This window comes from Alligator mississippiensis, chromosome 1 (genome assembly GCF_030867095.1).
Source record: "Alligator mississippiensis isolate rAllMis1 chromosome 1, rAllMis1, whole genome shotgun sequence".
Lineage (NCBI taxonomy): Eukaryota > Metazoa > Chordata > Crocodylia > Alligatoridae > Alligator > Alligator mississippiensis.
In genome coordinates this window covers 484,343,338-484,484,912 of record NC_081824.1, presented here as the reverse complement: position 1 = coordinate 484,484,912, position 141,575 = coordinate 484,343,338, and the positions used below count along the sequence as shown (strand labels likewise).

Genomic DNA, 141,575 nt, shown 5'->3' with positions numbered 1-141,575 from the left:
TGCTCAGCTGCCCACGGGACCCCTGCATGCCCAGGGGACTGGCCCGTGCCTGGGAGTCTGGCCCTACTGCCACTCCCCGAAGGGAGGGAGGATTGCAGGGAGGGAGACCTTCCTCCCTGGCAGTGCCTGAGCTGTTCCAGTGTGTGGAAGGCAGGGGAGTGTGTTCACACAGGTAGCTGGGCTGCATGCTGTGGCTCCTATTGAGATAGTTGCCTGAGGCTGCCCCGAAGTCAGGGAGCAAGCAAGGCGGGCATAAACAACATACCCCATGCCCAGATACTGGGGGCAGATGTCAGAGACAAGGGCCCACATAGCACAGCCTTTGCACCAGAGGCAGTTGCAGGACTCTGTTCCCCTGGGACAGGAGCGGGACATGAGAGCTCTGAGCTGGCCATGGCCAGGAGCAGAGGCAGCAGTGGGGAGCTGAGCCTTTGGCAGAGGGGCTGGGGTGGGGCGTGGGGAGGCAGCTCCCCTGGATGGAGAGAGCAGGAGGGTGCTGAGCGCTGCAAGGCACAGGGAGACTGGAGGGCAAGAGGAGTGGTGCGGTGACTAAGGGAAGCGCTCCCCTCTTTCACCCCATGGATGGCAGATCCCTTCTCAGAGGTACGTCCTGGCTGTTTTCTGTTCTGTGTGCTCCCTCCTTGAATCCTTTAGGACCCGCTCTTTCCTCTGAGACATCATGTCTATGACGGTGGGTCCCAGTCTTTGGTATCAGGTGGCTTCCAGGTGGGGGCCCTGGGGCCCTGCTCTGCTTCCCAGTCTCTTGCTGGCTCCAAGAAGCAGGTAGGGAAGCGGCAGGGGCTGCCGCTGAGCAGGACTGCAGAGCATGTGGCTGGGACTGGTGGCAGTGCGGAGCCTGCACCGGGGCAGGGGCGGGGGGGAGGCCAGCATTGGCAGCAGGGAGCTGGGCTGGGCAGTGTGCGGCTGAGGGAGGGTAGGGGTGTGGGGACGCCCCACATTCCCCCCATGACGCGCAGCCCCGGTATGCAGTGGCAGCAGCAGCAGGCAGGGGCCGTCAGGGCACTCATACCTGGTGCAAGTGCCCAGTGGTCCACGGCTCCTACCTCCATTGCACGTTGCAATGGTGAAGGTGAGATCAAGGTGCCCACGTGAATCACACAGTCCGAACCTTTCCTATTGCGCCTTGCCTAGTCCAGGATATTTGAAAAGAAAGGCTTCATACCAATGCCCCTCCCCAAATCTCATCATCTTTAGATAAGGTCAGCGTGTTGCTGAGGTTTTCCCTGACCCTGGGAGCGGCCTTTCCCTCCACCACAGACATGCGGATTTGCTGGTGAGATCAGCTGACATAAGTGCAGGTGTGTCTGTGTGTGCAATCAATGCACACAAAGGAAGTCTGGGGCTTGTTGATCCATAGATTTTTGCTCCTGGGCACGCTCTTTGAACGTGCGCCCTGGAGCAAAAACCTCTGGGGTATATTGTTTCAGAGTTTATTTGTGCACAGCAAATTGAGTGCAGCCCTGGATGGCAGCAGCCCAATTCTGCTCCGCCTGAGTTGGGAAATGTGTCCCACAGCAGCTAGACAGGGCTGTGCCTCAGCAATGAACGTTTGTATCGCAAGTGAACCACTCTCCCAGGGCCAGGGCCTGACGATCTGCACTCTCACTCCCGTGTTACCCCTTGTTGGACACGGTTAGGAGGGTTGTTGGGCTCTGACTCGGACCGTCCCTGTAGTGTACGAACTGGAACTGACCGAAGATGACAGGACAGGCCCCGCTGCCCCTGCCCAGCCAGCACTGGGAGGGCCCAGCTGGGCCCAGCAGTGTGCACCAGCCCCAGACACTGCACGGCAGCTTAAGGAGGGTGAAGGTCCTTGAGCTTCACCCCCATGGTCTTGTAGTCTCCCATGATCCTCCCAGGGCTACTTCTCAGCATGTCGTTGGTGCCCCCAAGGACAAGGAGCATGGGGTAGTGGTCACTAGGGCGGACCAGTTTAGGGAGTCTTGCCGTAACACCTCTAATCCTGGCTGCTGGAAGGCAGCAGAGCTCTCGAGCAGAGGGGCCTGGATGGCAGACGGCACCCTCTGTGCCCCGCAGCAGGGAGTCTCCCACCCTACTATCACCCTACATTGTTTTCTTGCTGGGGTTGGTTGTTTCTGCTTAGATGCATCATCTGTTGATGGTGTGAGGGCTTGGTAGCTGGTGTGCAGGATTATTGGTGGGGCAATTTATGCACATCGTGGTTTTAGTCGTGACGTGACCAGTTTTCACCCACTATCTGTTGGGGCACCTTGTTGAAGCCCGCTGTTCAGCCCGGCATTCTTCTCCAGGTGCAGCGCCCGGCAGAAAGCATCAATTTCAGCCTGGTGTTCCGTGATGAAGCACAGCTTGTGCCCTTCCTCTTGTAACTCCTGCACCCGGCCCCCCAGGGTCTCCACCAGCTGCACATCCCACAAGTGGGAGTGCCCGTGCCTCTGATCCCAGCAGACGTGCCAGGTATCCCCCGCAGCCTGGAGTGCTGGGCTCCATCTGTGACCCTGTTCACGTGGCTGCCTGGGTGTGTGTGTAAGCAGGAGACCAGATGGGTGTTAGTGCCTCCACGTGGGGCTCACCAGCTGTTGCTGCTGCTGCTGCTGCTGTGGTTTAAGAGGCAGGCTCAAACCGCTGTCCGTAGGGGGATCCCCTAGCTACCTGCCTTCCTCAGGGTGTGGAGCAGGGGAGGGTTGGTGCCATGTCCCCTTTACCTGATGTCCAATGCTGGATGGCTTTCCTTAGTGTGGGGCAGGCTTTGGTTGCCAGGGGTATGCTGTGCTGTACATGTGGCAGCCGGGCGCAACTCAGGACTGAGTGCTCATGGGTAGCCCCTTCATGTCCCCCCTGTGCAAACTCTCGTGCAAATTCATGTTTTGGCCCAAGCTGAGGGAGTAGTAGATATGCTGGAGGGTAATGCTAATGTTCAGAGTGAGCTAGACAAATTGGAGGATTGGGTCAATTGGACAAATTGGAGGATTGGGCAGACCCTACGAGGACAGGCTATGGGACCTGAACCTGTTCAGCCTGCACAAGAGAAGCCTGCGGCGGGACCTGGTGGCCATCTATAAACTTACTAGGGGGGCCAGTGGGGTTTGGTAGAGACCTTGTTCCCCCGAGCTCCTCCCAGAGTAACAAGGAATAATGACCAGAAGTTGTTAGACAGTAGGTTCAGACTAGACATCAGGAGGCACTACTTCACAGTCGGGGCGGCTAGGATCTGGAACTAACTTCCAAGGGAAGTGTTGCTGGCTTCTACCTTGGAGTGTTTAAGAGAGGGCTTGACGATTACCTAGCTGGGGTCATTTGGACCTGGTTTTCTCTCCTGCACAGGGCAGGGGGTTGGACTAGAAGATCTTCAAGGTCCCTTCTGACCCTACATCTATGAATCTGTGAAAAAAGCAATTTCATGAGTTTCAACGTGGACAAGTGCAAAGTCCTGCACCAAGGACAGAGCAATCCCACACACCAGGACACGCTGGGGGTGGTGGGCTGGGCAGCAGCTCTGCAGAAAAGGATCTGGGGGGACAGGGGACAAGAAGCTGAACAGGAGCCAGCAGTGAGCCCTTGTTGCACAAAAGGGTAATGGCATCCCAGGCTGCATTGGTAGGTGTGTTGCTCATTGGTTGGGTAGTGATTCTTCCCCTCTATTCAGCACTGGGGAGGCCACAGCGGGAGTACTGCATTCAGTGTCAGGCCACCCAAAACAGAAAGGATGTGAACAGATTAGAGAGAGGGCAATGGAGGGCAACGGCAATAGTGAGGGAGTTGGGGAACTGGACTCATGAGAAGAGGCTGAGGGAATTGGGTTTAGTTCATTTGGAAAATACCAGTTTGAGAGGGGATTTAATAACAGCTTTCAGCTCCCTGAAGGGTGCTTCCAAAGAGCATGGACTGTTCTGAGTGGTGGCAAGTGACAGAGCAAGGAGAAATGCTCTCAAGTTGCATCAAGGGAAGTTCGAGTTAGTATTAGGAAAATTTGTCTCATGAGGTGGGTGGTGAGGCACTGGAACAGGCTCCCCAGAGAGGTGGTGGAGTCTCCATCCTTGTAGGTTTTGAAGACCTGGGTAGACAAAACCTGGGCTGATATGATGTAGTTTGGGCTGGTCCTGCTTTGAGCAGGGGGTCGGACTAGATGTGACCTCCGGAGGTCGCTTCAACCCTCCTTGTCTGTGATTCCATGGCTGATCTTCAATGAGCTCACCGTCCGAGTTGTGGCAGCTACAGCTCTGTGCACCATGGCCATGTAAGGAGTGACCTAGAAAGCACTACCCGAAGACGAAGCAGAAGAGAATGTTATGTGACGAATGCCCACCTGCAATGATAAGGAGGAGACAGTCCTAGATAAAGGGGGCTTGAAAACAAAAGCAGAAGCAGGGTACTGGGTTAAAGGGCTCATTAAAATACTAAAAATCACACCCCTAGGTGGGGAAGAAGTATGCTAATGAAACACACATGTATGTAAATGAGATGCATGGCTAAAACACAGGTATAGAGACATGCTCAGTAAAGAACTTCTTGTGTCACTCACTTATAACCAATCAGCAAACAAGCATGCTTATGAAGGCTCAAAAACTCCTGTATAAAAGATGCTTAGAAATAGTGATCTGGTGTGCTTGTTACGTGAAATTATTCCGCTCGCACCTTTCATTGCTAGCAATAAACCTTCTTTGTATTTTCACCCCTGGTATCTTTATTGGCCTTTGCATACCGGGCACGATCCCAGACTTGAGCTGGGGCACAACAGCCACAGCCAGTCGGTCTCTGCATCTGACTGATGTCTTAGGCACCCCTAGGAACAGCGTGGCCCTTCCCACATCACTGGCAGTGTCAGCTGGAAGGAGCCACTGCCAGGGCTGCCAGGAAGCGGAGTCCAGCCACCGCACTGCCCCAGCCCCACTGTCCCAGCCACCTGTAGAGGGTTTGGGGATTGAGAGTATGGTCGGGGGCAGAAAGGTAAGAAAGGTTTATTGACTTAACAAAAACACATCTATGCTTAATAACAAAGCAAACAATGACAGGCAAAAGCAATTCACGCCGGCAACTTATCGGCAGTCCCCTCTGATGCTTGATACACAGCAAGCTTTTCTTTTTACAAAGTTCACCGAAGTCAGGTGTCCCTGAACATCACTGTCTGAAGGGTACCGGGAAGGACCTTGGAATACAGTCTTTGGGCTCCTTGAGGTTAACAGGTCCACTAATTTAGGCAACAGCTAACTAATTTTTTTTACAGAGCTGTATCTTTCTTCTGACTGGTTTTCAGATATTTTAGCCAGTTTAAAGCTTCTGAATGGTTTTGATAACGTACAACTACTTAGATTTCTTTTACTTTAATTGTCTTTAGACTGACTAATAGCAGTACAAGCTTTGTATTCTTTTGATAAGGTAATTTTAGCTACGCCACAGGGCTTTACTACTTGAAGGCTTTGCTAAATTTACTAGGCCTTACTTTATACAAGGCTTCACTACATTTTAAACTTTAATTAGGCTTTTAGCAACAACATATAGCTTAATATCGAACAAAAACAGAAAAACACTTAGTCTAATTTTCATAGAGCCTTTAGCAAGCAAAGACATAATTTCAGCTGTCACACTCCACCCCTTGCTTGCTGAAGCACTATGATGGCTACAATTTAAATGCTAAAGCTACATGCTCTACATCAGGGAAATGGGAAGGGATTTATAAATGTAACTTGCATAGCATGAACAGATTTATGACAACAACGGTTAGAACAGTATTTAGCTGTTGCCACTAGGGCAATACAGAATAGTATGATGCTTAAGATGGTTAGCCACATAGTTGAGTTGACACTTGGTGACACACAAATAGGACAGATTACATCATACTATTTACATGGCTGGGGCATGTTGACAGCTAGACTGATGATTTGCCCACCCTCTAGAGCAAAGAGAGCTGAGTGCCTTGCCGAGACTTTGCCTCAAGGCTTTGCAGTGAATTTTTTACTTCATTTTTGTTTTCTAACTGTGGCATGTCTACATCTGATACCCATGAAGTGGGTATCGTAAAGTTGAGAGGTACAGTTTCAGAGGAAGTTTCTGGCTATTTTAGAGTAATAGTACAGTAACTTAATTGCAGTAGAGCAACGGCTCCACTTTTAGCTCTTAAGCAACACGAATTGCACAAAGTTTAGGTGGTACCATTTTTATGCAGGAAATGACTTGTTTTTTTTTAACAAACACATTGCCCTATTGTTATATATGACACATTAGGAAACTCGTATATGCAGGTTATGTTAGTTGGGCTGAGAGGCTAGCTTCTCTATAGGGTTTTTAATTTAATTAAGGTGCTACTAATTTGAACTAAGGGGGACTGTGCTACATACTGAGGGCCATCGGGGGTAACTATTTTCCATATGGGGCGATGCAGATTCCAGTCTCAAAAGCATCTCCCTCCTAGCTCCGTGTTTAGCAAGTAAGGAGTGGTTCAGCTTTCCTCTTTTACTTTCTGCAGTAGGAATGGACATTTTCTTTTATTACAGTCTTCTCAAGTGGTAATCTAGGTACTTTGATAGGGGTCTCTCTCTCTAAATGTTGCAGGCATTTCATGATTTTCTAAGCCAGGGGGCTATTCTCTATTTTGAATGTTGTTTATTATCTGGGGAAAATGTATATTCAATGATAATTGAACTTGCGCACAAGCAGTACTCTAAGTTTGATTTTTGTCTGCTTTAAAAGCAGCGTCTATCATGACTTGGGCAAGACGGGCTGTCTCTAATCTTACATCAGTTAGCAATTTGTCAGTGTGCTCTAACTTTTTTGTTTTTTTTTGAGCATGCCTCCCCTAGTGAGCAGCCCTACCGCCTGTCGGAGATTGGCTACTCCTTCAGTGTTTTTCTGGGATGTATCCAAGTTTTACACATTCATAGCAGAGTTAAGTCCATTTTAAAGAAAACCTGGAGTATCTCTTCATCTGCGGGACTTAAGTGCACTTATGGAACGGAAAATGACTGGCTATTTCTATTTAAGCAACCCTTCAGCTACCTGGGCTCTTGCTGAACAGTTTGGAAAAGTAGTTTGAACATACTATTGATCTGGCACTGAACAATGAAGCATTTAGGAGGGTTGGGATTTTAACTTGTGGCCTCTACAAGGGTGTGGAGTTATACACAGGCGGTGTCAGGGCTTCCTGTGGGGAAATGGCCAGAGATAGTAGTGAACACCCCATTTTCTCCCAGATCATTTATCTTTCCTTCTTTGGGAGTCCATAACTATGCTTCACCTCCCAGAGAGCAAAAGAGCTCCCACCATCGCTCATGGGTACTATGCTGTATTGGGTTAATGAAACGGTATTGTTCTGGCAGAATCATAGCACTGATTTGCTTTGGGAACCTCACTGGTATAAAAGGATGCGGATAAGTGGTGGAGACTTGCGGATACACCTTCTTTCTGGCTGTATTAAAGTGGTTACTATTTTATTACGCCTCTGTATAGGTATGATTTACAAACTATGTAATAACTTTGTTCTAACCTGTAATGTACTCTCCCACCTGGTGGGCCTCACACCATCGCTGGAGAGTGTTGTCACCATAGGAATGGGAGGGGGAAGATCCTCCCATAAATGCAGTGGCTCGAGAGGCTGAACAGGTGCAGAATGCACTATTGGGGACACAAACTCAGGGGCGTTGAGCTCAACGGGTTTCCCTCAAGAAGTATGTAACAACACACTCCCAAATGAGCAGAGCTACAACAATCCCCTCCCCTCCCACAGTTAGCCAATCCAGCCTTCAGGTAGGGAATAAACTTAAGAAAATAACTGGTGCCACAGGTGCACCGACAGTTACCACCTTGCCAGTCAACTATCCTGTTTTTTCTACTCGGAGACCAGGACTTCACTTGCTCCGGGGTGGCGGGTTTCTTCCAGTATGGATACTGCAGCTGGACCACGTGAAGGCCATCTGAATGCATTTCCGGGGGATGGTCTTCAGGGTCAGGCCACTCCTTGAGGTCTTCAGGAGCAAGTTCATTAATATCTGGGTAATAAGAAGGGTAGTAGACACGCCCTACCCAGGAAACCCAACAAGCCATTAAGAAAACGAGTACGTTTATAACAGTACACCACTTCATGGTGCCAGTCAGTTCAGACCGGTGACAGAGCAGGACTCATTTTTAGTGGCAGGCTCAATTAGAAATGGTTATGGCTGCACTTGTGGACAGATCCAATCTGTGGGAACAAGACAACAAGGAGCTTGGCTCCTGTTAGATAAATTTGACTTAAATACTCACCATATATTATGCATGCCTTTTGCTAATAGTGTCCCTTCCCATTTATTTCCTTGAGGATGCTTTACTACTACCTGATCTCCTGCCTGGACCTTTTTCGGGTTACTACCTCTAGGTCGCTCTACTGCCGGCTCACGGGGACCACCCAATCTAAAGGTCTGTTGCATGGGGCTACCTCCCGAACAGGGTCAGGTATTGGCTCAATTGATAGCTTGATCCAGGTGCAAATTTCAGTCTTTAAGAGCCGGGCCAGTGGCTACCCGCAAATTGCATTTGAGGATGCCATTGGCTTATTGTACTAATTCGTTAAACTGCGGATGGGATGGGATGTGATACGTCCATCACGTGCTATGTTTTGTGGTCCAGTTATACACAAGATGGTTGCGGAAGTGAGGGCCATTATCGCTCTGTAGTTCTATGGGTGGTGGATACACAGCTAGCAGAATTTCCAGTGCTGCACAAGTGTCCTGGGTTGTAGCTCTCGCTGAGGCGCCGGCGAACGTTATCCTTGTGGCAACTTTTACAGCTACAAACACGTAGGGTCGTGACATGTCTTTCATATTAATGGATTCTATTCATGCAGGCTTATAACACTGGATGCTTTCTGTCAAGGCTGGTAGTGATGGGATGGCAGCCATCAAGGGGTCAGTATTAGTATTTAAAGCTTGAAAGTCAACAGTCAACCACCACCCTCCATTCAGCTTGTTCACTGGCCACGCTGGATTGTTATACAGAGACTGGGTTCGAATAGTACTCATCTTTGAACTGCATCTTATGATGCACTGGATAGGTTGGGTGTCTTTGGGGAGAGTTTGATACTGGGGTCTGTGTACTCCTTTCATGGGAGGCAGGGTTAGTGGGATCACTTACATCGAGTTGCAGCTGTTATAGCCGTTTCTTCTGGTTCTTGGTGAGGCACTGCGCACCCATACTGCCGATTCTCTTGTTCAAGGGCAAACCGCTGTCCTCTTAGTACATTGAGTCCCAGTAAGCTTGGTCTCCCTTTAAGTATTACTGTGGCCGCTGTTACTTTAGAGCCATTAGGTGACACGGAGGTTGCTCGGACTAGATGTCCTGGTCGTCTGATGCCTCTGACTCCATTTACTTGATAAGGGGTTCCTTTCTCCCCTGTCTAATCTGCAGAATCTAAAATGCAAATCTGGGCACCTGTGTCTAATAGCGTGTCAATTGACCTTTTACTTAATTGAATTTGTACAGGTATCCGAATTAAGGGGCTAATATTAACTTTAGATACCAGTCTTTGGCTTCCTACTACCCCCATTTTGACTCCTTTCTTTGGGGGTTGGGCTGGCCGCACTCTGTAGACCATGTGACCAGGCGGGGTAACAGGTGGCGGCCCTGCATGTGCCTGGGGAAATGTTGACAGTTTTGCTCTCAGGGCAGAGAATCTCTCCGGGGACACTGTTGGTGGCACAAAAGGCTCTGCTTTTGGTCTTGCCCTTTTGGCCTCTAAATTGACCCATACCTGAGAGGCAGGGTTAAGCTCTTCTTCCATATTACCATAACTGGCTGCAGTGGCTTGGAGCGCAGCAGAAAACAAACTAGCATTTTCATTACTTTTTGCAAACTGATGTAACTGGAGCTCAGGGCACAGAACCATTTTTGCAGCTTCATCTCTATTTACTGAAATTGCAAATGCTTCTTCACTAGACATTTGAACTAGCCAGTTTATTACTGGCTCTCCTGGCTTGGACTTCTGCTGCTTTTGTGCATTTTTAATCTTTGCACAGGTAAAGGAAGGCAGCTCAACTTGGGGATTCTCTCCTTGCAGCCTTGAATGAGTTATCACCATGGGAAACACTTGGCTGTGTTTCTCCCTCGGGGCAGGGAAGGCCTGACTAGGTTCCTCCCTCTGGACAAGAACATACCAGGGTGTTTCAGCACTAGGCTTGTCATAAATCTCCTCCTTTCCATCAGTCTCCTCCCTTTGATCTTCCCAGAGCTCAACTTCTGGTTTATCTCTGTACAGACACTTGTGGGAGGATGGCTCCACAGCCTGTGCTAACTGCACTTCCTTCTGGAGAGGAGTGGCCATGCCCAGGATCATAATTTTTCCTTTCTTCCGTTTTAATGTTTCCAAGCAGCTCTGCGTATCTCGCACAGCCTCACACGCCACGCTGTTGGAATTTCTCACATCTTTTAACTCCTTACTCAGCCGAGTGACTTCTGCCCCGAGCTGGGCATTCTCTTCAGCCACTAACCGCAGGCATGTTGCCAGCAGCCACAACAGGCACCCCTTCCTTAGTTTCCCCCAGGCAGCAGCAGCAAAACTAGCCCAATGATTGGGTACAGTTCCCCGGTCACTCCAGGCAGGTCTCAACCTATCCTTATCCAACCCGGGATTCTCCATCCCTGTCACCTCCTTAAACAAAGCTACTAACGGGGCCCATGCATCTACCTCCATTTTGCCCTTTCTCGCCAGACCAGAGCCTCTCAATCCTGTTTGTGATGCCAATTCATGTCCCAGCTGCCTGCGGAGGGTTTGGAAACTGAGAGTGTGGTTGGGGGTAGAAAGGTAAGAAAGGTTTATTGACTTAAAAACACAACTACGTGTAGTAACAAAGCAAACAATGACAGACAAAAGCAATACACATCGGCAACTTATTGTCAGTCCCCTCTGATGCCTGATACACAGCAAGCTTCTCTTTCCATGAAGTTCAGCGAAGTCAGGCATCCCTGAACAGTGCTGTCTGAGGGGTACCGGGAAGGACCCTGGAATGCAGTCCTTGGGCTCCTCGAGGTCCACTGGCCTATTGATCCAGGCAACAGCTAACTAATCCTTTCCACAGAGCTGTATCTTCCTTCTGAATGGTTTCCAGATATTCCAGACAATGTAAAGCTTCTGAATGGTTTTGATAACATGGTCCGCATCTTTAAAAAACGGAGCAGGGAGGAACCAGGCAACTATAGGCCCGTCAGTCTTACCTCAATCCTGGGGAAATTCTTTGAGATGTGCCCAGCAAGGAGCACATCTGTGATGGGCCAGCATCGGGGATGATGCTCAAGGGCAACCAGCACGGTTTCATTAGGGGCAGGTCATGTCAGACCGACCTGATTGCCTTTTATGATCAGGTCACAAAAGCATTGGATGCAGGTGCCGCCGCGGATGTAGTCTTTCTGGACTTCAGCAAGGCCTTTGATACTGTCTCCCACCCCATCCTCATTAAAAAACTAGGTGACTGTGGCACTGATGCCTACACATTCAAATGGATTGCAAATTGGCTGAAGGGTCGTACTCAGAGAGCGGTGGTGGGTGGGTCTTATTGGATCTGGGGGGAAGTGGGAAGTGGAGTCCCCCAGGGCTTGGTCCTTGGGCCCGGAATGTTCAATATCTTTATCAGTGATTTGGATGATGGGGTGAAAAGCAACCTGCTTAAATTTCCTGATGATACCAAAATTTGGGGTGAGGTGGGCAAGCTACTAGGGAGGGAAAGACTGCAGGAAGACCTGGATAGGTTGCAGGGGTGGGCTAGCAAAAACAGGATGTGTTTCAATATGGACAAGTGCAGAGTGCTGCACTTGGGCAGTAGTAACCAGCAGCACACTTATAAGATGGGAAACTCCCTTCTGGAGAGCACGGAGGCAGAAAGGGATCTTGGAGTCAGATCTTGGGGCTCATCTCCAGCCTCGTGCCTGTGGAGGTCTGTTAGCAAGAGCTGTGGGATCATGAGTCTCCCTTCTTCCACACACTGAAGTCTCCAGCTCCCTTCATCCCAGGCCAGTCCAGGAGCCGATCAGGGCTTTCCCTGTGCCCCCACCCCAGGGCTCACCTGTGCACTCTCTTCCACCCGCTGGTGCCGGGACCTGAGCAGAGCGGATCAGCAGCCTCCCGAGGAAGGGCCTGTTAACCTGGAGCTGCACAGACCCTCCCAAGGGAGACGGGGACACACTGGCTCCCTGACGCCTGGGCCGGGCCAGCTGCAGGAGGGGCAGGGCAGGCTGGTGAAGCAGGGGGAGAGCATGGAGGTGAGCAGGGCACCAGCTGGAGGTGGGGGTGGGAGTGCAGCTGGGGCAGAGCCCAGGAGGAGCCAGGGGTGCTGTCAAGAGTTTGGGGAGCAGAGAGACCTGAAGAGTGAGATGTCTCTGGTGACAGTTGCAAACCCCCCAGGCTGCATTAGCAGGCGTGCGCTCCGGGATGCAGAGAGCCAGAGGTGCTGCCACGGGAAGGCCGGGTCAGAGTCCCTGGAGCTGGGCTCCCTGCCTCTAAATGTGCTGCCTGGGCTGCCTCCAAGGGCCGAGGAAATGGAGCGTGTTGAGCTGGGCTGAGGCCGACACACGAGCGCCTATGTCCACAGCTGCATCCATGGCTAAGGTGCAAATACTTGTAGTAGAGTGAGTGCAGACAAGGCCACGGGGGCAGGAGACACTGGTGCTGTAACGCTTGTACCTCCACCTCCGGGAGGTGTTCGAGGACGTGGCAGCGTATTTCACACGGGAGGAGTGGGAGCTGCTGGAAGAGGAGGAAAAGGGGCTTTACCGGGAGCAGATGCTGAGGAACTACCAAGCCCTCATTTCCCTGGGTAAAGCTCTGGTTCTTGCCTCTCCCTGCAGCCATGTGAGCTCTGAAGTGCTGTCATGTTCTCCTTGTTTTTCAAGTGTCTTCTCCTCATGACCTCCTGATATCAAGCCTGAACCTACTCTCAATCAATTTGTGGCTGTTGTTCCTTGTTATCCCAGGTGGAGCCCAGGGCAGCAGAACCTCACCTATTTTCGACTGGTCCCCACTGGTGAGTTTATAGAGGGCCACCAGATCTCCTCTCAGTCTTCTCCTGAGCAGGCTGAACAGATTCAGGCCATTTAGTCTGTCTTAGTAGGGTCTTCCTTGCTCCCCCTTCACCATGCGAGTGGCCCTTCTCTGGACCCTCTCAAGGTTAGCCACATCCCTCCTTGAAGTGCAGTGCCCAGAACTAGACGCAGTACTCCAACTGTGGCCTGACCAGCGCTGCATAGAGGGGAGGGATCACCTCCCTGGACCTGCTTGAGATGCATCTGTGGATGCACAACAAGGTCCAGTTAGCCTTACTGACCGCTTCCCCACACTGTCGTCCGATGTTCATCTTGGAGTCTGTACTGACTCCCAAGATCCCTTTCAACTGCTGTGTGGAGAAGGGTGTTCCACCGCCTTGACGTCAAAGTGTCCTCCTGTACTCCTGCATCCCCATCCCCTGATGAACCTAGGTTGAAAGCTCGCCATAGAACATCAGCCAACCTGGAAGAGAAATGCATGCTTACCTTTCAGGGAGAGATTTAGCCTGACCCACCCTAGCATGTTTGCTGCGCAGAAGGGTGGGCCATGGTCGAGGAATGCAAAGCTGCCCGGTAACTCCAGCTCTAAAGTCACCGGTTGACCTCTCCGACGCAGGCCTCATGGCACCGTCCATGTCTGGTCTCCAGAAGAACAGATGACAAAACCACGTGTGCTCCTGTCTCCCTAAGCTTGTCCCCCAGAGCCTTGTAGTTTTTCATGACGTGGTCCGGACAACTCCCGGCCGCATCATGCATGCCCACATGGATGAGGACCAAGGGGTAGTGATCAGAGGGCCGGATGAGGTCTGGGATCATGGCCGTGATGTCCTGAATCCAGGCAAGCAGCAAATCACATGTGCCATGGGATCCGGGTGACAGGTGGGTCCCTCCGTACCGCTCAGGAGGGAGTTGCCCAGACGAGGACCCAGCATCTCTTCCTGTGGGTGTTCCAGCACCGCTCACTCTGTGCCGTGCATGGAGCCACATCGGCTGCTCTGGAGTCATCCTCCCCTGCTTCTTCCTCCCATGCTGCCAGGGCCTTGTACCTGTTCCCCAGGTGTGCTGCGGGGGTCAACACTGCGGGAGCACAAGTAGCCCTGGCCCTGGTGGTAACGGTCCGTGATACTGCTGCGTCGGGTCCCTCCCGGGGTGCCTCTCCAGTAGGTACTTGACCCTGCAGAGAACGGAAATATCTGTCAATTTTTTCCTCGGCAGCTCTGATTCCCCTCAGCCCAGTGAGCTCCGCCTGGAGCTCCCTCACCTGCCCCTCCAGGGCCCAAAGGTGGGCACACATGGGACAGGCGAGGGAACTCCCGCTCCCCACTCCCCCCACAGCCCACAGAGGCTCTGCCAGGCAGCCCCCACAGATAGGGGGAGGGTGGCTTAACCTGCATGCGGGCTCTGTGTGGTTGGAGGACTCAGAGGAGCCCCAGGCAGGCAGCATCCCTGGGGCCGGGTCCCTGGCAGCCCGCCACGCCCTTACCATTAATGTAGAGTGACGTGTCTTCCCTTCTTCCTTGCCAAAGAATCAGACCTGGCTTCTGCTTGCCCGCCTTGTGCCAACGCTGGCGCAAACACGGGTGCGCCCTTGCAGGGGGCTTGCACTCCTGCCTGCAAACTGCTTGGAAATGGCTCCTGTTGGCAGTCCCTGATCACTGGCTCCGTGGTCACGGGCCACCGCTGTGGTGGGCGGGCTATGAGTTGGGAGCAATTGTTTTTTTTTTAATGAGAGAATTTGCAATTTTTAAACAGAAAACCAGGATCCCTGCATGTCATGTGTCAGCTGAGTAGCGCACCCCTGGCTGTCCTGGCTAAGCGTGCAAAGGGCTGTAGTGCAGAGTGAGTGCAGACAGGGCTGTGGGGGCTGAGGCAGCAGGGCAGGAAACACTGATGCTGTAACGCTTGTGCCTGCAGTTCCAGGAGGTGTTTGAGGCTGTGGCAGTGTATCGGCCACCTCCAGGGCCCGAAGGTGGGCACACGTGGGACAGGTGTGCTCTGAAGTGGTGTTGTCTTCTCCCTGGTTTTAACAGTCTCTCACCCCATTCTCATTAAGAAATGAGGTGAGTGTGGCGTTGATGCCTACACAGTCAGATGGGTCACTAGTTGGCTGGAGGGCTGCACACAGAGTGGAGATGGATGGGTCGTTATGGCCCTGGAGGGATGTGGGCAGTGGGGTCCCCCAGGGCTCGGTCGTTGGACCCACACCGTTCAACATCTTCATCACCGACTTGGACGGGGGGTGAAAAGAACGTTGTTCAAATTTGCGGATGACGCTAAGATGTGGGGAGAAGTGGGCATGCTGGAGTAGAGGGACAGGCTGCAACTAGATCTAGACAGGTTACAGGGGTGGGGGGATGAGAACAGGATGGGATTCAGCACAGACAAGTGCAAGGTACTGCACATAGGGAGGAGGAACCAGCAGCATACCTACAGGCTGGGAACTCCCTTCTCGTCAGTGCAGAGGCAGAAAATGATCTTGGAGTCATTATTGATGCCGAAATGAACACTGGCTACCAATGTAGGAACGTGGTCAAGAAGGCTAATCGCACCTTGTCGTGCATCCACAGATGCATCTCAAGCAGGTCCAAGGAGGTGATCTTCCCCCTCTATGCGACACTGGTCAGGCCGCAGCTGGAGTACTGTGTCCAGTTCTGGGCGTTGCACTTCAGGAGGGGTGAGGACATCATGGAGAGAGTCCAGAGGAGGCCACCCGCATGATCGGGGGCAGCAGGGCAGGCCCTACGAGGAGAGGCTACGGAACCTGAACCTGTTCAGCCTCCGCAAGAGAAGGCTGAAGGGGGATCTGTTGGCCGTCTACAAATTGGCGAAGGGGGACCAGTAGACAACGGGAGAGTTCCTGTTCCCCCGAGCACTACTGGGAGTAACGAGGAATAATGGCCACATGTTGACTGAGTCAATGCAGGCTAGACATCAGGAGGCGCTACTTCACTGCCAGGGCTTCTTGGAGCTGGAACCTGTGCGGGCTGGAGGCGAGCCGGGCCCGTCTTCGTGCACGTGGGCTGTGGCCAGCAGCCCGGGCATGCAGGGCTGGAGAGAACCGCGGGGTGGTTTGGTACGCGCGAGCTAGAATTAGTTACAGAGGCGTAATGGTTGATTGAAAAGATTGTTTACTTACACCCAAAGATGGTATTGGCGTAGGCTGGACAGGTTTCCAGGCACAGCTCCCGCTTAGACCCTCACTAGAGGACCACGACAATTCGATTGCTCCCAAGGAGTTGTTTAGGCTCCGCGGGTCCGGTTCGGGGTTCGAAGGGTTCCCCGGAGTTGCTTAGGCTCCGCAGGTTCGAAGTTTACAGGAAAGGGATACGTCTGGGATTGCGATTGGTGATGGGGAGAGGCGAGAAGCGAAAGCTCCGTAGGCTCGGTTCTATTGCCTCTATTGCCTGCTTAGGGGAGGCGCGTTGGGTCCGCGAGGTTCCGCAGCGCTTGGAGATCTTCACACAGAGTCTCTCTTTCTTCCTCCCTCCTCCGACTTGGGCGGAAGCTACCCAAGCCTTTTGTACGGCTAGCAAGCCAATAGCTAGCCGCCACGTGTGCCTACATTTGGAATTGGCCAATAATGTGGTGCGAATCCGAATACAAATGGCGGGAACTCCTTTGCAGCGTGTATCACTAGTATGCAAAAGAAATGCACCCTGCAAAGAAGCTGTAATTTGGCAGGAAATCCCCCATTGCACTAGAGTTCTCCCTTGCAGCAGAGAACTCTACCGTGCAAAGAAAGCGACAATCAGCGGGAAAATAATTTAGCGGTGCCGAAGCGCACACACAAACAAAAACCACAACTTTGGGTTGTGACAGAACCAACTTCCAAGGTAAGTAGTGCTAGCCCTGACCCTGGGGATCTTGAAAATGAGGCTAGATAATCACCTAGCGGGGGTCGTTTGACCCCAGCATTCATTCCTGCAATGGCAGGGGGTCAGACCTGATGATCTACTCAGGTCCCTTCCAACCCTACCAACTATGAAACTGAACTTTTGGCCGGTGGCTTAAATCCCTTTGCTCCCTACTGCTCTGTCCATGATCAGACCTCTCACATCTCATACTTGTATATATTCCTCCTCCACTTGATCCAGCCGCCTTCCCTGGAGTCTTCAACCTTGATAATATGATTTCCCTTTGCCTTCTCACCATGATCATATCATTTGACATTCATTGTGCCTTAAAATGCATTAACAGCTGTTCCTTATGCAGTTATTCTGATTTCCTCCCTCTCTTGCCTAGTGTGTCCTGTCCAAACTGATTTCCACTCATTTGCCTGGAATTGCACTGGTGTTTGCTTTCCTATGACCATACGTCCACTACCTGGATTAAAAGGGCCATCCTCTTCCCCCTGCTATGCCTTCCCTTCATCCTAAATGTCCGTCCTCCCTTGTCCTTCAAGTCCTTAGTCTAATCCTTGAGTTCATTGGCTCCATTCATCAAATTTCACTTGCGTATTCTGCATCCAGGACCAGTGGATAAACTCTCTCTAACCACTGCCCAAACAGGGTATCAAGGTCCCCAACCTGACTTGATCTGCTGCATCCAGCGAGGACAGGTGGAGCTCTGGGTCTGTGGTGATCAGGACAGTGGGGCAATCTCGAGGTCGGAGGACGTGCTGCCAGGTGAGTTGTGGCTGTCCCCTCCACCCGACTCCCCTCTCACAAATGCTCCATGCCCAGGGTGAAAGGGAGCCTGGAAACTGCAGACCTGCCCTGTGCTGCCATTTCAGGGTACTGACCTCAAATAGCTTGTGCTGTCATGTGTGCAGACGGGTGTTGTTCCACCCCCTTAAATTGAAAGTGTAGAAACTCTCAGTAGTATTTTTTTGCCAAGACCCCCAATGTTTGACATGGCCCCTTGCTGATTTAATAACAAGAAAACTTTAATAGAAATTATTACAAGTTCTTCCCTGCAATACAACCTGACACATGGCTCCTTTAGACGTTAAAGCAGAGGTGTTTGGTGGTGCCGGCCTCGTGTCCTCCGCTGGGCGTGGGAGATGTTTGTTTCTGGCTTTTCCACTGTTCACGTAGAAATTGCACGACCGCACCGCAACTCCCCAGAGTAAGAGCATGCACACAACACCCTCTTCCTTTGTTTGTCCACTGCTTCAATAAATTTCTCATGCCAAATTGTCTAATCCTCAAGTTCCTTACCAGCTGAACAGTTTTTCACCAGTGATAATTATAAGTGAGTTTTCTAAGCTCTTCCAGTACTCAAATGATGGTTTTCTTTGATATTTAAGATGGCAGAGAAACATCCCGTGATCAGAGCTTTTTTGGAGCAGACATGTTCTCGGGAATTCTGCTCCTTTTATACTCACGGCAAAGCTTTCATTCTTGTTTCAAATGTATTGCTTGTGCCATCATAGATAAGGGTCAAAAGGAAACCAACAAAAGGATGAGAATCCAAACAAAAGGTCAATCCGCCCTTCTCGATCTTCGGCGTGACTGATAAGTTTGAGGCCCATGAGGCCATACTCCAGGGATGTACCATTTTCTGTAGCCACTTTGCAGATATTCCAGAACCCATCCAGAACTTGTGCTTACATTTCCTTGTGTAGCATAATTAACACCACAGCCACTTACAACAATAACGGTATACAAACACAGCCGCGCAAGCAAGACAATGACTGCAGAACGCAGTGAAGTTCGAATCTTCTTTGTACCAAGGGAACTTCTTGAGGATTCACTGCTGGTCCACATCGTGGAAAACACAAAGGCAGAAAAGGGAAGGGCTTAACCCCCTTTAAGTTAGTTCCTGTCATGGGATCACTTTTGATACTGTGGACGGCTTGGCCCTGGCCCTGGCCCTGGCACTGGCCCTGGCCCTGGCCGTGGCCCTGCTGGAGCTCCTTCACAGATTCCTCTCTTTGCAGCTTGAGAGGCTGCTTTTTTAGCAATCTTTTCTACTTCAAGTGACAGCTGCTGCAAGGTGTACCCTGCCATGCATCTCAGCTCTTTGGCTTTCACCAGGGGTTTTCTGTTGGGTCAGGCTCCCCCAATCCTTTTCCCAGCCAAAAGTAACTCACAAGGCAGTGAGAGCCAAGGTTTTCAGGTGCTCTGCATTTGCTGTTCTCAGGGGTGGCAACGTGGCATTTTGTAGAGACTGCCCTGCCACAAGTAGCTCCACCACACTAACTAGTCCCAGGAGGCTGTTGTTTTTGGGCCTTACCTAGGACTAATTTTTAGGCTCTTCTGCCCTAGTTATCTTTGCCCATCATGGGCACAGTCTCTCACTTTTGGGATTTTTGCCCCTGAAGCCATTCTTGTTGGACAAGAGAGAGGCTAGGGCTGTCCCTGGTGTCTCCTTGTCCAGTTGACCTGGAGCACCAGACGTGTGTAACTTTGGGCTCAGACTGCATGAAGTGGGTGGGCAGAGTGGGTGGGATTCAGGAGATTTCATGTTGTGGGGGGAAGTGAACCCCCCACTGCTTACACCAGAATCTCCCCTGTGCCATTTCCTCTCTGGGGCCCCGAGTGTCACGAAGCCCGAGGCTCAGCCCAGAGTCCGTGTGCAGGTTTGTGCCAAGGCCTTTCCCCAGTGCAGCTGTCTGTGATGTGGAGGCTGCCTGGGATTCATTAGCAGAGGAAAGCTCCACGGGCTCATTCCCTGCACCAGACATTGACTTTCCACCCTGGCCCAGCACCAGCACATCCACACAGGGGAGAAGCCACATCATTGCTCTCTGTGTGGGAAGAGTTTCACTCATGCCTGCCACCAGCCCAGCAGGAGCGTATCCACACAGGAGAGAAGCTACATACGTGCTCTGAGTGTGGGATGAGCTTCACCCAATCCTCCCACCTGGCGTGGCACCATTACATCCATCTAGGGTAGAAGCCACATCAGTGCTCTCTATGGCCTGCCCTGCCGCCCCCTGACCATGTGGGTGACCTCCTCTGGACCCTCTCCATGCTGTCCACATCTCTCCTTAAGTGCGGTTCCCAGAACTGGACGCAGTACTCCACCTGCGGCCTGACCAGTGTCGCATAGAGGGGGAGGATCACCTCCCTGGACCTGTCCGTGATGCATCTGTGGATGCACGACAAGGTGTGGTTGGCCTTCCTGACTGCAACCCCACACTGTCGGCCCATGTTCATTTTCGAATCAATGACTCCAAGATCCTTTTCTGCCTCTGCCCTGACAAGAAGGGAGTTTCCCCAGCCTGTAGGTGTGCTGCTGGGTCTTCCTCCCCAGGTGCAGCACCCTCCACTTCTCAGTGTTGAAACCCATCCTGTTCTCATCCTCCCACCCCTGTAACCTGTCCAGATATATCTGTAGCCTGTTCCTCTACTCCAGCATGCCCACTTCTCCCCCATCTTAGTGTCATCTGCGAACTTGAACAAGGTGGTTTTTACCCTGTCGTCCAAATCACTGATGAAGATGTTGAACAGTGCGGGCCTGAGGACAGAGCCCTGGGGAACCCCACTGCCCACATCCCTCCAGGTCGAAAAAGACCCGTCCACAACCACTCTCTGGGTGAGGCTCTCCAGACAATTTGTGACCCACCTGACTGTGTAGGCGTCGACACCACAGACGCCTAATTTTTTAATGATGACGGGGTGAGAGACAGCGTGGAAGGCCTTCCTAAATTCCAGACTCCCAGAGTTTTATGGTGGGCTTCCTAAAGTCCAGGCAGAGTTTTATGCTTTATTGACAAAACAAGAATAATAGTGTAACCCGGGCGGTACTCCAAGAGCTACCCCTCTCCAATTGAAGGGATCAGAGCAGGTGCACAAGCGCTGTGGGAGGTGTAGGGACTCTCCTCCCCGTATGGAGCAGAGCCAGCCTCTCCTGCCGGCCGCACACCGTGCTGATGAGGGTCCCACTGCTGCTTGCAGGTCCTGCTCCTTCAGGCTTTCAAGGCTCTTCAGAGGGGTCTCTCTGCTCCTTCTGCTGGGTCAGTTCACCCCGGCTCTTCTTCGGCCTCCTGCATCATTCCCCAGGGTCACTGTCAGCATCCCTGCCAGGCCAGTTCAGCTGCTGCTTTATCCTCTCCAGCAGTCCCTCCCTGGCTTGCGAACTGGCCAACCAGGGCTCAGGGTGGCAGGCCCCCAACCCCAGCCACCCATCCTAGCCTTCAAACAAGCACCGAACCTCGCTAACCTCATCACCAGAAGCAAACTTCCTCAGGCCCAGAACACACCAAAAGGATCCAGACCGTGCCACGACAAGAAATGCAAAACCTGCCAACACATCTCCACCACCCCCGCTATTAATACACCTCACAACAGAGCCATCAGCATCCCAGGATCTTACAGCTGCACCTCCAGAAATGTAATATATCTCATCCAATGCACCAAATGCCCTGACAGAAAATACATAGGAGAGACCAAGCAACAACTGCGCACCAGAATGAATGCACACCGGAAATCCATCAAAGACAGAAATACCCAGTTACCGGTGGGGGCACATTTCTCACAAGAAAACCACTCTCTCAGTGCTGATCCTCATAAGTTCATCACGGGGGCACAGAAGGGAATTGGTGAGTTCTTATTCACCAAGGCGCCCCCGGGGCTTAAAAGAAATAATGGCCACAAGCTAGCAGAGAGCAGATTTAGATTGGACATTAGGAAGAACTTCTTCACAGTTTGAGTGGCCAGGTCTGGAACGGGCTCCCAAGGGAGGTGGTGCTCTCCCCTACCATGGGGGTCTTCAAGAGGAGGTTAGATACGCATCTAGCTGGGGTCATCTAGACCCAGCACTCTTCCGTGCCTATGCAGGGGGTCGGACTCGATGATCTATTGAGGTCCCTTCCGACCCTAACATCTATTGCAGGCTCACGTTCATCTTGTGGTCAATCATTATCCCCCCCCCAACCCCAAGTCCCTTTTGTGTGTGGTGCTAGCCGGCATAGCACTGCCGAGCCTATAAGGATGCTGCAGGTTTTTCCTCCCAAGGTGGAGAACCTTGCATTTTTTTGGTGTTATACACCATCAGGCTCTCGTCCACCCATTTCCTGAGCCTGTCAAGGTCAGCCTGGAATGCCCCCCTGTCCTCAGGTGTGGACACTTTACCTCAATTGGCATCATCGGCAAACTTGGCCAATCCACTTCTGATGCCAGTGTCCACATCATTAATGAAGATGTTAAATAGTATAGGCCCCAGGACAGAGCCTTGGGGACCCCACTGGTCACAGGGCACCACAACAATTGTCTTCCATCAACCACCACCCCCTGGGTCCGACCACGCAGCCAATTCCCCAGCCAGCAGATTATGGTGTGGCCGAGGACACACTTAACCAGTTTTACTAAGAGATGATCATGGGATACCAGAATGAAGGCTTTTTTTAAAGACAGGATATACACCATCAATCTCTTCTCCTTTGTCCTGGTGATAGGTCACCTGGTCATAGAAGGAAATGAGATTGGTCAAGCAGGACCTACTCGCAACAAACCCATGCTGGTGATCCCTCAGGATGTTGCCGTCGGCCAGTCTGTTAAGGATGGCCTCTTTGATAATCTTTTCTAAGACCTTCCCCAAGATAGAGGTCAGGCTGATGGGCCTATGGTTTGCCAGATCCACTTTCCTCCCTTTCTTGAAGATAGGCACCACATTGGTCTTCTTCCAATCATTGGGCACTTCACCAGAGTGTCAGGAGTTCTTGAAGACCCATGCCAGGGGCTGAGCTATGATGTTAGCCAGCTCTTTGAGTACCCTGGTGTGTAAACTGTCAGGGCAGGCTGACTTGAAGGTGTCGAGCCTCTCAAGGTGTTCCTTCACAAGGTCAGCATTGATAGGGGGTAAGAAATCTCCCTCATCCATGCCTCCCTGTCCCGTAACGGGCAGGGGTGTCCCATGGGACTGGTGAAAGATCCTTTTGGCCAGTTGGCTTTTTTCTGGGAGCTGGTTGTCAGTTGTCCCATCTGGTTCAGCAGGGGTCCAATGTTGCCCTTGCTTTTCCTACAGCTCCCCACATATCTTAAAAAAAGGACTTTTTATTGTCCTTGATACTTGTATGTAGTTTGAGTTCCGTCGCAGCCTTGGCTTTCCTGGTTCACTCCCTGCAGGTCAGGACCAGAGCAGACTATTCCTCCTTGGAGGTGGATCCAGTACGCCATCCTTTGTAGGTCTGTCTTTTTAGATGCAGAGGGTCTGCTAGTTCCCTGGAGAGCCAAGGGGAATGCAGTGCCCTTTTGTTGCCTTTCCTCCGAGTTGGGATAGACTTTGCTTGTGCATCCAAGATCACTCCTTTGAAGAGCAACCACCCACCCTTAACTCTCCTCCCCTTTGGGTTGTGGCCCTTCAAAGCCTCCCTCACAAACCTCCTGAGCTTGTCAAAGTCAGCTTTCCTGAAGTCGAGGTCTTCTGTATTGCTGAATGACTTGCCGGCTTTATGGCAGATGGTGAAGGTGATCAGTTCATGGTCACTCTCGCCCAGCTTCCCTTCAATCATTAGGTCACTGATTAAGTTGTCCCCCGTTGCCAGAACCGAATCGAGCAGCACGTTACCTCTCATTGGTCTGTAGACGTCTTGCATCAGATAGAGCTCATCCACGCATGATAGAAAGCTTTGTGACCACCCGGATTTGGCCGTGCGCTCTTTCCACGAGATGTCTGGGTAGTTGAAGTCTCCCACGACAACCATGCACTGGAAGCATGTGGCCTCAGCCAATTCCCTGGCAAACTCCTGGTCAATCTCTTGATCCTGGGTTGGAGGTTTATATTAGACTCCCACCATTGTGTCCCCTGTGCCATGTTCCCCATGGATTTTAACCCAGAGGGTCTCCCGTTGTCCACCTTGGGTGCCAATGTTGGCTTACAACGTCACGTAACTCTCTTTGACAGAGAGAGCTACAACCCCACCCCTTTTGTCCACTCGATCCCTCCTGTACAGGGTATATCCATCTATACCTGTGGTCCAGTCATGGCTGGAGTCCCACCAGGTCTCCGTTATCCCTATGACATCATAGTTGTTTGTGTTAAGCAGGAGGACAAGTTCCTCCTGTTTATTTCCCGAGCTCCTGGCATTTGTGTACAGGTGGGCAAGTGTCCCTCTTTTGGGGCCCTTGCCTTGCCCACAGCTCGCTCTAGGGCTGGGGCAGGGGTGGACTCCCTTAAGTGCCTTGACCTGCTGGCTTTGCAAGGGTTGCTCAGCAGGCCAGCAGTGGCGGTATTCCCCCCATCCGCCAGCAGACTCAGTTTAAACCCCGGTGGAGCAGGTCCGCCAGTCTGGCTGAGAAGACGCTCCTCCCCAGCAGAGAGAGGTGGAGGCTGTCCCTTCCCAGCAGTCCACTGCCTCTCTCACCAAAGAGTGGACTGTGATCATGGAAGCCAAAGCCTTCGTGATGACACCAGCACCACAGTCTTTTGTTCACTATCTCAATCCTCCTCTCCCTCCTCCGCCTGTAGCCTAAGACTAGGAGGATCAAAGAAAACACCACCTGTGCCCCCAGACCCTTTAGCCCCGCTCCCAAATCGCTGTAGCACTTCATGACCCAGCTGGGAGCACTCCAAGCCGTATCATTTGTGCCCACATGGATAAAGATTTATACACCTTGGTTCATACATCTTAACGTTTATTCTGTCCTCGTCCCTCCTATGGTTCTACCCATTTCTCCTCCTATCTCAAGCTCCACCTTTGCTTACTGTTTGCTTCCTTAATATGGAATTGCCCAGGCATTTCATTCATTTGCATGCCTCTCTGCTAAGAGAGCATGCGTAAGATTTTGACCCCCATCTTCTTCCGGGCACTTGCATTTCTCGTTGTCTCTTGCTGGTTTTCTTGCTGACTTCCCCATCTCCAAGGCTGTATCTCTGCTTTTGTCTCCTGGCACTAGTTGCTTAAAACATCATGCACTTTGCACCCTACCCCCACTGTTAAAAATCCACTTACTTAAGCATTACCTAAGTTAGTTGCTTTTAATATATCAGGTAGCCTTGTAACTAACAGCTTTTGCTGAGGTTACCTTTTAGTATATCATCCAGTCTTGTGACCACAAGCTTTTGCTGAGACACAGGAAAAAGCCTTCATTTAGCTGCACACTCAGTACTCCCCAAAATTCATATCATTACCCCAACATCCAAAATCCATATTGTTACCCTAACAGTTTCTTCTCAGATGGCCTAGCTATGCTTGCACTGTGAAGTCAGCATCAGTGTTTTGTATTTTCCCTGTTGTGAATAAGCCTCAGCTTAGCATGACTTTCAGACCTTACTGTAGTCTTTTAACAGACTTAAGGGGATTGATTACTTGGAGTGTTCAGAAACGTGGTGGGGAGGACTTCCACCAGTCATCCCAGGACAACTATAACAGCATTTGTGGTCAGGGTTCCAACGGTCTGGATGTTGTGATGAACCCTGAACCGTTGTTCAAATGTCACCCATACCCACTCTGACTCAGTCTCTTGCCTCAGCATTCCCGAACCCAGCAACCGAGTTTTAGTCAATCAAGTTTCAATAGGCTTCCTGTGACAAGGGTGCCTGTCTAACGGAAGCCTGACCCTCGGTCTCTGGGCTACCCACCCACCTATCCTTCCTGCCATGCCTTGATGGCACAATAATTGTGATGTTACTCAGGTGGGAGGCTGCCCATTTAATACTCCAGTACTAGGGGTTACTGTCCACTGCTCCAAACCTCCTCTGCATGGTGGCCCATGCCTCGCAGGTGATACCAATGTTAAACTGCATCCTAGGGCATTGTGTCAGCTCACTCTGTTGCTGTGCCTCTTGGCACTGGGGTCTTCCCCCTGTCTCTGCGCCACCTGATGCTGTGCCCCCTGGTGCTGAGGTCCAATCACCCCCTCTCTCCATGCCACCTGGTGCTGGGGTCCAATCATCCCTTGTCTCTGTGCCCCTGTGGTGCTGAGACCCCCGGCACTGGTTTCCCATCACCCTCTGTGTATGCACCCCCCGGTGCCTTGGCTATTGGGGGTATTAAATGGGCAGCCTCCCACCTGAGTAACATCATCAATATTGTTCCACCAAGGTGTGGCAGGGGAGATAGGTGGGTGGGTAGCCCAGACACAGAGGGTCAGACCTCCATTAGACAGGCTCAGGGATGGACCCCTGTCACAATGGTGCATTGGCAGCGACACTTCCTATGGCAGTGTGTAACTGGAGACAGTGAGAAACCCGACCACAAGACAGAATCCTTGGGCCCAAAGAGAAATCAGGAAAAGAGACATCGGGATTAGCCTCGGAGCTGAGGATGCAGCAAAAGATATTACAGCTAATGGGACAGGCAGTACAGGGATTGCAAGATGAAATAGTAAGACACCAGTTACTACTAGAGACGGTGGCCAGAGCCTTGTAAACCCAACAAACAATGCCAGAAGGGGTTTGTGGCTATGGAGCAAGGGTTGACACTTAAACGAGAGAAGAACAACCTCCACTCATGACAGGCGTGAGAATAGAAGGACAGTGGGTGTGGGCTGTGTTAGACACAGGGTCATCCTAGATGGTAGTGCAGAGAGACACGTTACCAAGGAAAGAGAGAGAGGTAATCCATCAGATATCCTCTCGATGTTGGTGTAGGGAGTTCCTACAGAATGACAGAGTGTGGGTCACTTTGCATGTGGGCGATAAAACCCACCAGATGCTAGTAGGGGCAAGGGAGCACTCACCCTATCCACTGATGACAGGTTATGACTGGCCAGAGTTATTGACAGTGGTAGTTTGGAAAAGACAGAATGAAGAGATGAGAAAGCCCTCCCATGGCCACATCCGTCAGGAGAGAGAAACCAGAAAGAGAGACAGTTTGGAAGATTTTGGTCTTGGATATGACCTAAAACTATACCCTGCTGGGGATGGGTGGCCTGGTGGGGCTTCTGGTGGTGTGGGAGTCCCCAGGAAATGCCAGGCCACTTACCAACCCAGCAAAAGGCAGGTAGGGGCACCTCATAACCACAGCCCAACACCCATGGTTGAAGGGTTCATCGCGGAGAGTGAACTTCTCCCACATAAGGAAGAGGAAAAGCAGGAGATAGACATCGCCCAACTATGTGACGAAGGCCATTTTTGATTGGCGCAGAGCCAGGAGGAAGGTTTCCGGTATGCCTTTCAGGAACATCTGCCTCAACGCAACAGTGGAATATTGCATCTGGAGGTGATGAAGACAACCTGAAGAGTCGAGGTGAGGAATGATCTCCTCTATAGAGTTGAGCAGTGGAAAACCAAGGGAGAGGAGACAGTACAGCTGCTGGTACCCCGGCGCTACAGGAGGGCCCTATTGAAGGTTGCCCATGAACTCCCTATGGGTGGACACCTGGAGAGGGTCAAAATGGAAGCCCATATTCATGAAAGATTTTTTTTGGATGGGATTACTATGCGAAGTAGCGAATTACTGTGCTTCGTGCCCCGCATGCCATAGAGCGACCCCTAATCATCCGTTTGAATGGGTGGCAATAGATATCATTGGGCCACTGCCCAGAAGTGGTGCTGGGCACCAATATAGCTTAGTCTTACTAGACTATGCCATAAGATCTCCTGAGCTGTGCCAATGCGAACAGTGTCAGCCCCAAGGGTGGCAGGAAAACTGCTAAAAATATTTGCCAGGGTGAGAGTCCCTAAAGAGCTGTTGATGGATCAAGGGACAAATTTTATATCCTAAGTGTTTGAGGGGGTGAGTAAGACCTTGGGAATTAGATACCTAAAGACTGCCATTTACCACCCACAAACTGACGGGCTAGTGGGGCGATGTAACAGAACATTTAAACATATGCTAAAAAGTGTTGTGGTAGAGAGCGCACAAAAATAGGACCGCATGTTGCTGCCTTTGTTATTTGCGGTATGAGAAGCTCCCCAAGCGTCAACAGGATTTTTCCCCTTCAAAGTGTTGTATGGACATCAACCGCAGGGACTACTAGTTTGGATTAAAGAAGGCTGGGAAGAACAGCAAAGGAAAGATAAGAATTGGATCCAATACGTGGTATAGTTAAGGGAGCACCTAGAGGTGGTGAGGAGAGAAGCTTTAAGAAAATATGAGCAAAGCCCAAAAGAGACAAGTAACCCATTATAACAGAAGAGCTCATGACAGGAAATTCAAGGTGGGGTTCAGAGTGTTAATTTTGTTACCCGACCAGGTGAGTATACTACCTGCACAACGGCAGGGACCTTACAAAGTTATACGTCAAGTGGGACCCATAGACTTTGAGATACACTAGCCAGATAAGAAAAAACAAGATGATCATGTCCACATTTTGAAGGTGTGGCCAGAACAAGAGGCTTCCAAGGTCTGGAATAGACTGCCACTAGAGGTTGATCAAGCTCCTGCTTAGAACACCTTCAAGAGACATTTGGATGTTTATCCAAGAGAGTCGTAGTGGATGGGTGGGTCTGTATCAACCTGGAAGGGTGTGGGCAGTGGGGTCCCGCAGGGCTCGGTCCTTGGACCGATACTCTTCAATGTCTTCATCAGCGACTTGGACGAGGGAGTGAAGTGTACTCTATCCAAGTTTGCGGATGACACAAAACTGTGGGGAGAAGTGGACACGCCAGAGGGCAGGGAACAGCTGCAAGCAGACCTGGACAGTTTGGACAAGTGGGCGGAAAACAACAGAATGCAATTCAACAAGGAGAAATGCAAAGTGCTGCACCTAGGGAGGAAAAATGTCCAGCACACCTACAGCCTAGGAAATGGCCTGCTGGGTGGCACAGAGGTGGAAAGGGATCTTGGAGTCCTAGTGGACTCCAAGTTGAACATGAGTCGGGAGTGTGATGAGGGTCATCAGAAAAGCCAATGGCACTTTATCGTGCATCGGCAGATACATGACGAACAGATCCAAGGAGGTGATACTTCTCCTCTATCGGGAGCTGGTCAGATCGCAGTTAGAGTACTGCGTGCAGTTTTGGGCGCCGCACTTCAAGAGGGATGTGGATAACCTGGAGAGGGTCCAGTGAAGGGCCACTCGTATGGTTAAGGGTTTGCAGGCCAAGCCCTGCGAGGAGAGACGGGGCACCTGGACCTCTTCAGCCTCCGCAAGAGAAGGTTGAGAGGCGACCTTGTGGCTGCCTATAAGTTCATCACGGGGGCACAGAAGGGAATTGGTGAGGTTTTATTCACCAAGCCGCCCCCGGGCGTTACAAGAAATAATGGCCACAAGCTAGCAGAGAGCAGATTTAGACGGGACATTAGGAAGAACTTCTTCACGGTTCGAGTGGCCAAGGTCTGGAACGGGCTCCCAAGGGACGTGGTGCTCTCCCCTACCCTGGGGGTCTTCAAGAAGAGGTTGGATAGGCATGTAGCTGGGGTCATCTAGACCCAGCACTCTTTCCTGCCCGTGCAGGGGGTCGGACTCGATCGATTGAGTTCCCTTCCGACCCTAACATCTATGAATCTATGAATCTTACTAGGATCCTATGACCCCTGCTGACTTCCTGCCCCTGGGGCAGAGGACTGGACTCGATGATCTTCCAAGGTCCCTTCCAGCCCTAATATCTATGAAATCTATGAAATATCTGTGACATCTGAAACTGAACAAATTCATGCTCAGGGGCAACCAGCACGGTTTCATTAGGGGCAGGTCATGTCAGACCAACCTGATTGCCTTTCACGATCAGGTCACAAAAGCATTGGAGGCAGGTGTCGCTGTGGATGTAGTCTTTCTGGACTTCAGCAAGGCCTTCGACACTGTCTGCCACCCCATCCTCATTCAAAAACTAGGTGACTGTGGCATTGATGCCTACATAGTCAGATGGATTGCAAATTGGCTGAGGGGTCGTACTCAGAGGGTGGTGGTGGGCAGGTCATATTCGACCTGGGGGGAAGTGGGCAGCAGAGTCCCCCAGGGCTCGGTCCTTGGGCCTGCGCTGTTCAATATCTTTATTAGCAATGTGGACGATGGGGTGAAAAGCAACCTGTTCAAATTTGCTGATGATACCAAAATTTGGGGTGAGGTGGGCACACTAGTAGGGAGGGAAAGACTGCAGCAAGACCTGGATAGGTTGAGGGTGGGCTAACAAAAACAGGATGTGTTTCATTACGGACTAGAGCAGGGTGCTGCACTTGGGCAGTAGTAACTGGCAGCACACTTGTAAGATGGGAAACTCCCTTCTCGAAAAGGGATCTTGGAGTCATCACTGACTCCAAGATGAACATGGGCCGACAATGCGAGGTCATGGTCGGCAGGGCCAACTGGACCTTATTGTGCAACCACAGGTGCATCTCAAGTAGGGCCAAGGAGGTGATCCTCCCCCTCTACGCGACACTGGTCAGGCCGCAGCTGGAGTACTGTGTCCAGTTCTGGGCACCCCACTTGAAGAGGGATGTGGACAACATTGAGAGGGTCCAGAGGAGGCCACCTGCATGATCCAGGGACAGCAGGGCAGGCCCTAGAATGAGAGGCTACGGGACCTTTACCTGTTCAGCCTTCACAAGAGAAGTCTGAGTGGGGACCTGGTGACCATCTATACACTCACTAGAGGGGACCAGAAGGGTTTGGGGGAGACCTAGTTTCCCCCAGTGCCCCCCGGGATAACAAGGAATAAGGGCCACAAGTTGTTGGATAGCAGGTTTAGATTAGACATGCATAGGAACCACTTCAGAGTCAGGGCGGCTAGGATCTGGGACCAACTTCCAAGCGAAGCGGTGCTGGCTTCTACCCTGGGGGTCTTTAAGAAGCGGCTTGATGCCTACCTGGCTGGGGTCACTTGAGCCCAGTTTCCCTCCTGCCCAGGCAGGGGGTCGGACTTGAAGATCTACAAGGTCCCTGCCAACCCGACTTCTATGATTGTATATGCTAAGGAAATTTGGAAAGGTAGCTGTTTAAACCGGTAACATCCAAATGGACTAATACAAGTCATTAGCTTGGACAATTCAATGTCTAGAGCTGTGTTTTCCAACCTCCTGCAGTCCAAGGCACGCTCCTTGGTAGATGTTGGCAGCTGATTTATTCACCTGGAAGGGTTCTGTTTACCTCATTGCTATTGATTATTATTCCCATTACTTGGAGATGGCACAATTACAGCGCACCACAACAGAGAGAGTGATAATGGCATTGAAGAGCATGTTTGCATGCCATGGCATACCTTCAGTTTTAAGAGCTCATAATGGCCAACAATTTTCTGGATCCAGGTTTAAGCAGTTTGCAGCCCAGTGAAACTTTCAGCATGTCACCAGCAGTCCACATTTCCCCTGCAGTAACAGAGAAACAGAACATGTGGTGTCGACTGTGGAGAATTTGCTCCAGAAGAAGGAAGATCTCTACAAGGAACTCTTGATCTACCGTTTAACACCATTAGAGCACGGGAGGAGTCCACCTGAGTTGCTTATGAGTTGTCAACTCTGTACAACCCTTCCAAGTATAATCAATGACTTGGTGCCATCACTTGTCTATCCACAGGCATTTCATGAGAATGAAACAGATAAAGGAGCAGCATAGACAGAACTATGACACCCGGCATGCTTCAGGACATGTACCTGCTCTTTCCACTCAGCAAGAAGTTTGGATCCCAGATCCAGGGGCCCAAGACACCACCCAGGCTAGGGCAGACACCCCTCGTGCCTACTGGGTGGAGAAAACTAGTGATCTTCTCCATAGGAATCGAGACCATCTCCACCAAATCGCACCTCTTTATCACGTTAGGTCTGGACGTGCCTCAGTTCGACCAAAGAGATTAGACCTGTCAAGTAGTTTGGTTTAAACAAATAGACTTACCAATGTTTCTGCTTTGTTTAGGTTCCTTTTGTAACTGTGTATCAGGTTTTCCCTTGAGAAAGGGGGATGCAGTTAGGGTTAACTCTTTTATTAAAGGCTGATGTCACCCACAGGAAGAGGTCAGTCAGCCATTTTGGTTCAGGGATCAGTTGTTACAATAAAGGCTTAATGAGGCCAAAGAGTCTTCCTGCTGCTTCCTCAGATCCAGAATAACAAAATGGCTTTTTTTTTTTAAATTGAGTTTAAATAAAATCTGGGGCATTTTCCAAGTAAAGGTTTTCACTTTGGAATCGAAATACAAGATCTAATGTAATATATTCGTTTGGGTGTTGTGTTTTTTGCAATTTGGTTTTTCACTGAAAGTGTTCGTTGATGGTGTTGCAGGAGTGTAGGTTGTAGCCGTGTTGGTCTGAGGACATAGGCAGACAAGGTTCCTTGGGGGAATCTGATCTCTTTTATTAGACCAACCCAAAGAGTTGGAAAACATTTATTAAGCAAGCTTTCAGGTTCAAAAACCCTTCGTCAGGCTAAGGAAGTTTCAGCAGTTGGTGCGTGCTCTTCCTGGATGGACTGAAAAGTGAAGAAGCCAGCGGAAGCCCCAGGAAGCCCCTCACCAGCACCGTGCTCGTAGCCATTCCATAAAGTGCCCGCACCCGCCCACAAATTCTCCCGTCATCCCCATCTCTTCCAGGACCCGAAACAGAAACTCATGTCCAATGCTGTCGTACGCCTTTTGCAAGTCAAGGCTCACCGCTAGCGTGTTACACATTCGTTCCGTGACATATGACAGCATGTCCCGAAGCACCCAGAGTGCTTGTGTCGTTTGCCGCCACCACACTGCGCACATCTGTTCCTCACCCAGCACCTCAGTAACACCGCCCCCAACCTCGCCGCTGGGATCTTGGAGAATAATTTATAATCAGCATTCAACAAGGTGATTGGCCTCCAGTTCTTAATGTGCTCCCGTCCCCCTTTCTTGTAAATCAGGACCACGACACCCTGGGCAAAACCCTCCCCTACCTGACCCCGCGCCATAAATTCCTTAAAAAGGGCCAAGAGATCCCCCTTCACTAAGTCCCAAAACTTCCCGTAGAAATCCACCGGGATCCCGTCTCCTCCCGGTGTCTTCTTTAGTGGCATCGTTCTCAGGACGCCCAGCATTTCACGTTCTGCCAATTCCTTTCTCAGACTCTCCCTCCCTTCCTCCCCCACCTTTCTTTCCAAACTCCCCACCAGTCCCTCCACTTGTTCCTGCCCCACCCCTTTCCTATGAAACAAATCCTTGTAATATTTAGTCACCTCCTGCAAGACCCCTTCCACATCCTCCATCTTTCCTCCGTCGGCCGTGCAAAGCGCCTCCATCACCCGCTTTTTGCTTTTCACCTGCCCCATTCCTCCCCCTCGTCCACCCACTGCGCCCTGGCCAGGAACATCCGTTCTCTCATCCTGGTCCGGAACCACTTTTTAACCCTCTCCCTCGCCCTTTCCCATTCTCTCTTCACTGCTTCCCCCTTCAACTCTTCCCACAATCTTTGAACTTCTCCTTGCAAGCGTGCCAGCTGCTTTTTCCATCGTGCCTTTCTCTTCCACACGCCATTGAACCACTCTCGCACGTGCCCCTTAATTTCGACCCACCAGTCCCACCAGGTGGGAAGAAAGGGTTGCAAGGTTTGTCACTGGGGATATGCACTTTCGAAGGCAATGCATTCCTGGGGATCATCCAATAACAAGGCATTTAATTTGCAGACTCCTTTCCCCTGCTTGACCCCTGCCCGATGCCCACCTCTACCCACAGCATGTGACGATCTGAGAAACTCACGTCGATCAGTCGTTTCCTGCGGATCTCCAACCCTTCCGACACCAGCACAAAATCGATCCTCGATTGCCCCCGTCCTCCCGGATCCACTCTAGTAAACACCCCTGACCCTTCCCAAATGTCCTGGAGCCCGTCGTCTTTAATCCACCCCCGCAGCCACTTCCCCGTACTACCCATCCCAACTCCCTGCCCTATTCCAATTCACCCACCCTCTTCAACAATGCAATTAAAATCCCCCAGCACAATCCGCGGTCCTCCACCCGCCACACACATCCTCAATTTATGCAAAACGGCCATCTGCTCCGCATCCTCAGCTGGGGCGTAGACATCGTACACAGTCACATCCTCGCCCTCCACCTCCACCACTGCTTTCTGTAGTCTCCCCTCTTCAAAGACCTGCTGGCCTTTGATTTTCCAACCGCCTTCCCTTGCCAGCATTCCCACTCCCGCTGATTTGTTCTCATTTGAACCCCCACACCACGATGGTCCAACCCCCCATCGCTCTTCCAAATATTTATAATTCCTCCCCCATGGGATCCTGCACGCTTGCAAGCACAACACTTGTGTGTGCAGGTCCCTTAAGGTTTTTGACATTGTTTCCTATCTCTGCTTCCCGTATAAATTTCACACATTTAAATATGCCACGGTCAATGCCATCCAGGCTGTTTTCTAGAAGAGTTTTCTGATTGCCTGCATCAGATGTCGTCCGTGTTGCTATTTAAATCTGAGGTGTCTCCCCCACCTTTCTGCATCCCTGTAGTCCTGACCAAAAGGTCAATCGCAGAGGGGCTCAGGTAACTACCACTTTCCTCCCCTTCCCCTTCCTCAACCTTTTGTTCCTTCACAGGCATCTTCCCACTCGTTCCCACTGCTGTTTCCAGCACTCCCCCTTCTGTCTCCTGGACCTTTCCCCCTTCCACCTCTAGTCACTTTTTCTTGGGCTTTGCACTCTGTTTCTTCTTTGTTTTCACCGAAGAAGCCTCTTTCCTCTGTGTGACAGCCAGAACCAGAGGGATTAATAAGCAATAATGTGTGCTTCTTAGAGGCATTTGGTGTTTTGCCTAAATAGGTAATATTAGTTAATATAAGCTTGTAAGTTTGCAAATGTAACTTGTCTGTCATAAATTTAACCAAACTGATATATTAACTGTTCATGGAACTGACTGGGCCCCAGAGGCAAAGCTGTAGCTGTGAGATTAGCTGGCCTAACGGTTTTTTGCTCAGGGTTCAGCCTTAGCAATAAAACCTGGATCTAACTGCTAGGCACACCCAAACACATTCCAGGAAGAGGTATCCCAAGAAAGCATATTCAACTGAAGCCTAAAAGGGGTTGGGACTTAGGCAGAGCAATGTCAATTTCAAACCTAAATGTGCTGCATCATAATTTGCTTATTGGATAAACCTGAGTCTGGGTAGTAACCTTTTGTGATGATTTTGACACCTTTCAATCCCATAGGGTAACAGCTATAGGGCAAGATTGTGAGTGTCCCTGAGGCCAACAGATTAGCATAAAACTAGGTCTAAAAAACACATGCATCAGGTAACCAGCAGGAAGGAGGGAACAGAACGGTCATTTCTGTCCCACGCCTGGACCCTGGACTCCCGGTGTGAGGAGGATCGGATCCTGAGCAAGGGCCCTTCCCCGGTAAGCCCTCTGACAGCGCTGATCTTCAGGGACGCCTGACTTCGCTTGGTGCGCACCTGGCATTGAGGGACTATCGATAAGTTGCCAACCCATGTCTGTCTATTTGTTGTTTTGAACACCCCAGTGTGGCTAATACCCTCACAGTGCCCAGTTGGCCTGTGACAGATTGACCTATCTATCTATCTATCTATCTATCTATCTATCTATCTATCTATCTATCTATCTATCTATCTGTTATTCTTATCTGTTATTATTTTTCTGTTAGCTCTTTTGTATTGCCTTATCTGCTTATCGCATTTATCTTTCTGTTAACTGTTGTGTGTGTGTAAGCTGTAATAAATTTGACTTTATTCCACTCCCAACTTTGCCTCCTCGATCCAAAATTGATACACTCACAGTGCCCAGCTGGCCTGTGACACCCCTGATCCCCAGCCAGTTCCAGGTCCATGTCTGCTGGCTCAGATATTTGTGTCTCCTCACCCTCTCCCTCACTCAGCTCTTCTTCCATCTCTTGCTCTTCTTCCGACACGGTGAGTTGGCTGGCTGTCTCAATCACGTCGCTTCTCCGCTCCACCTCCAGTGTTTCCTCAACTATGCGGGTGCCTGTGTCTAAAATGTTGGTCTCCTCGTCTCCCGGAGTTTCTCCGCTCCTCTCCCCTGTTGCGTGAGACTCTCATGCCTTGTTGGCGTAGGACAGGGGGCATTGGCGCTGCAGGTGCCCCTCACCTCCACACAAGGTGCACTCCACTTTTTCCTTACAGGCTTTGGCTCGGTGCCCCATGCCGCCACACCTGTAGCAAACCGTCAGACTACAGAAGGCAGCTATGTGGCCCTCCACGCCGCACCTGCTACACAGCTTCGACTGGCCGTGGTACGTCACATATCCGCGGTTGGCCCCTATGGACACTAGGGAGGGCAGGTGCCTCAGCCCACCGGGGTGTCTCAGATCTTCTTCTAGGACCACTCTGGCTTTCAATGCCCCGGTCCATGTGCCACTGGTCCAGGACACGCTGGATATCCAGGATCTTTTCGACCTGCCCCTCCAGCCACCTTCTCATATCTTCCTGCTCTAGCTCATCTGAATACATCTTGATATATAAGGCCCTCTCCCGGTACTTTTGACCAGTTTCAAAACGCAGCCCCTGCAATTCCTCCTTGTCTGCCACTTCAGCGTACCGAGCCCAGAAGGCAGAGTACGCCTCTCTCCTCCAGAAAGTAATGTTCCAGTGGCGGAAATTATCAAAAGCCAACACGCAACTTAAGTCTTTCGGGTTCACTTGCAACTCCTGAAACCGAATCTTGTTCATAAAGTCTGCTTTCAACATAGTGGTCTGCCCCTTCACTCCCTCGAGTCAGGGTGGCTTTAACACCGTTTCACTCTTCTCCGTGGGTCTCCTTTTCCCCACAAAGGATAGGAAGGTTCCAGAAACATCCCTGCAGGATCCCTGTTCCCTGCATAGCTTCGCCTCTCTTCCTGCCCTGGGGCCGCCCCCTCTCCAGAAACTTCTGGTACGGCAGTGCCACCACTCTTCCCCTTCTTCAAAGGCAACACTTTGCCTCTTCAGCCAATCGCAGCCCACTCCCCGACCTCCTCCTCCGCCACACCCTCTGCCATCTCACCAATCACTGTCTTCATGCTGGTATTCAAGGCCTTAGATGATTCGCTCGCTGCTCCAAAGTGCTCCATAATCATCGCTTGCCTGCGTGCTGCCTCTTCCTTTAAACTCAGCACCTTTCTCCTCTCCACCTCCCCCATTGCTCCGCCTCAAGCAAAAGGGCAGGGCTCACATTCAGGATCAAGATGTCTCCCCTGCCCTGGGTAGCCCGCCTACGTGGTCACAGCGCTTCCCCTGCAGGTCTTTTTGAGCCCTTTGTTGCGGTCTGGTTTTCTAATAAAATGTTTTTAAGGAAAAAAAACACCCAAAAAACCCACTGCCATAGACATGATGTTCCAGAGGACACAGCAGGTCATGAAGGAGTCAAGGAGGGACAGCACAGAGGAGAAAACAGAGGGGATGTAGCTCTAAGAAGGGATCTACCATCCATGGGGCGAAGGAGGGGAGGGCTTCCCTTAGTCACTGCACCACTCCTCTTGCCCTCCAGTCTCCCTGTGCCCAGCTGCCCTCCGCACCCTCCTGCTCTCTCCATCCAGGAGAGCTGGCAAGGGCACTCATGGGCAGTGGCAGCAACACCAGGCCCTTCAGCAGCCTCCCCATGTCCCACCCCAGCCCCTCTGCCAAAGGCTTTGCTCCCCACTGATGCCTTTACTCATAGCCAGGCCTGCACAGTAGTCTCACGTCCTGCTCCTGTCCCAGGAGAACAGAGTCCTGCAACTCCCTCCAGTGGAAAGGCTCGGCTATGTGTGCTCTTGTCTCTGACCTCTGCCCGCAGCATCTGGTCCTGGGGTCTCTGGCTCATGCCCGCCTTGCTTGCTGCCTGCCTTCAGAGGAGCCACAAGCAGCTATCTCAGCAGAAGCACATGTGTGCAGCCCACCTACCTCTGTGTGAACATGCTCCCCTGCCTTCCACACCCTGGAACGGCTCAGGGACTCCCAGGGAGGGAGGTCTCCCCTCCCTGCAATCCTCCCTCTCTTGAGGAAGCAATAGTAGGGCCAGACTCCCTGAAAGGGGGCAGTTACCTGAGGGATACGGGGGTGATTTGGGTATCTGTGCAGCAGTATATGTCCCAAGGATTATGACGGAGTTAAATGGCTGTGTCACTTTCAGGAAGGCCTCAGTACTCTGAGTGCGAGATTTCAGTGTGCTGAATTTCACCAGGAGAATATTTTTATACTTTCCCCACCCTTCCAGGGGGGAAGGTAGGACCTGCCACCAGCTGCACCTCCTTCACCCCTCCAACCACACTGCACTCACGTAAGGGACTCTACTGCCTCCTGCCCAGGGTTCATTCAACACGGCAGGGTCCTGGCTGCACAGCAGGACAGGGGAGTGAAGCCCTGAATGGGACCAACTCCTGCTCCTGAAGATTAGCAACAAGCTCTGCACAACAGTGAATCCTCTGAAAGACAAGGGTCTGGGAAGTGAGAAAGAGATCTGCCCTGGAAAGGGTTGAGGATTCCCACAGCACAGCTCTGCAGAGTACACAGACACCAACCACAAGGTACCATGTTCACTTCAGGAGCTTTGCTAGCAGGGATGTCATGAGAGAATGCAAGGAAGGGAGGGAGGGAAGAGTGTCAGGGTGACAGTATTTGGATCTTGGGGAGCATTGGATTTGCAGCTGAATAAAAGGCTTAGCAAAGCTGCTGACCAAAAAGCTGAATGGTATGTTAAAAGTAACACTGCAAGACACTTAGGTAAGCATTTTTCTAACAATAGAGTACTGTTGTAGAATATATAGCGCACTGTGTACAAGAAACAAGATGTAGACCTCTAGCTATCATTAGGAGATAAAGCACAAGCAAGACCTTGGAGATGGTGAAGACATCAGCAAGAAACTTCAAGTGATGGAGAGAAGCAGAGGTCAGGGTTTTAAGCACGCGCTCATAGCAAAAAGACATGTAAGTGAGTGATGTGCAAAGGCAACTGCGTGCTATTGAAGTAAGCAGTAGACAAAGGTGGAGCTTAAGATGGGAAGGACTAAGAGTGGAGCAAAGGTAGGGTAAATTGTAATGAGTAAAAACCAAGGTATATAGATATGAAAAGAGATAATGTTCACTGCAGCTCCCCAATTTGTTGAAGCTGGCCCAAAGATCTCTCCACTTTGAATAAAGCTGTTGACGAGCAATGCGTGTATCGATCCATTTTCTACCTACTTGTTGGGCATCGCATAGAGGCAGGGTCTAACAAAGAGCAGGTACCAAGTGCTGCACAGGTCTGCAGAGGCTGAAAAGCAAAACAGGTAAAAAAGGCTAATAGGGTGGCGGTAGCAGCTCCTGGCAGACCCCACTGGGCATGGGCAGCTCTGGGAGAGGGCTGATGTGCTGGTGAGGAAAGGCGAGGTCAGGGAGGAGGGTAGGGAATGCTTCCTCAGCCATAAATGAACTCCTCCCTGCAACTCAGTGGCTCATATGCCAGAAGCCCTGGACCAGGAGGAAGGAGAAAGCTGGGAGGCAGCCAAGGAAAGTCTCTGGGTGTCATTTGAAGACAGTGGTCTGGGGGAGGTCACCCTACCATTAAGGCACTTCTTCCCCTGGGACTACTATCTGCTTTTAATTCATGATGGGGAATGCATAGGCTCCAAGCCTGATACAAAGATCATCTCCTCATCACATGGAGAAGATGCAGCAAACACTATCTGGCACAGGGACACGTGGCTCAGGACCATACAACCCCCACCAACAAAAGAAGAGAGTGACGGCAGCGGAAAAGAGGACCAGACAAGTGGTATGGAGGACAGCCACAGTGACAACAGCAGCAGCAGTGGGTCCTCCAGTGGAAGCTGCAGTGACAATGAAGAAGAGACCAGTTGAGCAGAGTACCTGACCCCAGAAACGGCGCATGAGTAGGTGTGAAGGGAGGGCTGGTTGGAGAGACCAGAAAGGACTTGGTGCATTTAGTGTGTTGTGTGCGTGGCTTGACATTGTAATGGGTACGGGTAGCCAGCGGGCCTTTGTACGGGTGCGCAGGTGCACAGGAGTGTGGTTGCAAGGGTGCAGGGTTTTTTTTTTCTGTAACAGGATCGGTTTACATACATACAACCATATATAGAGAGAGAAATATATTTTTACAAAAAACAAATCTCATCTCCCCTTCGTTGGGGCTGATCTCTGCCTGAGGTGTTTCTTCTTACCCCTTCCCCACAATCAAAACTTGGGGGTGAGTGTCTGGGTTCTGGACTCCCACTGTGCCCTACAAGGGACAAAGCCTGGGGGAACTCTTTGTTCAGGTCACCAGCATGAGGGTGCTTGTCTGAACGCACCACTGGTGGGTGCTGAGCAGGCAGACATCTCCCAGGGCTTCGTGCACGGCTGGCAGAATTAGAGATGCTTCTGGGTGTGGATGTGCTGATACTGGGACAGGTGGGAGAGATGGGGGAAGCTTTTCCAATACTCAGAGAACCGATGTAGCTTCTCCCCTGTGTAGATGCACTGGTGTTCGGCACAGGCTGCCGGAGTAGGTGAAGCTCTGCCTCCACTAAGAGCAATGATGTGGCTTCTCCCCCTTTGTGGATGCACTGCTGCTGGGCCAGCTTGGAAGAGGGGGTGAAGCTCTTCCCACACTCATAGCACTGATCTGGCTTCTCCCTTTTGTGGATAAGCTGCTGCTGCACCATATGGGAAGAGTGGGGGAAGCTCTTCCCACACACAGAGCACTCATGTGGCTTGTCCCCTGTGTAGACATGCTGGGGCTAGGCCCACCTGAAGGACAGTGTGGAGCACTTCCCACATGCAGAGCACTAATGTGGCTACTTCCCTGTGTGGATCAGCTGATGCCGGGTCAGGTGGGAGGATCGGCTGAAGCTCTTCCCACACTCAGAACAGTGATGTGGCTTCTCCCCTGTGTGGATGCGCTGGTGCTGGGCCAGGTGGGAGGACTGGGTGAAGCTCTTCCCACACACAGAGCACTGATGTGGCTTCTCCCCTGTGTGGATGAGCTGGTGATGGGTCAGGTGGGAGAGTCGGGTGAAGCTCTTCCCACACTCAGAACAGCGATGTGGCTTCTCCCCTGTGTGGATGCGCTGGTGCTCAGCTAGGTGGGAGCATTGGGTGAATCTCTTCCCACAGACAGAGCAGTGATATGGCTTCTCCCCTGTGTGGATGAGCTGGTGCCGAGTCAGACAGGAGCGGCTGGTGAAGCTCTTCCCACACACAGAGCACTGAAATGGTTTCTCCCCTGTGTGGATATGCTGGTGCTGTTTCAGGCTGAAGATGTAGGTGAAGCTCTTCTGACACACAGAGCACTGATATGGCTTCTCCCCTGTGTGGATGCGTTGGTGCTGTGTCAGACTGGAGCGGTTGGTGAAGCTCTTCCCACATGCAGAGCACTGATGTGGCTTCTCCCCTGTGTGGATGCGCTGGTGCAGTGTCAGGCTGGAGATGTAGGTGAAGCTCTTCTGACACACAGAGCACTGATGTGGCTTCTCCCCTGTGTGGATGCGTTGGTGCTGTGTCAGACTTGAGCGGTTGGTGAAGCTCTTCCCACATGCAGAGCACTGATGTGGCTTCTCCCCTGTGTGGATGCGCTGGTGCAGTGTCAGGCTGGAGATGTAGGTGAAGCTCTTCTGACACACAGAGCACTGATGTGGCTTCTCCCCTGTGTGGATTCGCTGGTGCTCAGCTAGGTGGGAGCGCTGGGTGAATCTCTTCTCACAGACAGAGCAGTGATATGGCTTCTCCCCTGTGTGGATGAGCTGGTGTCGGGCCAGGTGGGAGGAATGGCTGAAGCTCTTCCCACACTCGGAGCACTGATGAGGCTTCTCCCCTGTGTGGATGCGCTGGTGCCGGGCCAGGTGGGAGGAATGGGTGAAGGTCTTCCCACACACAGAGCACTGATGTGGCTTCTCCCGTGTGTGGATCAGCTGGTGCCGGACCAGATTGGAGGACCAGGTGAAACTCTTCCCACACACAGAGCAGTAATATGGCTTCTCCCCTGTGTGGATGTGCTGGTGCTTGGTCAGGTTCCACGATTGGGCGAAGCTCTTCCCACACACAGGGCACTGATGTGGCTTCTCGCCTGTGTGGATCAGCAGATGACGGACCAGGTCAGAGGACCAGGTGAAACTCTTCCCACACACAGAGCAAGGATGACGCTTCTCCCTTGCGTGCATGCACCTGTGCCTGGCCAGGCTGGAGGGCTGCCTGAAGCTCTTCCCACACCTTGTGCAGCCGTGTGGCTGCTGCCTCCTCTGCACAGAGAGGCTGGTCAAGCTCTTCCCACACTTGGTGCTAACATGGGGCTTCTCCCCAGCATGCTTTATCTTGTGCAGAGCCAGGCACGAGGGGCAGCTAAAACTCTTCTTGCACTCAGGGCAGGAGTGGGCTCTCCCCCTGCGCTTGGTGGTGGGCTCCTGCTTCCCTCTGAGGCCCCCCATACTGCCTTGGTTTGCATGCAGTGTCTCTCTCCAATGGGCCTTTCCTTTCTGCCTCTTCTGGTGTCTCAGCACCACAAATTCATCCCTGGACCTTGGGCTGTTTCGGGCTTGTTTCCCTTCTTCACTCCAATGCCCAAATAGAGATGGGACCTTGTTCACTGCTACATTCTCCTGCTTTTGGAGCATCCCCTGACCCTTATGCCATTGGTCTGTTGCTGAGGTCAGGGAATCCACCTCACCCATACTCCCCAGGGAAGCCCATGCTGGCTCCAGCTTTCCAGGCCCTTCCTCAGCAGCTGGCTCCTCAGTTCTGCTCAGCAACCAGGCATGTCCTGCATGGGAGGAAGAAACACCAGATTAGTCCCTGCCCTGCTGCCAAGGGGCAAGCACTGCTATTCCTTCTGCTGGGATGGGCCTCAGAGCAGGACTGGACCTTGGCACTTCTGTTTCCTCAAGAAAACTAGGTGTTTCTGCCAAAATCCCAAGTGCTGGGGGTGAGGCCATGCCAGGTCCCTGTGCCAGTCTCATCTTCTCTACTCGGTGGGGTTAAGAGGCAGACTCTCAAGGTTTCTGGCCCAGCTCTCAGCCCCATCACCTCAGGCCCTGCTCCAACAAACATGTGGGACATGTGTGTTTGGACTGTACCTGAATGGCTTCATGTTTTAACAGGCTGAGGATGAGACCAGAGGGATCTGCTCAAAGGAAGAATGAGGCTCTCAAAGGGCTGCTGTATCCCACAGCACTGGTGGGTCCAGGGGCTGATGGTGCTGAGCCCTCCACCTGACTGGGCTGACATGCTCCACAAGCCCCAGGGCTTTGGTGAGACCCATCTGCAATGCTTGCCCTTGATCTCTGGCAGTCCTGAAAGCAGCATCTAGGTACAAGGGTGAACAGCCTCGTGGTGCATATCCAGGACTTGTCACCAGTTAGGAGTGTGTGCTGAGCACTGCCTTACACTGCTTGGTAGCAAAACCCATCACGTTTCATGCATTATCCCTCCAAGAAATGTTCTGGGAGTGGAGGATTGAGAGCAGTGATCTGCTTCCTACCTGTTTCTGGGGCAATGTCTGGTGCAGGGAATGAGCCCATGGAGCTTTCCTCTGCTAATGAATCCCAGGCAGCCTCCATATCACAGACAGCTGCACTGGGACAAAGGCCTTGGCACGAACCCGCACACGGACTCTGGGCTGAGCCTCAGGCTTCATGACACTCGGGGCCCCAGAGAGGAAACATCACAAGGGGAGATTCTGGTGCAAACAGTGGGGGGTTCATTTCCTCCCACAACATGAAATCTTCTGAATCCCACCCACCCCACCAACCCACTTCATGCAGCCTGAGCCCAGGATTACACACGTCCCGTGCTCCAGGTCAACCAGACCAGGAGACACCAGGGACAGCCCCAGCCTCTCTCTTGTCCAACAAGAATGGCTGGGGGTGAAAAAGCCCAGAAGTGAGAGGCTGTGCCCACGAGGGTGAAGATAACCAGGGCAGAAGAACCGAAAGATTAGTCCTGACGAAGTCCTCATAACTACACCCTCCTAGGACTAGTTAGTGTGGTGGAGCTACTTGTGGCAGGGCAGTCTCTACGAAATGCCACGTTGTCACCCCTGAGAAAGGCAAGTGCAGAGTGCCTGAAAACCTTGGCATCCACTGCCTTGTGGGTTACTCTTGGCTGGGAAAAGGATAGGGGGAGCCTACCCCAACAGAAAACTCCTGGTGAAAGCCAAGGAAGGAAAGTGTGTGGCAGGGTACACCTTGCAGCAGCTGTCACTTGAAGTAGAAAAAATTGCTAAAAAAGCAGCCTCTCAAGCTGCAAAGAGAGGAATCTCTGAAGGAGGTCCAGCAGGGCCAGGGCCAGGGGCAGGGCCAAGCCACAGTGTCAAAAATGATCCAATGACAGGAACAAACTTAAAGGGGGTTAAGCCCTTCCCTTTTCTGTCTGTGTTTTCTAGGATGCGGACCAGCAGTGAATCCTCAAGAAGTTTCCCTGGTACAAAGAAGAGTTGAGCTTCACTGCGTTCTGCAGTCATTGTCTTGCTTGCTCGGCTGTGTTTGTGTACCGTTATTGCTGTAAGTGGCTGTGGTGTTAACTATGCTAGACAAGGAAATGTAAGTACAAGTTCTGGATGGGTTCTGGAATATCTGCAAAGTGGCTACAGAAAATGGTACATCCCTGGAGCATGGCCTCCTCGGCCTCAAACATATCAGTCACGCCAAAGACCGAGAAGGGCGGATGGACCGTTTGTTTGTATTCTCATCCTTTTGTTGGTTTCCTTTTGACGATTATCTACAATGGCACAAGCAATACACTTGAAAGAACAAGGAAAGTGTTGCCAACTGTATAAAAGGGGCAGAATTCCTGAGAACACATCTGGTCAGAAAAAGCTCTGACCATGAGATGTTTCTCTGCCATCTTAAATATCAAAGAAAACCATCATTTCAGTACTGGAAGAACTTAAAAAACTATCACATAATAATCGCTAGTGAAAAACTGTTCAGCTGGTAAGGAACTTGGGGATTAGACAATTTGGCATGAGGAAGTTACTGAAATACTGGACAAAGGAAGAGGTTGTTGTGTGCATGCTCTTACTCTGGGGAGTTGGGGAGCGGTCGTGCATTTCTACGTGAACAGCAGGAAAGCCAGAAACAAACATCTCCCACACCCAGCGGAGGACACGAGGCCGGCACCACCAAACACCGCTGCTGTAATGTCTAAAGGAGCCACGTGTCAGGTTGTATTGCAGGGAGGAACTTGTAAAAATTACTATTAAAGTTTACTTGATATTAAATCAGACAAGAGGCCATGTCTATCCTTGGGGGTCTTTGGCAAAAAGACTACCGAGAGTTTCCATAGTTTGAATTTCAGGGGGTGGAACAACACCCGTCTGCACACACGACAGCATAAGCTATATGAGGTCAACACCCTGAAATGGCAGCACAGGGCAGGTCTGCAGTTTCCAGGCTCCCTTTCACCCTGGGCATGGAGCATTTGCGAGAGGGGAGTTGGGTGGAGGGGACAGCCACAACTCACCTGGCAGCACATCCTCCAACCTCAAGATTGCCCCACGGTCCTCATCACAACAGACCCAGAGCTCCACCTGTCCTCGCTGGATGCGGCAGATCAGTTCAGGGGCAGGGCCTCGATATCCTGTTTGGGCAGTGGTTAGAGAGAGTTTAACCATTGGTACTGGATGCAGAATGAGCAACTGAAATTTGGGGAATGGAGCCAATGAACTCAAGGATTAGACTAAGGACTTGAAGGACAAGGGAAGATGGACATTTAGGATGAAAGGGAAGGCATAGCAGGGGGAAGAGGATGGTCCTTTTCATCCAGGTAGTGGATGTATGGTCACAGGAAGCAAACACCAGTGCAATTCCAGGCAAATGAGTGGAAATGAGTTTGGACAGGACACACTAGGCAAGAGAGGGAGGAAATGAGAATAACTGCATAAGAAACACCTCCTGGAGCTGAAGGAACAGGCGTTACAGCATCAGTGTCTCCTGCCCTGCTGCCCCCACAGCCCTGTCTGCACTCACTCTGCACTACAGCGCTTTGCACGCTTAGCCAGGACAGCCAGGGGTACGTTACTCAGCTGACACATGACATGCAGGGATCCTGGTTTTCTCTTTAAAAATTGCAAATTCTCTCATAAAAAAAAAAAAACCCATAGCCCCCCAGCCCTGCAATGGCCCGTGAGCAGGGAGTCAGTGAGCAGGGACTGTCAACAGGAGCCGTTTCCAGGCAGTTTGCAGGCAGGAGTGCAAGCCCCCTGCAAGGACGCGCCTGTGTTTGCGCCGGCATTGGCACAAGGTGGGCAAGCAGAAGCCAGGTCCGATTCTCCAACAGGGGAGAGAGGAAGACACGTCACTCTACAATAATGGTAGGGACGTGGCAGGCTGTCTGGCAGGGCCTCTGTGGGCTGTGCGGGGAGTGCACGGTGACCCTCGCCTGTCCCACGTGTGCCCACCTTCGGGCCCTGGAGGGGCAGGTGAGGGAGCTCCAGGTGGAGCTTAACGGGCTGAGGGAAATCAGAGCTGCCGAGGACAAAATTGACGGGAATTTCTGTTCTCTGCAGGGTCAAGTACCTAGTGGAGAGGCATCCCGGGAGGGACCCAACGCCCCAATGGTATCATGGACCGTTACCACCAGGGCCAGGGCTATTTCTGCTCCCGCAGTGTCGACCCCCGCAGTACACCTGGCGAACAGGTACGAGGCCCTGGCAGCATGGGAGGAGGAGGCAGCGGAGGATGACTCCAGAGCAGCCGATGTGGCTCCACGCACGGCGCAGACTCAGCGATGCCGGAACACCCACAGGAAGAGACGCCGGGTCCTCGTCTGGGCAACTCCCACCTGAGCAGAACGGAGGGACCCACCTGTCGCCCGGATCCCATGGCACGTGCGATTTGCTGCTTGCCTGGATTCAGGACGTCACGGCCGTGATCACAGACCTCATCCAGCCCTCTGATCACTACCCCTTGACCCCCATCCATATGGGCACGTATGACGCTTACGGAGACAGGAGCACAGGTGGTTTTCTCATCTGTTCTTCTGGTGAGCAGACATGGATGGTGCCACAAGGCCTGCATCAGAGAGGTCAACCGGCAGCTTCGGACCTAGTGTTACCTGGCAGGTTTGGATTCCTCCACCACGGCTCGCGCTTCCACACGGGAGAAATGCTAGGGCAGAGCAGGCTAAATCTTTCCCTGAAAAGTAAGCATGCATTTCTCTTCCAGGTTGACTGATCTTGTACAGCGAGCTTTAAACCTAGGTTTGTCGGTGGATGGGGATGCAGAGGTCAACTGGTGACTTGGAGCTGGTGTTACCGGGCGGCTTTGCATTCCTCCACCATGGCCCGCCCTTCTGCGCAGCAAACATGCTAGGGTGGATCAGGCTAAATCTCTCCCTGAAAGGTAAGCGTGCGTTTCTCTTCCAGGTTGGCTGAAGTTCAACGGCCAGCTTTCAACCGAGGTTCGTCGGTGGATGGGGATGCAGAGGTACAGGAGGACACTTCGACGTCAAGGCGGAGGAACACCCTTCTCAACACAGCAGCTGAAAGGGATCTTGGGAGTCAACATACACTCCAAGATGAACATGGGGTGACAGTCAGTAAGGCTAACCGGACCTTGTTGTGCATGCACAGATGCATCTCAGACAGGTCCAGGGAGGAGATCCTCCCCTCCATGCGGCGCTGGTCAGGCCACAGTTGGAGTACTGCGTCCAGTTCTGGGCGCCGCACTTCAAAGAGGGATGTGGCTAACCTTGAGAGGGTCCAGAGAAGGGCCACTCACATGGTGAAGGGGTAGCAGGGCAGGCCCTACTAAGACAGACTAAACGGCCTGAATCTATTCAGCTTGCACAAGAGAAGACTGAGAGGAGATCTGGTGGCCCTCTATGAACTCACCAGTGGGGACCAGCGGAAAATAGGTGCAGCTCTGCTCCCCGAGCCCCACCTGGGATAACAAGGAACAACAGCCACAAATTGATTGAGTAGGTTCAGGCTTGATATCAGGAGGTCATGAGCAGAAGACACTTGAAAACCAGGGAGAAGACAACACTTCTGAGCTCACATGGCTGCAGGGAGAGGCAAGAACCACAGCTTTACCCAGGGAAAGGAGGGCTTGGTAGTTCCTCAGCATCTGGTCCTGGTAAAGCCCCTTGTCTTCCTCTTCCAGCAGATCCCACTCCTCCCGTGTGAAATACACTGCCACGTCCTCGAACACCTTCCGGAGCTGCAGGCACAAGCGTTACAGCATCAGTGTCTCCTGCCCCCGCTGCCCTGTCTGTACTCGCTCTACTACAAGTATTTGCACCTTAGCCACGGATGCAGCTGTGGACATAGGAGCTCGTGTGTCGGCCTCAGCCCAGCTCAACACGCTCCATTTCCTCGGCCCTTGGAGGCAGCCCAGGCAGCACATTTAGAGGCAGGGAGCCCAGCTCCAGGGACTCTGCCCAGGCCTTCCCGTGCCAGCACCCCTGGCTCTCTGCACCCGGGAGTGCGCGCCTGCTAATGCAGCCTGGGGGGTTTGCAACTGTCACCAGAGACGTCTCACTCTTCAGGTCTCTGCTCCCCAAACTCTTGACAGCACCCCGGCTCCTCCTGGGCTCTGCCCCAGCTGCACTCCCACCCCCACCTCCAGCTGGTGCCCTGCTCACCTCCATGCTCTGCCCCTGCTTCGCCGGCCTGCCCTGCCCCTCTTGCAGCTGGCCCGGCCCAGGTGTCAGGGAGCCGCTCTGTCCCCGTCTCCCTGGGGAGGGTCTCTGCGGCTCCAGGTTCACAGGCCCTTCCTCTGGAGGCTGCTGATCCGCTCGGCTCAGGGTCCCAGCACCTGCGGGTGGAAGAGAGTGCACAGGTGAGCCCTGGGGTGGGGGCAGGGGAAAGCCCTGCTCGTCCCCTGCACTGGCCTGGGGTGAAGGGAGCTGGAGGCTGCAGTGTGTGGAAGAGGGGGGAGAAGGGAGACTCATCGTCCCACCGCTCTTCCTAACAGACCTCCACAGGCACGAGGCTGGAGATGAGCCCAGCGCCGGTGGAGATCACAGCGCCGCGTCCGAGCCGGCAGGGACATCGCTGCTGGGGGAGACGCCGCCGCGATGTTGGTGCTGTGTCACATCCACATTTTCAGGGGGGAAGCGGGGAAACGCACAGCACGGACATGTGAAATGCTGCCGGGGCACCGGGAGAACAACAGCCCGGACGTGTCGGAGCACAGACCCGCCGAGCAGCTCTGGCAGAGATCTGGGGACACGCCCGGCCCGGGGCACTTGCTTGAGAAGCGTCCACGTGCCGACAGCGCCCGGGTCTGCCTGTCCCGGGGCTGCAGCAGGACGGAGGCCTGGGGGAATGTAAGGAGTGACCTAGAAAGCAGTGCCCGAAGACGAAGCGGAAGAGAATGCTATGTGACGAATGCCCATCTGCAATGATAAGGAGGAGACAGTCCTAGATAAAGGGGGCTTGAAAACAAAAAGAAAAAACAGGGAACTGGGTTAAAAGGGCTCATTAGAATACTAAAAATCACGCCCCTGGGTGGGGAAGAAGTATGCTAATGAAACACACATGTATGCAAATGAGATACATGGCTAAAACACAGGTATAGAGACACGCTCAGTAAAGAACTTCTTGCGTCACTCATAACCAATCAGCAAACAAGTATGCTTATGAAGGCTCAAAAACTCCTGTATAAGAGATGCTTAGATTAGTGATCTGGTGTGCTTGTGCGAGCGGAATAATTTCACGTAACCTTTTATTGCTAGCAGTAAACCTTTGTACTTTCACCCCTGGTATCTTTATTGGCCTTTGCATACCGGGCACGATCCCAGACTCGAGCTGGGGCACGACAGGGGGACGGCACCGGCACCGGCACCGACCGGCTGGAAGTCACGGGGACTCCCACATCCCCTCCCCTGCACCAGCCGCAGTGCAAGGGGGACAAGGAGGCCTGCACCGGCCTCGCATTGGTGGATATTATTACAACACGGATCGTTAGCACGGCAGTGACATCACCGAGTGTGACCGCGGCCGCACGGCAAGAGCCAACAGCCGTAGAGCGTGTGTGTGCGGGGAGCTGCGAGGAAGACGCGGGACCGCGACCCGCCAGACAGACCACAGCCCGTCCCAGCCGCGCCGCGGGGCTTTTCCATCTCGTGGCCCGTCCCGGGCAGCAGCCGGCGCTCGAGGCTCCCCCCGAGGCGGGACAGCCGCCCAGGCCTGCCCCCGACCCCTCGCCTGCGCCCGGCTCCGGGGGCTCGCTGGCTCGCTGCCCCCGCCCGTGCAGCACGTGCTGTGTGCCCCGCCCCGCCCTCTACTTGTGGGGGGCACTCGTGCTCTCTGGGGCCCGTGGGACCTCGCGCACCGAGCAGGGTAGGGTGGGGCGGGTCTCGCTGTCCGCACACGCGTGCTCGGCGCTCCTGCGGGGGGCGGGGCCCCGGCTCTTCCCAGGGCGCTTTGCGGCCGGGGCGGGGCTAGGTCTCCTTCCTCCCGCCAGGTGCAGACGGCAGAGCGGCCGGCTCGTGTCCGATTTGCATATGCAAATCTGACCCGTGCAACGATTGGAGGAAGGGGCAGAGCCCCGCCCCCGGCAGCAGGACGCGGCGGGCGGGAGGGGCCGGGTCCGCGTGCGCTTCCGCCGCAGCCGCTCGTCCCGGCCGGGGCCGCCCCGGGCTGTGGGGGGGGCGGGCCCCGCGCGGGGGGGGGCACCTGGGGTCCCGGCCTTGTCCTCGCGGCGCCGCCGCGGTCCCAGCCGGGTGCGAGGTCGGACCCAAAGCTGGAGCCCGTGGCAGCCGTGGGCTTCCCCTTCCCGGCGGGAGCTGCAGGAGCAGGACCCAGGAGGGGCTGAGGGTGCAGAAGTGCCTCGTGTCGTCCAGACCGGAAACCTTGCTTTTCGTTTTCAGGCTGGCAGAGTTGCAGCCTGTAAGACTGCTTGGGGCTCCCCCGGCCCAACACACCCATTGCCTGCCCCACAGCCTGGGGTGCTGGGCCCTGGGGGTGGGGGGCAGCGGGTTGGGAGTGAGGGGCACTGGGTTGGGACTGGCCATGGATGTTTACAAATGGGTCCTGACACAAAAAGGGTTGAGAACCCCTGAAATGGGACATTTTAAGAGCTGAGGCACCAGGGAAGAGCCGTGACAGCCAGCCAGCACCAGGGAGCCCGGGGCAGCGGTCTCTACAGCTGAGCCCAGCAAGGCCTCTCCCGCTGCCTAGGACTGGGGAGCACAGAGGGTCTCTGCAGCCGATGCCAGCAGGGTCCCCCCAGCCCATCAGTTTGGCAGGAGTGAGCTGCACACCTGGCTGCTGATTATCTGTGTTAGTGTGAGGGGAGGCAGAAGCCGGGATGGATTTGCAGCTTACAAATGACCTGAATCAAAGGCACAGCACAGGTTTTTTCAATTCCACACTCATTTGATAGGTTTGAATTGAAGGGTATGCACAGACCAGACTATTAAATAGAGTCTTTTGCATACCAAGTGAAGAAGGGCAGCGTGGTGGGAAGGGGGACAGTGCTGGGAGAGGGGATGCAAGCCAAGACCCCCCCACACAAAGGGGACACAGCAGCTAATCCAGTTAATCAGAGAAGACTGCACAGTCCCTGTGTGGACTGTGCATAACACAACCCAGCCTGCATTTGATTTCTGGTTGCACAACTCCATGTTCAGGTTTGTGTTGCAGTGTTGGGTGTAAGGACAGCTGCTCTGAGGCCAGCACTGGGAAGTCCAGGGAGGTGAAAGTGTCGTGCCACAAGCCTTTGTCTCTTCCTGGACCAGATGTTGGAGCGGGGTTGATTCAGTCTTTCCTGGAGGGATTGCACCATCTGGCAGTGTAGACAGCAGCGGGGCACTGTAAGCAGGGGATGCCCTATAAGAACAGTAGAGGCCCAGGTGGATGACCCTCTGATGCCACGATCCATGTTGTGTGGCTCAGTGACGATGTGGTGTGCATTGAGGAGGGAGCAGTGTTTGCATCAGGCTCCGTTGCAAGGCCTGGTGCCTTGGTGAGAATGGGCTGCGTGGTAGCCAGGACATGTCCGTGCCCCATAGGACACTGAATTGGCCCTCCTTTGCCAGGAGGAGGTGGAGGTCATTAATGGTGTGTCCTGGCTGGTGAGGACTCAGTGGGGCCAGGCAGGGAAGGTAGATGCTGCTGCTGCGATCCAAGCACCGCCATGGTGATTCACCCCCTGCCCACGCAGCAGCAGCGGGAAGCACAAGTCTGCGCCACAACCCCCGCTGTGGGCAAGGGCTCCTCGCCATGGTGGCACTCGGCTCGTGGCACCACCACCAAGCTGTCCCACCCTGCTCTGTCCTGCCACACCGCGTCCTGCTCTCTGCCATGGAGGCCTCAGGAGGCGGGCAGCAGGACCGGGAGCCTGAGCCCGCAGCTGGCAGCCCTCCCTACCACCCCGTGGGCTGTGCTGCACTAGTCAGCACCTCCCTCAGGCTGCAGCCACGGCCAGGGTGCCGCGGAGCAGGCAGGGCTGGGCTGGGCAGAGTGCTGTGGGTGAGGACTGAGGGGACCAGCAGTGCCAGCAGGGCTGTACATAGGGAGCGAGTCCGCAGCAGGGCCAGGGGGCTATGGGGGAGTGTGGGGCAGCAGCAGGGCTGGGGGACTATGGGTTGGGAGCAATTTTTTTTTTCTTTTATGAGAGAACTTGCAGTTTTCAAACAGACAAAACCAGGATCCCTGCATGTCACGTGTCAGCTGAGTAGCGTACCCCTGTCTGTCCTGGCTAAGCGTGCAAAGGGCTGTAGTGCAGAGTGCGTGCAGACAGGGCCGTGGGGGCTGGGGGCAGCGGGGACAGGAGACACTGATGCTGTAACGCTTGTGCCTGCAGCTCCGGGAGGTGTTTGAGGACGTAGCAGTGTATTTCATACAGGAGGAGTGGGAGCTGCTGGAAGAGGAGGACAAGGGGCTTTACCGGGACCAGATGCTGAGGAACTACCAAGCCCTCGTTTCCCTGGGTAAAGCTCTGGTTCTTGCTTTGCCCTCGAGCCATGTGAGCTCTGCAGTGTTGTTGTCATCTTCATAGTTTCATAGCTGGTCGGGTCGGAAGGGTCCTAAGCAGATTATCAAGTCCGACTTTCCCGCCCATGCCAGGGGGGATGCTGGGATAACACGACCCCGGCTAGGTGATTGCCTAGCCTGCTTTCGAAGGTCCTGAGGGTTGGCGCGAGCACCACTTCCCTTGGAAGTTGGTTCCAGCTCCTAGCCGCCCTGACAGTGAAGTAGCGCCTCCCAATGTCTAGCTTGAATCTACTCTCAGTCAGCTTATGGCTGTTGTTCCTTCTTACCCCGGTAGTGCTCGGGGGAACAGGGACTCTTCCATGGCCTGCTGGTCCCCCTTGGCAAGTTTATAGGCATCCACCAGATCCCGTCTCAGCCTTCTCTTGTGGAGGCTGAACAGGTTCAGGTCCCGTCGCCTCTCTTCGTAGGGCCTGCCCTGCTGTCCCCCGATCATGTGAATGGCCTCCTCTGGACCCTCTCCATGCTGTCCACATCCCTCCTGAAGTGCGGCGCCCTGAACTAGACACAATACTCCAACTGTGGCCTGACCGTGTCCCCACACTGTCGCCCCATGTTCATTTTGGCATCAATACTGACTCCAAGATCCTTTTCTGCCTTCTTCCTGGTATTAACACTTTCATCCTCATGAACGTTTGGGCGGGGGATTAAATCCCTTTGCTCCCCACTGCTCTGTCCATGAACAGACCTCTCACACCTCATACTTGTATATATTCCTCCTTCATTTTATCCAGCTGCCTTCCCTGGAGTCTTTCCCCTTAATAACATGATTTCCCTTTGCCTTCTCACAATGATCATATCATTTGCCATTCATTGTGCCTCAAAATGCACTAACAGCCATTCCTTGGGCAGTTATTCTGATTTCCTCCCTCTCCTGCCTAGTGTGTCCTGTTGAAACTCATTTCCACTCATTTGCCTGGAATTGCACTGGTGTTTGCTTTCCTATGACCATACGTCCAGTACCTAGATGAAAAGGACCATCCTCTTCCCCCTGCTATGCCTTCCCTTTCATCCTAAATGTCCATTCTCCCTTGTCCTTCAAGTCCTTAGTATAATCCTTGAGTTCATTGCCTCCTTTCATCAAATTTCAATTACTTATTCTGAATACAGTACCAGTGAATAAACTCTCTTTAACCACTGCCCAAGCAGGATATCGAGGTCCCACACCTGACTTGATCTGCCGCATCCAGCGAGAACAGGTCGAGCTCTGGGTCAGTGATGATGTGTACTGTGGGGCAATCTTGAGGCCGGAGGACCTGCTGTCAGGTGAGTTGTGGCTGTCCCCTCCACTCAGCTCCTCTATCAAAAATGCGTTGTGCCCAGGGTGAAAGGGAGCCTGGAAACTGGAGACCTGTCCTGCGCTGCCATTTCAGGGTGCTGACCTCAAATAGCTTGTGCTGTCACGTGTGCAGACAAGTGTTGTTCCACGCCCTGAAATTCAAAGTGTCAGTAGTCTTTTTGCCAAAGACCCCCAAGGATTGACATGGCCCCTTGCCCATTTAGTATCAGGTAAAGTTTAATAGTAATTAAATAGTAATTTAATAGGGCCTGAGATGATGGGGCTGAGAGCTGGGCCAGAAACCCTTGTGAGTCTGCAGCTTAACCCCACCGAGTAGGGAAGATGAAACTGGCACAGGGACCTGGCACTGCCTCACCGCCGGCACTTGGGCCTTTGGCAGAAATACCTAGTTTTCTAGAGAAAACACAAGTGCCAAGTCCTGTCCTGCTCTGAGGCCCATCCCAGCACAGGGAATAGCAGTGCTTGCCCCTTGGCAGCAGTGCAGGGACTAATCTGGTGTTTCGTCCTCCCATGCAGGACATGCCTGGTTGCTGAGCAGAACCGAGGAGCAGGGTCCTGAGGAAGGGCCTGGAAAGCTGGAGCCACCATGGGCTTCCCTGGGGAGTATGGGTGAGGTGGATTCCCTGAGCCCAGCAAAGGACCAGTGGCACAAGGGTCAGGGGATGCCCCAAAAGCAGGAGAATGTAGCAGTGAACGAGGTCCCATCTCTAGTTGGGCGTTGGAGTGAAGAAGGGAAACAAGCCCGAAACAGCCCAAGGTGCAGGGATGAATATGTCATGCTGAGACACCAGAAGAGAACGAAAGGAAAGGCGCACTGGAGAGAGACACTGCATGCAAACCAGGGCAGTGTGGAGGAGCTGGTAGTGAGGCAGGAGCTCGCTACCAAGCCCAGGGGGAGAGGCCACTCCTGCCCTCAGTGCAGGAAAAGCTTTAGTTGCCCCTCGCGCCTGGCTCTGCACAAGATAAGACATGCTAGGAAGAAGCCCCATGTATGTGCCACGTGTGGGAAGCGCTTTACGTGCCTCTCGACCCTGGCTGCTCACCACCAGGTCCATTCTGGACAGCTCCCCCACCGCTTCACCAAAAGGGGGAAGAGCTTTGTGCGCAGCTTGGAGCTGCTCAAAAAACAACATGTGCACAGGAAGAAGCGTCAGTACTGCTGTGTCACATGTGGTAAGACCTTCACCCATTTCTTCTCCCTGGTTCAGCACCGTCGGATGCACTTGGGGAGGAAGACGCACCGCTGCAACAAGTGCAGGAAGAACTTCATCAGCTGGCAAAAGTTGTCCCAGCACCGGTGTGTGCAGAAGAGGCAGCAACCACACTGCTGCACAAAGTGTGGGATGAGCTTCAGGCAGCCCTGCAGCCTGGCCAGGCACAGGTGCATGCACACACGGGAGAAGCCACATCGTTGTTCTGTGTGTGGGAAGAGTTTTGCTCAGTCCTCCACCCTTACCCTGCACCAGGCCCTCCACACAGGGGAGAAGCCACATCGCTGTTCTGAGTGTGGCAAGAGTTTCACCCAATCCTCCCACCTGACCCGACACCAGCTCATCCACACAGGGGAGAAGCCACATCAGTGCTCTGAGTATTGGAAAAACTTCCCCCATCTCTCCCACCTGTCCCAGTATCAGCACATCCACACCCAGAAGCATCTCTATTTCTGCCAGCCGTGCAGGAAGCCCTGGGAGATGTCTGCCTGCTCAGCACCCACCAGTGCTGCATTCGGACAAGCACCCCCCGGCTGCTGGCCCAGCGCGGAGCTCCGGACCACGGGGTGTGTTTCGTGCCAGGCTCCCCCGGCCGTGCAGCCCCGTGAGAAACGCGCAGCGCCCCGCCCCGTTCCCACGTTACCCGCCCTTCTCTGGTGGCTGCGAGGCGCAGGGGTCGGGGCACCGCGCCGCGACTAATCAATGGTATTAGTCTCTTATTGAGCAAGGCATCGCACACCTGCGTTTGCCATCTTCTCCACTTCTCTTTTTGGCAGCAAGCAAAGGGGGTTGACCCCCAAAGGCGACCTGTTTCATGTGATTTGCAGATAAAGCCTCAGGTGGCCGGTTCAACCAGACAGCAAAGACAAGCGACATCTCCCATTAATCCCTTTTCAGCAAGGGAGTCAGCATCCTGGGTGACCAGCTCGGAGGCACTCAACACGCGGCGGGCACAAGAGAACCACTGCAGAAATGAACGGGGGCAGCAGCAGATGTGGGGAACCTGGATATGAAATGACGGGAGAGAGAGGAGAAACAGCGCAGTGGGGAGAACTGGGCAGTGCCACACCGTAGCTCAGGCTTCAGAGTGTGAAAGGCTGTCAGTGCTCGACCCTTTTGCGAGCAGGGCAGCACCACACCGCAGCTCGGCAAGATGAGCCTGAGAGCAGACAGCGGAGACCTCCCGGCCCTTGCCCGCTACAGGCCCAGATGGTGCGTAAGGGAGAGCTGCGGATGGAGGCCCGTGGACCTTGCCCACAGACAACCCAAATGGCACCTTAAGGGAGGACTGCAGATGGATGCCCATGGACCTCACCCGCTGCTGACCCAAATGGCACCATAAGGGAAAGGAGCAGAGACTTCCAGGCCTGACTGCTGCCGACCCCCTGGATCACCGGTACTTGACAGAAACTATGAACCAGGCTACTACTACTACTGTTATATCCATTCTGCACCTGTACCATGCAGCTGAACACCAGGCCAACCCCTGATGCTCCATATCACCCTGTAGCTCCACTCCGCCCCTGCTACACCCACAGCAGCCTGGCTGCAACATGCAACAATGCTGCCTCATGCAACCACCCTTTCCCCCCCCACTCCAAATGCTGAGGATCACATTTGAAACATAGTTAGCCATGTTAGTCTTCAGACAAATAGAAGGAAGGGTAGATTTGTACCTTATAGACTAACCAAAATAACTCTATACACACTTGTGCACACACACACACACACACACGTGGGTACCACACTTTAACAAGGTCGTGGTAAATCTTGAGAGTGCAGAAAAGAGCCACACGTATGATCATAGACTTGCACAGCAAGCCATACAAGGAAAGGCGGAGGGACCTGGGGCTCTTCAGCCTAAAGCAGAGAAGGGTGAGAGGGGACTTAGTAGCAGCTTACCGCTACATCGGGGGCTTGGCGAACAACTGTTTACCAGGGCACCCTTGGGGAAAAGTAGGAGTAATGGCCACAAACTCCAGAAGACCGTTTCAGGCTTAACACTAGGAAAAACTTCTTCACAATCAGGGTGTCCAGCTCTGGAATAAACTCTCTCCAGACTGGGTGCCATCACCTACCCTGGACATCTTCAAGAGGAGACTGGATGGTCACCTTGCTGGGGTCACCTGACCCCAGTTGTCCTTCCTGCCTAGTGCAGGGGGCTGGACACGATGATCTTGCGAGGTTCCTTCCAGCCCCTGACAGCTATGAATCTAAGAGAGGATGTTAAAAAATCATAGTTATTTACACAACTTTGTAGAGTTGGAAGAGAATATAGGGCCCCCTCCGCACACAAAAGGCCACAGTAATCCCAGCAGGGATATGGCCCAAAAGACACAGGACTTAGACTTAGCAGTCACTGCCTTTGGCTTCTCAAATTCTCCCTCTTGTTCTAAACTAGTCTCTTGTATTCAAACAGGCAGAGCAATCACAGGCATTGGGCCACCAGATGAAGCCATGACAGACTGGGGCAAGGATCCTACATCTAGTGTTGGAATTTAGATTAAAAGAGGAAACCACATTTGGGATTTCTGCGATTAAGCCCCACTTCCACGGAAGGACATAGCCAATTCGTACAACATGCGACTCATTTTATGTGAAAAAAGTGACAATGTTAATGAAATGAAAGAAAAAATCAGAAAAAAAAAATTGCAAGATTGCCGACCTCCAAGTGTTTGCCATTGTTAACTAGGGGAGTCTTCTCTAGAGAAAGTTACAATTTCATTTTAAATAATCACACACTTGAAGACCGAAAATCATTTTGCAAGAACTTTATTTTGAAAAACATGGAGTTAAAATACCATTTCCATTCTCCTGTGGGGATGATAAAGTTTCATATAAAACAATGAACAAAAATATTTGGTACAAATATTCATAAAAGGGTAATGGAATCCACATTTACAGTTGTGAAATTTATCTACATTTATCTGTAATTAAAAGAAATCAAACATTAAAAAGGATCTCTTGGTCAAAGCATTCTGCCGCTGGAACATTTATTCATCGATTTACCTAACATTTAAGCGCAAAGTAAGTGTCAGAACATTCCAGCCCTTCCAAGAGCTGCCAAGATGCTAGGACTGCAGGGAAAGGGAACACGCTCGGCAATACAAAGTCTTCTCAGAAACAAAGCCCTTCAGACCAGGATGAGATGGCCAAGTGCCACAGGAAGATATTAAGAGAAAGGAACAGGTCCACCCCAAAGCAAGTAAAGGTGGTTTACCAAAGGAGCAAGGGAGAGAAAGGGATGCAAAGGGGAGAGTCTCACTGTGCAGCTGGGATGGTCTGAGGACCCAGCTCTGGGAACAGGTGTCTACTTGCAGCCTCTATGTTTGTTGCTACATGGCGCTAACGGCGAGTAGGAGCAGGAACTCTCAGACAGACACAATTGTCTTTTCTTCATTTTACTGCACAGTGTCTAACCCCCCGGGGGAGCCAGAGCAGACAACTCACCTGAGGGCAAGTACAAACTCCTCCCCAGAGGCAGCTCTGGAGCCTGAGCATCCTCAGTAAACCTGTCGCACTCCTGGGCTCTCAGGTGCTGTCAGTCGGTGTTCCTCTGAGGGATGGGGAGGTTCTCATGAAGATATTTCATGCTCCCATGCTCTGAGAAGTCAGACACAACATGATTGTCCCCTCTCAGCAGCCACTTTGTAGTTAATAGTCCCTCGATCCCCACCGGTCCACGGGCATGGATACGAGAAGTACTGATTCCAACCTCGGCCCCTGCAGCAGCGGGAGATAGGAGCACAAGATGAAGCTGGGTTTTGTGCACAGTTGGCTCTTTGCTGGAAGGAATTTCTCTTATTGCTTCAGTGCTACACAGTTCTTTCATCTTTTCCAAGACGAAGAACAGCCAATAGTGCATCCTTTCCATCCCATTTCCCCCAAGCAGAACTCAGCTTACATTTTTTTTTAAAAAGGGAGGCAAAGTAACGTCTCTCTGTCTACAACCTGTTTTTCCGGAGTGAAACAGCCCTTATGGAGCCAGCTGGAAGCTTTTTTCAGAAATTGAAGTGACATCCTTACAAAGCAGAATCAAGATTCAGTTTGTGTTCTGAAAGTTTCACGCTCTGTAAAAAGCTCTGCCAGGATATACAGCAGGGATGCTCAGAGCAGGAAGCAGCTGCCGTAACTGAGCAATATCCTACAGACATCCACAGAGCTTGTGACCAAGGCCATCCTGTGCATTGCTGCTCCAAGCAACAGTGCTTCCCTCACACTGAAGGCTCGCATTGGGAGCCTTCTGCACCTCCCACAAGGCTTTGTGAGAGGAGAGAAATGGAACTGCTCCTGGAATTTCTCAGGATACCACACCCCCACATACACAGCCCCTTTCGATTCTGGGACTGTAGTGGTCAGCAGCCCAGCCTGCGAATGCAGGTGAAAAGGTGTTGCACTATGCCAGACTGCATGCGTACACATGTGTGTGAGGTATTCATTCATCTCCAGGTCTAACGATCCTCACGGAAGAGACCACTGAATCCCCTCTGGAATTGAAGTGAAGACCATATGTTATCTAAGCATGGTCATTTTAGGGTCTTCTCCTGCTATGCACATGCACTAAACTAAACTTAACACCACACGGCCTCAAGGCTAGGGCCTTTAGAGGTTACTCAGTTCCACAACAGAACATCTTTTCTCCCTTCCTAACTGACTCGCCTTCCTAATTAATCCAGGTGGTACAGTGTACTTTCTGCTCCTGTCAAACTTAACTACACCCACCAGATTTTTATCTGCTAATCCTTTCAGCTGAAAGATCCAAATGTCTACTTCTGCTACAGTATCTTCTCTAAAATCCTCCCAGGAAGCTCTAGGCAGAGAAGGTACAGCCTCATCTTCTAGGATTCAGGCAGGTACCTGCTAGGTGTACAAATCCCAAATTCAAATCTGCAACCCAAGCAGAGCAAAAGAACTGCTCCTGCTCCCTTACCAAGCCCCAAGCGGTATCCATCGGAGAATCGGGTGCTGGCATTCCAGAACACGCAGGCACTGTCCACGTGCTGCAGGAAGTACTCTGCCGTTTTCTCTGAGGGAAACAAACTGATGTGAGCGTTCAGAGATCTTCAGTTATGTGCGCAGTGCAAGAACCTGCACAAACCAAGTTGTGCAGCACAGCATTAGGCAGATTCGTCATGACCAAACCAATACTGACAGCCCTTTCACCACAGCACACAGATGTCAACTCTACAGGTCTGCAGCCATGACAGTAAGAACGATCAAGAGAGGTTCTGTCCTAAGTAGCTTCTGGGCCTGGTAGCCTTACATGCCATGAAAGTGCACATCAACCACCAGTGCCTGAAGTTTGACAGCACGAGCTGATGCACTTTACTGTGCAGGGCACTGACCATTCTCTGTGACGATCACATCTGTGTGAGAGCTTCCATATTTGTGGATATGTTCAATGGCTTCCTGGACACTGTCCACCACCTCGATGCAGCATTCCAGGTCTCCGTATTCTGTACGGAGAGACTTCACTTCTGAAGGACTGAAAGTCAAGTAAGATGCAAACCTAGGGCCAGCATGAATCTTCACCTGCGAGGACAAAATATGCATCAACTCACCTCTCCAAACACCTTCCACACAGAACAGCTGCCCCCAAGTTAAATATTCCCTAGAAATAAAAAGCTGGCTGCAGCACAGATTTCTTGCCTTATGTAGACCCTATAGACAGTTTCAGGTCATAAAATGTAAAAGCCATTTCTGGGAATTTTATGGCTCAGGGAATTAGCAACAGGGTACTGAACCTGGGTCATGGCTGCCAACCAGCTGAACATGAACTGCCAGCACAATATGGCAGCTAGAAGATGTAACGTATTCCTTTAACGATGCATCAAGCAAGAGTAGAGAGGTGAGAGTACACCCAGTACAGCAGTGATGAAACCATTCTGGGAACACATGTCCAGTTCTGGTACCTTCACTTTAAAAGGAATGTTAAGAATTAGAGAGACTTCAGAGGAGAGCTATATAGAATGAATCAGAAATACAGAGAAGATCCCTTACAACAGAGACTCAAATGCAATTTAGTTAGTTTAACCAAAGTGAAGATTATGAAGAGATTTCAGTTCACGGCCTGGCTGCATGAACAAGCCCCTGCAAGATCAGCTTGGATAAGTGAACACAAAGCATCAGCTACACCACCGTAACTGCTAGTGTTCCTGGTCTTGCCCTGCAAAGAAAACATAGTACTTGTGTCAAGCAAAACAAGGCAAGCTACTCTGAGTCTGTCGTGAAGCACTAATGCTGCTGGGAGCCTGCAGAACCAGAGCTGGGTGTCTGTCTAATATTTATTCAACTGCCACTTGTTTGATACACAAATACTGAATGAAACTTCACATCCTTTGTGACAGACCGACACTACACTAGCTTAACAGCCCCTTCCCGCTTGCAGAAGGGAAGCCCAAGTCTGTGGAGAACTGCCAGTGGGGCTCACTGGGGAGCTTTCTGGGTCACATGGTTTCCCTTGGACACATCCCCCCAGCTCCCCTGTCACCAACACATGTGGTCCCAACTTTCCCTCTGACCCTGTGTTTTCTGCACAAATACCCACAGCCTGCGTGTCCTAGTGACATAGCACCAGCTGTGTCAACTGCCTGTTAATTAGCATTCAAGGTCTGAGCTGGGGGCTTAATCCTACAGCTCTCTGGAGCCCAGAGAAATTAAGCACACAACTACAAAGACTCCTGCACAGATGCTGCTGGAACTGCAATGTCTGCAGGATGCCGAGAAAGTCGTTCGAGAGCTTCGCTCTGTAGATCCTGCATAGACACGAGGTAAGCAGAACAGGCAGAACCAAGGACAGGTTGACAAGCATGGGTGTGGGGTAAGTCTGGGGGGAGGAAACAGTGCGAAACAGGGGGCAAAAACAAAGAAGGGACTTGAGTGTGGTTAAGATAAAGACGAGTGACAAACCTCAAGCACAAGAGGGGCCGATCTGGTGGACTAGCACCAGGACATGAAGAGTCGGGACCAAAAGCTTCTGCTTCCAGACACAGCAGAGAAAGGGAATACAAGCAGCACCAGAGAAGGACCGCGATGCACATCACAGCTCAGCAACACCAGGTTCATCTCTAGGCAGAACCTGAGGGTTGGGGGAGCAGGGCCCCAGAAGCCCATTTCTGTATACCATAGCGCTACTGCAAATGCCTCTAACGTCCCAACCAGACTCCTAAAGGCTAGCAATTGTCCATAGCAAAACAGGCGGTGCTCACTGACCTGCTCCACTCTCAGCATGTCGATGATCTGATCAACCAGTGGGGTTCGCAGCTGGTCCCGGTGAATCAAGAGCGTCTCCAGAGCATTGCAAGCAGCAGGATATTCACACTTTGAGTCTCTGACTACGGTGCAAGAATGGACAATGGTTACAAGCTGCTCCTTGCACACTCTTTCAAGCCTTCCTAATGAGCAAGCCTGAGTATCATGTACTTATGAACCTATGTCTTAAAACAATACAGATATCTCAGCTGAACTCAAACACAAGAAGCCTCTCCCACCTTACCTATCCTTGTGACCTTCTCAACACTGGCATCTGCGTCCACATATACATGGCAGATCCCTTCACTGTGCCCCATCCCTGGGATCCCTTTAGCTGCTTTCTGGATGTCCCTAACAAGCTGAGATGACCCGCGTGGAATGATCAGATCTATCAGTTTGTCCAAGCGGCAGAGGTCCTCTACTTCCTCTCTGGTATTCACCTGTAATAAATAAGCAGCAGGTTTCTGAGGACTAAAGGAAGCTCACAGGATCTCTGCCTTGAAGCATTCACAAATGGGCTTCACTTACAGCACATGCACACATCTGCCAAATTCCAGACTGGCCTCCAGTACTCACCAGCTGCACTGCATCTTTGACCCCATGGATAGAAAGTGCTTCCTGTGTCAGGTGGTGAAGGATCTGATTGCTATGTGATGCCTCCCTTCCGCCTTTCAGCAATAAACCATTTCCACTGGCAATGGCCAAAGCAGACACCTGCCAAAGGGAGAGAAGGCATGAGCACTACAGAACATCAGCATAATGCAGACACCACCGAGCAAGTACCAGATTCCCCCTGCAGCCATGCTGACCCTGTTGGAGTCATACCGTCTTCCAGGCCACTCTGCCCAGGGAGCTATTTGGACAGACATAGGATGCACACAGCTCCAAAGCTAAATACACTTCATGGACAAGTCTCCAATGTCAAGGTGGTGCTGGCAAAGGGGCTAGCTGTGGATGGATGTCCCACTGCAAGGGGACACCAATGTATCACCAATGATACATTGGTTCCCCTCTGCACCAATCAGTCCTTCCAGCTGCCCGAAATCACTGAAGCTCTCCACGAAAGGAGAAGTCCTGCTTCTACTACAGTGCCTAAACTGCAAGGGTCTTTGTATACACCACAAAATTGGCCTTTAAAGCAGCATAAATGCCCTTTTGCATCGCTTTAATGGCATTGCTGTTTGCACGCTCAGCAGTGTATTCCACTGTAAATGACTTTGTAATGTAGCAAGGTAAAACACCTTTGTGGTGTTTTAGTTTGCTACCTAACAAAGTGCAACAGTGCATGGGACGCTGAAACCCGACCCGTGCACCGTCCCCACCACCTTCTCCCACCACCAGCACACCCAACTGCCCTCCTGCCACCTTGCTGCTCTGCCCCAGGGCCAAGCCAGCCATTCCCAGGTGGCCGCACCCACAGAGGGAAGCACCGGGCCCCGCACTGCTCAGGGGCTTTGTGACCCAGCAGCAGCTGGTGCAGGCAGGCAGGAGGCCAGAACCTCAGTTTAGAGGAGTCCCAGCAAGGGAACCTTTCAGGAAACATTCAGGCACACGGCTGACCACCCCCTGCATCAAGAGAATCCTCCCCGGCTCCTCCCCTGGTAACAACAGGCAGCTGCAGCAGTTCCACGTGCTCTTGCTACGTACCTGTGGGAGGCAGTCTGGGCGGGACTCGAAGATCACCAGCAGGACACCAATGGGCACTGTCACCTGCTCCAATTCCAAGTCCTTTGCTATTCGCGTCCGGCGAATGACACGGCCCACACTGTCCTGCGAGGATGCTGCAATCTGGCGCAGACCAATGGCCAAGCTGTTCAGCTTGGACGTAGACAGACTCAGTCTCTTCATCAAAGGAAGCGCCAGTCTCCCTGGAAGAGGGGAAAGCGATTTAGCCATTCTGAACAAGCACCACATTTGTTGGAGACTAGACTTATGCATTTGGAGGAACCACTAAGTGTGAGCTTTAAAGGACAACAGTGGCTGGTCCTTGGTTCCTTGTAGACGTATCTACCATAGAGGCAGCTAGCTGCTGTTCAAATGTTGCAAAGATGCTCTTGCTAGGGATGCATGTAGGGTCTACCCTGGAAAAACTGAGGGGTCACTGCAGGAGGAGGAGGAGGACAGATATCAAGAAAGTGACACCCGACTCACTGAAGGGCAATGCAGCAACTGTGGCACAAGAGCCAAATACAGAGCTAGGTGTCTAACAGTGACTAGTATAAGGTAGAGAAGCTCAAGAAAAACAGCCATGGGTGAGACGGGCAATAGGAGTACACCCCTACCTTGGCCATGCTTGTTATTGGTGGGTCATTTCCTGGGGGTGAGATTATTTTGGCTCTATCAGTTTAGCAGCGAGTGTGCTCAGCACAGCTGCATGCATAGCTCACGCTCTGAAGGTGAAGTTTAAAGCAAGACACTTTTACTGACATCTCAGACATGACAGGAGAGCTCAATGTTTCTGCCCTTTTTAAAGAATTCCTGATGCTGCTAAAACAATAAACTCGTAGAAAGGCTTTGCTGTGAATGGATACATCCAGGCACAAACCCACTGCTTGCCCCAACCTACACTTTGCACACCTCTGTGCATCCTTCATGAAGGATGCAGGAGTATAATGTAGAAACGATTCATGATGTGAGCACAAGTCACCTGTCCCACATTCAGTCCATCTCAGACTTCTCAGAATAATAACCTGATGCTGATTAAAGGCATTGCACCAGTTGCTTAAAGTAGACTAAGCCTAGTTAGTACACGGATGTTGCTCTTTTTGGAGAGCGTTGCATCACAGCTGGCTTGGCCACAAGAGATGGAATTCACCTCCATGGGGCACGGCATCCTGTGTTGGCCACCACTGCTAAGGAACATGAGGTGTTCGCCATGTCATGGCATCGCTCTCATGGGGACTTGGAGCACTGTCAGTTTTTGTACGTCACTGTTCAGCACATTACCTGGCTGTGGTGTCCAATGCAGAGAAAGTGTTTCCTACAACTTTCAGAGCTACAGCTGCCTGCACTCAGGGCTTTCAAGGTCTTGGATTTGCTCCTCAGTGGCAGCCAAGAGGAAGGTCATCCCACAGAGCTCATTCCCAAATTCCTCAAGCCCCGAAGCAGAGAACATTCCCATCTCCCTGCTCTCTTGTGCAGACCCAGATGCACTATGTCAATGTAGCTGGCACATGTTACCTTTGTTCTCAGCTTCTTCCATGTCTTTCTTGTTTGCCAACAGAATTTCTTCTCTCTGGTCTGTCAGTAAGTCAGCAAGATGATAGATAATATCAGCTCTCTAACAGGAATAAAAAAGGGAATTCCTCTTATCATGGTAAACTTGAAGTAGCTCATAGTACTCTGGCTTCTGGTCCCTTCCAGCTCTGAACGGCACATCTTTGGACCTCACAGTTTCCTCCCTGGTTTGGCCCCCAGTTCCCCTCAGAGAGCTGACGGCTCTCAGCTTTCTCTTTGCTAGAAGCGGGACTGTATCACTTACTCTGCCAACTCCATTTCTGGCCTTTGCATCTCTGCCTTTCAGGTCTCTGCCTTCTTTCCCAACCCCAAGAACCTCTCCCTTTAAGACACTCCTATTTGCAGCTATAGCAGCCTTGTTCTTCATGGTGGCTCCCCTTGATCCAACCCAACTGTAATGCTATGGTGCGCTCACTGGAGAACTGCACACAGGGGCACCCTACGGACATTGTGAGAATTCTCTTAGCGGGAGCAGCTGGGGCAGCCCACTCCTAGGTGCGTCTGAGGCATTGCCTACCGACTGTGAGAGTTTGTATTAAAATAGAGCAGTTATTTAGATGATGAAATACATATAAAACACAAGGATTCAAACATGCGTAACTTCCTAACCACAGCTCTGTAGCCCATCCACCATGCCATGCCATGCCCCTTCCCCTCTCCTAATACATTACTAAGTGATGAGCTTGACAGAAAAGCAAGAACACAAGCCCTTTCGAGCAGGGACTCATCTTAACTGTTTCCCAGAAAACATATTGCACATTTGTGGATTCTAGTAAGATCTGAGGTCATGTAGCCCTGTTACCTGTTCAGGTTGTAATGCTGCCAGGGTCCTGCCACCAGCTCGAGCCATTTCAGCCTGCTGTTCTACAGTAGGGCCTATGAAAACAAGAGTGTGCACACTGGATATAATTTTAACTCCAAGTTAGAGCATATACAAAAACTAAAACTCCTCATCACAGTGACCATCCACCAGGCAAGAAAAGATACACTGGCTAAAACCTCTCACCCTTTCTCTCAACACATGGAAGGGTACACATGCGGTTTCATGTGCACATCCAAGAAGCTGCAACTATACCCATGCAGAAAGTGACATCAAAATCATGCCTAATTATACTCATGTTTAGTGGCCTGAGGAAGAATGTCTTGCATTCAAAAGAAAGCTTGTCTATCTCATTTCCCAGCTACATAGTTGGTCCATTAAAAGATGTCACCCTAAGGAATCCTTGCCTCTTAAATATATTCAGGTAAGCTTGGGGACTTGCAAGCAACAGAAAGAGACAGAAAAATATTCCTAGGTAAAGACAGTATCAGAGTGGTAAAAATCTTGTAAACAGACAAAAACCATAAACAAAAACGTTAAGAGCCGGGAGCATATCCACCTTTCCTGATGTGTTCCTCCTCTGACCATCTCCCTGCTCTCTTGTGCAGAGCCAGATACACTATGTCAGTGTAGCTGACCCATGAGGATACCTTTGTTCTCAGCTTCTTCCTCGTCTCCTCTAACCCCACAACCCAATATCTCAGGCTCTTCACAATCCTTTGGCCCTCCCCAAATGATCTCTGTCATTCCAAGTACCTGCAGAGGACTTCTATACTCCCTCCTGTCACTTTTTGGCCTAGGTCTTCATCCACAGTAGTGCAATCTGTTAGCAGTGGTTAGAGTAAGGAGATAGCCTGGACTCCTAAGATCATTCCCAGCACTAGGAGAGGAGTAGGACCAAGTGTACAGTGCAGGAGGTACAAACCACGGGCAGGCCAAGATAGTTTACTCTATTTGGGAAAGAAGTCAGACAAACTAGCATTTGTACCTAAAATGTTTGCCTAACATCTCTTCCTACTACTGAGTTGTTCCATTAAGAAATTGCCAAAACAAATCTAGCTTCTCTCATATTCCTTAAGCCATCACAACTACAAAGACCACTATTAAAATAGGCAAGGCACAACTTTCAGAGCTCAAAAAAGGAATTCTCAGTTAATACAGTATATCTCTTTGGGGCACTGCTGGGATTGGTTCTCAGTCCACCCTCGTTCAATTATTTTTAAATCAGCGTCTAAAAATAATACATTCATGTCCAAGGAATGTCTCTCTCTCAGACACATGGGATAGCAAAAAAGAAGGATAAGTCAATACTAAAGAGATCTGATCACCTAAAAGGCAACATATCTTTTTCAAAGACATAGGAACAGAGAACATAGATTGTATCTATAGGAAAAAAGGATTGTAGTCTGAAAAGCAGTGGCTCTGAAAAAGGCTCAGGTGTTGCTGCAGAAGGCAAACTGAACATTCACTCCCAAGCTCAAGGTTTTGGGATAGCCAGCTAACACAATGCTTTGATGTACTATGAGGAGACCACCAAGTAGGATTAGAAAGAGATCTTGGTCTTACCAATGCCGTGCCAAGGTAACTTTCCAACCCCGTATGGAAGTTCTGGTGTCTCCATCTTATACGGATAAGAGAAAATGGCAGAAGGTCCAGAGAACAGCTACAGAAATGATTTACACTCTACAAAAGTGTGCCTTAAGATGAGAAGTTTAAGGAGTTCAGTTTTTTTAACTCACTAAAGAAAGGTTGAAAGACAATTTAATTATAGCCCATCAGTGGTCGTACAAGGAGCATGCAAGGGACTCTATCAGATCATAGGACCATGGGAAAGTAGGGCTGGAAGGAAACTCACAAGGTCATCTGCTCAGGGTAGGATCATCGCTGACTAAACCATCCCAGGCAAGTGTCTGTCCAAAGTACTCTTGAAAACTTCCATGGATAGAGAGTCTACGACTTCTCTAGGTAGCCTATTCCAACTCTTGACCACCTCACAGTCAGAAATTTCCTCTGCTGTAGCTTGAGGCCATTGCCCCTAGTCCTGTCCCCCATGGCCAAAGGGAAAAGCCTATCTCCATCCTCTCAGTAATTGCCCTTCAGGTATTTAAAGACTTATCAAATCCCCCTTCAATCTTCTCTTCTCCTGAGTTTCTTTCAGCCTCTCCTCATAAGTCTCATCTCCCAGGCCCCTGATCATTTTTGTTGCTCAGGATAGGACACACACCTCAGATGCCCTCTGGCCAAGGAAACCAGGGGTCTTGAACCCACAGCATTAGCCCCAGGAGGCCAGCAGGCACACTGCCGCAGCACAGCTACAGACCCTACAGATGGATACACATCTTTTAAAAATGATCTGCTAGCCTCACAAAGTACATTTTTGTCAGTTTCTTACAGCTATAGATAAAGTTGTAACCCATCTTCATCCCCCTAGGAAGCCTTCCCCAAACCCCAATATCTACAAAGAATGCGAGAAGTGCCATGCCAGCATAGGTGACTGGTGGGGGGGCACGGGGAGGGCACGTGCCCCCTGTCCCCTGAGACTAGCCGCCACCGCTGGCTTCTGTGGGCAGTCCTGCTCGCCCCCACCCCACCGCTGCTGCCAGCTTCTGTGGGCAGTCGCTGCTCGCCACCCTGCCACCGACACTGTCACCCACTGTCATCCCCCCCAGTCTCAGGAGGCACCAGTCACCCACATATGCCAGGTCAGAACAACTGTCCATCTAGCCCAGTCGTCTGTTTCTGACAGTGGCAGGAGACAGACAGCATATGTTACAAGGTAGATCTAGAGTGATCCATCCCTTGCCATGCTCTCCCTGGCATCTGCCACCATTGGTTTAGAGATGCCAGAAACCTTCAGCCCTTCACTCAGTCCTCATCTCCAAACTGCCCCGCATACCAGCTTACCTGCAGGTTTCACTTCTGAAAAAAAGGTGCCAACTTTTTTCCCTTCCACAATGTCCGTGATGACGTGGCCAGAGATCTTTGGGGGCGTCCCATTTGCAATGATCACAGAAGTGCCCCCTTGGAGGGCCCACAGAGCGGCCTTTACCTAGAAGGAAGAAAGCAAACACTGGGGGAAAAAAATCTTCATGCCAAGCAAGCACCTTCTTTCAGAGATTATCCCTGCTTCATTGTAGTATTTTAGATTGTAAATCCTTCATGACAGGAACCATCTCCTCACACACCTTTGGGAGCATACAAACACAGTGTAGGAGCTACCACAGGCTAACCCAGGTTGAAAATAGATCATTTATTCCTGCTAAGTTCTGTGGGCTGGAATCTAGCCAAGGCCCAGAATAAGAAAGAAATGCCTGACAGCATGCTGACAGAGGCTTTTTGAAGATACAAATCATAATAGTAACTTTTCCTGCACCTCTATTTCGTTGACACACAACAGCAAGCATTGTGCTGAGCGGAAGAGACCGTTTTCCTTCACAAGAGCTCTGCTGGTTTGTCCCCATCGTGTCATGCTCATCCAGGTGTCTGGAGTCCCTTTTTTAACTTTGGGCTTCCACCACTTTTCCTGCCAGCAGAAGGGTCACTGGTGTCTGTTCTCAGCACCGCTGGACATGCCTTTAAGGCATCGCTGCCCAACCAAAAACCAGCAGGTGATTTAATGATGGGCAGCACATCTGTCAAAAGTTCAGCCACATCCTTCCTCCACAATTCTTGGATTTTATCCTCTCATCTTTGGTAATTTGGAACTGTCAATTCTGAAACAGCACATACCGAGGTGATGGCGGTGACAAGGAAGAAGGATGAAGAGCTGACTCTCGAGACTGTCTGCTGCTGTCTGTCCTGTGCCCAGCATAATGACAGCCTGTTCTTGTTTGGTTCCTAGGCACCATCATAGACAATCAACCTGATTTCTATGTCCTTACCTTCCTAAATTACCCCCCTGAAGTCCAGTGACACCAGTGATTTTCTGAGGGTCTCCGGCTTCAGATCTTGAAGGATTGGGTACTGTTTCTATCTCTTTGGTAATGGCTCTTCAAAGTGATTTTAGTTCTTTGATTTCCCTCCCCAATTTACCTCATGTGCTGTACTCCTTTACACCAGTCTCACTGGGGCTGGATCGCTGTCTTGCCTTTCAGTTTCCTTTTGCATGCAAGAATGCGTGTTCTGACATGGCCATACCACATACAGTTTGTTAATCTGAGGCCTTCTATTTTTTTCATTTTTGGGTTCACACCCTTTCCACATGTTTCCTCAGTGTCTATTACTAAGTGCCCTATGCTAGGTGCTATTCAAACATGGAAAAACTGTAAGCTGCTTGGGAAAAGGACTCAACATGTTGAACAGGCAGATGGGTAACAAAAGGAAATGATGAGACAATATTGCTGATCTGGGATAGCAGCCTTAGCCCGCTGCCCGCCCAACTGCTTCTGAGTTCTTGTACACTTCATGTCAAAGGAGAGTTTGAAAGAGGGATGAAAAGGAGGGACCTTTGCAGATATGAACAGGGAACTCTTTGCAGATGGGCGGGGCAGCGTGGGAGTCTCCCGTCCGCAGTTTAGTGGCCAAGCACAAATTCTGATGTCTACGATGTATAATGCAATTAAACTATGGGTCAACGTTTACTTGAAGCAGCTCATGTGTGATCCTTAATTTTTAAGACAGAATCACCTTTTCCCAGACTCCAAAGCAATCATTTCAACTGGAGAAGTGACTTCTTGACAAAAACTTCCCTATCCTGAGATACCATTGTTTATAAATTATTACACTGACATGAATCCATTCGCCATCACTTTTTTCCTAAATGGGCTGCAGGCAAGACAATACGAGTATATTTGTAAGTATGTCTGTTCCTATTGCTGTGCATATAAGGAGGAAGCTTTCTCAGACCCTGTTCAATCCTTCAGATACAGTTCCACTTCCTTAGCTCTATAGCTCTCCTCCAGTGCAGATGCACAGGACCCCCCTGGACTGGGAGACTGAGTTTTCCATATGCTCATTACATTACGTTCCCCTTCTACTGCAGGACTCTCATTCCCCCCACCCCCCAACCCACCTTTAAAAAGTCTCTCACTACTATAGAGGGGTTTATGGATTTTTCGCCACATATACTGACATGTAGGGTGCTCATCTGGCATCCCATAATTTTCTCAGGACATTTCCCTGATCTCAGTTCACTTCATTTCAGCAATAATCCATCCCCACCTTGCCCATTCCTAGGATCTTCGCACTTACTTTTTTTTTCTAGTACTGACAATCCCAGCTGGTGCTTTGGGCAATTTGAGTGCTCCTATGCAATGGACAGTTTTCCACCAGCTCTTCATGCCAGAAGACAGCCACACTTTGCATACAGTGGAATTTATTTTGTTTTAGCTCTCCTATCCCCACAAAGTTACATTTGGGACTTCATTAAATGTAAAACTCCTTTCTCTATACCTCTTCCCATTTGTGCATTTAGATTCTGAAGTTCTCCTGGTCTTATTGAACCTGTATATGCAACTGGAACTATTTAAATAAAGCTACTGAAGAGGCACTGAACTTGAGCCTTCCAGCAGTTGGAAATACTGTAGCTTTTAAGACCTCCTTAGGAACTGGCTCATCCCCATCATGGAGATGCCCCTCCTCACTACATCCATACCAAAGGACACAATGGGTAGGTATGTCTATACGTTCATTAATGAGCTTAGATACTGAGCATTTAGTTTAGTACTTACCTAATGAAGTACTAACTAAATGAGCAGTAACTAGTTACTGCGCAGTAGCACTGGTGCATGTTTTTTGTGGTGCTTACTGCACAAGAGCTTAATAACACTGCACAACAGCGCATTAGCACAGTTTTTGACCAACACACTACTGCGCAGTAAGCTTCTCTTGCAGACACGTCCAATGTTCTGTTTTGCATGGGATTTAAAAACAAATCTCTGCAGGAAAAGGAACACTGGAGATGGGGAAAGTTCCCAAAAAACAATGAAAAGGTCATGTGCACGGTAGCGAAATTAACCTCTCTGTAATGGAACAAATGCGCAGATAAAGGACTAAAATACCCCAGAGTTCCTCTTTCAGAAGCCAGAAATGCGTCTATATACAGGAAGGAGACAGAGAGAATGGGTTAAACTCAATGCAATGTACACGTTTGTTCGAAAACAGACTTAGAGCAAGGCTCAAAGGTAAAGTGCATCTCAGACCATTTCAGAACATTGCTTTTCCCATATGAAAAGCAAGCAACATAGGCTCTAGAGTTTTCTCCTCCCTTGGCTTCCATGCCTCCCATTCCTACCCGGGATTTGGTTCCAAAGGTCACAGACTGCTGGTCTCCCGGGTAAAATATGTCAATAAGCTTCGCATCATCTGACCCCGGGGGGCTGTCAAAGAGTCCTAAAATGCAAATCTATTTGTTAGCTCTGTATATCTTTGGACTCCGTCGTTCAGGGGAACAGAACTGGGAGGGTTAGGGAGCTCTTCTCCATTACAAAGGTATGGGCACTGACCATTTACCACTGCAAGAGGACACCTGTGCAGGTCTCAACAAACCCAGCTCAGGACAAGGTTGTGAGCCTGAACCAGGAGGTGCTTGTCCCCAAAAATGAAGAACTTCAAAGTTAAGCTTAAAAGAAAGAGAACTAAACGCATAAAAAAGAGAAAGACAACATATCTGAAATGATAGCAGGAAGCCTGAGAAGCAGTGATGTTGGCAGATGCAATGGAGCAAGAGATGACAGAAAATGGGATATGAGCTTGCAGTGTGACAGGCCTGCAACAGAGCAGTATGAAGCTGCACATGGAAAGACATTAGCAAAGTCAGGGAGGGGACAGGCACCACTGCCATGGCCTCCAACAACACAGCAGAGCACCATGTTTCACAGAGGTCTACAGGTGGGAGATAGTTCCAAGAAGAGCAATGAAAGGTCAAGTAATGCCAACTGCTCCAGGGGACACAAGAGCAGAATACACAAACGAGTCTGCTTGAAAAAGAAATGACATTTTAAGTTGACTGACTTCTAGTTTTCTGCCCCTTTAAGCATCTCTTACTGCCATCTCACCAGAAATGCCATAGAAACACCCACTAGAGAATCATTAAAGCAGCACACGCAGGGATATGCACTCTGCATGTATGCATGCAGCCTGTGCTGCAGGACCTTCTCCTTATTCCCTGCTCAGTAGGCAAGTGGAGGATGATGGATGAAGCACAGATCCAGTAAATTCCTGGTTTGTGGTTAAATAAGTTTTGCCTAAATCCACTGAAGTCAATGGAATGACCCTGGTGCAAGTCTGCAGTGACAGAACACATCTGTGCATGCAGAAGCTAACCAGCATGAAGCAAAGGTGAGGGCTGTGCAGGGGGCACTTGTTCAAGGAGGGAGTGCATAATTAGGGCTGGGGTTCTTTCTTGAAATAATCAGTTCGCTAATAGCACCTCCAGCCTCTTTATCTTTCCTCTTCACTTCTCATAAGTGTAAAACTTGATATTGGCCCTTTGCTTAATTTTAGCAAGCACCAACCAGTCGGCACATGTAAAACTAAATTCTTCAGGAGGGAAAGGCATCATGATCTGCTATGGATTTTAGGGTTTTTTTCTGAAAAGACAGTAGAAGGATCAGCAATATGGAGTGGGCTATGGGATACGAGCTACAGCACTCGAGCTGCAAAGCATCTAGAGATGGCAATTCACTCTCCCTTTCTGTAAGGGCCACCAACTGTTGTAACTGGTAGGCTGTTCTTTGTGGGAAGAATATTTTCCTCTTTTGGAAAGTGAACAGCAGGAACCTCTAGTTATTTGACTGAGTGAAGACTGGCTATAAGGAAGCCCAACAGTTAACATGTGGCTTTGGGGCTCTGTGAGACCCTGACACAAACACACGTTTGTCGTTTGAAGGTTACTCTCACCACACTCTAGCCAGCAGGTTAACTGACAACGCCAAAGAAACATGGAAAAGTCCAGGCACAAACCTTTGTTCACTATTCATTGCTTTTGTTTACAGGGCAAGCAAGGACCCCAGCCAGACAGCAACCCAGAAAATCAGACTCAGGGGGCAGAAGCTCAGAGGTTCCACCTGCTGGGGGCTGGGGCAAAGCCCTTGCCAGGTCAGGCTTCATGTTCAGCTGTATTCTCTGCCCAACAGTACTAGTGCTAAATACATACGTATTTTGCACGAGCTGTTTTCTATCACTGATTTTACTACCAATTGCTGTTTGCAGAAGGACTTGCCAAAGGTAAATGCAACTAGTAAACAGGGTGGCACAGCCTGGAGAGCAAAGGGATGATGCGGTTCCACTCAAACACGGGTGCAGGATTGTCAGTAGAAGGAAGCATCCACTGAAAGACTCAGAGAGAATACTGCCACAGCTCATGCCTGAACTGTAACACATTTCATCATCCAAAAGTGAACAGGTTGCAAGTCAGTGCCTAATGGGTCACTGTTTACAACAGAACATGTCACTCAGCCAAAAAACAGTAATTCTGATCAAGGAACTGGAAAATAGAAAGGCACAAGTTCTGAGCATCTGGGAAGGGGTCAAGGATCTCTAAAACTGGCAATGTCTGCAAGCCCCAGGAAGGGTAATGCTTTCTGGAAGAGCAGACTTGTCCAGCCACTCCCCAAATTAAAGTAGATTAGCCTCCGAGTTTCACCAGGGATCCTAAGCATGCACACATCATCAGCCAACAGGCACCCATATCAAATCCACACTTCTAATGAAGCTGGGTAGATAAAAGTGACCAATCACACCTTGGTTATGGAAGAGGCTCTCTGCAAATGTATCATGCCCTCCCTCTCCTGTGCTCTCCTGACCAGGTGATAGGACAGTAGCTATTGGTCAATGTGTCTCAGCACATCAGAGTTTGGGCCCAGGGCTGTGCAATGCTATGCTTGGCACATATACACACCATTGTCACTGTGGTAAAACCTTGCACTGAGCCAAGCTTCAGGAGCCCCAGGATGGAGTTAAAATACGAACAATTATAGAATCACAGAATCGTAGAACACGAGGGCTGGAAAGGACCTCAGGAGGTCATCTAGTCCAACTGCCTGCTCAAAGCAGGACCATCCCCAAGCATCTTATGCTAGCCAAGGCTTTGTCTAGCCAGGTCTTAAAAACCTCCAAGGACAGTAACCACAGTCTCTTTGGGTAGCCTGTTCCAGTGCTGTACTACCCTCCTCATGAGAAAGTTCTTCCTAATATGTAACCTAAACTTCCCTTGCTGCAACTGGAGACCATTGCTCCTTGTTCGGTCATCTGCCCCCACTGAGACCGGTCCAGATCCATCCCCTTTGGAACCACATTGCAGGTAGTTCAAGGCTGCTATTAAACCCCGCCATAATCTCTTCTGCAGACTAAATAAGCTTAGTTTCCTCAGCCTCTCCTCACATGTCATGTGCCCCAGCCCCCCAACCGTCTTGTTGCCTTCCGCTGGACTCTCTCCAATGCAGAAGGACAGCTCATATGCTAATGGAGCTACAGCAGGATCCGGTTGGACCCTCAGCCCACTTTTACACTAGTGGCCCAGGCTGTATTTTTTAACCTCAAGTTGGCAGTCAGACATACAGAAGTAATTTCCAACCCATCTAAAATAATTTAACCAATATTACAGAGAAATCCCAAAACTCTAGAGGGCAAACAGCCCTTTCTTGTCTTACTACGTCGTTTCTGAATTTCAATTGCACTGTCCCTGAGATCCAAAGTGGATGACACAGCACTTTGCAAAACATTGTACTTTATCCAGTGCTAGGCTCCACTCATTGGAGAGCTCCACCTAGTCCTAGCCTTGAAGAGTTTACTCTCACAGAGAGCATATACAGACAACAATAAGGATACAATATACAGGCAAAAGTGAAGGAGATTAACATCAGCATGCATCTTGCAGGTTATGACCTCTGTAGGGATTTTACGGGAAAAAACTACTTGTGTAGTCAAAGTTGAAGGACTACGTACCTTCCACGTCCGAGAGAACAATTAGGAGATCGGTCTTCATTTCTACCGCCAGTCGTGCTGCCAAACTATCATTATCCTTCACGCTAATGACCTGGAATGCATTGAGAGGTCAGCAATGCTACCTGGGTGAAGCTAGCAAGCAGAGCCATAGCCATGCCCAACAAAGACAAGCCACATCAGTGCTACCATGCACCTTTGAGAAGCTTTCTCCATGCAGCGCCAAGTTTTCTGGATGCCATCCTTGTTGGTAGGTAACTGAACACACTACTGGCATGCAGCAAGTAACAGCCAAACCACGTCATGCCCATATCTCCGTCCCATCCTTTCTCCCTCACTGAGCCCTGCCAGAAGCCAGCCATGGCAGACCATGTCCCCTGCTCTGCTGCCCCCATTGTTCTGGTGTGCGCTACGTGTCTCTGTTCAGCCCCAGCATTGCCATGCTTTTCTTTAGTTCTTACATTGCAGCTTTCCCTGCGGAGGTTAGTGAGCCAAGCCTTCATGCTCCAAGCAGGGCCACAGACCGGATCTGCCCCCTGCAATACTTTACCCACATTTACCCCCTGCAGATCACTGTTTGGCTCTGGAGGTGGAACAACAGCGTCATTGGTGTTAATGATGGGGACAATGTTCATTCGCAGCAGCTCGTGCAATGTCCCATTCAGGTTCCGGCGTTTCTGCTCATCATGGAAATCCAGCTTGGTGACTAAGATCTGAAAGGAGGAAAGACTTCCAGCAGGAGCTTTGTGCGTGGCCTTTCTGGCAGATTTTTGCCTTACACCCTTCTTTTCTCACCAGGCATTGAAAACTGGCTGATGAGGACTGGGAGGCACCATGCAATGCTGCAGAAGTCTCTGACCAGAAGAACATCTGGGAGTTCTGCTTGCACAACTAGCCAAGTGTTTTTAAATAGAAGAAATTTAATTTTTCTGCATATGAGGACAGAAGACCCATGTGCACACCAGCCAGGACAGAATCCAGCCTATTTCTGCATGGCTGCATTTACTCTGCAGTGCAGGATACTTATTTCATGAGTGAATTTAGCACATCCTACTTCACAGAACATGCAGAAGTCACCTGAGTGACATGGTGCTTTAAAGATCTCAACTACCACAGGGATGTGGTTGATACAAGAACCTAGAGGTGTTTACACAGGCTTGTGCTGTACTTGAGCGTAACCCTTGCAGACTATCCAAGATAAACAGACAAAGCCCACATTCCTATAGTAGTCCAAGCAGTAGTGTACCACTATCTGTTAGAGATGTCCATGGCCAGGTACAGGAAACCCCCGCTTAACACTGTTTCGCATAGCACTAAGTCACTATAATGCTCATTTTAAATTGATACCTGATTCCACTTAGCGCTCAGCAAGTTTTGTTATAATGCTTATGGTCGCCGTCTTGGGTCATTAAAAACACTTGCGGTGGCTGTTTTGGGTTGTTAAAACTTTCGGTTTTGCTTCACATTAGTTTTGCTTAACGCTCAGTTTTTCAGGAACCAGTGAAGAGTGCTAAACAGGGGTTGCCTGTATATGCAGTGGAGAGGTTTCAGTGAACAGACAGTCCATATTAGACTGTCTAAATGTTCAGTCCATTTTAGAGGGACTCTCCACATGGGTACTCTCCACATTTAGCATGGCAGTCCCAGTTCTGTTTGTGATCCTTAGGTCCTTGCCCTAATCTCATCTCAGCAGTTAGAAAACAAATCTAGACACAATGCTATTTCACCCTACTTATAGTAGAGAAGTTGATCTAAGTTACCTTTAGCTGAACAAGCTCTTGTGCCAGCTGTCACTCCCACTGCATTACAACCCTGCACAAGTGGGACTGAAGCAGAGGTCTGGGATGGCAGTAAGTGCAACACAGATACTCTAAGAAGTCAGAGCAATAAAACAGCCTGGAAGGATTGTCAAGATGCATCATGGGATAAGTGCACCTACTCACCTGAGCTGCACAGATGCTGTACTGCGTGAACATGGCCTCATACAAAGCCATCAGTCCACTCTGCCCAGCAGCTGCACAAGCTCGTGCCTCCAGGACCGGGATAGCCTGCGAAGACCAGAGAAGGCCCATCAGTTGGCACACAGGTGGGGACACGAGCAACCTCTGCCTCACATCCCTCCAGAGGCCAGGTGCCTGCCTTCACCATGTACCATGTCCTTCAGCTGGTTCTGCCCAGAGTGCAAGGCCTGTCGCACGCTCTGGGAGAGCAGGATCTCATGGCGCAGTCGCTGCTTGCCAAAAGCCACGGCTCCACTGGTGACAATCATCATCTCTCGGCCCTGGTTCTGAAGCATCGACACCTGCAGGCAGGGAGAAAAGAGGGAGATCAGGCCCAGAACAGGGCAGCTGCCGGCTTGCCAAGATGTCCCTCCCCCACTTCCACCTTACACAGTTTGAGTGTACCACAAGCTCAATGATTTCTGAAGCCCAAAACCACCTGCTTGCCCAGAGAACAGGCGCAAAGTTATCCACATGTCATAGGTCGTGATGCCCTGACCAACATTCACTAGGACTCTAATCCATGGTAATTTTCAATATCCAAAGGGGCACAGAAGATCATCTCTTCCCATTTTAGCAAAGTCCAAAACCTTTCCCCCCTTCCTGATGGTTCCTCCCTCCTCTGCACTGGGCAGAAACTCCCTTGGGGTTTCTGCTTTATCCCCTAGGCTTCCCTTACACATATTAAGGCACAGGCTGTCCCTGCTGCCCCTTCCTCTCTAGTACAGTTTTCAGTTGTGCCCTGTTACAAGAGCAGCAGAAGTTTGTGTGGAAGTTTTGAGGTGTAATTTACAGCTGGAAGGGGAAGCCGACTAACCAGCTTGAGAAGCACAAGTCATTCTTAGTCACTAAGTTACCTGCTCAACAATGGATGCCAGCCGCCCAAGAGCCAATCCACACTCATCTCCACGGGTGACCACAGCACTGCCCAGCTTCACCACGATCCGCTTAGCGTGCTTCAGTTCACTGCGGTGAGCAAACGACTTGCCGTGCGTCCGGCTGAGTGGCACAGTGATGAATGGGATGTTGCTCCAGCAGCGGACAGAGCCATTCTTCAGCACCCAGTTGTGGGCAGGGAGAGCTGTGGTTTCAAAACAACATGGAAGACTAGAGAAAAGCCTGTACTTCCCAGCCACAGAACCCACAATGTGGAGAACCTAGGTATGGACCCCTCCCCTCTCTCACCACCCCTTACATACCAAAAACTTCCCCTTCCCCAAATCTAAGGGGTCCATAGCACACACTCAGGGCTTACCACCCAGCCACTTCAATGCACTCATCCTCCAAATAACTGCTTGAGCGTAAGTCATTCCTAAGCAACATGTTGGCCAGTGAATCTGAGGTACAGATGAGGAGGCTTGTTGAAAAGCTACTGAGCTGAGTGCCTCTTACATAACTTAGATGGCTTTGGAAACTGCTTTAGCTATAGTGCTTGGTGATGCATGCAACTTGACTCAATAGAAATCAGAAACTGCAGCCAGCTGGGTCAGCCGTTAGATAAGGCTAAGGCAGAAGAGAAGCAGGGAATGGGAGCATTTTTCACTCTAAAACAGCACTACCCCACTGGGTCAGCACAGTGTTAAGGGGCACTGCAAATACATCAGAGCTAAATGGTGCTGCAACAACAATCCTCACTAGCTGTCGTGTCTGTAAATATCCAGTGGTCCCTTTGCAACAGTCAGGAAATTAAGTCTGAAGTTCTAGCCAAATTTTAACTGGCTGAAGAGAGGAAATGTCATGGTATCCCTGCAGTTTCTGTATTGTAGAACAGTTAGCTGGAGTTGCTAACTGTCTGAATGAAAACAGCGATAGCTGCAGCACCTGGCTGAATTATCATTGGACTGAGGAAGGAAAGCTGCACTGATCTCTTTGGCTGCGATTCATTCCACTGTCCTTCACAGCTGAATGAAGGGAAAACAGTGCATTAACTGCAGTGTGGAGTTAACTGAGGCCCCTGCCAGACATTATATTTAAGGCACAATTAATCAATTAATCACATCATAAAGTGCAACTCAGCCACATGTTCATGCAAGTAATGGTGCAGCAAAAAACAAAACCAACCACAAAACTATTACACACACACACACACACACACACACACACAAAATGTACAATAATTTTGTGGCATTTCAATTGCACCCCAAAATGAATCTGTGGCCAGGTGGACCGCACTATCAGCTGATGGGCAGCAGTATCAGAACCACAACAGAGCTCAAACAGACTGACTGTTGGGGCCTTTGTGGGTGCAGATGGAGCCTGCTGTCCCCCAACCGTTGCACTGAGAAGCAGGGCGTGCCTGGGGTGTGTCCCCTGATCCCCAAAATCACACATCCTGCCACACATGTGGTACAGCAGGAGGCCTGATTATTGAGATCACAGATCAGATCCAATCATACCATTAACTAAACATCTGTGAGCACCCCAACTGGCACTGCTAGAAACAAGCCCTAGAATGCTCTCTGAGATACGTACAAGGGCGGGCAATAGCTGCGATGGACCATGGTGAGAAGAGAAGGGACCGTCCAGGGGCGTGGAAGCAGGGGCTCAGAGCAGCTCGACACAGCATCATGAGACACCCACGAGAACTACTGATGCCTACAAAATAAAGCAAGGGAGAGACAGAGAGATTCATTAGTCTTGGTGACCCTGCCTCCCTATCCCTAATAGGGAACCGTGTTCAGTCCTGCACACCAACGTATCCCAACTTGCATGCTGTCCTCTGCAGTACACAACATGTTCACAAGTGGGGGAGTGGTTCAGACGCAGACTGGCTGGACGATACGCGCTCAACTCAAGAAGTGAATGAGCAGCACAAGGAAGGGCCAGGGGGGAGGGAACAGGGAGGCAGGAGTGGACTGGGAGCCCTTCCTTTGGATGGAGCAGAGCTGAACAACACTAAGAGAAGAGCTGTGACATGCTGACAAGCTCCTTGTGGCCTAGGACTCAGAACTCCTACTGCGGGTGGGGGCTTCTCAGTTCACATCCTCTGCAGCCTCCCACACCTGGGTCAAGGGCTCTGGGCTTGTGCATTTCTGCCCTACCCCTCAGCCCCCAAATGTTGACCAGCTACATCCCAAGACAGCTCTGCTGAAGGCTGGAACTACCCCAAGGGTATGCGTAGGATCAGAAGAGAGCGTCATAATAACTTTAGGCCAGCTTTTCCCACTTGGGGAGTCAGGGTCCTAAGGGGCCCAGGAAAGTAATTAGGCACTGAAAATACTGCTAGTTTTCACTCCTCTGCTCCCTGCTCACCCCTTCCCGGTCACGGGTTCTGTCACCTTCTCAACACACGCGAGTTGTGCATATTTTGTTACCACTGACATATTTATTCTTTTACGGTACAGTCAGCCTGACCAATCCAGTCTGACCTCCGGCCCAAACAAGCCAACAATCTCAGATGGCACCTTCTGCATCGAGCCCCCAGCATCACCTGTCAGTCTGGTGCAAAGTAAACTGCTCCAAACAGTCTAAGGCAGGGTGGCCACCATGCAGCACAGGTGCCACAAGTGGCATGTGCAGCCTGTGCATGGCACACGGCAAATCAGGGAGGGAGCAGGAAACCGAGCAGATCAGGCAGGGAGCACACAGCAAAGTAGCAGGTTGGGCAGAAGGGGATTCAAGTGACAGTCAGAGAGGGCACAGGGCTCATCTGGGACTTGCTGGCCAGAAAGGTTGGCCCCCACTGATCTAGTGAAAAGCACCTTCACGCTGCCCAGGTACTACAGTGAACGGCATACACTTTCCCGAGAGGAAACACGCCCTCTCCTGGTTCACACATGAGTGCTAGCCAATAGGAGACTGTCCTTGGTGAACAGCAGTGAGACACCCCAGGTCCTGACATACAGGCCGGTGTCAGAGGCAGAGCAGTGGTACCCCTTCCTGAGACACTGTCCTGGGGCGGTGAATGGAGGCATGGAAAGGCATGTCTTCAAGGCTAGTGTCCCAGTCTGTTCTCCAGCCCCAAACCTGACTTTCAGCTGTACAAGAGGGTCAGTGCAGAATGGCACTGGCAGAGGAAGGTTATTCCGATTCCCTGAGCTACACCAGAAAAAAAGCATCTGCACCTGAGAGAGCATGACTGACAGACAGACAGAGGGAGGAAGGTTCAGCCACGTGGGAAGGGACCCAGGACAGCTGCTCCAGCCAGCACCCAGGCAGGCACTCTTAGGGTACATAAGGGGAAAGGGAAGGAGAAGCTGCCCTCGTGTCTGAGCATATGTCAGACAAAGCCTGATTACCTCTGGTATTTGCAGTCCTCAGCAATATCTCAATGCACTTTCCATTCTGCACGGGCACCACGCCTGGCCCAACACAGTCATGTCAGGACTGAGGCTGCACGGGCATGCATCACTGCTGCGGACTGCGTAGAGACTCCTGGAGTCCTGACACTGGCAAAACGAACGCCAGCAGCTCCGCTGTAATCAGAAGCATTCTTCCCACTGGTCCCTACCTGCTCTTGCAGATACTGTCCCACTCGGAGTGGAAAGCAAGGGGCAGTACTGTTGCCCTTTATTTTGCAGATGGGGAATGGAGGCACTGAGAGAAGCAAGCATCTTCAAGGCCAGGCATGGAGTCTGGGGAAACAGAGAAGAAGACCTGGGAGTGCCAAGTCTTAAGCCAGCACCGTAATCACAGGATCACCAATCTCCTACACAAAGAACTTCACTGTACTACTCTCCAGCAGCAAAGCAAACCCAATGTCTCTGGAAACCTAGTTTTTCCTGACGTGGAAACTCCACCTTCATGTGGCAGTAGTTTCATTGCACTGAGTTTCCTTGTCTACATTCACAAAATGAAAATAGCACCTACAAACAAGCAAACCTGCATTTATCGCAAACGTCCCAATTGTTTCAGGTGCAGCAAGTAACCTTAAGGGCCACATGCCACCAAAAAAATTAATCCTTTCCTTAAGTGGTTCTCAACCTTTTTAGATGCGAGACACCCTTCCACAAACTTGAGGTACACCTCAGAAAATGCCAGCTTTTAGTTTTCACTCATTATTTGACTGCAGAAAAATAACAGCAAGTCTTCTGCTGAAAAGAACTCAGGACGACAACAACAGGCCACAATGTTTTTAACACTCTGAATTCCTGGTTGGAATCTCTGGGTTTATCTTCTGAATCATGTTTGAACACCAAACAGCACAGGCGACACCTCGGGGAACACATGGGGACGCGTGCCTCCCCCCCCCCCCAATTTCTGGGGGGTCTGTGGAGCATCCACAAAAGGTGGCTGTGCTGCTGCTGCTCCAGATACTCCTGTGGCCAGACCAGCAGCAGCAGGCGGCAGCCCAATATCAGCAGGCACAGCCTGCTGCAGCTCCCCCCGCGGCCAGAGGCCACCTGAGCACCAGGAACAGAGCGTGGCCAGGTAGCGGCGCCTCATCCCATCTCTGCCGCTGCCTCAGGTGGGATCTGAAGGTGCTGCAAGACTGCAAGATCCATTCCCCAGTTTTAGGGGTTTGGGACTAAAAAAAAAAGGTTGACAGCCAAATTGTGCCCCCCCCCCTTCACTATCAATAGTTACACTGCTAACATTGTGTGGCACCTTGTGACACTTGAAAGGGTCTCAAGGCATCCCAACATGCCACACTCCCTTGCCTGAGAATCAAAGAGTGAGAAGCACGGAAAGCCAGGGCAGCCATGGGCCAGATACAATTCTCCTTCAGAGGAGCAGTCATAGGCTGGATAAAGTCATTTGGAGGGCCAGATCTGGCCCACAGGCCATACTTTGCCCACCCCTGCACTAACTGCATTGGCACTGTGCACACAGAATAAAAGTGCTCCCAAAAGAGTTTGCAACCAAAGACTTAGGCAGGGCAAGTACAAGACAAATGGGATCGGGCTGGAAAACCAGAGAGCAGATAAAATGTTGCCTAATAACTAGATCCTTGTTTTGAGTTAGACACACCGTGACCAAGTCATAACTCTCCTTTCTTTAACTTCATTTATTAATTAATCTAATTTATTTTCAAAGATACAGCCATGGGCCAAATTTGGCTGTGGCGCCCTGGGATTGATGGCGCCCTCGGACTGACCAAAAGTGCTGTTTGTGGAGCCAGTCTGGCAGTCGCTGCACGTGGCACCATGTCAGCCCAGCCCTGTGCACTTGTTCCAGGGCCAGATCAGGTCTCGGAGACCGTCCCTATGCACCGGAGACAGCGTGCAGAGACAGTCCAGCGCATGCTGCGTGTGGCACACAGGGCTGAATGCACTGAAGTACTGGAGGCAGTATCACAACACTCAAGAAGGCTAGGTTTTGTTTTATGAATCTGAATTAGAGATGTACGTTTGACTATAATGGCTACTCACGGGACTAATTGCATGATATCTTTTGACCATTTGTGCCTTGTTTGTTGTAGTTTTTTAAACTTAATACATAATCTAGCAAATCAGTGAACATAACAACTGGAGAACTGGAACTGAAGAATAATGTGCGTTGTGTTTTGTGTGATGATGTGCCTCACCGCCTGTGCCACAACACCTGCACTCCACTTCTCAGCATATAGATCTGCCCCTGGGCACGGCCACGGCCACCTCACACAGCATGCGCCCAATGCCAGCTCTATGTACAAGCCCAGGAACGGTGCTGGTGCATACCGTGTGCAGCAGGCAGGGTTGGTTCAGGATACACATTACATGAAGTTGCCCAGCCCTGCACACTGGCTCTGATGTGTGGAGCTGGCCTGGGGGTTCAATCCGGGCTGGGGACCAGCCCCACGCTCTGTGGGCCAGATGAGTTTGACCCTGACTTAGCCCAAGTCGTATTCCACTCTCCTCTTCCCTTCAATCTCCAGCCAGACATGACACAGCTGTCAATGTTCAGCTTTTGTGTTTAATAGCTCTCCTCTCTGCAGGCTACCTCAGCGATTCTTGACACAACCTGACGCAGAACACTTCAACGCCTCCATTCAAACACAATTCCACATACTGACAGCTTCCACTACAGAAGCTGCATCTAGCAACTAACTGAAAAGACTGTTTCTTTTTCTTGTCAGCCAGCAGAAGAAATGTCCCTTCTTGGGGCGGGAGGAGCAATCAAAGGAGAACTAAGTCAAAGGGCTGAGTTTTGCACTCATGATCAACAAACCCTTGTGAGAAGCTCCCACAGGGAGCCAAGATTTTCACAGGAGCTTGACCTGTCTCCTGTGCTCAGGGCTGTCCCTAGCGGGGCGTGAACTGGAGCAACTGCCCCGGGCCCTGTGCTTTGGGGGGCCCCGCGAAGCCAGGCCGGCTGTATGTCTGGCCGCTTGCCACCCTCCCTCCTCCCCTGCCATGTCCAGGCCCCACACAGGCTGATTTCTCCCAGGCCCCACAACCTGCTACGGTCATCTCTGCCTGTGCTAGCAGACAGATGCATTAGACAGCACCCAGGGAGATTTAAACTGAAGGGCAGTCTAACACTGAAGGTGGTTAAGCACTGGAGCAGATTACCTAGAGAGGCTGTGCAGTCTTCTTCAGTGGAAGTTTAAGTGCAGGTCAGAATAACGCTTGGCTGGATGGATTAGACAGGGATGTTCCTGCCAAAAGCAGCAGGCTGGACTGGGTGACCTCCTGAGGTTCCTTCTGGCCCTGTTCTTCTAGGACTGTCCTGGTCCTCTGGAGCTGTAGTGGAAGGTCAGCCATGGAGAGAGGCAGCTTAAAACCAGTCGCAGGAAGGGACTTTGACTATAGTAAGAAACCTTTCCAGGGACAAATCAGTAAAGCTAACCCAAACTGAGGTTTTAGTAGATAAGGTTGTGAGAAAATGGATAAACTAAACAGTAACAAATCACCAGGACTCAGGACCTTAGGGTGAATGCCACTGAAGGGGCTCAGATCAGAAACTACCAAACTCCTAACTGTAGCATGCCTCCTATCACAAAAAACAGCCTTGCTATCAAAGGATTGGGGGATTGCCAATGTGACTCTGATATTTAAAAGAAGCTCTAGAAAAGAGCCAGGAAACTTCAGGGCTGTGAATCTAACTCAGGAAGTTAGTACAGAGTAAAACAGGGTGCAAAGCATTGCAAGTTATACCATACTAAGGCCCATTTGGTGCAGAGCACCTCCCCGGCCCACTCTGCCCTCCCAGGCTGAGTCCAAACTGCTGGGCCACAGAGGTGGCTCCTGCCCAGTGCCAGTCCCGCCAGACTGCAGCCTGGTGCCCTGCTGTGGGCAGAGAGATCTCTGGAGGGGCTTGTGACCCCCCATGCCCTCCTGACATCACCCATGCCTTCACACCCCCTGCCCCACACACAGTCCCCCCTTCCCCACATACTGGGGGGCAGGTTGGGACTGAGGGGCACTGACAGGGATGGGAGAGGTGGGGGGCTGCAAGTCAGGAGTGAGGGCAATGGCATGGGGCAGGGAGGACGGACCACACAGCTGCAGCTGGACCTGTGTCTTGGTGAGCAAAGGGGGCAGGGGAAGCCCTGATTCTCTATGATAAAAAACCCAAAATCAAATGCCAAAATTTATAGATGTTTATAGGTTTGGGATTTGGGGAATCTTCTTCTCAGTACTCCTGAATTGCACATTTAAAGACATGGAAGGTGGAGTGTACCTCCACACAAGATTGGACAGGCAACTCTTCAACCTGCAACAATTAAGGCAGACTAAAGTTAGAAAGGTGCTTATCAGGGAGTTTCTATTTACTGATGATGCTGCCCTTACAGTCCACGACAAAGACCTACTTCAACAACTCATGAACTGCCTTTCAAGAGCTTGTCAGGCATTTGCTCTCACCATCAGCATAAAGAAAACCACTGTACTAGGACAGGGAAGATCCATCAATCATCATTGATGAGAACCAGCTAGCAGTAGTCCAAGAGTTCGGCTACCTAGGCTTCATAGTGACCACCAACCTTTCACTGGATGAAGAACTTCATGTTCGCATCGGAAAAGCTGGCACCACCTTCAGCAGACCAACTAAAAGAACCTGGAACAACCCAAAGCTTATCATCAAGACCAAAATGCTAGTGTACAAGGCTTGCATATTCAGCACTCGTGTATGTGGGGGGGAACATGGACAGCTCAAGCACTTCAAGAGAAAAAGTAAAACAGCTTCAACCTGCGCTGCTTACACTGCATACTCAACATCAAATGGCAAGATAAAGTTACCAATGCAGAGGTTCTTCAAACAGCAAATTTACCAAGCATGACAGCTTTACTCAAACACAGACAACTGAACTAGCTAGGCCATCGAAGAAGATCGGAAGATGGACGCATACCCAAGGACATGCTACACGGGGAATTACCGGAGGCAACAACAGGATACCCCAAGCTTCGCTACAAAGACACGTGCAAGCGAGATATGAAGGCATCTGGGATCGATCCTGACCAATGGGAAACCTTGGCAAGCGATCGTAACAAGTGGTGTCGTCTCCACCAGGGCATCAAAGTCCACAACAGAAATTGGCTCCAACAGCTTGAAAAGAGCCAGTAGGAGGCAAGCAGCTCCCAAACCGCCCAACCATGACATGTTGCAGGGGTGTAGGTTGTAGCCGTGTTGGTCTAAGGACATAGGCAGACAAGGTTCCTTGGGTGAATTTGATATCTTTGGTCTAATAAAAGATATCAAATTCACCCAGGGAACCTTGTCTGCCTACAACCATGACATGTACATTTGTAATCACTGCCACAGAGCATGCAAATCTCGGACTGGACTATTCAGTCACATGAAACACTGCAAACCATCTACGTCACAGTCTGCAATATCCACCATCTCCCATAGACGAAAGGATGCCAAAGTGGCGTTTCATTTGAATCACAGAAAAACATGTATTTGGGTTTTTTTAATCAGTGAATTTTTTGGTTTTTTGTTTGTTTGTTTTTTTAAATCAGAGAATTTGGGATTTTTAACAGAGAAAACCAGGATCCCTGGTCATCGCAAACCCAGTCTGTCTAACCTGGTAGTTTACTTCTGGCAAGGGCCCACATCTAGCCCCGAAGGCCAAACCCTGCCTGTCTAAACACCAAGCCAGTCATGCAACATGAGACTGGGAAGGGAGACTTCTATACAAGGAATGTAAGAGCAGCTCACAAAACAAAGCATGCGATTTAATCACTGTTATTCTGGCTTGCCTAAAAGACATCATCAGCTCTTTGAAAATCCAGACAGTTTCAGATGCAGTCTGTTGTGACTGAACTCCACAGCTAACTACCCACAATAGGAAGACCAATTACTTTATTACTGGCTCTAATTTTTTTTATTTTTCTTTTTGTTTTACATTGAGCTACCCCTTACCTGTGCATCATTATAAAAGTGGTGTGAACAGCATTAACTGAACCCTTTACAGTTCTGTAAACCTCAATTAAATGCTGCTGAATTTCTCCTTTCCAGATTAAAGTTTTTACATCTTGTGATAGCGCACGTTCACTTGGGATCTTTCTGGTTTTCTGTCAATGAGGCAGCAGCAGAGAAAGATGGACCTAGCAAGAGAAGCAACAGGGTGGCTGGAAAACACTGCAATGCCAAAGCCTCTGCCACTACCAGCTCTTCCTCTGCCTGCACCTGTGCAGCTGTGTCCAGGCTTGGTCACCGACCACGGAGGCTTCCACTGAGGTCTGGTCTGGCTTTGCAGGAACTGCAGCCGGCAGGTCCTTGCCGGGGGCAGCCGGGGTGGGGGCGCAGATGGCTTATGGGGTAAGAGGTACCTCCTGGGGAATTCTCTCGGTAATCAGGTAAAGGCGCTGCAGGAGGAGGCAGATGGGTTCACAAAGACCTCCAGCATTAGGGAACATGGGCCAGCCAGAGATGGTCCTGGAAGACGCAGGTACTCTAGAAGGTGGAAGCTGGCAGCTTGTCACCTCTGGCAACAGGCAATGCTCCTCTTCTATGCCTGCAGCTGCCCAGCTGAAGAACCGGTATGAAGCCCTGGCTTCAGATAAAAAGGAGCCCACTCCAGTGGCCGGGGAGGCCAAGCCCTGCTCTCTCCCTTCCCCTGCCAGGGAAAGAGGATTGAGACCACTACCAAGAGGAAGCAATGGGGGTGACGGTTAGCAACTCCCTCCTGCAGGGCACGGAAACATCCATCTGTCGGCCTGACCTCTGGCTGGGGAGGCCGCTGCCTGCCAGGAGCCCACATCTGAGACATCACAAAAACGCTGTTCAGACTCATCTGGCCCCCTGATTACCATCCCATGCTGCTCATCTATGTTGACAGCAATGATACTGCCAGGGACAACCTTGGGCAGATCAAAAAGGGACTACATGGTTTTGGGCACAAGGGTGAAGGGGACGGGTGTCCAGGTGGTTCTCCTCAATCCTTCCAGTCGAGGCTAAAGGCCCAGCTGAACGCAGACGCATCCCAGAGAGAACACGTGGCTGCGTCGAGAGCATTGCTGGCAGGGCTGCGGCTACTTCAACCTTGGGGCGGTGCTCCACAGGGGCTCTGCTAGGAAGAGAGAGGGCATCCACCTCACGAAGCCAGGGAAGAAGAGCATCTTTGCGTACAGGCTTGCTAACCTAGTGAAGAGAGCTTTAAGCCAGGTTTCACAAGGGGGTGAAGCCCAGGGCTCAGTAAAGAGCCCAGGGACCTGGATAAAATGCCCGGACCCAGCAGTAAGCATCATCGCCACCAGCGCCCTCAAGGATCGCATGGCAACCCACCAGACATGACCGAACCACCTTCCTCAGCAGCTCGCTGGAGGGCGAGTTCAGCAGACAGCGGGGACTTCTCCTTGCTGTGGAGCCAAGCCCACAGTGCACCACTCCTCTTGCCCTCCAGTCTGCCTGTGCCCTGCAGCCCTCAGCACCCTCCTGCTCTCTCCATCCAGGGGAGCTGCCTCCCCACGTCCCACCCCAGCCCCTCTGCCAAAGGCTCAGCTCCCCACTGCTGCCTCTGCTCCTGGCCACGGCCAGCTCAGAGCAATCATGTCCCGCTCCTGTCCCAGGGGAACAGAGTCCTGCAACTGCCTCTGGTGCAAAGGCTGTGCTATGTGGGCCCTTGTCTCTGACATCTGCCCCCAGCATCTGGGCATGGGGTCTGTCGCTCAGGCCCGCCTTCCTTGCTCCCTGACTTCGGGGCAGCCTCAGGCAGCTATCTCAGCAGGAGCCCATGTGTGCAGCCCAGCTACCTGTGTGAACACGCTTCCCTGCCTTCTGCACATGGGAACAGCTCAGGCACTGCCAGGGAGGAAGGTCTCCCTCCCTGCAATCCTCCCTCCCTTCGGAGAGCGGCGGTAGGGCCAGACTCCCAGCAAGGGGCCAGTCCCCTAGGCATGCAGGGGTCCCTTGGGCAGCTGTGCAGCAGTATACGTCCCGAGTATCATCATGAGTCAAATGGCTGTGGCACATTCAGGAAGGCCTCAGTACTCTGAGTGGGAGATTACAATGTGCTGCACTTCACCAGGAGAATATTTTTATACTTCCAGGGGGGAAGGTAGGACCTGTCACCAGCTGCACCGCCTTCACCCCTCCTACTGCACTACACTCACGTAAGGGACTCTACTGCCTCCTGCCCAGGGTTCATTCAACACGGCAGGGTCCTGGCTGCACAGCGGGACAGGGGAGTGAAGCCCTGAGTGGGACCAATTCCTGCTCCTCAGGGTTAGCAACAAGCTCTGTGTAACAGTGAATCCTGTGAAAGAGAAGGGTCTGGGAAGTCAGAGAGATCTGCCCTGGAAAGGCCTGAGGATTCCCGCGGCACAGCTCTGCAGAGGACACAGACACCAACCACAAGGTACCATGTTCAGTTCAGGAGCTTTGCTAGCAAGGCTGTCATGAGAGAATGAGAAGGAGGGAGGGAGGGAGGGAAGAGTGTCCGGGTGACAGTATTTGGATCTTGGGGAGCATTGGATTTGCAGCTGAATAAAAGGCAATAACCCGTGGCTTAGCAGAGCTGCTGACCAGAAGGCAGAATGGTATGGTAAAAGTAACACTGCAAGACACTTAGGCAAGCATTATCCTCACGACAGAGTACTGTTGTACAATATATAGCTCACGGTGTACAAGAAACAAGATGTAGACCTCTAGCTATCATGAGGAGATAAAGCACAAGCAAGACCTTGGAGATGGTGAAGACATCAGCAAGAAACTTCAAGTGACGGAGAGAAGCAGAGGTCAGGGTTTAGGCAAGTGCTCATAGCAAAAAGACATGTAAATGAGTGACATGCAAAGGCAACTGCGTGCCAGTGAAGTAAGCCGTAAACAAAGGCGGAGCTTAAGGTGGGAAGGACTAAGGGTGCAGCGAAGGAGAGACAAAGGTGGGGTAAACGTTAATGAGCATCAACCAAGGTATATAAATATGAAACGAAATCATATTCACTGCAGCTCCCGTTTATTGAAGCTGGCCCGAAGCTGTCTCCACTTGGAATAAAGCAGTTGACAAGCAATTTGTGCATCGATCCACTGCCTCCCTAGTTTGGGGCATTGCGTAGAGTCAGGTCTAACAAACAGCTCAGGGGGTGGCAGTAGCAGCTCCTGGCGGACCCTACTGGGCATGCGCAGGTCTGGGAGAGGGGTGATGTGGGGATGAGGAAAGGCGAGGTCAGGGAGGAGGGTAGGGAATGCTGCCCAGCCAGAAATGCACTGCTCCCTGCAACTCAGGGGCTCATATGCCAGAAGCCCTGGACCAGGAGGAAGGAGAAAGCTGGGAGGCAGCCACGGAAAGTCCCTGGGTGTCATTTCACGCCAGCTGTCTTGGGGAGGGCACCCTACCGTTAAGGCACTTCTTCCCCTGGGAGTACTATTTGCTTTTAGAGAAGGATGGGGTATGCACAGGCTCCAAGGCTGATGCAAGATCATTTCCTCCTCTTCTCCTTGCCCCGCATGGAGGCGGACTTCTACCTGAGGTGTTTCTTCTTAGACTCTCCCCACAATCAATCCTTGTGGGCCAGCCTCTGGGCTCTGGATTCCCACTGTACCCTACAAGGGGCACAGCCTGAACAAAATCTTTCTGCACTCCACCGGCATGGGGGTGCTTGTCCGAATGCAGCACTGGTGGGTGCTGAGCAGGCAGACATCTCCAAGCCCTTCCTGCACTGCTGGCAGAACTAGGGATGCTTCTGGGTGTGCATGTGCTGATTCCAGGAGGGGTGGGAGAGATGGGTGAAGCTTTTCCAATACTCAGGGCACCCATGTAGCTTCTCCCCTGTGTAGATGCACTGGTGTTCGGCACAACCTGGAGGAGTAGGCGAAGCTCTGCCTACACTAAGAGCAATGACGCGGCTTCTCTTCTTTGTGGATGCGCTGGTGCTGGGCTAGGTAGGAGGATCGCGCAAAGCTCTTCCCACACACAGAGCACTGATATGGTTTCTCCTCTGTGTGGATGCGCTTGTGCTTGGCAAGATAGGAGGAATGAATGAAGCTCTTCCCACACTCGGAGCACTGATATGGCTTCTCTCCTGTGTGGATACGCTTGTGCACGGTCAAGGACGAGGACGAGGTGAAACTCTTCCCACATTCAGAGCACTGATGTGGCTTCTTTCTCGTGTGGATCAGCTGATGCTGGACCAGGCTGTAGGATGAGGTGAAATTCTTCCCAAACACAGAGCACTGATGTGGCTTCTCCCCTATGTGGATCAGCTGATGCCGGACCAGGGCAGACCAGGTGAAACTCTTCCCACACACAGAGCACTGATGTGGCTTCTCCCCTGTGTGGATGCGCTGGTGCTTGGTCAGGGAGGAGGATTGGGTGAAGCTCTTCCCACACACAGAGCAGTGATGTGGCTTCTCCCCCGTGTGCATGCGCTGGTGCTTGGTCAGGGAGGAGGATTGAGTGAAGCTCTTCCCACACACAGAGCAGTGATGTGGCTTCTCCCCTGTGTGGACCAGCTGATGCCGGACCAGCTCGGAGGACAAGGTGAAACTCTTCCCACACACAGAGCACTGATGTGGCTTCTCCCGCTCGTGGATCAGCTGATGCCGGACCAGGTTGGAGGACCAGGTGAAACTCTTCCCACATACAGAGCACTGATGTGGCTTCTCCCCTGTGCAGATGCCCTGGTGCTGGGTCAACTTGGCATAATGGGTGAAGTGCTTCCCACACTCAGAGGACTGATGTGGCTTCTCTGCCTCGTGGATCAGCTGATGCCGGGCCAGGTAGGAGGACCAGGTGAAACTCTTCCCACACACAGAGCACTTATGTGGCTTCTCCCCGGTGCAGATGCCCTGGTGCTGGGTCAGGTTGCCATAATGGGTGAAGTGCTTCCCACACTCAGAGGACTGACGTGGCTTCGCCTGCTCGTGGATCAGTTGATGCAGGGCCAGGTGGGAGGGGTAGGTGAAACTCTTCCCACACACAGAGCAGCGATGTGGCTTCTCCCCAGTGTGGATGCGCTGGTGCACATTCAGGGAGGAGGATTGGGTGAAGCTCTTCCCACACACAGAGCAGTGATGTGGCTTCTCCCCAGTGTGGATGCGCTGGTGCACATTCAGGTTGCAGGATTGGGCGAAGCTCATCCCACATTCAGAGCACTTATGTGGCTTCTCCCCCGTGTGGGTAAGCTGGTGTCGAGCCAGTTTGGACAAGCAGATGAAGCTCTTCCCACACAGAGAGCAAGGATGACGCTTCTCCCTTGCGTGCATGCACCTGTGCCTGGCTAGACTGGAGGGCTGCCTGAAGCTCTTCCCACACCTTGTGCAGCCGTGTGGCTGCTCCCTCCTCTGCACAGAGAGGCTGGTCAAGCTCTTCCCACACGTGGCACGTACATGGGGCTTCTCCCCAGCATGCTTTATCTTGTGCAGAGCCAGGCGCAAGGGGCAGCTAAAACTTTTCCTGCACTCAGGGCAGGAGTGGTCTCTCCCCCTGCGCTTGGTGGTGGGCTCCTGCTTCCCTCTGAGGCCCCCCACACTGCCTTGGTTTGCATGCAGTGTCTCTCTCCAGTGGACCTTTCCTTTCTGCCTCTTCTGGTGTCTCAGCATGACATATTCATCCCTGCACCTTGGGCTGTTTCGGGCTTCTTTCCCTTCTTCACTCCAATGCCCAACTACAGATGGGACCTCGTTCGCTGCTACATTCTCCTGCTTTGGGGCATCCCGTGACCCTTGTGCCACTGGTCCTTCGCTGGTCTCAGGGAATCCACCTCACCCATACTCCCCAGGGAAGCCCATGGTGGCTCCAGCTTTCCCGGCCCTTCCACAGGACCCTGCTCCTCGGTTCTGCTCAGCAACCAGGCATGTCCTGCATGGGAGGAAGAAACACCAGATTAGTCCCTGCCCTGCTGCCAAGGGGCAAGCACTCCTACTCCTTCTGCTGGGATGGGCCTCAGAGCAGGACTGGACCTTGGCACTTGTGTTTCCTCAAGAAAACTAGGTGTTTTTGCCAAAATCCCAAGTGACAGTGGTGCGGAGTGCCAGGTCCCTGTGCCAGTCTCATCTTCTCTACTCGGTGGAGTTAGGAGTCAGATTCTCAAGCTTTCTGGCCCAGCTCTCAGCCCCATCCCCCTAGTCCCTCCTGCAAGAAAAACGTGGGACATGTGCGTTTTGACTGTACCCGAATGGCTTCATGTTTTAAGAGGCAGAGGATGAGACCAGAGGGATCTGCTCAAAGGAAAAATGAGGCTTTCAAAGGGCTGCTGTATCCCACAGCACTGGTGGGTCCAGGGGCGGATGGTGCTGAGCCCTCCACCTGACTGGGCTGACACGCTCCACATGCCCCAGTGCTTTGGTGAGACCCATCTGCAATGCTTGTCCTTGATCTCTGGCAGTCCTGAAAGCAGCATCTGGTACAAGGGTGAACAGCCTCGGGGTGCATGTCCAGGACTTGTCACCAGTCAGGAGCATGTGCTGAGCACTGCCTTACACAGCTTGGTAGCAAAACCCATCACGTTTCATGCATTATCCCTCCAAGAAATGTTCTGGGAGTGGAGAATTGAGAGCAGTGATCTGCTTCCTACCTGTTTCAGGGGCAATGTCTGGTGCAGGGAATGAGCCCATGGAGCTTTCCTCTGCTAATGAATCCCAGGCAGCCTCCACATCACAGACAGCTGCACTGGGACAAAGGCCTTGGCACGAACCCGCACACGGACTCTGGGCTGAGCCTCAGGCTTCGTGACACTCGGGGCCCCAGAGAGGAAACATCACAAGGGGAGAATCTGGTGCAAGCAGTGGGGGGTTCACTTCCCCCCACAACATGTCATCTTCTGAATCCCACCCACCCCACCCACCCACTTCATGCAGCCTGAGACCAGGGTTACACACGTCCCGTGCTCCAGGTCAACCAGACCAGGAGACACCAGGGACAGCCCCAGCCTCTCTCTTGTCCAACAAGAATGGCTGGGGGTGAAAAAGCCCAGAAGTGAGAGGCTGTGCCCATGAGGGGTGAAGATAACCAGGGCAGAAGAACCGAAAGATTAGTCCTGTCTAAGTCCTCAAAACTACACTCTCCTAGGACTAGTTAGTGCGGTGGAGCTACTTGCGGCAGGGCAGTCTCTACGAAATGCCACGTTGCCATCCCTCAAAAAGGTGAGTGCAGAGTGCCTGAAAACCTTGGCTTCCACTGCCTTGTGGGTTACTCTTGGTTGGGAATCAGATAGGGGGAGCCTGCCCCAAAAGAAAACCCCTGGTGAAAGCCAAGGAAGGAAAGTGTGTGGCAGGGTACACCTTGCAGCAACTGTCACTTGAAGCAGAAAAGATTGCTAACAAAGCAGCCTCTCAAGCTGCAAAGACAGGAATCTGTGAAGGAGCTCCAGCAGGGCCAGGGCCAGTCACAGTGTCAAAAATGATCCAATGACAGGAACAAACTTAAAGGGGGCTAAGCCCTTCCCTTTTCTGTCTGTGTTTTCCAGGATGTGGACCAGCAGTGAATCATCACGAAGTTCACTTGGTACAAAGAAGAGTTGAGCTTCACTGCGTTCTGCAGTCATTGTCTTGTTTGCGCGGCTGTGTTTGTGTACCGTTATTGCTGTAAGTGGCTGTGGTGTTAACTATGCTAGACAAGGAAATGTAAGCACAACTTCTGGATGGGTTCTGGAATATCTGCAAAGTGGCTACAGAAAATGGTACCCCCCTGGAGCATGGCCTCCTGGGCCTCAAACATATCAGTCATGCCAAAGATCGAGAAGAGCGGATTGACTGATTTTTTGTATTCTCATCCTTTTCTTGGTTTCCTTTTGACCCTAATCTACAATGGCACAAGCAATACACTTGAACCAACAAGGAAAGCATTGCCCACTGTATAAAAGGGGCAGAATTCCCAAAAAAAGTCTGGTCCCAAAAAGCTCTGACCATGGGATGTTCCTCTGATCTAAAAAGCCATCTTAAATATCAAAGAAAACCGTCAACTTCAGTACTGGAAGAGCTTAAAAAACTAACCCATAATTATCACTGATGAAAAACTGTTTGGCTGGTAAGGAACTTCAGGATTAGACAATTTGGCATGAGGAAGTTATTAAAGTAATGGACAAACAAAGGAAGAGGGTGCTGTGTGCATGCTCTTACTCTGGGGAGTTGGGGGCGGTCGTGCATTTCTACGTGAACAGTGGGAAAGCCAGAAACAAGCATCTCCCACGCCCGGCAGAGGTCATGATGCCAGCACCACCAAAAACCACTGCTGTAATGTCTAAAGCAGCCATGTGTCAGGTTGTATTGCAGGGAGGAACTTGTAATAATTACTATTAAAGGTAACTTGATATTAAATGAGACAAGAGGCCATGTCTATTCTTGGGGGTCTTTGGCAAAAAGACTAAGAGTTTCCACAGTTTGAATTTCACGGGGTGGAACAACACCCGTCTGCACACATGACAGCACAAGCTATTTGAGGTCAGCACCCTGAAATGGCAGCACAGGGCAGGTCTGCAGTTTCCAGGCTCCCTTTTACCCTGGGCATGGTGAATTTGTGAGAGGGGAGTCCGGTGGAGGGGACAGCCACAACTCACCTGGCAGCAAGTCCTCCGACCTCGAGATTGCCCCACGGTCCTCATCACCACAGACCCAGAGTTCGACCTGTCCTCCCTGGATGCGGCAGATCAGTTCAGGGGCAGGGCCTCGATATCCTGTTTGGGCAGTGGTTAGAGAGTTTAACCATTGGTACTAAATGCAGAACAAGCAACTGAAATTTGGGGAATGGAGCCAATGAACTCAAGGATTAGACTAAGGACTTGAAGGACAAGGGAAGACGGACATTTAGGATGAAAGGGAAGGCATAGCAGGGGGAAGAGGATGGTCCTTTTCAACCAGGTATTGGACATGTGGTCATAGGAAGCAAACACCAGTGCAATTCCAGGCAAATGAGTGGAAATGAGTTTGGACAGGACACACTAGGCAAGAGAGGGAGGAAATCAGAATAACTGCATAAGGAACAGCTGTTAGTGCATTTTTAGGCACAATCAATGGCAAATGATATGGTCATGGTGAGAAGGCAAAGGGAAATCCTGTTATCAAGGAGGAAGACTCCAGGGAAGGTGGCTGGATCAATTGGAGGAGGAATATATACAAGTATGAGATGTGAGAGGTCTCATCATGGACAGAGCAGTGGGGAGCAAAGGGATTTAAGCCACCGGCCAAAAGTTCATAGTTTCATAGTTGGTAGGGTTGGCAGGGACCTGAGTACATCATCACGTCCGACCCCCTGCCACATGCAAGAATGAATGCTGGAGTCAAACGACCCCAGCTGGGTGATTATCCAGCCTCCTTTAGAAGATCCCCAGGGTCAGGGCGAGCACCACTTTCCTTTGAAGTTGGTTCCAGCTCCAAGGCGCCCTGGCAGTGAAGTAGCACCTCCTGATGTCTAGCCTGAATCTACTCTCAGTCAACTTATGGCCGTTATTCCTCGTTACTCCCTGTAGTGCTCGGGGGGAACAGGGACTCTCCCATTGTCTCCGGGTCCCCTTTCCTCAGTCTGTAGACAGCCATTAGATCCCCCTTCAGCCTTCTCTTGTGGAGGCTGAACAGGTTCAGGTCTCATCGACTCTCCTTGTAGGGTCTGCCCTGCTGCCCCCGATCATGCGCGTGGACTCATTGGGACCCTCTCCATATCATCCAGACCCCTCTTGAAGTGTGGCACCCAGAACTAGATGCAATACTCCAACTGTGGCCTGACCAATCTCGCACAGATGGGGAGGATCACCTCCTTGGCCCTGCTCGAGATATATCTGTGCATGCATGAGAAGGTGCAGTTAGCCTCCCTGACTGAGTCCCCACATTGGTGGCCTATATTCATTTGGGCATCAATAATGACTCCAAAATCCTTTTCTGCCTCTGCACTGACGAGAAGGGAGTTCCCAGCCTGTAGGTATGATGCTGGTTCTTCCTCCCTACATGCAGCACCTTGCACTTGTCAGTATTGAATCCCATCCTGCTCTCATCCACCCACCCCTGTAACCTGTCTAGATCTAGTTGCAGCCTGTCACTCTACTCCAGCGTGCCCACTTCTCCCCACATATTAGCATCATCCACGAAGTTGAACAACGTTCTTTTCACCCCCGTCCAAGTCGGTGATGAAGATGTTGAACAGTGCGGGTCCGAGGACCGAGCCCTGGGGGACCCCACTGCCCACATCTCTCCAGGTCCATAACGACCCGTCCACCTCCACTCTCTGTGTGCAGCTCTCCAGCCAACGAGTGACCCATCTGACTGTGTAGGCATCAACACCACAGTCACCTAATTTCTTAATGAGAATGGGGTGTTAAAACCAGGGAGAAGACAACACTAATTCAGAGCACACATGGCTCCAGGGCAAAGCAAGAGCCAGAGATTTACCCAGGAAAATGAGGGCTTGGTAGTTCCTCAGCATCTGGTCCCGGTAAAGCCCCTTGTCTTCCTCTTCCAGCAGCTCCCACTCCTCCCGTGTGAAATGCACTGCCACGTCCTCGAACACCTCCCGGAGCTGCAGGCACAAGCGTTACAGCATCAGTGTCTAATGCCTCGCTGCCCCCACAGCCCTGTCTGCACTTACTGCGCACTACTGCGCTTTGCACACTTAGCCAGGACAGCCAGGGGTACGCTACTCTGCTGACACGGCATGCAGGGATCCTGGTATTCTCTGTTTAAAAACTGCAAATTCTCTCATAAAAAAAAACAAAAAACACCAATTGCTCCAAATGCATAGCCCCCCCACTGCTGCGATGGCCTGTGAGCAGGGAGTCAATGAGCAGGGACTGCCAACAGGAGCCATTTCCAAGCATTTTGCAGGCAGGAGTGCAAGCCCCTGCAAAGACGCGCCAGCGTTTGCACCGGCATTGGCACAAGGCGGGCAAGCAGAAGCCAAGTCCGATTCTTTGGCAGGGGACACAGGAAGACAAGTCACTCTACATTAATGGTAAGGCCGTGATGGGCTGCCAGGGACCCGGCCCCAGGGATGCTGCCTGCCCGGGGCTCCTCTGAGTCCTCCACCCACACAGAGCCCGCATGCAGGTTAAGCCACCCTCCCCCCGTCTGTGGGGGCTGCCTGGCAGGGCCTCTGTGGGCTGTGGGGGAAGTGGGGAGCGGGAGTTCCCTTGCCTGTCCCACGTGTGCCCACCTTCGGGCCCTGGAGGGGCAGATGAGGGAGCTCCAGGCGGAGCTCAACGGGCTGAGGGGAATCAGAGCTGCCGAGGACAAAATTCACGGGTATTTCTGTTCTCTGCAGGGTCAAGTACCTAGTGGAGAGGCACCCCGGGAGGGATCCAACCCAGCAGTATCACGGACCATTACCACCAGGGCCAGGGCTACTTGTGCTCCCGCAGTGTCGACCCACGCAGTACACCTGGGGAAAAGGTACGAGGCCCTGGCAGCATGGGAGGAGGAGGCAGGGGAGGTTGACTCCAGAGCAGCCGATGTGGCTCCACACACGGCGCAGACTCAGCGATGCCGGAACACCCACAGGAAGAGACGCCGGGTCCTCGTCTGGGCAACTCCCTCCTGAGCAGAACCGAGTGACCCACCTGTCGCCCGGATCCCATGGCACGTGCGATTTGCTGCTTGCCTGGATTCAGGACATCATGGCCATGATCCCAGACCTCATCCGGCCCTGTGATCACTCCCCCTTCGTCCTCATCCATGTGAACATGCATGACGCGGCCGGGAGTTGTCCGGACCGCGTCATGAAAAACTACAAGGCTCTGGGCGACAAGCTTAGGGACACAGGAGCACAGGTGGTTTTCTCATCTGTTCTTCTGGTGAGCAGACATGGAAGCTGCCACGAGGCTTGCACTGGAGAGGTGAACCGGCAGCTTCGGAGCTGGTGTTACTGGGCAGCTTTGGATTCCTCGACCATGGCTTGCGCTTCCACACAGGAGAAATATTAGGGCAGAGCAGGCTAAATCTCTCCCTGACAGGTAAGCATGCATTTCTCTTCCAGGTTGACTGATCTTGTACAGCGAGCTTTAAACCTAGGTTCGTCGGTGGATGCGGATGCAGAGGTACAGGAGGACACTTCGACATCAAGGCAGAGGAACACCGTTCTCAACACAGCGGCTGAAAGGGATCTTGCAGTCAGAATTGATTCCAGGATGGACATGAGCCGCAAACGCGTGGAAGCAGTCAGTAAGGCTAACCGCACCTTGTTGTGCATCCACAGATGCATCTCAAGCAGGTCCAGGGAGATGATCCCTCCCCCTCTATGCAGCGCTGGTCAGGCCACAGATGGAGTACTGCGTCCAGTTCTGGGCGCCGCACTTCGAGGAGGGATGTGGTTAACCTTGAAAGGGTCCAGAGGAGGGCCACTCGCATGATCAGGGGGAGCAGGGCAGGCCCTACTAAGACAGACTAAAGCTCCTTAATCTATTGCTGGCCACCCCATGGATTGCAGGTTCCCGATGTTCTCCTTCTTCAGGCTGGGCTGTCCTTGTGGGTGCCACATGGTTTGGTGGTCCACGGCTTCCCCCGCCCTCATCTTCCCCTCCCCCCGACAAGGCTAGTTTAAAGCCCGCCAGAGGAGATCCGCCAACCTAGAACACACGCTTACCTTTGGGGGACAGGTGAAGCCCATCCCACAGCTAAGCATGTGTTCTCTTCTAGGTTGGCAGATCTCCTCCGGCAGGCTTTCAACTAGCCTCACTGGGGGGAGGGGAAGATGAGGGTGGGGGAAGTCATGGACCACCAAACCATGTGGCACCCACAAGGAGAGCCCAGCCTGAAGAAGGAGAACATCAGGAACCTGCAAGCCATGGGACGGCCAGCACTACAGCACAGGTAAGCAATAAGGGGCCCTTTGGGCATCAGAGCCAGGAGGCAAAAAGGCACCAGTCACAGGCTCAAGTGCCTATACACTAATGCTAGGAGCATGGGGAGCAAGCAGGATGAACTAGCGCTCCTGCTTGCACAAAACACCTACGACTTAGTAGGGCTAACAGAAACCTGGTGGGATTCGTCCCACGACTGGGCGGTACATATTGAGGGTTACAGGCTGTACAAAGGACAGGGTGGGGAAGAGAGGAGGAGGAGTTGTGCTCTATGTCAATGAGCGATATACATCGACCCTCATCAAGACGGAATCGAAGGAGAAGAAAGTAGAACGATTGTGGGTTAGGTTACATGGGGGGCAAGGAGAAAGGGATTTGGTGGTAGGGGTCTGCTACAGACCCCCACACCAAGGGGTAGAACTAGATGTGGGGCTCCTGAGGCAGCTCTCAGAGACCATAAACACTAGGGAGCTGGTAGTCATGGGGGACCTAAACTACCCAGACATCTGCTGGGAGACGCAGACGGCAAAGTCCCACCGTTCACACAGGCTCCTATCCTGCGTACAGGACCTCCACCTGACACAGGAGGTACACGGTCCCACCAGGGGGAATGCCTTCCTGGACCTGGTATTGGCAATGGGGGATGACATGGTAGGGGACCTACAGACTGGTAGTCACCTGGGGGACAGTGATCAACAAATAATAGAATTCATCATAAGACGTCGAGTGGTAAGGTAACTAGTAGGGTGAAAGTGCTAGACTTTAGGAAAGCTGATTTCAATGAACTCAGGCGATTAGTCAAGGACGCACTGCAGAGTAGGAGTTTTGAAGAGATGGGAGCCCAGGAAGGGTGGCTGTGCCTTAAGGAAATGATCCTTCGGGCACAGAGGGAGACGATCCCGAAGCGAGGAAAAAGAGGGAAAGGGGCCAGGAGGCTTCCTTGGCTGACCAGAGAAATCCAGGGCATCCTGCGGACTAAAAGGGGAGCATATAAAAAGTGGAAACGGGGAGAGATTACCAAAGAGGAGTATACCTCCTCTGCCCGCGCTTGTAGGGAGGCAGTTAGACGGGACAAAGCTATCATGGAGCTGAGGATGGCATCCCAAGATAAAGATAACAAAAAATTGTTTTTTAGATATATAGGGAGTAAAAGGAAGTCCCAGGGAGGAATAGGACCCCTGCTAAATGGGCAGAAGCAATTGGTGACGGACAGGGGGGACAAGGCTGACCTCCTCAATGAGTTCTTTGCCTCAGTGTTCCTAAGTGAGGGGCACGACAAGGATCTCACTGGGGTTGTAGAGAGGCAGCAGCAAGGCGCCAGACTGCCATGCGTAGACCCTGAGATGCTTGGTGGCACGGAAGTGGAAAGGGATCTTGGAGTCCCAGTGGACTCCAAGATGAACATGAGTCGGCAGTGTGACGAAGCCATCAGAAAAGCCAATGGCACTTTATCGTGCATCAGCAGATGCATGACGAGCAGATCCAAGGAGGTGATACTTCCCCCCTCTATCGGGCGCCAGTCACACTGCAGTTGGAGTACTGCGTGCAATGTTGGACGCCGCACTTCAAGAGAGACGTGCATAACCTGGAGAGGGTCCAGAGAAGGGCCACTCGTATGGTTAAGGGCTTGCAGGCCAAGACCTACGAGGAGAGACTGGGGCACCTGGACCTTTCCAGCCTCCGCAAGAGAAGGTTGAGAGGCGATCTTGTGGCTGCCTATAAGTTCATCACGGGGGCACAGAAGGTGAATAAAACCTCACCAATTCCCAAGGCGCCCCCGGGGGTTACAAGAAATAATGGCCACATTATCTAGCAGAGAGCAGATTTAGACTGGACATTAGGAAGAACTTCTTCACCGTCAGAGTGGCCAAGGTCTGGAACAGGCTCCCAAGGGAGGTGGTGCTCTCCCCTACCCTGGAGGTCTTCAAGGAGGAGGTTGAACAGTTGTCTGGCTGGGGTATTGTGTTCCCAGCACTCGTTTCTGCCCAGGCCAGGAGGTCGGACTTGACGATCTATTCAGGTCCCTTCCGACCTTAGATACTATGAAACTTTTTCATCTAGAAAATGAATAGGATGAACAGACTGGGGCTGAAATATCACATCTCTTGTTGAGAGAGAGAGAGAGGTGTAGTAAATGCCAATTCTTCAATGAATGGAGAACAGTTACTTAGTCGTAGCCACTCCATGAAAGAGGTAAGGAAAATGTTAGTGCAGCAAGAATCAAAAGGACAACCAACATGAGTGATAACCAGCAGGTTTTTAGAAGCGGGCAAAAATCCTCTAACATTTTCAAGATAACTGCAGAAAAAAAACAGAAATCTCTTTGGTCTGTGCTCAGCTAAAAAAAGCATTTGTGCACCCTCTGGAGGAAACAGAGGGAAAAGAAAGCACCAGGAAAGCAAACCAACCCAGGAAGAGGTAAGTTCCTCAACCTTGCACACAAGACACAACAAGCCCCGGTAATACAGATATTCTGGAAAGGAAAATTGGTTTTCACTACGCCCTGCACCAAGGAGGACTACAGGAGGAGGACAAGAAAACCTGTGAGAATGGGAGAGCGAGCTTGAGAGCACACATCTCAAAGGAAATAGAGTAGAGCCACAGTCTCTGATCTCTGGAGATGAGGATGACAGGAAGGACGGGGAAAGAAGCGTCCAGTGATTCCTTGCTACAGGTACCAGGGCTCCATCACGTGTATGTAGGTCACTAGGAAGGAGTCAAGGAAATGCATAATCCATGTCATGTAGAAGAAAAGACTACAACATCCAATAACTCCAGGGGGTCCTACCCAGAGGAAGAGAAAGGGGATTTAGAGAGCACTGAACTGAGCACGCTCAGATTGTTGAATGGGATTGAACAGGAGACACTACAAAACCGGGCGAAAAATCACAATAATTCTCCAAGGACCGTCTGTGAATGAATTTGTAGGCGGTGATGGAGAAGATGTGCACAGGCTGAGAAGGCAAAGGGGGATCATTCGCCAAGAAGGAGCTGAATGTCAGTACCAGGAGCTACAGGAATGGCGAAGACTCCAGTGAAGGCGACTGGATCACAGGAGGGAGCAGATTTCAACATGAAATGCCAGAGACATCAGATCACTGACAGAGCAGTCAGGAGGAAGAGTATTTAAGACACCTGCCAAAAGCTTATGAGAATGAGATGCTTGAAAACCAGGGAGAAGACAACACTACTTCAGAGCTCACATGGCTGCAGGGAGAGGCAAGAACCAGAGCTTTACCCAGGGAAAGGAGGGCTTTTAGTTCCTCAGCATCTGGTCCCGGTAAAGCCCCTTGTCCTCCTCTTCCAGCAGCTCCCACTCCTCCCGTGTGAAGTACACTGCCACGTCCTCAAACACCTCCAAGAGCTGCAGGTGCAAGCGTTACAGCATCAATGTCTCCTGTCCCCGCTGCCCTGTCTGCACTCAATCTACTACAAGCATTTGCACCTTAGCCATGGATGCAGCTGTGGACATAGGAGCTCGTGTGTCGGCCTCAGCCCAGCTCAACACGCTCCATTTCCTCGGCCCTTGGAGGCAGCCCAGGCAGCACATTTAGAGGCAGGGAGCCCAGCTCCAGGGACTCTGACCAGGCCTTCCCGTGCCAGCATCCCTGGCTCTCTGCACCCGGGAGTGCGCGCCTGTTAATGCAGCTTGGGGGGGTTGCAACTGTCACCAGAGACGTCTCACTCTTCAGGTCTCTCTGCTCCCCAAAATCTTGACAGCACCCCTGGCTCCTCCTGGGCTCTTCCCCAGCTGCACTCCCACCCCCACCTCCAGCTGGTGCCCTCCATGCTCTGCCCCTGCTTCGCCGGCCTGCCCTGGCCCTCCTGCAGCTGGCCCGGCCCAGGTGTCAGGGAGCCGCTCTGTCCCCGTCTCCCTGGGGAGGGTCTCTGCGGCTCCAGGTTTACAGGCCCTTTCTCTGGAGGCTGCTGATCCGCTCTGCTCAGGGTCCCAGCACCTGCGGGTGGGAAGAGAGTGCACAGGTGAGCCCTGGGGTGGTGGCAGGAGGAAAGCCCTGCTCGTCCCCTGCACTGGCCTGGGGCGAAGGGAGCTGGAGGCTGCAGTGTGTGGAAGAGGGGGGAGAAAGGAGACTTATGATCCCACAGCTCTCGCTAACAGACCTTCACAGGCACGAGGATGGAGATGAGCCCCAAGCACTGTCCCAGTGCAGGTGGTGATCACAGCGCCGTATCCGAGCCGGCAGGGACATCGCTCCTCGGGAAGAAGCTGCCGTGATGTTGGTGCTGTGTCACATCCACATTTTCAGGGGGCAAAGAGGGGAAATGCACAGTACAGTCATGTGAAATGCTTCCAGGGGCACTGGGAGAACAACAGCCATGGATCTGTTGGAGCACGGACCCACTGAGCAGCTCTGGCAGAGATCTGTGCACTGAGGGATGGGGCCTCCTGCCTCTGGCAACAGGAAACCCACCGCTCCTCACCTTGCCTGGGGAAGGGTGTGGATCTGGGGCACCCACCTGGGGACCCTCCACGTGCTGACAGCTCCCAGGTCTCCCCTGTCCCGGGGGATCTGCACCAGAACGGAGGTCTGGGTGAACTGCACCTGGACCACCTCAAAGTCACTAGGCAATTTCACATCCCCATCACCTGCACCAGCCTCAGCCCAAGGGTGACAAGGAGGCCTGCACCGGCCTCGTATTGATTGATATTATTACAACACGGATCTTTAGCACAACAATGAGATCACCGACTGTGACCATGGCAGCACAGCAAGAGCCAACAGCCTTAAAGCGTCTGTGTGCAGGGAGCTGCACACCGGCAGCGAGGAACATCCACCACTTCAACCACCCAGACAGGCCACAGCCCTGTCCCACCTGCGCCACGGGGCTTTTTCATCTTGTGGCCCCGTCCCGGGCAGCAGCCAGCATTAGAGCCTCTCCCCCCGAGCACAGAACAGCCACTCAGGCACCCAGACCCATGCCCAGGCCTGTCTCCAATAACTCCCTTGTCCCTGGCTCCTTGGGCTCATTCAAGAGCCACCAGCTACTGTCTGCTCTGCTCCGCTCGCTGTCCCTCCTTGCAACACTTGTTTGGAGCCTGCGACCCCACTCCCAGCCCTGCTTTCTTTTTAGTTATCCCTGAAAATCAACTGACCTAAACCCACTGAACAACAGTAATAAGACGGGGGGGTGTGGGGAGGTAACTGCTACTCTTCGGGTGTCAAGCCCATGTTAAGCTGATACATCAATGAAAGATTTTTTCACAAGATGAAAAAGCCTGCCTGTACACTAATGCCAGGAGCTTGGGGAATAACCAGGAGGAGCTCATCCTCCTGCTCAGCACAAACAATTACGATGTCATAGGGATAATGGAGACCTGGTGGGACTCCACCCATGACTGGACCACGGGGATAGATGGCTATGCCCTGTACAGGAGGGATCGTGTAGAGAAGAGGGGCGGGGCTGTAGCTCTCTATGTTAAGGAAAGCTATGCGTCCCTGCAAGCCGATATTGGCGACCAGGGTGGACGGCTGGAGACCCTCTGGGTTACAATCCGTGGGGAACACGGCACAGGGGACACAATGGTGGGAGTTTATTACAGACCTCCCACCCAAAGTCCTGAGCTTGACCAGGAGTTTGCCCAGGATCTGGCTGAGGCAGCTTGCTCCAGGACCATGGTTGTCACGGGTGACTTCAATTACCCAGACATCTCATGGGAGGATCGCTCAGCAAAATCTGAGCGGTTGCAAAGCTTCCTCTCATGCGTGGATGACCTCTACCTGACTCAAGAAGTCTATGGGCCAACGAGAGGCAAAGCGCTGCTCGACCTGGTACTGGCTACTGGGGATGACCTAGTCGGCGACCTAGTGATCGATGGGAAGCTGGGTGACAGCGACCACGAGCTGATCACCTTCACCATCCGCCGTAAAGCTGGCAAGTCAGTCAGCAACACGCAAGTCCTTGACTTCAGGAAAGCCGACTTTGACAAGCTCAGGAGGCTTGTCAGTGAGGCCCTAAGGGACTGTGACCACAGGGAGAGGGGAGTTCAAGACGAGTGGTTGCTCATCAAGGGAGCGATCCTCAATGCACAAACTAAGTCTATTCCATCTCGGAGGAAAGGCAGCAAGAGGGCACAGCAGCCCCCCTGGCTCTCCAGGGACCTAGCAGACCTCCTGAGGCTAAAAAGAAAGGCCTACAAAGGATGGAGGATGGGAGTCACCTCCAAGGAGGATTATTCTGCACTGGTCCCGTCCTGTAGGGAGCAGACCAGGAAAGCCAAGGCTGCAACTGAACTCCAGCTAGCTTTGAGCATCAAGGACAATAAAAAGTCCTTTTTCAGGTATGTGGGGAGCTGGAGGAAAAGCAGGGGCAACACTGGACCCCTGCTGAACCAGATACGGCAACTGACAACTGACGCCCAGGAAAAAGCCAACCTATTAAATAGGTACTTTGCGTCGGTCTTTCATCAGCCCCATGGGACGCCCATGCCCGCTACAGGGACGGAAAGTCCGGGTGAGGGTGATCCCCTGCCCTTCATTGATGCTGACTTTGTGAAGGAACATCTTGAGAAGCTGGATACCTTCAAGTCAGCCAGCCCTGACAATCTTCACCCCAGGGTACTCAAGGAGCTGGCGAGCATCATAGCCCAGCCTCTAGCGCGGATCTTTGAAAACTCTTGGCGCTCTGGTGTAGTGCCCGAAGACTGGAAGAAGGCCAATGTGGTTCCTATCTTCAAGAAAGGGAGGAAAGTGGATCCGGCTAACTATAGGCCCATCAGCCTGACTTCTATCCCAGGGAAGACCTTAGAAAAGTTTATTAAAGAGGCCATCCTTAATGGACTGGCCGATGTCAACATCTTAAGGGATAGCCAGCACGGGTTTGTTGCGGGTAGGTCTTGCTTGACCAATCTCATTTCGTTCTATGACCAGGTGACCTATCACCTGGACAAGGGAGAAGAGATTGATGTCATATATCTTGACTTCAAAAAAGCCTTCGATCTGGTTTCCCATGATCACCTCTTGGAGAAACTGGCCAATTGTTGCCTTGGTTCCTCCACGATCCACTGGGTGGAAAATTGGCTCCGGGGTTGGACCCAGAGGGTAGTAATTGATTGTGGGGCAAAGCATCCACACCAGAAGACAGGCGGGTGATCCAGGCTGACCTGGACAGGCTCAGCAGGTGGGCGGACGAGAATCTGATGGTGTTCAACGCTGATAAATGCAAGGTTCGCCACCTTGGGAAGAAAAACCCGCAGCATCCTTATAGGCTCGGCAGTGCTATGTTGGCTAGCACTATGGAAGAAAGAGACTTGGGGGTCATCATTGACCACAAGATGAACATGAGCCTGCAATGCGATGCTGCGGCTAGTAAAGCGAACAAAACGCTGGCTTGCATCCATAGATACTTCTCAAGCAAATCCTGGGACATCATTCTCCCCCTGTACTCGGCCTTAGTGAGGCCGCAGCTGGAGTACTGCGTCCAGTTTTGGGCTCCACAATTCAAAAAGGATGTGGAGAAGCTTGAGAGAGTGCAGAGAAGAGCCACGCGCATGATCAGAGGTCAGGGAAGCAGACCCTACGATGACAGACTGAGAGCCCTGGGGCTCTTTAGCTGGAAAAGCGCAGGCTCAGGGGTGATCTGATGGCCACCTACAAGTTTATCAGGGGTGACCAACAGTATCCTGGGGAACGTTTGTTCACCAGAGCGCCCCAAGGGATGACGAGGTCGAATGGTCACAAACTACTACAAGATCGTTTCAGACTGGACATAAGGAAGAATTTCTTTAGTGTCCAAGCCCCCAAGGTCTGGAACAGCCTGCCACCGGAGGTGGTTCAAGCGCCTTCATTGAACACCTTCAAGACGAAACTGGATGCTCATCTTGCTGGGATGCTACGACCCCAGCTGACTTCCTGCCCTTTGGGCGGGGGGCTGGACTCGATGATCTTCCGAGGTCCCTTCCAGCCCTAATGTCTATGAAATCTATGAAATCAAAAAGGCTGGTAAGGACCTGGCTCCGGGTTGGGCGGGGGCTCCTCTTTGCGGACATGGGGCAGTTCATCCTTGGTCCCTGGGGTTTCCCGCTCTCCTGCCTCCTCCAGCGGCCTGTCCTCACCACCGGCATTTGCTGCTGCACCCAGGAATCGCCAGGCTTCAGCAGGGCCCCCGGGGGCTGCATCTCATCTGAGGACCTCTCCTCGTCCTTCACACGCACGATGACCTGGGGACGAGACACGCGTGTCACTGGGGAGCCGGGAAATGGGGGGAACATCCCCCGACACGTGGAGGTGCAGATGGCACCAAACAAACTTTCTCACCTACAGCTTCTCGTCCTCCGCCTGCCCCAGCTGAAACCGCTTGGCCAGGGCCACGGCCTGGGCACACGTCTCCACGCAGCACCCGCACACCCAGCTCCGCATCTCCGGGGGCAGGATGGCCAGGAACTGCTCCAGCACCACCAGCTCCAGCATCTGCTCCTTGCTGCGGCACTGGGGCTCCAGCCAGCACCGGCACATCTCCCGCAGGCGGCTGCAAATCTTCCCTGGGCCCTCGTCTTCCCGGTAGCGCAGGCCACGGAAGAGCTGGCGCCAGGGCTCTGGGGTGGGAAGCCCATCCCGCGCTGCCAGCTGTGGGGTAGCGGAGGGCAGCTCGGCCTCGCAAGGGGGCTGCATGGCCTGCGTCGCGTCCTGCCCCACAGCTCTCGGTGCTGGACCAGCTCCGGTCTGGACGACACGAGGGACTTCTGCACCCTCAGCCCCTCCTGCCTGCACGCCTCCTGGGTCCTGCTCCCCCAGCTCCGCTCAGCAGGGAGGTGCGAGCCCCGGCCCAGGCCCAGCCCTGCGCGGTGGCGACCGCGTGTCCTGGGCCGGGGACGCTGGTAAGGGGTGGCCTCAAGGCCCGAGTGGGACGGCCGAGCATGGGCACACAGCTCCCAAGCGCAGGGGGCGGGGGCGGCACCGGCCCGGGGGAGCCGCGGGGAGGCAGGCGGGCGGGGCACACGCAGGATGGCTGCAGCGGCGGGAAACGGCCCGACGGACACCTGCCCGCATCTCCCCAGGCGGGGGGCGGGGCCTGCCTCTTCCCAGGGTGCTTTGCGGTGGGGCGGGGCAGCTCACACTTCCCTTCCCAGGTGTGCACGGCGGAGCGGTCGGCTCCTGCCTGATTTGCATATGCAAATCTCCCCGCGTCCGTTCCCCGCCCTCGTACCGCCCGCTGGGAGCGGTGCTGCGCGTGCAGGTGTGCCAGCAGTGACACACACGTGGCACAGTCAGCGTGTCGGCGGGGCGTGTGAACTGCAGCGTGTTCTCCGTGTTTCCCTTCAAGCACACGCCGCGCTCCTCCGCCCGACAGGCATGTCCCTGCGCGTGCACCTGCGCGTGCTGCAGTGTCAGGCGCGTTCACAACTGCATGCACCCAAGTGTAGAAATGCCGTCGCGGACTCGTGCCAGGCGTGCTCACGGGGAGCTCCTGATTGTGCAGCACATCCCACCTTCAGGTGTGCGAGGAGATGCTCACGCTGCCTTCCTGGGCTGTGCACGTGTGGTCCCTCTCCCTGCGCCCAGCAGGTGCTGGTGTGAGCCGGGCTGGGCCTGGAACAGGCTCCAGAGGAAGGGGCTGCGCCCTGGAGCCCAGGGGAGCGGGGCTCGCGGCAGGAGAGGCAGGCAGGTGGCAGCAGCGCAGGGGGAGCCGGGGACCACGTCCGTGCACGGCTACATGGGGACTAGGGCAGAGGCACACCGTTTTTGCACACTTGGATAGACCCAGAGGGGCCGGACTTTCATCCTCAATTCCCTCTGTGCAAAAAGGAAGTTGATTCCCTACCTACACGGACTTGTTACCATGGTTCATTTCCCCTGTGCCGGATGAAGGGCGTGAGAGCCCAAAACCTTGCTGAAAAAGACACTTTTTGTGCGCTTTCTTACTTAGTGCAACAAAAGGTATCATCTCCGAACCAAGAGTCCTCGATTTTTGTGTAACGTGGCGGTACTCCACGAGGTACCCCTCTCCAATTGAAGGGATCAGAGCAGGTGCACAAAAGCTGTGGGAGGTGTAGGGACTCTCCTCCCCCCACAGAGCAGAGCCAGACCACCGCTGGGGACTTAACATATACCTTTTAACACGCATAATCAGGGGGTAAAGTGGACCCCACAATGCCCCAGGGGGGCAGGATTCAACAAAGGTTAGACACTTACAGTCATTGGCAAAAGACAGGGTTAACAAAATAGGTTCAAATGACCCCAACTAGGTAATCGTGAAGCTCTCTCCTAAAGACCCCAGGGTAGGAGCCAGCACCACTGCCCTCGGAAGTTGGTTCCGGATCCTATCCGCCCCAACAGTGAAGTAGCGCCTCCGTGTGTCTCGCCTGAACCTACCCCCTAACAACTCCTAGCCATTGTTCCTTGTTCCTCCAGGAGGAGCTCGGGGGAACAAGGTCTCTCCCAAACCCCACTGGTCCCCGCTAGTAAGTTTATAGATGGCCACCAGGTCCCGTCTCAGGCTTCTCTTGTGCAGCCTGAACAGGTTCAGGTCCCATCGCCTGTCCTTGTAGGATCTGCCCATTTGTCCAATTGACCCAATCCTCCAATTTGTCTAGCTCACTCTGAACCCTAGCACTACGCCCCAGCATATCTACTACTCCCTCAGCTTGGGCCAGCACATGACTTTGCATGAGAGTTTGCACAGGGGGGACATGAAGGGGCTACCCATGAGCACTCAGTCCTGAGTTGGCCCCCAAGTGCCCAATGTACAGCACAGCACAGCACCGCACAGCATACCCCTGGCAACCAAAGCCCGTCCCACTCTTAGGAAAGCCGTCCAGCATTGGACATCAGGTAAAGGGGACAAGGGATCAAACCTCCCCTGCTCCATGGAGGGACCTTGGGAATCCCCTGGCCACTGGGGAAGCCAGGTAGCTAGGGGATCCCCCTATGGACAGCGGTTTGAGCCTGCCTGTTAAACCACAGCAGCAGCAGCAGCAGCAACAGCTGGTGAGCCCCACGTGGAGGCACTAACACCCGCTTGGTCTCCTGCTTACACAAACACCCAAGCAGCCACGTGACCAGGGTCACAGATGGAGCCCTGCACTCCAGGCTGCGGGGGATACCTGGCACGTCTGCTGGGATCAGAGGCATGGGCACTCCCACTTGTGGGATGTGCAGCTGGTGGAGGCCCTGGGGCCGGATGCAGGAGCTACAAGAGGAGGCGCACAGGCTGTGATGCATCAGGGAATACCAGGCAGAAATTGGTGCTTGCTGCCGGGCGCTGCACCTGGAGAAGAAAGCTGGGCTGAAGAACCAGCCTCAGCAAAGGGCTCCAGTGGGTGGGCACTGGTCACTTAACGACTAAAGCCACAACATACATAAATTACCCCACCAATAATCCTGCACACCAGCTAACAAGCCCTCACACCATCGACAGATGATGCATCTGAACTGGAACAACCAACCCCAGCAAGGAAACAATGTAGGGTGATCGGAGGGTGGAAGACTCCCTGCTGCGGGGCACAGAGGGTGCCGTTTCCATCCAGACCCCTCTGCTCAAGAGCTCTGCTGCCTTCCAGCAGCCAGGATTAGAGATGTTACACCAAGACTCCCTAAACTGGTCCGGCCTAGTGACCACAACCCGTGCTCCTTGTCCTGGTGGGCATCAACGACATACTGAGAAGTAGCCCTGGGAGGACCCTGGGACACTACAAGCACCCTCACACTCCTTAAGCTGCCGTGCAGTGTGTGGGGCTGGTGCACACTGCTGGGCCCAGCTGGGCCCTCCCCGTGCTGTCTGGGCTGGGGCAGCGGGGCCTGTCCTCTCATCCTTGGTCAGTTCCAGTTCGCACACTACATGGAGGGCCTGAGTCAGAGCCCAACAACCCTCCTAACCGTGTCCCTCGAGGGGTAACATGGGAGGTTTTCCCCTGGGCTGGGGAAAAAGCTCAGCAACACACTGACCTTATCTAAAAGGGAGGAGATTTGGGGAGGGGCATTGGTTTGAAGCCTTACTTTTCAAATGTCCTGGACTAGTCAAGGCGCGATAGGAAACGTTCAGGCCGTGTGTTCACGTGGGCACCTTGATCTCACCTTCACCATTGCAACGTGCAATGGAGGTAGGAGCCATGGCCCGCTGGGCACCTGCACCTGGCACGACTGCCCTGACGGGCCCTGCCTACTGCTGCTGCTGCCACTGCGTACCGGGGCTGCACATTATGGGGAAATGTGGAGGGTCCCCACACCCCCACCCTCCCTCACACCCGCACACTGCCCAGCCCAGCTCCCTGCTGCCAATACCCCGTCCCCGCACCCCGGTGCAGGCTCCGCACTGCCACCAGTCCCAGCCCCATGCTCTGCAGTCCTGCTCAGTGGCAGCCCCTGCCACTTCCCTACCTGCTTCTTGGAGCCTACAAGAGACCGGGAAGCAGAGCAGGGCCCCGGGTCCCCCACCTGGAAGCGGTGCTGGCAGGGCAGGGCCCTTCCACCCACAAGGGTGGGAGCAAGTGCAATAAGGGATCTTTGGGCTTTGTGTGCATGTGGGCACCTCGCTCTCACCCTCATGGGTGCAAGGTCTGGGTGGGGCACACATACCCCTGACAGGTTGTCTGCATACCACTGCTGGTACCAAAGACTGGCACCCACCGTCACACAGAGGATGCCCCAGAGAAAAGAGCAGGTCCTGAAGGACTCAAGGATGCAGAGTACAAAGCAGAAAACAGCCAGGACGTACCTCCGAGAAGGGATCTGCCATCCATGGGGTGAAAGAGGGGAGCGCTTCCCTTAGTCACCACACCACTCCTCTTGACCTCCAGTCTGCCTGTGCCCTGCAGCCCTCAGCACCCTCCTGCTCTCTCCATCCAGGGGAGCTGCCTCCCCACGTCCCACCTCAGCCCCTCTGCCAAAGGCTCAGCTCCCCACTGCTGCCTCTGCTCCTGGCCACGGCCAGCTCAGAGCTCTCATGTCCCGCTCCTGTCCCAGGGGAACAGAGTCCTGCAACTGCCTCTGGTGCAAAGGCTGTGCTATGTGGGCCCTTGTCTCTGACATCTGCCCCCAGCATCTGGGCATGGGGTCTGTCGCTCAGGCCCGCCTTCCTTGCTCCCTGACTTCGGGGCAGCCTCAGGCAACTATCTCAGCAGGAGCCCATGTGTGCAGCCCAGCTACCTGTGTGAACGCGCTCCCCTGCGTTCTGCACACAGGAACAGCTCAGGCACTGCCAGGGAGGGAGGTCTCCCTCCCTGCAATCCTCCCTCCCTTTGGGGAGCAGTGGTAGGGCCAGACTCCCAGCAAGGGGCCAGTCCCCTGGGCATGCAGGGGTCCCGTGGGCAGCTGAGCAGCAGTATACGTCCCGAGGATCATCATGAGTCAAATGGCTGTGGCACATTCAGGAAGGCCTCAGTACTCCGAGTGGGAGATTACAATGTGCTGCACTTCACCAAGGGAATATTTTTATACTTCCAGAGGGGAGGTAGACCTGCCACCAGCTGCACCACCTTCACCCCTCCTACCACACTGCACTCACGTAAGGGACTCTACTGCCTCCTGCCCAGGGTTCATTCAACACGGCAGGGTCCTGGCTACACAGCGGGACAGGGGAGTGAAGCCCTGAGTGGGACCAACTCCTGCTCCTGAGGCTTAGCAACAAGCTCTGCTTAACAGTGAATCCTCTGAAAGACAAGGGTCTGGGAAGTCACAGAGAGATCTGCCCTGGAAAGGGCTGAGGGTTCCCACGGCACAGCTCTGCAGGGGACACAGACACCAACCGCAAGGTACCATGTTCAGTCCAGGAGCTTTGCTAGCAGGGATGTTGTTGCACAAATTGCTAGTTTCGTGCCCCTGGAGGCTTTCTCCAATCACCTCAAGGAGGGAGTCACACACTCAGGCTGGGCCCAGTATACGTTTATTGATTGCGCAATGGATCGACAGAGGGGTTAAGTAACCCAAAGCAAAGTCGACCCCCAGTCTTTGTCTGAGGGTCTTTTATAGCTTACCTAAACAAAGAATTGTTGCGTGTCTTACAACTATTGGCAGTTTCACAATTTTACCGTTACGTCTAAGATTCCACAGGATGTCAGGGCCTTTCAAGTTAGACTCAACTTATTATGGGATATGTGGTCGCACCTGTGTGTGTTGCACAGGGGGTACTGCGGTAAACTTGGCCTCTAGTAACCCCCTGTCTTCGTGTAACTCTAGGTCACTGGAGACAGTCCTATGTGTTAAGCAGGCCTTAATCTATATGCAAAAGTTAGTGCAGAAATTATTTGCAAGCCATATTGAATACAAAAGCATATTGCAAAAATAAAGCATCATGTCTAAATTTAGGCCTTATGTCTAAAATCTAACGTATATGTACTACAAAGGCGGTGCAGCTGGTGGCAGCTCCTCCCTCCCCTCTGGAAGTATAAAATTATTCTCCTGGTGAAGTGCAGCACATTGCAATCTCCCACTCAGAGTACTGAGGCCTTCCTGAATGTGCCACAGCCATTTGAATGCATGATGATCCTCGGGATGTATACAGCTGCCCACAGGACCCCTGCATGCCCAGGGCACTGCCCCCTGGCTGGGAGTCTGGCCCTACCACTGCTCCCCGAAGGGAGGGAAACCTCCCTCCCTGGCAGTGCCTGATCTGTTCCTGTGTGCAGAAGGCAGGGGTGCAAGTTCACACAGGTAGCTGGGCTGCACGCTGGGGCTCCTACTGAGATAGTTGCCTGAGGCTGCCCCGAAGTCATGGAGCAAGCAAGGCGGGCTTGAGCGACAGACCCCATGCCCAGATACTGGGGGCAGATGTCAGAGACAAGGGCCCACAAAGCACAGCCTTTGCACCAGAGGCAGTTGCAGGACTCTGTTCCCCTGGGACAGGAGCAGGACATGATTGCTCTGAGCTGGCTGTGGCCAGGAGCAGAGGCAGCAGTGGGGAGCTGAGCCTTTGGCAGAGGGGCTGGGGTGGGGCGTGGGGAGGCAGCTCCCCTGGATGGAGAGAGCAGGAGGGTTCTGTGGGCTGCAGGGCACAGGCAGACTGGAGGGCAAGAGGAGTGGTGCAGTGACTAAGGGAAGCGCTCCCCTCTTTCACCCCATGGATGGCAGATCCCTTCTCGGAGGTACGTCCTGGCTGGTTTCTGCTCTGTGCTCTCCCTCCTTGAGTCCTTTAGGACCCGCTCTTTCATCTGAGACATCATGTCTATGACGGTGGGTCCCAGTCTTTGGTACCAGGTGGCTTCCAGGTGGGGGCCCTGGGGCCCTGCTCTGGTTCCCTTTCTCTTGCTGGCTCCAAGAAGCAGGTAGGGAAGCGGCAGGGGCTGCCACTGAGCAGGACTGCAGAGCATGGGGCTGGGACTGGTGGCAGTGTGGAACCTACACCGGGGCGTGCATTGGCAGCAGGGAGCTGGGCTGGGCAGTGTGCGGGTGTGAGGGAGGGTGGGGGTGTGGGGACGCCCCACATTCCCCCCATGATGCGCAGCCCCGATACGCAGTGGCAGCAGCAGCAGGCAGGGGCCGTCAGGGCACTCGTACCTGGTGCAAGTGCCCAGTGGTCCACGGCTCTTACCTCCATTGCACGTTGCAATGGTGAAGGTGAGATCAAGGTGCCCACGTGAATCACACAGTCCGAACCTTTCCTATTGCGCCTTGCCTAGTCCAGGATATTTGAAAAGAAAGGCTTCATACCAATGCCCCTCCCCAAATCTCCTCCTCTTTAGATAAGGTCAGTGTGTTGCTGACATTTTCCCCGACCCTTGGGGGGCCTTTCCCTCCACCATTTACATGCTGATTTGCTGGTGAGATCAGCTGACATCAGTGCGGGTGTGTCTGTGTGTACAATCAATGCACACAAAGGAAGTCTGGGGCTTGTTGCTCCATAGATCTTTGCTCCTGGGCACGCTCTTTGAACGTGCGCCCTGGAGCAAAAACCTCTGGGGTATATTGTTTCAGAGTTTATTTGTGCACAGTGAATTGAGTGCAGCCCTGGATGGCAGCAGCCCAATTCTGCTCCGCCTGAGTTGGGAAATGTGATCCACAGCAGCTAGACGGGGCTGTGCCTGGGCAGTGAACATTTGTATCGCAAGTGAACCACTCTCCCAGGGCCAGGGCCTGACGATCTGCACTCTCACTCCTGTGTTACCCCTTGTTGGACACGGTTTGGAGGGTTGTTGCGCTCTGACTCGGACCGTCCCTGTAGTGTGTGAACTGGAACTGACCGATGATGACAGAACAGGCCCCGCTGCCCCTGCCCAGCCAGCACTGGGAGGGCACAGCTGAGCCCAGCAGTGTGTACCAGCCCCAGACACTGCACGGCAGCTTAAGGAGGGTGAAGTTCCTTGAGCTTCACCCCCATGGTCTTGTAGTCTCCCATGATCCTCCCAGGGCTACTTCTCAGCATGTCGTTGGTGCCCCCAAGGACAAGGAGCATGGGGTAGTGGTCACTACGGCGGACCAGTTTAGGGAGTCTTGCCATAACATCTCTAATCCTGGCTTCTGGAAGGCAGCAGAGCTCTTGAACAAAGGGGTCTGGATGGCAAACGGCACCCTCTGTGCCCCACAGCAGGGAGTCTCCCACCCTACTATCACTGTACATTGTTTCCTTGCTGGGGTTGGTTGTTTCTGCTTAGATGCATCATCCGTTGATCATGCGAGGTCTTTGTAGCTGGTGTGCAGGATTATTGGTGGGGCAATTTATGCACATCGTGGTTTTAGTCGTGACGTGACCAGTTTTCACCCACTATCTGTTGGGGCCCTTTGCTGAGGCTCGCTCTTCAGCCTGGCTTTCTTCTCCAGGTGCAGCGCCCAGCAGAAAGCATCAATTTCAGCCTGGTGTTCCCTGATGAATCACAGCCTGTGCGCCTCCTCTTGTAGCTCCTGCACCCGGCTCCACAGGGTCTCCACCACCTGCACATCCCACAAATGGGAGTGCCCATGCCTCTGATCCCAGCAGACGTGCCAGGTATCCCCCGCAGCCTGAAGTCCAGGGCTCCATCTGTGACCCTGGTCACGTGGCTGCCTGGGTGTGTGTGTAAGCAGGAGACCAGGCGGGTGTTAGTGCCTCCACGTGGGGCTCACCAGCTATTGCTGCTGCTGCTGCTGTGGTTTAAAAGGCAGGCTCAAACAGCTGTCCGTAGGGGGATCCCCTAGCTACCTGCCTTCCTCAGGGTGGGGAGCAGGGGAGGGTTGGTCCCTTGTCCCCTTTACCTGATGTCCAATGCCGGATGGCTTTCCTTCGTGTGGGGCAGGCTTTTGTTGCCAGGGGTGTGCTGTGCTGTGCTGTGCTGTGCTGTACATGGGGCAGCTAGGGGCAACTCAGGGCTGAGTGCTCATGGGTAGCCCCTTCATGTCCCCCTGTGCAAACTCTCATGCAAAGTCATGTGCTGGCCCAAGCTGAGGGAGTAGTAGATATGCTGGAGGGTAGTGCTAGTGTTCAGAGTGACCTAGACAAATTGGAGGTTTGGGCAGACCCTACGAGGACAGGCTATGGGACCTGAACCTGTTCAGCCTGCACAAGAGAAGCCTGAGACGGGTCCTGGTGGTCATCTATAAACTTACTAGAGGGGCCAGTGGGGTTTGGTAGAGACCTTGTTCCCCCGAGCTCCTCCTGGAGTAACAAGGAATAACGACCAGAAGTTGTTAGAGAGTAGGTTCAGACGAGACATCAGGAGGCGCTACTTCACAGTCAGGGCGGCTAGGATCTGGAACTAACTTCCAAGGGAAGTGTTGCTAGCTCCTACCTTGGGGTCTTTAAGAGAGGGCTTCACGATTACCTAGCTGGGGTCATTTGCACCTGGTTTTCTCTCCTGCACAGTGCAGGGGGTTGGACTAGAAGATCTTCAAGGTCTCTTCTGACCCTACATCTATGAATCTATGAAAAAAGCAGTTTCATGAGTTTCAACATGGACAAGTGCAAAGTCCTGCACCTAGGACTGAGCAATCCCACGCACCAGGACAGGCTGGGGGTGGCGGGCTGGGCAGCAGCTCTGCAGAAAAGGATCTGGCAGGACAGGGGACAAGAAGCTGAACAGGAGCCAGCAGTGAGCCCTTGTTGCACAAAAGGGTAATGGCATCCCAGGCTGCATTGGTAGGTGTGTTGCTCATTGGTCGGGTAGTGATTCTTCCCCTCTATTCAGCACTGGGGAGGCCACAGCTGGAGTACTGCATTCAGTGTCAGGCCACCCAAAACAGAAAGGATGTGAACAGATTAGAGAGAGGGCAACGGAGGACCACGGCAATAGTGAGGAAGTTGGGGAACTTGACTCATGAGAAGAGGCTGAGGGAATTGAGTTTAGTTCATTTGGAAAATACCAGTTTGAGAGGGGATTTAATAACAGCTTTCAGCTCCCTGAAGGGTGCTTCCAAAGAGCATGGACTGTTCTGAGTGGTGGCAAGTGACAGAGCAAAGAGAAATGCTCTCAAGTTGCATCAAGGGAAGTTTGGGTTAGTATTAGGAAAATTCATCTCATGAGGAGGGTGGTGAGGCACTGGAACAGGCTCCCCAGAGAGGTGGTGGAGTCTCCATCCTTGGAGGTTTTCAAGACCCAGGTAGACAAAACCTGGGCTGGGATGATGTAGTTGGGGCTGGTCCTGCTTTGAGCAGGGGGTTGGACTAGATGTGACCTCCGGAGGTCACTTCAACCCTCCTTGTCTGTGATTCCATGGCTGATCTTCTATGAGCGCACCGTCCGAGTTGTGGCAGCTACAACTCTGTGTACCATGGCCACAGCTAGCTGGTCTCTGCATCTGACTGACGTCTTAGGCACCCCTAGGAACACGGTGGCCGTTCCCACATCACTGGCAGTGTCAACTGGAAGGAGCCACTGCCAGGGCTGCCAGAAAGCGGAGTCCAGCCACCGCACTGCCCCAGCCCCACTGTCCCAGCCACCTGTGGAGGGTTTGGGGATTAAGAGTATGGTCGGGGGTAGAAAGGTAAGAAAGATTTATTGACTTAACAAAAACACAAGTACGCGTAGTAACAAAGCAAACCATGACAGGCAAAAGCAATTCACACCGGCAACTTATCGGCAGTCCCCTCTGGCGCTTGATACACAGCAAGCTTTTCTTTTTACAAAGTTCAGCGAAGTCAGGCGTCCCTGAACATCACTGTCCGAAGGGCACCGGGAAGGACTCTGGAATGTAGTTCTTGGCCTCTTCGAGGTTAACAGGCCCACTAATTTAGGCAACAGCTAAATAATCTTTTTTACAAAGCTGTATCTTCCTTCTGACTGGTTTTCAGATATTTTAGCTAATTTAAAGCTTCTGAATGGTTTTGATAACATACAACTACTTAGATTTTTTTTACTTTAATTGTCTTTAGACTGACTAATAGCAGTACAAGCTTTGTGTTCTTTTGATAAGGTAATTTTAGCTACGCCACAGGCTTTACTACTTTAAGGCTTTCCTAAATTTGCTAAGCTTTACTTTATACAAGGCTTCACTACATTTTAAACTTTAATTAGGCTTTTAGCAACAACATATAGCTTAATATCTAAACAAATACAGAAAAACACTTAGTCTAATTATCATAGAGCCTTTAGCAAGCACCTTTATCACACAGACATAATTTCAGCTGTCACACTCCACCCCTTGCTTGCTGAAGCACTATGATGGCTACAATTTAAATGCTAAAGCTACATGCGCTACATCAGGGAAATGGGAAGGGATTTATAAATGTAATTTGCATAGCATGAACAGATTTATGACAAAAATGGTTAAAACACTATTTAGCTGTTGCCACTAGGGCAATACAGAATACTATCATGCTTAAGATGGTTAGCCACATAGTTGAGTTTACACTTGGCGTCACACAAATAGTACAGATTACATCATACTATTTCCATGGCTCGGGCATGTTGACAGCTAGACCTATGATTTGCCCACCCTCTCGAGCAAAGAGAGCTAACTGAGTGCCTTGCCGAGACTTTGCCTCAAGGCTTTGCAGCGTATTTTTTACTTCATTTTTGTTTTCTAACTGTGGCATGTCTACATCTGATACCCATGAAGTGGGTATCGTAAAGTTGAGAGGTATAGTTTCAGAGGAAGTTTCTGGTTATTTTAGAGTAATTATACGGTTACTTAATTGCAGTAGAGCAACGGCTCCACTTTTAGCTCATAAGCAACAGGAATTACACAAAGTTTAGGTGGTACCATTTTTATGCAGGAAACAGCTTGGTTTTTTTTAACAAACATGTTGCCTATTGTTATATATGACACATTAGGTACCTTGTATACGCAGGTTATGTTACTTGGGCTGAGAGCCTAGCTTCTCTATAGGGTTTTTACTTTAATTAAGGTGCTACTAATTTGAACTAAGGAGGACCGTGCTACATACTGAGGGCCATCGGGGGTAACTATTTTCCATATGGGGCGATGCAGATTCCAGTCTCAAAAGCATCTCCCTCCTAGCTCCGTGTTTAGCAAGTAAGGAGTGGTTCAGCTTTCCTCTTTTACTTTCTGCAGTAGGAATGGACATTTTCTTTTATTACAGTCTTCTCAAGTGGTAATCTAGGCACTTTGATAGGGGTCTCTCTCTCTAAATGTTGCAGGCATTTCATGATTTTCTAAGCCGGGGGCTATTCTTTATTTTGAATGTTGTTTATTATCTGGGAAAAATGTATATTCAATGATAATTGAACTTGCGCACAAGCAGTACTCTAAGTTTGATTTTTGTCTGCTTTAAAAGCAGCGTCTATCATGACTTGGGCAAGATGGGCTGTCTCTAATCTTACATCAGTTAGCAATTTGTCAGTGTGCTCTAAAGTTTTTGGTTTTTTTGGAGCGTGCCTCCCCTAGTGAACAGCCCTACCGCCTGTCGGAGATTGGCTACTCCTTCAGTGTTTTTCTGGGATGTATCCAAGTTTTACACATTCATAGCAGAGTTAAGTCCCTTTTAAAGATAAGCTGGAGTATCTCTTCATCTGCCGGACTTAAGTGCACTTATGGAACGGAAAATGACTGGCTATTTCTATTTAAGCAACCCTTCAGCTACCCGGGCTCTTGCTGAACAATTTGGAAAAGTAGTTTGAACATACTATTGATCTGGCACTGAACAATGAAGCATTTGGGAGGGTTGGGATTTTAACTTGTGGCCTCTACAAGGGTATGGAGTTATACACAGGCGGTGTCAGGGCTTCCTGTGGGGAAATGGCCAGAGATAGTAGTGAACACCCCATTTTCTCCCAGATCATTTATCTTTCCTTCTTTGGGAGTCCATAACTATGCTTCACCTCCCAGAGAGCAAAAGAGCTCCCACCGTCGCTCATGGGGACTATGCTGTATCGGGTTAATGAAACGGTATTGTTCTGGCAGAATCATAGCACTGATTTGCTTTAGGAACCTCACTGGTATAAAAGGATGCAGATAAGTGGTGGAGACTTGCGGACACACCTTCTTTCTGGTTGTATTAAAGTGGTTACTATTTTATTACACCTCTGTATAGGTATGATTTACAAACTATGTAATAACTTTGTTCTAACCTGTAATGTACTCTCCCACCTGGTGGGCCTCACACCATCGCTGGAGAGTGTTGGCACCATAGGAATGGGAGGGGGAAGATCCTCCCATAAATGCAGTGGCTCGAGAGGCTGAACAGGTGCAGAATGCACTATTGGGGACACAAACTCAGGGGCGTTGAGCTCAACGGGTTTCCCTCAAGAAGTATGTAACAACAAACTCCCAAACGAGCAGAGCTACAACAATCCCCTCCCCTCCCACAGTTAGCCATTCAGGTAGGGAATAAACTTAAGATAATAACTGGTGCCACAAGTGCACTGACAGTTACCACCTTACCAGTCAACTATCCTGTTTTTTCTACTCGGAGACCAGGACTTCACTTGCTCCGGGGTGGTGGGTTTCTTCCAGTATGGATACTGCAGCTGGACCACGTGAAGGCCATCTGAACGCATTCCAGGGGATGGTCTTCAGGGTCAGGCCACTCCTTGAGGTCTTCAGGAGCAAGTTCATTAATATCTGGGTAATAAGAAAGGTCTGTTGCATGGGGCTACCTCCCGAACAGGGTTGGGTATTGGCTCAATTGATAGCTTGATCCAGGTGCAAATTTCAGTCTTTAAGAGCCGGGCCAGCGGCTACCCGCAAATTACATTTGAGGATTCCATTGGCTTATTCTACTAATACGTTAAACTGCGGATGGGATGGGATGTGATACGTCCATCACGTGCTATGTTTTGTGGTCCAGTTATACACAAGATGGTTGCGGAAGTGAGGGCCATTATCGCTCTGTAGTTCTTTGGGTGGTGATACACAGCTAGCAGAGTTTCCAGCACTGCACAAGTGTCCTGAGCTGTAGCTCTCGCTGAGGCGCGGGCGAACGTTATCCTTGTGGCAACTTTTACAGCTACAAACACGTAGGGTCGTGAGATGTCTTTCATATTAATGGATTCTATTCATGCAGGCTTATAACACTGGATGCTTTCTGTCAAGGCTGGTAGTGATGGGATGGCAGCCATCAAGGGGTCAGTATTAGTATTTAAAGCTTGAAAGTCAACAGTCAACCACCACCCTCCATTCAGGTTGTTCACTGGCCACGCTGGATTGTTATACAGAGACTGGGTTCGAATAGTACTCATCTTTTAACTGCAACTTATGATGCACTGGATAGGTTGGGTGTCTTTGGTGGGAGTTTGATACTGGGGTCTGTGTACTCCTTTCGTGGGAGGCAGGGTTAGTGGGATCACTTACATCGAGTTGCAGCTGTTATAGCCATTTCTTCTGGTTCTTGGTGAGGCACTGTACACCCATACTGCCGATTCTCTTGTTCAAGGGCAAACCACTGTACTCTTAGTACATTAAGTCCCAGTAAGCCTGGTCCCCCTTTAACTATTACTGTGGCCGCTATTACTTTAGAGCCATTAGCTGACGCGGAGGTTGCTCGGACTAGATGTCCTGGTCGTCTGGTGCCTCCAACTCCATTTACTTGATAAGGGGTTCCTTTCTCCCCTTTCTAATCTGCAGAATCTAAAATGCAAATCTGGGCACCTGTGTCTAATAGCGTATCAATTGACCTTTTACTTTTACTTAATTTAAGTTGTACAGGTATCCGAATTAAGGGGCTAATATTAACTTTAGATACCAATCTTTGGCTTCCTACTACCCCCATTGTGACTCCTTTCTTTGGGGGTTGGGCTGGCCGCACTCTGTAGGCCATGTGACCAGGTGGGCTAACAGCTGGCGGCCCTGCATGTGCCTGGGAAAGTGTTGACAGTTTTGCTCTCAGGGCAGAGAATCTCTCCGGGGACACTGTTGGTGGCACAAAAGGCTCTGCTTTTGGTCTTGCCCTTTTGGCCTCTAAATTGACCCATACCTGAGAGGCAGGGTTAAGCTCTTCTTCCATATTACCATAACTGGCTGCAGTGGCTTGGAGCGCAGCAGAAAACAAACTAGCATTTTCATTACTTTTTGCAAACTGATGTAACTGGAGCTCAGGGCACAGAACCATTTTTGCAGCTTCAGCTCTATTTACTCAAATTGCAAATGCTTCTTCACTAAACATTTGAACTAGCCAGTTTATTACTGGCTCTCCTGGCTTGGACTTCTGCTGCTTTTGTGCATTTTTAATCTTTGCACAGGTAAAGGAAGGCAGCTCTGCTTGGGGATTCTCGCCTTGCAGCCTTGAATGAGTTATCACCATGGGAAAATCTTGGTTGTGTTTCTCCCTCGGGGCAGGGAAGGCCTAGCTAGGTTCCTCCCTCTGGACAAGAACATACCGGGGTGTTTCAGCACTAGGCTTGTCATAAATCTCCTCCTTTCCATCAGTCTCCTCCCTTTGATCTTCCCAGAGCTCAACTTCTGGTTTATCTCTGTACAGACACTTGTGGGAGGATGGCTCCACAGCCTGTGATAACTGCACTTCCTTCTGGAGGGGAGTGGCCATGCCCGGGATCATAATTTTTCCTTTCTTCCATTTTAATGTTTCCAAGCAGCTCTGCGTACCTCGCACAGCCTCACACGCCACGCTGTTGGAATTTCTCACATCTTTTAACTTCTTACTCAGCCGAGTGACTTCTGCCCCGAGCTGGGCATTCTCTTCAGCCCCTAACCGCAGGCATGTTGCCAGCAGCCACAACAGGCACCCCTTCCTTAGTTTCCCCCAGGCAGCAGCAGCAAAACTAGCCCAGTGATCGGGTACAGTTCCCCGGTCACTCCAGGCAGGTCTCAACCTATCCTTATCCAACTCGGGATTCTCCATCCCTGTCACCTCCTTAAACAAAGCTACTAATGGGGCCCATGCATCTACCTCCATTTTGCCCTTTCTCGCCAGACCAGAGCCTCTCAATCCTGTTTGTGATGCCAATTCATGTCCCAGCTGCCTGCGGAGGGTTTGGAAATTGAGAGTGTGGTTGGGGGTAGAAAGGTAAGAAAGGTTTATTGACTTAACAAAAACACAACTACGTGTAGTAACAAAGCAAACAATGACAGACAAAAGCAATACACATCGGCAACTTATTGTCAGTCCCCTCTGATGCCTGATACACAGCAAGCTTCTCTTTCCATGAAGTTCAGCGAAGTCAGGCGTCCCTGAACAGTACTGTCCGACGGGTACCGGGAAGGACCCTGGAATGCAGTCCTTGGGCTCCTCGAGGTCCACTGGCCTACTGATCCAGGCAACAGCTAACTAATCCTTTTCACAGAGCTGTATCTTCCTTCTGAATGGTTTCCAGATATTCCAGACAATGTAAAGCTTCTGAATGGTTTTGATAACATGGTCCGCATCTTTAAAAAATGGAGGAGGGAGGAACCAGGCAACTATAGGCCCGTCAGTTTTACCTTAATTCTGGGGAAATTCTTTGAGATGTGCCCAGCAAGGAGCGCATCTGTGATGGGCCAGCATCGTGGATGATGCTCAAGGGCAACCAGCACGGTTTCATTAGGGGCAGGTCATGTCAGACCGACCTGATTGCCTTTTACAATCAGGTCACAAAAGCATTGGATGCAGGTGTCGCCATGGATGTAGTCTTTCTGGACTTCAGCAAGGCCTTTGACACCCCATCCTCATTAAAAAACTAGGCGACTGTGGCACTGATGCCTACACATTCAGATGGATTGCAAATTGGCTGAAGGGTCATACTCAGAGAGCAGTGGTGGGTGGGTCTTATTGGATCTGGGGGGGAGTGGGAAGTGGAGTCCCCCAGGGCTTGGTCCTTGGGCCCGCACTGTTCAATTTCTTTATCAGCAATTTGGATGATGGGGTGAAAAGCAACCTGCTAAATTTGCTGATGATACCAACATTTGGGGTGAGGTGGGCAAGCTAGTAGGGAGGGAAAGACTGCAGGAAGACCTGGATAGGTTGCAGGGGTGGGCTCACAAAAACAGGATGTGTTTCAATACGGACAAGAGCAGGGTGCTGCACTTGGGGACCACATTTGCCCTTTTCCAGTCCTCCAGAACCTGGCTTGTGCACCACGAGTGTTCAAATATTCCCGCCAGTGGCTCTGCAATGATGTCGGCCAGTGCCTTCAGCACCCTCGGATGGAGCTCATCCAGGCCTGCCGACTTAAAGGCATCCAGTTCCTTCAAGTGACTCTGCACCATCTCAGGGTCTACGCATGGTAGTCTGGTGCCTTGCTGCTGCCTCTCTACAACCCCAGTGAGAGACTTGTCCTGCCCCTCGCTTAGGAACACTGAAGCAAAGAGCTCGTTGAGGAGTTCAGCCTTGTCCCCCCTGTCCGTCACCAATTGCTTCTGCCCATTTAGCAGGGGTCCTATTCCTCCCTAGGCCTTCCTTTTACTCCCTATATATCTAAAAAACAATTTCTTGTTGTCCTTTACTTGGGATGCCATCCTCAGCTCCATGGTAGCTTTGGCCCATCTAACTGCTCCCTACAAGCGCGAGCAGAGTAGGTATATTCATCTTTGGTGATCTCTCCCTGTTTCCACTTTTTATGTGCTCCCCTTTTGGCCCTTAGGCTGCCCTGGATTTCTGTGGTCAGCCAAGGAAGCCTCCTGGCCCCTTTACCTCTTTTACCTCGCACAGGGATCGTCTCACTTTGCGCCCAAAGGATCATTTCCTTAAGGCACAGCCACCGTTCCTGGGCCCATCTCTTCAAAACTCCTACTCTGCAGTGCATCCTTGACTAATCGCCTGAGTTCATTGAAATCAGCTTTCCTAAAGTCTAGCACTTTCACCCTACTAGTTACCTTACCCACTCGCCGTCTTATGATGAATTCTATTATTTGGTGATCACTGTCCCCCAGGTGACCTCCGATTTGTAGGTCCCCTACCATGTCATCCCCCGTTGACAATGCCAGGTCCAGTAAGGCATTCCCTCTAGTGGGACCATGCACCTCCTGTGTCAGGTGGAGGTCCTGTACACGGGATAGGAACCTGCGTGAACGGTGGGACTTTGCCATCTGCGTCTCCCAGCAGATGTCTGGGTAGTTTAGGTCCTCCATGACTACCGCCTCCCTAGCTTTTATGGTCTCCGAGAGCTGCCTCAGCAGCCCCAAATCTAGTTCTTCCCCTTAGTATGGGGGTCTGTAGCAGACCCCTACCACCAAATCCCTTTCTCCTTCCCCTCCATGTAACCTAACCCATAAGCCTTCAACTTTTTCCTCCTCCAATTCCGTTTTGATAAGGGTCGATGTATATCGCTCATTGACATAGAGCACAACCCCTCTCCCTCTCTTCCCCACCCTGTCCGTTCTGTACAGCTTATAACCCTCAATGTGTACCGCCCAGTCATTGGAAGAATCCTACCAGGTTTCTGTTAGCTGTGACTGGCACCTTTGTTGACCCCAGCTCTGATGCCCAAAGGGCCCCTTATTGCTTACCTACTTCTTGCTTACCTGTGCTGTACTGCTGGCCGCTCCATGGCTTGCAGGTTCCCGATGTTCTCCTTCTTCAGGCTGGGCTGTCCTTGTGGGTGCCACATGGTTTGGTGGTCCACGGCTTCCCGCGCCCTCATCATCCCCTCCCCCCGACAAGCCTATTTTAAAGCCTGCCGGAGGAGATCCGCCAACCTAGAAGAGAACACACGCTTACCTTTGGGGGACAGGTGAAGCCCATCCCAACTGAGCATGTCCCTCGTCATGATGAGCGGGTCATTGTCAAGGAAGCCGAAGCCTGCCTCGAGACACCATTGCCAAAGCCACCAGTTGCTCTCTAATGCACTTCTCGTGTCGTCGTCCACGTCCACTCACTGGTAGGACAGAAGAGAATACCACCTGTCCAGTTGTAACTTGTCCCTCCCTTCTAGCATGCCCACCTCACCCCAAATCTTGGTGTCATCAGAGAATTTGAACATGGTGCTTTTCGCCGGCTCGTCCAAGTTGCTGATAAAGAAATTGAACAGTACGGGCTCTCTGAGCAGAGATCCTCTCTGCTATGTCCCAGGAAGTAGCAGACCTCCCAGGCTAGGAGATGGGGGTGGCAGATTGCCCCCTCAGTCCCCCTCAGGAGGGAGTCTCCCATGATGACCGCTCTGTGTTTCATCTTAGGGAGAGCAGGGCTGAACAATCCTCCCATGTCTGCAGGATCTGGCCGCTCTCCAGGCTCTACTGGGGCTGAAGGAGGTTTGTACCTGTTGCACAGCTCCAGGGAGGAGGGGACAGTGTGGAAGATCCTCGAGTCCTCCCTTGCCCTGGAAGGTGACCTTGGTCTACCCACCACCTCCAGGGGTGAAGGGCCTGGCAGTAGGAGTCTGTCTCCCGCTCGCCATCCCTGATGGCATGGAGTCTCTGAACCGCGGTCTGGAGCTCCACTATTTGGCACCTCAGAGACTCCAAAGCAGAGCAAACCTCACAAGGGGAGGTGGCTATGCTTCTGGAAACATGCCAGGCAGCCCCCGCAGCCGAGATCCAGAGGCTCTGTCTGTGTGGAGCCAGGATCCATGGGTTATATCTGGGTGGAGGCCTCTAAGGTGCCAGAGTGCGAGAGCGCAGCCCCCGAGGGGACTCTTGAGTTGCAGCATGTGCCCACCCACATCGTGCCGCTGGTAGGCTGGCTGCTGATGGGACTAGCTTCTCTAGGGTGCACTTGCAGGGCCTCGGGCCCTCCCACTCACCCTCCTGTGCAAAACTCCCATGCTAACTCATGTGCCAGGCCCAGAAGCATGCTTGTTTGTGTGACCCGTTCACGAGGCTCTGGTCATGTAGCTCCCTGGGGGGCTGGGAGAAGTCAGAGCTAAGGGGGAGGGCATTACTTTCCTCGGCTCCACTCAGCTGCCTCACTGCTGGCTATGAACTTCCCAGCATGGGCCCCTGCTTACCTGCAGGGAGGCCAGGGCTCATTGTGGGTCGTGGGGTCTCTTGCAGGGTCCCTGGGCTCACAACGGGCTTTCACCCGTGCATCTTGTGCCGGAGCTGGGACCTGATATTTCTTCATATACTATCCAGTCGTCCATCACCTGGTCCCGCCCCCCCACTCTGTCACCGCCAACTGCAGGGCTGGAGGGGCTCATCCAGTGGCACTGACCTTGCTGTCTGCCCAGCCACTGGCCCTGCCACCCCGCTCTACACTGTCACCAGCCCCAGCCTGCCTCCATCTGCCCCATCACTGCCACCTGCAGGGAGCAGAGGGGGCATGGCCAGCGCTGCTTGCCTTGCTTGCCCCCTCCCATCTCTCTACACTCTTTTCACACCCTGCAGGGAGCAGGGGGGGCAGGTCCAGCACTGCTGGCCTTGCCCCCCTACTCCATTGGCTCCATGGCCACCGTGTCCAGGGAGTGGGGAGGCGGGGCCAGTAGCACTGGCCCCTCCCCCCTCTGTCCACTCTGCCACCATTGCAGCCTGCCCGGGGTGTGTGTGTGTGTGTCAGGACAGAGACCCGCATCCATGCCCCCCCACAGCACTTTGGGGCTAGGTCCACTGCCCTGACCCCTCTGTCCACACCATCCGCACTCTGCCACCTGCCATCTTGGCCGCTGTTGGAGCTCTCCAATTGGCTCCTGGGACTACTGCCACAGCAAGCTCACTGGGCAACTTTTGCAAATCCATCAGGCTAAAGGCTCTCAAGGGAACCCCCCCCCTACCCCAGCCCCAAAACAATGTGTAGGCAAAACTAGGGCTTCCATTGGGACACTTATGTTCCTGTACACCAATGCCAGGAGCCTGGGGAACAAAGAGGAGGAAATGGTCCTCCTGCTAAACTAGAATGACTACAAGCTCATAGGGATTAGGGAGACCTGGTGGGACTCCACCTATGACTGGGCTACAGGTATAGATGACTATACCTTGTACAGGAGAGATTGTGTAGACAAAAAGGGTGGGAGTACAGCTCTCCATGTCAAGGAAAGCTGCACATCCCTGCAAGCTGACATTAGCTAGTATTAGCAATGGGGGATAATCTAATCAGTGACCTAATGATCGAAGGGAAACTGAAAGACAGCAACCATAAGCTGATCACCTTCACTATCCACTGTAAAGCTGGCAAGTCAGTCAGCAATGCAGAAGGCCTCGACTTCAGGAAAGCTGACTTTGAGAAGCTCAGGATGCTTGTTGCAAGGTCCTAAGGGACCACGACCCAAAGGGGAGGGGAGTTCAGGATGAGTGGTTGCTCCTCAAGGGAGCAATCCTGGCAGCACAAGCAATGTCTATCCCATCTCGGAGGATAGGCAGCAAAAGGGCACAGCAGCCCCCTTGGCTCTGCAGGGATCTTGTTCACCTCCTGCATCTAAAAAGAAAGACCTATAAAGGATGGAAGATTGGGACCACCCAAAGTAGGACTATTCTGAATTGGTAAGTGCTAGGGTAATGATTTGGATGTTGGGGTAACGATATAAATTCTGGGGGGGCTGAGTGTGCAGCTGAATGAAGGCTTTTTCCTGGGTCTCAGCAAAAGGCTGCTGGTCACAAGGCTAGCTGATATATTAAAAGCAGATAACTTTGCAAATGCTTAAGCAAGCAGTTTCCTAACAAAAAGATAGTATGTAAAATGTATGATTGGCTATGTAAGAACAAAATGCAACCCACAAGCTATTATCAGGAGATAAAGCAGAAGGAAAAAATTGGATATAGTACTAAAACCAGCAAAGAACAAGAAAGAACCAGCAAGTGACCAAGAGGACCCTGTTCATGGTCTTACCCATGCACGCTTAGCAGAGGGGCATGTAAATGAAGGAAATGCATAGGCAATACCATATGAATGAAGTAAACAGAGGTGGAGCTTGCGATGGGAGGAGAAATAGGTAGAACCAGAGGTGGTACAAGGCAGGGTAAAGGTCAACATGCATGACCCAAGGTGGATAAATATTGGAAAGAACTGTTGTTCAGGGTGGCTGCCCATACTCTATCAGGGAGGGAGCTAGTCGGAAGCTGTGTGCATTTTGAATAAAGCTGTTGCAAGCAATGTGTGCGGGTGTTTGCTCCCTGCTCTGCTCTGGCCAATGAGGAACAGGATCCATGGGCAATTGGACTGTCGTGTCCCTAGTCGTTGGGTGCCGCATGGAGTTGGGGTCTCACAGTAAGGACCTGTAGGGAGCGAACCAGGAAAGCCAAGGCTGTGACTGAACTCCAACTGGCTACATGTATCAAGGGTAACCCTGCTAAACCAAATGGGACAACTGACAACCCACACCCAGGAAATAGCCAACCTCCCTAATGGGTATTTTGCATCATTTTTTCACCAGCCTCAAGGGACAGCCCCGCTCAATACAGTATGGGACGAAAAGGGTGAGAGAGAATTGTTACCCTTCATCAATGTAGACCATAGTAGTGATAGCCTTGATGACCGGACCCCACAGTATTTTGGGGCTTCACAGGGATCTTTGGCTTAGGTAAAAGAAACGTTGCTGCAGAGCAACTGGGGAAGGGGAAGCAGAGAAGGAAAAAGTCACCCACTTACCACCAGCTTGAAAGTTATAAAAGTTATTTATTGCTAAGTATATGAATAAGAGCCATGCAAGGAAAAACAAAGACAATTACAATATTCCTCTGGTTCAATTGAGTATTTGGGGAAACCTAACTCCAGCTTAACTAATAAAATTGAGGTTCAGAAAGCAATGCCCAGAGAGAAAAAGAGAAAGCGAGAGGGAGAGAGAGCTGGGATATCACCGCTCCAAGGCACTCAGGTGTTTTGTTCACAGGCAAAGTTCCCAGTATGGTCATTAAAGGTTAAACAGGTGATGGAAAGAGACTGTTTCTCCCAGATTCAGAGAACAACAGCAGATGATGTCAGAGAGATTTCTCCCTCTTGAAGCACACTATTTGCTGCTTTACAGCTTTCTTATACCCTTAGTCCAGCCTCTTCAAAGCATTCTTTTAATTGTGTCAATCAAAAGGGTCCCAAGCCGTTGCAGACAGGGAAACTCCTGTTATATAAACAGTTTCATTTAAATGAACTACCTTTTCCAGTGACAAGGGGTTATCTGGTTTGCAGCATCTCAAGAAACTGATTAACAACCAGGAAAAACACAACACTTTAAGAAGTAACCAGACACCTAGGAGCCAGCTTGAAATGATTATAACTATAGAAGATATACTGGAAGGGATGCTGCATTGTTTCCCATAGACCCCGACTCCATGCAGTGCCCAATGACTAGGAAGACAACAATTCAGTTGCTCATGGGTCCTGGTACTCCTTAGCCAGAGCAGACAGGGAGCACACACCAGCCCACATTGCTCACAACACCTTTATTCAGCATGGAGACAGCTTCAGACTAGTTCCCCAAAACGACAAGTCGGGGAGCCGCCCTGAACAACAGTTCTCGCCAACATTTACTTCATAGACATTAGGGCTGGAAGGGACCTCAGAAGATCGTCGAGTCCAGCCCCTGCCCCAGGAGCAGGAAGTCAGCTGGGGTCACAGGATCCCAGCAAGATAAATATCCAAATGTCTCTTGAAGGCATTCGAAGTAGGTGCTTGAACCGCCTCCGGCAGCAGTCTATTCCAAACCTGGAGGGCTTGGACAGTGAAGAAGTTCTTCCTAATTGTGGCAAAGTGGGGGTCCCCGCCTAGCCAGTGCTAGGTTCCCCACTTGCCTTTGAGCACGCCCCCACCACCTGACTCTCCTGCCACTGCTTGTTCTTAATTAATTAGGATGTTAATTAAGGTGGGAAGCTGCCCATTCATGCCCCAATGCCAGGGGGAGCTATCTGCGGCTCTTTACCTCCCCTACACCACAGCCCATGCCTAGCAGATAGCATCCATATGTTGATCGCACCAGCCTCACACCGGGCCCCAGAATCCTCAAGTTTGGACCCTTCTAAGATCCCTGCCTTCCAGTAGCATCCCCTGCCTTCATTCAGGCTGCCTAGATCCCTGAAACTGTTTCCCCGCTCAGGCACGGTCCCCCCAGGACCTTTGGCTCCACAGGCTCCACACCACCCCCTCACATGGGGCCACAGGGCTTCCCTCCCTGGTGGACTCCGGTGGCCATAGCCATGCCTGGCCCCAGCTGCCTCCAGTGTTATGCAAACCCACCCGAAGGTGAGGGGTAGGGTTAAGGCACCCCTAGCCACCTTTCACATGGGTGATAACTAGCCTGGCATTTTATGAGGGCTCCCATGCCACTGAGAGCCCACCAGGCCGCTCATTCCCGGCAGGGTGCAGTTTTAGGTCATGCCCAGGACCAGGAGCCTCCTAGCCATCCCCTACAGCTCCTTCCTTGCCTGCAGGATGTTCCAAAAAGCCTCACAGCCAGGTGATGTTGCTGCCTCCTCTACCAGCAGGGAACTGATCTGGTTATAAAGGCAGCCAGGGATCTAAAATGGCTGTTGCAATCAGGCACCTGCTGGCACCACACGTATGTCCATCCTGAAAGGTTCGTGCAGGAGTTTGTCACGATCCAACCTTGTCATCCCTTGGGGCGCTCTGGTGAACAGACATTCCCCCAGATCCTGGTGAACACCCTGATAAACTTATAGGTGGTCACCAGATCACCCCTAAGCCTGCACTTTTCCAAGCTGAAGAGTCCAATAGCTCTCAGCCTGTCATCGTAAGGTCTGCTTTCCTGACCTCTGATCATGTGCATGGCTCTTCTCTGCACTCTGTCAAGTTTCTCCACATCCTTTTTGAACTGTGGAGCTCAAAACTGGATGCAGTACTCCAGCTGTGGCCTCACCACGGCCGAGTACAATGAAATAATGATCTCCTGGGATTTACTTGAAAAGCACCTGTGGATGCAAGCAAGCTTTTTGCTTGCTTTACTAGCAGCAGTATCACATTTCAGGCTCACGTTCATCTTGTGGTCAATCATTATTCCCCCCTCGCAAGTCCCTTTCGTGTGTAGTGCTAGCCAGCATAGCACTGCCGAGTCTATAAGGATGCTGCAGGTTTTTCCTCCCAAGGTGGAGAACCTTGCATTTTTTTGGTGTTATACACCATCAGGTTCTCATCCACCCGTTCCTGAGCCTGTCAAGGTCAGCCTGGAATGCCCCCCTGTCCTCAGGTGTGGACACTTTACCTCAATTGGCATCATCGGCAAAATTGGCCAGTCCACTTCTGATGCCAGTGTCCACATCATTAATGAAGATGTTAAATAGTATAGGCCCCAGGACAGAGCCTTGGGGGACCCCACTGGTCACAGGGCACCACAACAATTGTCTTCCATCAACCACCACCCCCTGGCTCCGACCACGCAGCCAATTCCCCAGCCAGCAGATTATGGTGTGGCCGAGGCCACACTTAGCCAGTTTTACTAAGAGATGATCATGGGACACCAGGTCAAAGGCTTTTTTAAAGTCAAGATATACAACATCAATCTCTTCTCCTTTGTCCTGGTGATAGGTCACCTGGTCATAGAAGGAAATGAGATTGGTCAAGCAAGACCTATTCGCAACAAACCCACGCTGGTGATCCCTCAGGATGTTGCCGTCGGCCAGTCTGTTAAGGATGGCCTCTTTGATAATCTTTTCTAAGACCTTCCCCAAGATAGAGGTCAGGCTGATGGGCCTATGGTTTGCCAGATCCACTTTCCTCCCTTTCTTGAAGATAGGCACCACATTGGTCTTCTTCCAATCATTGGGCACTTCACCAGAGTGTCAGGAGTTCTTGAAGACCCATGCCAGGGGCTGAGCTATGATGTTAGCCAGCTCTTTGAGTACCCTGGTGTGTAAACTGTCAGGGCAGGCTGACTTGAAGGTGTCGAGCCTCTCAAGGTGTTCCTTCACAAGGTCAGCATTGATAGGGGGTAAGAAATCTCCCTCATCCATGCCTCCCTGTCCCGTAACGGGCAGGGGTGTCCCATGGGACTGGTGAAAGATCCTTTTGGCCAGTTGGCTTTTTCCGGGGTGCTGGTTGTCAGTTGTCCCATCTGGTTCAGCAGGGGTCCAATGTTGCCCTTGCTTTTCCTCCAGCTCCCCACACATCTTAAAAACAGGACTTTTTATTGTCCTTGATACTTGTATGTAGTTTGAGTTCCGTCGCAGCCTTGGCTTTCCTGGTTCACTCCCTGCAGGTCAGGACCAGAGCAGACTATTCCTCCTTGGAGGTGGATCCAGTACGCCATCCTTTGTAGGTCTGTCTTTTTAGATGCAGAGGGTCTGCTAGTTCCCTGGAGAGCCAAGGGGAATGCTGTGCCCTTTTGTTGCCTTTCCTCCGAGTTGGGATAGACTTTGCTTGTGCATCCAAGATCACTCCTTTGAAGAGCAACCACCCATCCTTAACTCTCCTCCCCTTTGGGTTGTGGCCCTTCAGGGCCTCCCTGACAAACCTCCTGAGCTTGTCAAAGTCAGCTTTCCTGAAGTCAAGGTCTTCTGTATTGCTGACTGACTTGCCAGCTTTATGGCAGATGGTGAAGGTGATCAGTTCATGGTCACTCTTGCCCAGCTTCCCTTCAATCATTAGGTCACTGATTAAGTTGTCCCCCATTGCCAGAACCAGATCGAGCAGCACTTTACCTCTCATTGGTCTGTAGACTTCTTGCATCAGATAGAGCTCATCCATGCATGATAGAAAGCTTTGTGACCACCCGGATTTGGCCGTGCGCTCTTTCCACGAGATGTCTGGGTAGTTGAAGTGTCCCACGACAACCATGCACTGGGAGCATGTGGCCTCAGCCAATTCCCTGGCGAACTCCTGGTCAATCTCTTGATCCTGGGTTGGAGGTTTATATTAGACTCCCACCATTGTGTCCCCTGTGCCATGTTCCCCATGGATTTTAACCCAGAGGGTCTCCAGTTGTCCACCTTGGGTGCCAATGTTGGCTTGCAACGTCACGTAACTCTCCTTGACAGAGAGAGCTACAACCCCACCCCTTTTGTCCACTCGATCCCTCTTGTACAGGGTATATCCATCTATACCTGTGGTCCAGTCATGGCTGCCATCCCAGCAGGTCTCCGTTATCCCTATGACATCATAGTTGTTTGTGTTAAGCAGGAGGACAAGTTCCTCCTGTTTATTTCCCAAGCTCCTGGCATTTGTGTTAAGGTGGGCAAGTGTCCCTCTGGGGTCCCTTGTCTTGCCCACAGCTCGCTCTAGGGCTGGGGCAGGGGTGGACTCCCTTAAGTGCCTTGACCTGCTGGCTTTGCAAGGGTTGCTCAGCAGGCCAGCAGTGGCAGTATTCCCCCCATCTGCCAGCAGACTCAGTTTAAACCCCAGTGGAGCAGGTCCACCAGTCTGGCTGAGAAGACCCTCCTCCCCAGCAGAGAGAGGTGGAGGCTGTCCCTTCCCAGCAGTCAACTGCCTCTCTCACCAAAGAGTGGACTGTGATCATGGAAGCCAAAGCCTTCGTGATGACACCAGCACCACAGTCTTTGGTTCACTATCTCAATCCTCCTCTCCCTCCTCTGCCCGTAGCCTAAGACTAGGAGGATCAAAGAAAACACCACCTGTGCCCCCAGACTCTTTAGCCCCGCTCCCAAATCGCTGTAGCACTTCATGACCCAGCTGGGAGCACTCCAAGCCATATCATTTGTGCCCACATGGATAAAGATTTATACACCTTGGTTCATACACATGGACATTTATTCTGCCCTCGTCCCTCCTATGGTTCCACCCATTTCTCCTCTTATCTCAAGCTCCACCTTTGCTTACTGTTTGCTTCCTTAGTAAGGAATTGCCTAGGCATTTCATTCATTTGCATGCCTCTCTGCTAAGAGAGCATGCGTAAGATTTTGACCCCCATCTTCTTTCGGGCACTTGCATTTCTCACTGGCTCTTGCTGGTTTTCTTGCTGACTTCCACATCTCCAAGGCTGTATCTCTGCTTTTCTCTCCTGGCACTAGTTGCTTAAAACATCATGCACTTTGCACCCTACCCCCACTGTTAAAAATCCACTTACTTAAGCATTACCTAAGTTAGTTGCTTTTAATATATCAGCTAGCCTTGTAACTAATAGCTTTTGCTGAGGTTACCTTTTAGTATATCATCCAGTCTTGTGACCAGAAGCTTTTGCTGAGACACAGGAAAAAGCCTTCATTTAGCTGCACACTCAGTACTCCCCAAAATTCATATCGTTACCCCAACATCCAAAATCCATATTGTTACCCTAACAGTTTCTTCTCAGATGGCCTAGCTATGCTTGCACTGTGAAGTCAGCATCAGTGTTTTGTATTTTCCCTGTTGTGAATAAGCCTCAGCTTAGCATGACTTTCAGACCTTACTGTAGTCTTTTAACAGACTTAAGGGGATTGATTACTTGGAGTGTTCAGAAACGTGGTGGGGAGGACTTCCACCAGTCATCCCGGGACAACTATAACAGCATTTGTGGTCAGGGCTCCAACGGTCTGGATTTTGTGATGAACCCTGAACCATTGTTCAAATGTCACCCATACCCACTCTGACTCAGTCTCTTGCCTCAGCATTCCCAAACCCAGCAACCGAGTTTTAGTCAATCAAGTTTAAATAGGCTTCCTGTGACAGGGGTGCATCCTTGAGGCTGTCTAACAGAGGCCTGACTCTCAGTCTCTGGGCTACCCACCCACCTATCCTTCCTGCCATGCCTTGATGGCAATATAATTGTGATGTTACTCAGGTGGGAAGCTGCCCATTTAATACTCCAATGCTAGGGGTCACTGTCCACTGCTCCAAACCTCCTCTGCATGGTGGCCCATGCCTCGCAGATGATACCAATGTTAAACTGCATCCTAGGGCATTGTGTCAGCTCACTCTGTTGCTGTGCCTCTTGGCACTGGGGTCTGCCCCCTGTCTCTGCACCACCTGGTGCTGTGCCCCCTGGTGCTGAGGTCCAATCACCCCCTCTCTCCATGCACTGGTGTCCCATCACCCTCTGTGTATGCACCTCCCGGTGCCTCGGCTATTGGGGGTATTAAATGGGCAGCCCCCACCTGAGTAACATCATCAATATTGTTCCATCAAGGTGTGGCAGGGGAGATAGGTGGGTGGGTAGCGCCGACACAGAGGGTCAGACCTCCATTAGACAGGCTCAGGGATGGACCCCTGTCACAATGGTGCATTGGCAGCGACACTTCCTATGGCAGTGTGTAACTGAAGACAGTGAGAAACCCGAACACAAGACAGAATCCTTGGGCCAAAAGAGAAATCAGGAAAAGAGACATTGGGATTAGCCTCGGAGCTGAGGATGCAGCAAAAGATATTAGAGGTAATGGGACAGGCAGTACAGGGATTGCAAGATGAAATAGTAAGACACCAGTTACTACTAGAGACGGTGGCCAAAGCCTTGTAAACCCAACAAACAATGCCAGAAGGGGTTTGTGGCTATGGAGCAAGGGTTGACCCTTAAACGAGAGAAGAACAACCTCCACTCATGACGGGCGTGAGAATAGAAGGACAGTGGGAGTGGGCTGTGTTAGACACAGGGTCATCCTAGATGGTAGTGCAGAGAGACACGTTACCAAGAAAAGAGAGAGAGGTAATCGATCAGATATCCTCTCGATGTTGGTGCAGGGAGTTCCTACAGAATGACAGAGTGTGGGTCACTTTGCATGTGGGCGATAAAACCCAACAGATGCTAGTAGGGGCAAGGGAGCACTCACCCTATCCACTGATGACAGGTTATGACTGGCCAGAGTTATTGACAGTGGTAGTCTGGAAAAGACAGAATGAAGAGATGAGAAAGCCCTCCCATGGCCACACCCGTCAGGAGAGAGAAACCAGAAAGAGAGACAGTTTGGAAGATTTTGGTCTTGGATATGACCTAAAACTATACCCTGCTGGGGATGGGTGGCCTGGTGGGGCTCCTGGTGGTGTGGGAGTCCCCAGGAAATGCCAGGCCACTTACCAACCCAGCAAAAGGCACCTCATAACCACAGCCCAGCACCCATGGTTGAAGGGTTCATCGCGGAGAGTGAATTTCTCCCACATAAGGAAGAGGAAAAGCAGGAGATAGACATCGCCCAACTATGTGACGAAGGCCATTTTTGATTGGCGCAGAGCCAGGAGGAAGGTTTCCGGTATGAATTTCAGGAACATCTGGCTCAACGCAACAGTGGAATATTGCATCTGGAGGTGATGAAGACAACCTGAAGAGTCGAGGTGAGGCATGATCTCCTCTATAGAGTTGAGCAGTGGAAAACCAAGGGAGAGGAGACAGTACAGCTGCTGGTACCCTGGCGCTACAGGAGGGCCCTATTGAAGGTCGCCCATGAACTCCCTATGGGTGGACACCTGGAGAGGGTCAAAATGGAAGCCCATATTCATGAAAGATTTTTTTTGGATGGGATTACTATGCGAAGTAGCGAATTACTGTGCTTCGTGCCCCGCATGCCATAGAGCGACCCCTAATCATCCGTTTGAACTGGTGGCAGTAGATATCATTGGGCCACTGCCCAGAAGTGGTGCTGGGCACCAATATAGCTTAGTGTTACTAGACTATGCCATAAGATCTCCTGAGCTGTGCCAATGCGAACAGTGTCAGCCCCAAGGGTGGCAGGAAAACTGCTAAAAATATTTGCCAGGGTGGGAGTCCCTAAAGAGCTGTTGATGGATCAAGGGACAAATTTTATATCCTAAGTGTTTGAGGGGGTGAGTAAGACCATTGGGAATTAGACACCTAAAGACTGCCATTTACCACCCACAAACCGACGGGCTAGTGGAGCGATGTAACAGAACATTTAAACATATGCTAAAAAGTGTTGTGGTAGAGAGCGCACAAATATAGGACCGCATGTTGCTGCCTTTGTTATTTGCGGTATGAGAAGCTCCCCAAGCCTCAACAGGATTTTTCCCCTTCAAAGGGTTGTATGGACATCAACCGCAGGGACTACTAGATTGGATTAAAGAAGGCTGGGAAGAACAGCAAAGGAAAGATAAGAATTGCATCCAATACGTGGTATAGTTAAGGGAGCACCTAGAGGTGGTGAGGAGAGAAGCTTTAAGAAAATATGAGCAAAGCCCAAAAGAGACAAGTAACCCATTATAACAGAAGAGCTCATGACAGGAAATTCAAGGTGGGGTTCAGAGTGTTAATTTTGTTACCCGACCAGGAGAGTACACTACCTGCACAACGGCAGGGACCTTACAAAGTTATACATCAAGTGGGACCCATAGACTTTGAGATACACTAGCCAGATAAGAAGAAAAAACAAGATTATCATGTCCACATTTTGAAGATGTGGCAAGAACAAGAGGATTCCAAGGTCTGGAATAGACTGCCACTAGAGGTAGATCAAGAACCTACTTAGAACACCTTCAAGAGACATTTGGATGTTTATCCAAGAGAGTCGTAGTGGATGGGTGGGTCTGTATCAACCTGGAAGGATGTGGGCAGTGGGGTCCCGCAGGGCTCGGTCCTTGGACCGAAACTCTTCAATGTCTTCATCAGCGACTTGGATGAGGGAGTGAAGTGTACTCTATCCAAGTTTCCAGATGACACAAAGCTATGGGGAGAAGTGGACACGCCGGAGGGCAGGGAACAGCTGCAAGCAGACCTGGACAGGTTGGACAAGTGGGCAGAAAACAACAGAATGCAATTCAACAAGGAGAAATGCAAAGTGATGCACCTAGGGAGGAAAAATGTCCAGTATACCTATACCTACTGCCTAGGGAATGACCTGCTTGGTGGCACGGAAGCGGAAAGGGATCTTGGAGTCCTAGCGGACCCCAAGATGAACATGAGTAGTCAGTGTGACGAAGCCATCAGAAAAGCCAATGGCACTTTATCGTGCATCGGCAGATACATGATGAACAGATCCAAGGAGGTGATACTTCTCCTCTATCGGGAGCTGGTCAGACCGCAGTTAGAGTACTGCATGCAGTTTTGGGCGTTGCACTTCAAGAGAGATGCAGATAACCTGGAGAGTGTCCAGTGAAGGGCTACTCGTATGGTTAAGGGCTTGCAGGCCAAGCCCTACGAGGAGAGACTGGGGCACCTGGACCTCTTCAGCCTCCGCAAGAGAAGGTTGAGAGGCAACCTTGTGGCTGCCTATAAGTTCATCACGGGGGCACAGAAGGGAATTGGTGAGGTTTTATTCATCAAGGCGCCCCCGGGCGTTACAAGAAATAATGGCCACAAGCTAGCAGAGAGCAGATTTAGACGGGACATTAGGAAGAACTTCTTCACA

The 141,575-nt window shown here is 51.8% G+C and overlaps 4 protein-coding genes and 1 long non-coding RNA gene across 5 annotated transcripts; 2 read left to right on the top strand and 3 right to left on the bottom strand.

The window, feature by feature from the left end:
- Nucleotides 1–39,725: 39,725 nt before the first annotated feature.
- LOC132249280 (zinc finger protein 345-like) lies at nucleotides 39,726–42,639 on the bottom strand. The gene has a single exon (XM_059723922.1). It carries the CDS (start codon nucleotides 42,294–42,296, stop codon nucleotides 40,428–40,430), a length of 1,869 nt encoding a protein of 622 aa, XP_059579905.1. The 5' UTR covers nucleotides 42,297–42,639; the 3' UTR covers nucleotides 39,726–40,427.
- Nucleotides 42,640–46,185: 3,546 nt separating this feature from the next.
- LOC132249631 (uncharacterized) lies at nucleotides 46,186–53,999 on the top strand. Its single transcript, XM_059725204.1, has 6 exons — nucleotides 46,186–46,260; nucleotides 46,479–46,605; nucleotides 50,181–50,458; nucleotides 52,377–52,503; nucleotides 53,714–53,830; nucleotides 53,977–53,999. The coding sequence occupies exons 1-6, from the start codon at nucleotides 46,186–46,188 to the stop codon at nucleotides 53,997–53,999; spliced, it is 747 nt and encodes a 248-aa protein (XP_059581187.1).
- Nucleotides 54,000–55,713: 1,714 nt separating this feature from the next.
- LOC132249291 (uncharacterized) lies at nucleotides 55,714–58,051 on the top strand. The gene is made up of 2 exons (XR_009460698.1): nucleotides 55,714–56,471; nucleotides 57,495–58,051. It is a non-coding gene; the product is annotated as an uncharacterized LOC132249291 (long non-coding RNA).
- Nucleotides 57,832–85,936, bottom strand: LOC132249287 (delta-1-pyrroline-5-carboxylate synthase-like). The gene is made up of 19 exons (XM_059723942.1): nucleotides 85,699–85,936; nucleotides 82,716–82,839; nucleotides 80,738–80,860; nucleotides 79,123–79,346; nucleotides 78,418–78,567; nucleotides 78,209–78,313; nucleotides 76,826–76,978; nucleotides 76,269–76,359; nucleotides 72,565–72,713; nucleotides 69,288–69,432; nucleotides 66,366–66,439; nucleotides 65,507–65,606; nucleotides 63,974–64,194; nucleotides 62,903–63,040; nucleotides 62,571–62,766; nucleotides 62,288–62,409; nucleotides 60,421–60,607; nucleotides 60,006–60,101; nucleotides 57,832–58,798 (listed from the first exon to the last, which is right to left on the bottom strand). The coding sequence occupies exons 2-19, from the start codon at nucleotides 82,816–82,818 to the stop codon at nucleotides 58,617–58,619; spliced, it is 2,559 nt and encodes an 852-aa protein (XP_059579925.1). The 5' UTR covers nucleotides 82,819–82,839; nucleotides 85,699–85,936; the 3' UTR covers nucleotides 57,832–58,616.
- A 5,589-nt stretch (nucleotides 85,937–91,525) lies between these two features.
- Nucleotides 91,526–97,195, bottom strand: LOC109282717 (zinc finger protein 420-like). Its single transcript, XM_059723931.1, has 2 exons — nucleotides 97,066–97,195; nucleotides 91,526–94,370 (listed from the first exon to the last, which is right to left on the bottom strand). The coding sequence occupies exon 2, from the start codon at nucleotides 94,109–94,111 to the stop codon at nucleotides 92,399–92,401; it is 1,713 nt and encodes a 570-aa protein (XP_059579914.1). The 5' UTR covers nucleotides 94,112–94,370; nucleotides 97,066–97,195; the 3' UTR covers nucleotides 91,526–92,398.
- Nucleotides 97,196–141,575: the final 44,380 nt, after the last annotated feature.

What these genes read in the sequence shown, in the direction of transcription:
- LOC109282717 (XM_059723931.1), bottom strand. Translation starts at nt 94,111, where the DNA reads ATGCTGAGACACCAGAAGAGGCAGAAAGGAAAGGTCCACTGGAGAGAG.
- LOC132249280 (XM_059723922.1), bottom strand. Translation starts at nt 42,296, where the DNA reads ATGGGTGAGGTGGATTCCCTGACCTCAGCAACAGACCAATGGCATAAG.
- LOC132249287 (XM_059723942.1), bottom strand. Translation starts at nt 82,818, where the DNA reads ATGCTTGCTTCTCTCAGTGCCTCCATTCCCCATCTGCAAAATAAAGGG. An exon ending in TGGCATCCATTGTTGAGCAG is followed by an intron (nt 78,568 to 79,122) that starts GTAACTTAGTGA and finishes CCCTGCCTGCAG; the next exon opens with GTGTCGATGCTTCAGAACCA. An exon ending in GAGAAAACTCTAGAGCCTAT is followed by an intron (nt 69,433 to 72,564) that starts GTTGCTTGCTTT and finishes TCTTCCTTCTAG; the next exon opens with GTAAAGGCCGCTCTGTGGGC.
- LOC132249631 (XM_059725204.1), top strand. Translation starts at nt 46,186, where the DNA reads ATGGACCGTTACCACCAGGGCCAGGGCTATTTCTGCTCCCGCAGTGTC. An exon ending in GCAGTACACCTGGCGAACAG is followed by an intron (nt 46,261 to 46,478) that starts GTACGAGGCCCT and finishes GCCTGGATTCAG; the next exon opens with GACGTCACGGCCGTGATCAC. An exon ending in GGCTGGCAGAGTTGCAGCCT is followed by an intron (nt 50,459 to 52,376) that starts GTAAGACTGCTT and finishes TTGTGCCTGCAG; the next exon opens with CTCCGGGAGGTGTTTGAGGA.